This window comes from Phaethon aethereus (genome assembly GCF_964289735.1).
Source record: "Phaethon aethereus genome assembly, chromosome: 12".
Taxonomy (NCBI): Eukaryota; Metazoa; Chordata; class Aves; order Phaethontiformes; family Phaethontidae; genus Phaethon; species Phaethon aethereus.
In genome coordinates this window covers 20611867-20717724 of record NC_138588.1, presented here as the reverse complement: position 1 = coordinate 20717724, position 105858 = coordinate 20611867, and the positions used below count along the sequence as shown (strand labels likewise).

The 105858-nt window shown below is 41.9% G+C and overlaps 2 protein-coding genes across 4 annotated transcripts; one reads left to right on the top strand and one right to left on the bottom strand.

The window, feature by feature from the left end:
* Nucleotides 1-13287: 13287 nt before the first annotated feature.
* TSPAN3 (tetraspanin 3) lies at nt 13288-38784 on the top strand (the record flags this gene model as incomplete). Of its 3 annotated transcripts, XM_082005394.1 has the most annotated exons (7): nt 13288-13350; nt 25933-26124; nt 27199-27273; nt 31028-31129; nt 32356-32508; nt 32803-32886; nt 37813-38784. In XM_082005394.1, the coding sequence occupies 7 exons, from the start codon at nt 13288-13290 to the stop codon at nt 37903-37905; spliced, it is 762 nt and encodes a 253-aa protein (XP_081861520.1). In that variant the 3' UTR covers nt 37906-38784. The 3 variants fall into 3 exon arrangements, with proteins under 3 accessions (XP_081861520.1, XP_081861522.1, XP_081861521.1); XM_082005396.1 differs by lacking the exon at nt 25933-26124; XM_082005395.1 differs by lacking the exon at nt 27199-27273.
* Nucleotides 38785-51358: 12574 nt separating this feature from the next.
* On the bottom strand, nt 51359-105038 carry PSTPIP1 (proline-serine-threonine phosphatase interacting protein 1; the record flags this gene model as incomplete). Its single annotated transcript, XM_082005393.1, has 15 exons — nt 51359-51490; nt 53435-53535; nt 55124-55194; nt 56730-56814; nt 59747-59843; nt 60463-60561; nt 63359-63438; nt 64287-64332; nt 66106-66204; nt 67291-67353; nt 69239-69345; nt 70436-70470; nt 82305-82379; nt 86189-86289; nt 105006-105038. 15 exons carry the CDS (start codon nt 105036-105038, stop codon nt 51359-51361), a joined length of 1224 nt encoding a protein of 407 aa, XP_081861519.1.
* Nucleotides 105039-105858: the final 820 nt, after the last annotated feature.

Genomic DNA, 105858 nt, shown 5'->3' with positions numbered 1-105858 from the left:
CTTTTCCAAATTTTCCCTGTTAGTTATTAACTAAATGCCAGCTCACTGTGTGTTTGGTAATCAGATTATCTGCTAATACCTGCCTAAAGCAGTCAACATTGATTAAAAGAAAGGGTGGCCATTATGTTATTTTTAATACAAATGGTTTAGGTCCTGAGGCTGAGATTGAATTAAAGGAGAGCTCAAATTAATGAGCGATTGAATTAAATTAGAAACATCTGATTACAATATTTCCTACATCTCCATACTGCCAAAAGACGACATGTATGGCTGTGAATTTATGTTACCCCATGAAAAGGTATGAAGAACAGCTTGTTTTAACCACGTCTAGGAAGTGGGCCTTATCATGAATAGAGTTAGATAAGTGCTCAAAATCTGCAGCAATTTTGAAAGGGGATAAAATGTACTAGCAAAAGATTCTATCTGAATGCTAGCCACAGGGTCACTGCTAATTTCTTATTTCACACAACGTAGGCTACATTTCCGAAGCGCTATCTGTTCACCAACACCCTCCCACATACACATGTGTACACGATCGCTACGATACAGAATTGGAGACGTGGGTGCACACAATCCCTGAAAGCAAAGCTGTATGCCACATTTTGGATGCGGGCAAATTTAATAGAGTCATCCAGTTATTAAGGTTGCTTTTTAATAATTTTATCTTTCCACACTTCAGAAAAGTGTCTTAATGAGGGGTATGATGTGAAAACACTAGTTTCTAATTTGGATGCATTTATTAGTTCTAAATAGCACAGGGAAGGAAGATTTCAAGCTTGCTCTCTGCAGGGAGCAATCAGTGGGCTCAGGACATTGTCTGGACTGAACTGAGCTCCTTGGTTTTAAAAGCGGTGTTTCTAAACCTACTTCTTATCCTACTAATCATCAACAATCCCGTTGCTATTCCTGCCCTGAATCTGACTTCACCACACAAGTGCTTGCATTGCACTGCATTTCAGTCATTTTAGTGAGATTCTAAACTGCTTTTGAGAAATGCTTTAACTGACTTTGATTGATTGTTTATTATCTCCTGATCATAAATGCTAATTACATAGCTGAGAAGACTGGTTTGTCTTTATTGCCATACTTTCACACAGAAATGTAGAAAATGAATTTTTTTATGATTTCAATGAATTTCCTTTGTACTTTGATCCAGCAAGTGCAGAGAAAAAGGTTATTTCTTCCAGTGTGGTTAAATGTGAGAGCCTGCTTTACAAAAGCAATAAGCAAATCAAGAGAAAAATTTTGGCATCCTGAAGTTGTGACCTAATTCTATCCTTCACTGCATTTCCTCCTCTCTCCAAAAACATCCTAAGTTCAAAATAGAAGAACTGTTCTGTATAAGGGCAACTCTCTACTCAAATAGGTCACTTAAAGAATAAAGCCCATAACTGCACATAACCTTCTGAAACAAAACAGCCATAGTGCTTACCCAAGCAGTGCATGGCTGGGCTCTGGAATGCTTTACATCTCTCGAAAAGGCCTTCCTTGTGGTACACGCAGCTGTGTTTTACCTCAAAGACAGAATGACTTTTCCCTGTTGATTTGAAAAAATCAATTGCAATTACAGTCAGGAAAAATGCCCAAGTTCAGTGTACAACACTCTGGACCCCAGACTCGGAGAATCCCCTGCATATGGCAGATCTCTGGCTTGGCAGGAGTTTGCATGCACAAAGAGGCTCCATTTTGGATGGAGATGTGCATTTTACAAAGGTGCATCTTCTGTCTGCAGAGGTCTGAATGTAAATTAAGATAGCTGCACCGAATGCTACAGAGCTATGCTGATTCAAAACATCTCAGAGCCCAGTTTATGGCATGCAGATGAAAGATATGAAAGGAGCAGCTGTAACATACTCTTAGGTACGTGATGAGTGTGTCAGATGGTAAAACAGCATGGCCATGAGCCTAGGAACCACTAGACAGTTAAATGACTTACTTAACTATAAAACCCAAGAAGTTAAAAGCTCTTAACAAAAAGGCAGCAGATCCCTGGCAAAGCTATCCTATGGTGGGACCCACCTTTGGAGGTACCGAGGTTCAGTGGCTGGCCACCCTGCAACCGTTTGCCTCAGCAACTCTACCACCCAAAGAGAGGTGAGCAAAGAATCTGCAGTGAGCAGAAAGCTTTACGTGCCCCAATATTGCCTTGTCCCAATGTTCTGGTTGTTCAGAACGGGAAAGGTAAGAAATGCAACCTGACCAGGCTGGCACCGCGTTCCTTACATGGTCAGTAAACTGCATCCGTCTTTAGCACAGAACTGCCGCTTTCCATTAGGTGTGGGTAAAAGGAGATGCTTGTTACCCCCAGGAAAAGAGCAAGAGCATTCCTGTCCCTTTGTACAGGACCTTTGGTTATTGAGAGCATTAGTACTCCAACTGTCAACAAGAGAAAAAAAAACCAAAGGTTTATTGGACAAATCCACCATGGTCAGGACTGTCCTTCTAAGTATATTCCAAAGGGACTGTGCTATTCCCTTTAGGAGTTTCCACATTCGATCTTTTGCCTCTGTTTTAACTGGGTTTTATTGTTGTTTTTTTAACCAAAATTAATCAATAACAGTAGTATAGCACATGTTCTTCCTATTGCTTATATATAAATATATTTTAAAAGCCGACGCTTTCCCTACAGAGAAGTTCCTAAGGGATTAAACCAACAAAAAAATGAAGATGAAAATATGAGCCTTCAAATGATGAAATATAGATTTCCTCAGTGGTTTACGGAGCTACTGGGGTCTGTATTTACAATGGGGCTCACCCCTTATCGAATTAAATCTCAGTATAAAGCTATATTGTAACATTCAGCAAGCTCTCTAACCTTCTAAAATATCCTCACAGCCTCCTTGCAGGCTTCACAGCCAAGCAAGTTGACATATACATCATGCAGGTTGTTTCCTCAGAAACCAACAGACTTTGGACGCCGTGGGAGGGAGATTTTATACAATGCAGCATCACTGGCAAATGTGCGATCTCTGATCCTCATCCTTCCCTTACTGCTATAATAGATAGACCTGTCCGCTTCAGCGGAACACGTCATCAGATAAACTGCCAGCACTCTACTATTTCTCACCTACAATACTAACTGATTTTTGTAACCAGCTCAGTCCACTGTGCCAAATTATAAGAAACTGTTCTCTAATGAATTAAGAAAGCTGCTACATGAAAAAAAATTGAATTAGCCTTAGTAACAGCGTTTCATTCCTGCAGCATTTGCGTGATTACTGCTGGAGGAAGAACTTCATATGCTGTATCTAGACATAGACATATGATGTTTTTGCTAAGTCCATGGGCTATTCTCCTGAAACAAAGGAGATATACTTTCTTCAGAGGTAAGGTAACTCAGGGAAGTGATTCAGAGGTCTACAGCTGCTGAGGTGATTGCCTGAGATGTGCGGGATATAGAAATAAAAACATGATATTCCAGTCAATTACCTTGGGTTTAAGATGAAATAGAACTGTACTGAAATCAATGGTATTATGGTGTAATACATTGGAGAATTAAGCTCCGAATCTTTTTACCTGCTCTTTGCTTACAGGAAAACTAAAACCTCCTGAAGTCTAACTGCTTCTGTGGCAAGACTGCTCAAAATCCATGTATCCACAAATAGTTAAGGCACCCAAGGATGATGCTCACAAATGGATCACCCAGTTCATTGGTTCTGCGGGAGTTAACACCAACCAACAACCACCACCCTGCACTATCCACACCCTACGGCAAAGTGGTGATCTAGATATATTTCTCCTGTGTTTGTTCTGTAGCAAAGTGAATGTGGCACTATGTGGCACAGCTGCAAAACAGAGAACAGACTGGAACAGTGGGCAGCAGAAGTGAAAGGCACAGACTAAACTGCGCTCTCAGCCAGGCAGAAGATAGGTAGCCGAGAAAGGCTAGGTGCCACGTAATCATCCATGTGCTTGCTGACTGCTACCAAGACTGGGGCTGTAAGCAACAAGCTTTGCCTGTGGAGCCCTTCCTGGATAAAAGGAAAGCATGTCTATATAGCAAGACATGAAGAGGAGGCCACAAGCACCAGCAAATCCTCCTGCTCCTCTGCACAACTATGACAACAATCAAAGCCTGGAAATAGGAATGAAAGCATATTTCTGCATTTGTGAGGAAGTTGTACCTGGCAGTGCGAACGTAAGGAGCAGGTCTGCTGGGGGATATCAACTGACTTGCTGTCTATGACGTGGCAAGGTACATAAATCCCTGCTTTGGGATCCTGCTGTGCAGAAGTCACCAGATGGTGCTGTACATACAGACTTGAAAGTTCTTTATCTTAACGTGGGAACATGTATGATCTTTGAAGAAAATAAGTTGTTGTTTTTGTGAAGCCTTTCCCTTAAAGTTTAGTTTGCATCTTACTCTTTCCATCTCAAATTGCGTTTTGGTTAGGCTGTTTATTCACAACAATCTTGGTGTTGGGATTTTTGAAAAGGAATTTACAAGCATGACGTTTGCAGCCAGGTCTGCAGAAAGTACGGAGAATATGGGAGAAATGCATAAGCTATGCTAAGAACATATTTGTCATATAATTTTTACATCACTTATTTTTCCTGCAAAGAGAAATACACATGCAAAGCCTGAAAATATCCTGCATGTCACAGTGCATATGTGACATCAGTCCATAAAACTGGTACCATATAACAAAAGAAATCTTCTGAGGATGTGGTGGGGATTAGATAATACTAGTAAGGTAGTAAGCTTTTCAGATTAAAATAACTACAGCATAGCACAGCACAGAATCCTTATCTATTATTAATATAATGCCAATTGTATCCATCTCCTACTTGTCTTCTCTCCGAAATGCTACAGCCATCCTGCTTCAACTAAACAATAATTTTAAGACAATCGGCAGAAATTTTCGTAATATGGATTTCTCTTTTTCTCCTTCATCACACTTTAGAAAGAGATTCCTCTCATTAAAAGACATACTAGAAGTCACATGCACTATAGCTCTGAATATCGGGACAACAGAAATTTATTAGAGCACCGATTTGGCAGTTTCCTTGAAATTTTGAGAAATGCCCGGTAGATGGCAGCAAATAGCACTCCAGGGAGTAAGATACCCTCGAGGTAAAAGCCTGCGAGATGCTAAAACACGTTCAGTGTTGGCAATTACATGTTTTTTATCTTCTACGCATTACGGACTAAACTCATTTATTTTGTTCTTTGCAGAGAGAACAAAGCCACACGAGATTTTCGCAATGTTGCACTCAACCAGTGTGTAACATGTTAAAAATAGAGCAGCATTTTAAAGTAACTTGTCATTTTCATAAAATTTATAATTATTTGAATCACTTATTTCCCCAAATGAAGGCTATCGCTATAGGTGCCTTTACATAAATCAAGAAGGCCATTAAAAATAGTTTCAGGAGGAGAGCAATTTGTTACGAAATGAAGGTCAATCTCATTAGATCACTGTAGCAGGTATCCTAATAACATCCTGGCAGAAACGAGGTATCTCATTACAGAAGTTGTATTTTGTTTGAAATATTAGGTTGTTATTAAGTGAACACTAAAATACACATAATATTGGACGACATAAATTATTCCCCTGAAAAATTGGCCTACGCAGAGGTGCTAAAACAATGACAAGGGTACTACACAAGGCTTAACATTTTCTACTTTTTCTAGCTGGATTCACCTACTTGGTACCAGTTTGTTTTGTTGCTACTTCTGGATACTGTGCCACAGCCAGCTTGCTAGAATTACACAGAGTGCTGACTTCAGGCTGCGACTCAGCAAACTACAACCAATAAGGAAGATGTTTAATTTTCCTTGTAACAGTTGAGGAGGACTAACTATCCACCAGCTGGAAAATGCCAAAATTTGGAAGAGAAAAGATACATTTACGAAGCACAGAAGTAAGCATTGCTTTTATAAATACAAGAGAAGGAGTTATTTTCCCTTTAATTATCCTTACCCCTGTGGAGAGTACCAAGTGGGTTTTTTCGAGACCTTTCACTCTACTGGAACCACAGCTGAAGGTATGGATGTGTTTAAACACCTCTCTGGAGCTATGTCATGGCACTTAACACCTGGCAGGATTATGCTGAGTATCTGCTCCGAGCCAGCTGGTAGTAACTGTAAAGATATCACCCTGTTTGTTCCTAACGGGATAGGCAGAATATCCACGGGAATGAGCTCAACAGTTGCAGGAGTCCTGCTTTCTAGAAGCTCCAGACCTCAACTAAAGACTCATAATACACCTGTGATGTACACCAACAGCCTCGGGAAATTGTGAGGAAATCTGAAAGAGAGGTTACAGGAATTCCCTAGCATCATGAAGTGAATCAATGCAAGGCTCTCCATCCATGGAGTATGTGCTTTAACTGCAGTACCCTCTTTCCTCTCAGTATAATAGGGTTAACCATTAGTAAACCGCAAAGATCATTCTTAAAAGAGGTGCGTACAAACACAGATGCTAAATCTTGGAACAGCTAATAGCAGCTACAGATGGCACCAAGAGAACAGTTTGGTAGTGCTGTTTTGCAGAAGCAAAGGCAGCGTGCTAACTGGTTTGTGACTATAGCTTGGTTTTTTTAGGAAGTTTGGGTTTTGGGTTTTTTTAAGATTTATGAATTTTCCAAACAAGATAGATAAATACCAGTTACACAAATGAAATATTTTAACGATATTTTCTTCAAAAGCACTTCAGCTGCAGATTATGCCATGAGCTCTTAACAATGGTACTTAGCATCTGAGGCAGGGAGGCACCACAACACCTCACATAGACACCCCAAGTCCCTGCATCCCCCAAACCATGCCCCCAGGGTGTGCCACCACATAACCAAACTGAAGTCATACCCATGATGTAATGGGGACACAGGGACATGCATGCTGGATGATGTACCCATGCAGCGCTCATACAGGCCAAAGTGTCAGGAAGCCTGTTTATTTGATTTTCTGCGTGCCTGTCACTGACTTACTGTCTTATCTTCACATCAGCTCTAAAATCTTCTGTTTTCTTTGTGAAACAGTTTCATAGTTGGTAAAACACAAACATAAATAGCTAGGGTGAGAGAGTTGTGAACTGGCTTGAAGTGGATGCTGTAAAAGGGAAAAGGCAATACGGACATACAGAATATGTGCAAGGAACAGACATGGCACAGTGCAAAGAGCGCAAAAGCTTACAGAGGATGACCTTAACAGCTGAATTTTGAACACAAAACAAACAGCAAGCAATGATGGTTTATATAGTATCTGTTTACAGCATGTTAAATTCATACTAGTGGAAATGGTTTGAAAGACTGCATGTCTTTCATCATTTTTGAGAGACACCTGGCTTTAGTTAATAGCAATAACTGCACCGGCAATCTGTAGGAAATCATGCACACCTTTGGCTGAGAGCTGCAGGGAACCGTAAGAGTTTAGATTCAAGAGAGGTCATCTACCCAAACACCTAAGCTGCTCATTTAGGGTCCTCCACATTTAACAGAATGAGAGATGTCTCTCCAGGATGTGATCCACTTTATCTTAAACACCTTCTTTAGGACGGGATGAACCACCCTTTCGCTTTCCATTGATTATAGAAGCAACCTGGGGAGGTAGTTTCCATTGCCAGTCAAGACCAGACAGAAGCTGGTGAATATCAGGTAAGGTGAAACACATTCCAGATTCTTAGAGGGTGAAGTCTAAGGAGCACTTCTGCTGAAAGCATATGAGACCTGCACTTACCCCCTGTTCATTTCTGCCTATGCGTGGCCCTGACAGGTGGGTTGGTGCACATTCTCTTGGGAACCATCCAGTGAACAGATTGGGGAGAAATCCAGGTGAAAAATACAGCTCCCCCCCCGCCTCGAGTTATTTTTTTACCATAATCTGCTCCCTCCTCTTGGTCTCCGTGGTTACACAAATACTTATACCGGTGCCTTTGTTATTGCCATGTGAAGAAGGGTTAGGGAGAATGGAGAAGCCAGCAGAAGGCCGCTGAAGCCAACATTGCTGCAGAAAGGGAAATCTCATCAAACTATGCTCTGAGATTTCACAAACCTTTCCTGTAAATGGCAGGTCTCATTTAAGAATCCCCCAGTCACTTCTTCAGCAGTGCCCAGCTGTTTGTGAATGAAAAAGCATCACCCTCTTTTCAAATAGTTGCATTGGCCCAGCTGGACAGGGAGTGTGGCAGTGCAGGGCCAGGAGTGTACACCTGCAGGTGTGGAGACAGAAGGGCTTTGTTAGCAGGCTCTGCTGCCAAAGGAAAAGTAATGTTACACTAATGCCATTCTCCAGGATATAGATCCTGAAAAACGAGCCGACAGGAGCTGGCAGAGAGCTCACGCAGAAAATGTAATGACAGGGGAGTGAGAAGGGAGAGGGTGATATTTGTAGTTTGGTGTAAAAGACTCCAAAGAACAGAGTGTAAAAGACTCCAGAGAACATCCTTCAATGTTCATGGACCTTTACAGGCTATTACACAAAGAACAGAATGGAGAGGGTGATATTTGTAGTTTGGTGTAAAAGACTCCAAAGAACAAAATGGACAGTGCCATGTTTTCTCCCTTTTTCTCACAGCATGAAATGGATGAACTACACAGATTCAGTTGCTCCCTAGCATCAGAGTAGACTTTAAGGCCAACCTACACCTACTTCTTAATAAAAACAATGTTAATGTGCCTCTGGGGAAGCTGCCAATAGCAGTGACATGTTTCTAAATGGATTTTTTTAGTATCTTTGAACTATTATATCAATCCTTTGGATCTATATGCAGAATTGCTTCAGATTCTAAAATCAGGCTTTTAGCTTCAAACTGTTTTTCTGTGATGCTTCTCAAATCTGAAAGGTCTCCCTCCAGCATGCAAACACCTAACCATGATGCCACAATGACTGGTATCAAACGTGCGTTAGAATAAATCAGATTAGAGCATACAAACATCCTGCATGCCATTCAATGTATTTGAACAAGGATATATTATTACATAGTTAGTTCACGAAAATTGTATTTAAATGCAGTGTGTATATATATGTTTGCGTATATATGTCTTCATTACTGAAAATTGTTTTTCATGTAGGTTAAGTCAGATAATAGAGAGATGATAGAAAAGATAAGAAACTAATCTCAACCTTTTTTTTTTTCCCCTCTCTCAGTCATGAACGGTGCTCCCAGTTCCCTCGACATCCTTGCTTCCAACATTTGATCATTACCTGAAAGCTTACAGTGTACAGGTCCCAAAAAGTGAAGAAATGCATGAAGTGACTCCTGTGGGATCATTTACTACCAGTGAAGGCAAATTAATGGATTGCAAGTCATGACTGGCATTCCTGGGAGCTACAAGATCAGATCGGTGGGAATCAAAGTGGTAAGAGATGTCTCCTGCTCCAGAACACATGAAAGACTGAATTTCACCATTGCTGCCCTCCCTACTTAATGTTGACAGTCCCAGCTCCCACCTCTATTCACTGGTTTACAACACTCTGACAAATGGATGCTCTTGTTTGCTAACTGTTATTCGAAATGATAAATGAAAAGATTAAGAAAATGTTTTTCAGGTAATCAGTCATTTTTACTATGCATCCTTCAATGTTCATGGACCTTTCCAGGCTATTACACACTTCAAAGTATTGAAGAAGCTTACAATTACCTCTTCGGGAGCCGGTGAAGAGCATGAGGTTCTTCTTTACTACCTAATTCATTCAAATGGAGTTAACTCATTTCTATTACATTTACAATACTGTTTCTCCCAAAAGCAAGAATACATTTTTACTTTTCTAATGCATGCCTGCAAATGGAAATTATCACTGCCGTGGAATTGTCTACAGGCCTGTCTAGGTCAGTGATTTAGAATAGTCTAGATTCAATGGCATCAACGCAAAGTCCACCATGCCCACAGAATTTAACTCCCAGTGTTTATATAAAAAAATGGAGAGTTGAGTCAGTCATAATTAAGCTGAAAGGAGAACTACATCGTAATTGTATCTGCTTGCACACTTGTCTCTGCACTTCCAAGTCTACAAAACAAATTCTCAAGCCACTTACCTTACCTAGGCATCCAGCCAACCTGCGTGGTCGGCGCCCTTAATGGCATCTTAGATTAAATGCTACAGATTGAGCCTCTGCGAGTTCACAAATTATGCAGTGAGTATCTTGCTAGCACGCTTGCATTCTGTATTTGAGAACTTTGGGCCATTCTTGCCCTCACCTGACCTTAGTCTTTGACCCTTTCACTCTCTAAAGAACTGGAAGTGCAGGATACCCCTGTACACATTTCTGATACACATTTCTGAAAATATTGCTATGGTGGTAGCCACAAGCTGAATGTTGTGAAATGCTGAATAAACATTCTTTGAAGAATTTCAAAGAGGCTTAAACTGTATTGAAAGACAAAAGCACATCTCAGCAGTCAGGCTACTTGTTCACATCAAGAAAGGGGCAGAAGATCTAAGCAGCAAAGCTGTTCAGTTCTGTCCAGTTCAGTCAGTCCAGCTACTGAAATTGCAGCCAGTTTTCAAACTACTTGCTACAACCTGCTTCCAGCATGCCTTGCTCCCTGCTCTCCTGGGAACTGCATTGCCTATCCTCAGCTCAGCAAGCTGTCCCTCCTCTACCTGCACAGGCAGAGCACTAGAATTTCCAGACTACATTCCCTTGTAGGGAAGACGAGCAATTTCTAATGGCATTTTACTACTCGTCCCACCTTTCCCATAAATGTCACTTGACTGGCATGCTGTGCTTGGTTTGAGATGCCAGCACAGGCCCATACCTTGTTCCAGAGCAAGCCTGTGGATTTTAAGTTACACAGACTGGAGATACCCAAAAGTTCTGCATGTGTTCTCCAAAGCATTTCACTGCACAAGAGCCTGACAAAAACCCTGACAAAACCCCCCCACTGGCACCCACTATCAGCTAGCTTTCCATGCATGACAGCAGCAAAGACAGCACTGCAAAGAAGAATGCCAAGCACTGCTATATTTACTTTTCCTCAGGAGCCATGCTTAGAGGAACACGTGGCATTTATCTCTTTCTTGGTGCTTGATGTTGCCATCTCAGGCAACGTGAGTCCAGCCCACACAATCCCTCTGCCAATTCAAAAGACTGCCTGCAGTCTCTCCATTCCTCCTCTCCCCACGTTGCCCTTTGCCATCCTCCCAGTGAGCCCCTTTTGCTCCCTCCAGGTATAAAGCTGCAATGCAACCACAGGCCCTCAAGTAACAGCACTCGTCTCCTCCCCGAGCATGAAGCCCTTGCCCTTTCTTGCATCCTATTAATCATTCTCAGTTATCAAAGCTAGATGCAAAAAAGAAACCAAAGAGTGTTTACTGAATGCCAGTTCCCATGAATCTGTAACAAAATATGTACTGTGTTGTGGGAGAAAATTAATACAGAAAATCAGAGCAGGTTGCTACATTTGTTAAGTTCAACATGGAAATTGCGTAACGGCATTGTTGTACTAAAACCTTTGTAAGAGTTTTTAAATATCATCATAATCCTTTTTCCATCAAACTCCTCTTAGAAAGCCTTTGTTCTATCAACTCTTAATGGCGTTTTTAATAGTATAATCTATATACGCTTTTGAAAATACCGTATGTCACAGAATTGTAATATATAAAGCACAAACAGCACATTAAAAAGCATAAATTGCAAGACACAATCACACCCTTGATGCCATAAATTCAATGCAAAACCATATTAATAGTGCAACCAACTTTGAGCACACCTTCTGAGTATATAAATCAGTTTTTAGTGACAGAAAATGGTCTGATAAATGCTTGCAAGATTGGGAAATTTCATCTGTGAGCACAAAAGGACTTGAAAAGAAGGCTGAAAAAAGACTTAGTATCTCCACGGTATCCAGGAACTGGTTCTGGATATAACTTAAATGGTAGGAGGGGAAAAAAAACTAACTTTGCTGCCATGGAAACAGAACAGTGAAATATAATTGATTGTTACGTGTCTGCCTTTACAAGACTGATCCCTAAAATGCTAAGGCACTCAATATCATGGGTAGTTTCGTTTCCACCATAGAAGTAAACCTGCTAGAAAATGAACAAGGAGAAGCCATTGACAGACCTCACCAAGCAGGAGAGAGCAGCTCATGAATGACAGGTATTTTTAGGAAAAGTGGAGGATTAGAGAGGAGAAAGCAAGTAAAAGAAAGATCAAGAAGGAAAATACCATGATGCCAGAAGAAATAGGGGGGGGGAAGGGTTTGGTTTGACCAGTGAGATAGCAACCGAGGCCTTCACAATGAAGGGCAGGATCCTGGCCGTGCTAAAGAGAACCTTATGAATAAAGAGGGTAGCAAATACTGGATGGGTGTTACCTTGCCCTCGCTCGCAGAGCTCACGTGCAGTCTCAATGAAAGCGCAGCTTGTGGAAACCTTGCGTGTCTTCTGGTAATTTCTTAAGTTACTTTGTTCTTTGTTCTTCACTGGCAAATCCCAACCTCTTTGGATGTGTCCAAAATGTTTTAAGTTACCAACACTTGCACTTTCCTCACAGTGCGACAAGATCCATGCTCTTTTACTTCACTGGAAGCCCTCCTTCTTCCCGCTAGACAAACATCCTAATTGTAAAATTGTAAAATGTTCTCCTCATTAAACATTTGCTCTCCCTGCCTGCCATGTCAGGTGCACAGACAACACAGTCACCGGGATCCAGGTGCAGTTTCTCCCTTAAAACTCATCAGTGCACCCGGACATCTCCTCACTGTCCAATACCGTGCACCTTTGTACCCTTTGCTGGTAGCGGGTCAGCAAGGCAAACCAGCCAGCGAGATCCCCATTGCTGTCATTTTGGATGAGATGTCTCACAGGTGGCTGCTCTTTTGTGGACTCGCCTCAGCTCTTGCGCCCAGCACTCCTGCCCGACAACACCCTTCGGCCTCCCGAAGGCACAGAGTCCTGCCATCACACCGCTCCTGAGGCAGCCATTGAGCAGAGTTTCTTTCTCCCTCATGATCGAAACAGCTACCTGTTAGCTGTGCTCGGCGGGACCCCTGAGGACAGGGAAAGCGCTGACCACTCCGGGCCGACGAACCTTCCCAGCGCACACGCGCGGCTTCGCAGCCGCCCCTCAGCACCGCACGCGCAGGCCGCAGGCCACGCGCCAGGCGCCACAGCGGCCACGCGGCGGCTCCTTTAAGGGGGAGCGGTTCGCCATCTTAGATTCCCCCTCCCCCTCCCGCCACGTGACGCAAACGGCCGCCATCTTAGGCTCCCCGCGCCGCCGCCTCGGCTTGTCTGGGTCACGTGGGGCGGGGCCGGTGGCGGGGCGGAGCGGAGCAGAGCACAGGGGAGCTGAGAGGAGGCGCGCGGCCGGAGGCTGAGGGGCGGCAGCGGCAGGCGCGATGGGGCAGTGCGGCATCACCTCCTCCAAAACCGTCCTGGTCTTCCTTAACCTTATCTTCTGGGTGAGCTCGGGGGCGGCTGGGGAGGGTGAGGGTCTGCGGGCGCGGGGCTGCCTCTCCCTCAGCCGTGCGGTGAGGGGAGGGCCCGGGCAGGCCGTGACGCGAGGCCCGGCCCTGCGGGCACTGCGGGCCCGGCCCGGGCCGCCTCGCCGCTGTGTGGTCCTCGCTCACGTACGGCAGCAGCTGGGGACCCCCCACCCCGTGCCGCCTCGCCGGTTCAGTTCGTATGTAAACGCTTTCTGTTTAACAGGCGTCTTTGTGCCCCTTCGCGGGGACGCGTGTTTTAGCGGTGTGCGCAGTCCCTTCCCTCCCAGTCCACTCCCCCACCCCCAAAGTTTGAAGCTGAATCTGTCGTCTCAGTAGCCTGGCAATAAAGGTTTAACGACCGTTAGAGCTCTTGAAGTAGGGACGCTTGTGTAATTGAATACAGCTTCAGTTGCATTATTGAGGTTCTCGGGTCTCTGCCAGTTTAATTTTTGTAGAGCTGTTATGGCCATCTAGTTTCAGGCCTTCTGCTTTAAGGACGTTTGTCCTGAATGTTTAGTGGTAAGTATGGAGCACCGTTTTCTTCCTCGTGTTTTTAACAGAAGATTAGGAGAGAGAGATATAACTTAGTTGTCCAAAAGCAAGTCTTAAGTTTCACTTCATCCAGTAATCACAGTTGCATCGTGGTACTTATGTGTCGCTTAAACGTGCCACAACTATAGCTGTGGCAAGTAAGACAAAAGCTTACCCGGGTTGGTGGAACAAAAATCTCTCAGGAAGGACATACAGGCTGTAGCTTGGCGTTATATTCACTGTAATAACTGGCCTGTCAGAGCAACATAACTCTAAATTAAAGAATATTTTGTAGACTTTAAGAATTCCTTTTTTGCATTTAGCTACCACATTTCTCATCCTCTAATCCCAGCTCCAGGAACAGAAGATCTCTTGTCCCAGCTGTTCAAAGATTGCAGCTTTGAAAAAGTAATAGTGGGTAACAAGATATTAGAACATAAAAATGTAGCTATATATATCTAGTTAATTTAATATTGAAAGCCACAGGAAATCTAACAAGTGTTACAGGATAAATGTTCTTGTCTAAATTTTTACAAAGGAATGCCTCCCATGGGTGCCTAAAAATGAATCATGGTCAGGGAAAATGCAGTCTCACCAGCATTTGTGTATGCAGTTGCTCAAAGAGATGAGCAGTAAATGTGAGGCGTATTTGACTTAAAGTCAAAGTGGTGCGTAAGTGGTGCATATCAGGAGTCTGTAGTTTTGATTGAAGTGTATAGGTTCCATTCTTTATTTTTGAAGTATGAGGTAGGTACATCAATTTTTTTTAGTACAGAGGCTTGTTTGGAGTCTGCTTTGTTGGGTGTGGCTTTTTGTTACATGTATAGTTGCACGTGGCATTGAAAAAGCTATTTAATAGCTTCTACGTCATACTTCAAGTTTTTGGCTGGACATGTAGTTGTTGTGAGTTGCGTTTTTGATGGCATCTTGAAGTAGATTTTTCTTTAGTTGCTGATATAAATTAGGGTCTGTTTTGAATAAATGAACACAAATTCTGTATGTAGTTTCTCCCCCACTCTGAAAACTTAGTGATAGTTTTCATATTTTATATATTTGAAAGGTATTCTTTATTATTTGATGCATTTAGTATTTAATTGCACTTTTTTTCATTATTCAGCTTAAGCACTGCTGGGTACAAAGTTCTTTTGCGTAATGCCGAATCTAGAGCTTTACAATTTTCAGTGACTTCTTTTTTTGAGGCAAGCTTGACTTAATTGTAAATGGACAGATTGTATTTCGAGAAGATGGACTTCATGTCAAATTAAAATGTCACCAATCTTGTATTCTGTAAACCGTCTCCAGCCTAAGAAATCAACTTTTGCGGATAGCTTTTTGGTGGATGGGTAACTGGGTTGCTTGTGCTGGAATGACCTTACTGCTCATCAGCTGCATGTACAATGAGGCAGGCTTTCTAGAAGTGAGGATTACAAAAATCGATGTTTTTCCGGTCTTTAGCAAGCTACAGCCTGAAAAGAAGAAACCTACGTACTTTCATCAAAAGTAGCGTATCTTCATTTTTAAATGGCAAAAGAGAGAGAAGAATTTCAACTCTTGATTTAGCATGTTTCATTTGTGAACTGAGCTGACTGTTAACATTTGGTGCCCATCTAGTTGACTAATTGCTTTTGTGCTGTTACAGATATCTTTTTCTTGTCATTCATACGTAGTTCCAATTTTTATAATTAGAGCATCCAGATTTCCACTGAGACTTGACAATAGGTAACTGCCTATAATTGGTCAAGTAACTTTGAAACCTCTTTTAATTGCTTTTATAAATTTAATAGGTCTCTATAGGGGATCATAGATAAATCTTGCATGTCAAGATCATCATCATCTTCATGGTCATCTGTAGTAATAGCAAGTTGCTTCTGCATAGTTTGCTATCTAAAGTTCTGCAAGAGTAGCTGATCAAAGCGAATTATAACTCCCCTTGCTTCGACCATAGGTCTCATATTTGTGGGAGGATGAGAATGTTCAGAGTGCTTTGGCAGTCGCTTTATGAATGCGAGACATTCTGAAAATTATCACTTCTGAAGAAAAAGCGGAGATGTTTCTGTTACATTCTGTAGTCTAGGGTATAACTTCTTGAGAGAAATTTAAAAAAAAAAACTTCTGAAAAAGGCAGATCAAGCTTGCTGACAGGTCATAGCCATACCCACTCATTCATCATCTATGATTGCTGACTGTAATAATACAAACTCCACTCAGTTTGCCAGTGATTCTGCAAGTTCATCTCCTTTTGGGAAGACTTGTGCTACATAATAAATTTTCTAGTTGACACTATTAAAAAGTCATCTTTTTTCTGTATAGTCTTATGAAAACTGTTTTCACATCCTGTTAAATTCTTGTATTACTGTACATTCCTACATGTTAACAATTACTACAGGATTTTTTTTTTTTTTTAAGAAAATGGGCTGCGGAAGCTGTCGTCTGCTCACAGCAGGACAGGTGCTAGTTTACCATAGAATCACTTAGGCTGGAAAAGACCTTTAAGGTCACGTCCAGCTGTTAACCTAGCACTGCGAAGTCCACCACCAAACCATGTCCTTAAGCACCACATCTACACATCTTTTAAATACCTTCAGAGATGGTGACTCAGCCACTTCCCTGGGCAGCCAGTTCCAATGCTTGACAACCATTTCGGTGAAGAAATTTTTCCTAATACGAAATCTAAACCTTCCCCTGTCGCAGCTTGAGGCCCTATCCTCTTGTCCTGTTGCTTGATAGCGATCATATATCTATCATATAGTTATTCTGTCGTATAGAAAACTGGATGGGCTTTACGCACCTTTCCAAGGTGTGGTACTTTGACAGTTTAGCTGAGTTGTATTTGCATGGGTGACAAGCATCGAGTACATCTACTGTAGACACATAGCATGTCTATGAAAATTATGACCGTACAAAAACTATCGCTTAGCATAGCCTTAAGAACAAAGTACTGTAGGGAAACAGCATCATGAGTAGCAGTCATCAAGAATAGCATGATACAGATCTTGCATAAAACATTTACTTGAATTTGGGATAATTTGGTAGAGTGCTTAAGCCCAAAGGTACTTTACAAAGAAGCGTAATAAGAAGCATCAGTTACAACGTTCCTTTCTTGGAAAGATCAGAGAAATACAGATCAGATTAATACGCTTCTTAGTGTTTTATTGTTATGAATTAGTTTTGGAGTAGATATGACGAATGGCAAAGCAAAAGCGATCCTTCAGTTGGCCTTTAGCTTGTCTTAAGTTTGCACGAGATTTATTTGGTTGACTAGTGACTTCATTTTCATTTAGATGATGCTAAGTCCTTTTCCTTAAGGAAAGGTATTGCATAGGAAGTAATTGTGATGTGAAAGATGAGATTTTAGAAGTAAAATAATGAAACTTCTAGTAGATCTATTCTCAGAACTGTTTTTGGTGGAGTGTAAATTCCAACACTGATGAATCTGTCTGAGGATTTAGGATGTGGTGTGGGGTTGGTGGTTTTTTCCAGTGGGGAAAGATTAGAAGGACTGGTATGACAGGAAATTATTAAACTAGTCTTACAAAAAAAAAGTTAAAGTAGTAGTTGATAATCTGAACATTTTTTTTATATCTTGAAGGTGAAATGTTGACTATGACCCATTACAAATAAAAGATTATCATAAAGTATTTGAGAATAGCCTTTTTTTAAAAAAAACTTTTGTTAAAGTACAAGTCTGCATTGATTTGAAAGAGGAAGAAATAAATTTACTTGGAACAGATATCTAAAGATTACTGCCAGATGTGTTTATTTTGTGAACTCTTAATCTAAGGCTTCATAGGCTGACTTGCATAATTCAGTGAAAGGAGTTTGAAGAAATGAGGTGAAGACAAAAATGCTAGGGAATGTTTTCAGGCTTATGGTTAGGGTATAGGGTAGCAGGATAAAATACTCAGAGATGCTTGTAGTCTTGCTTCAGAAAAGGGAGTCTGTCTATTTTATATTGCCAAAGAATATATGTGCTTTGACAGCTTGCTCTGCTAAAACAGTACCTAATAGCCTCTGCTTGCTTTCAGGTTTTTTTCTTCACCTGTGTGTCCTGGTCCTTAAGAAAAGGAGTGAACTCTGCTTCTTGTGATACTTTCAATTCAGTAGTTACAAACTAACTTTTAAAGTTGCTCTTAGAATTAACTGACTTGAAATCGTTAATTTTACAGTTCATTTGATTAAGCTGTTATAAAACATTCTTTGGTATGATTGTTTAGAGAAATCTCAGGGCTTCAGTTCTGTACAGCAGGAATGCTTTCTACAATTCTGTGCTCACTTTACAACTTATGCATGCTCACCATAGTATTAGAAATTGCGTAGTATTATCTTACAGGAACTCTCTGTGCATCCTTAAAAATCCTTAAAAGGAGCTGTAGCTATCAATGTGTATGTAGTGTGTTTTGGGTTTCTGGTGGAAAAGAAGAAAGAAAATGCAGCAACGGGAAATTTCTGAAATTTAGCAGTAAAATGAAAAAGTAGATCTCACTTCCTCTTACACATGGGAATAAGCCAAGTAATTTTTCTGTTTTACTGGGTGGTTGGGAATTATTTCTGATCTGGACTTGAAAAGCTAGGGTAATGAAGAAACTTCTTGAGAGTTTTTTGGTGATTAAAGACTATAATTGACAGATGATCCCAAAGGCTACCTGTCAGGGATTACTTGCCTGAAGTTTTGTTTGTCTTGAAGGACAGTCGCTTCTGGATATCAAAGTTGAATGTCTTGTGCTTCTGCTGCTATGATAGTGAAGTGAGTGTATTTTCAGGACTGGAATGGATTAGAATCCCATGCATTAAAAGAAAATTCATTTTTTAACCAAAAATTAGGATCTAAAGCAGTGGAAGTGGCGTGCCCTCTCTGAGTGATGTTTATTACAATATTTGGACTGAACTTTCAGGTGGCAAGCATGGGCCAGGCCCTGATTTTTAGTAAGACTTTGATTTGCTTTTAAGTAACATGGTAATATCATTTATGTTTCTTTGCAGGATGAGTTTCAAATATTTCCCTGAGATTTTTCAGGATATTTCTGCATCTGGTCTTGTGCCTAAAAGTAGAGCTAATACCTAACTGAAGCAAAAGCAACTTACAAAGCTAAATGTGATATCTTTGAGTAGTACGTGGAATTTGAAGTATTGCTTTACCTGGTGAAACCTCATAGCATGGAGTAATCATCATCGTTTTCATGCTGGGCAAGGAATCTGGAAACAGTGGAGCAGCACCAGGTCAAGTTACAACCCTAATGATTAAATAGGTGTAAAAGAATGGCTATATTGTTAACATCTTTTCTAGTTTTAAAAAAAACCACATACCTCAGTCTGCTGGTGCACTGCTTCTTGCAATTAGTGATACTTAAAATATGTAATGTCAAATGCAAAAGCAGCCTAGCTCAGCCTTTTGCTTTAGCTGCAAAAGCATTTGAATTGGAGGATTTTATGCATAGTGTTACAGAATTGAATTTGGCTAGTGTAGGCAAAGCGGTCTGGCTTATTTGAATTTTACATGGCTTTGTTTTGTAAGCCTTTAAAATATTTCTAACTATGTTACCAAGTTGAATGGAATTGCAGGTTTTCTTCTCCCAAAGGATTTTGTGAGACAATTACAGCTCAGTGTTCCAGTTAAATTATTATTATTGATGAGAACAAATTAGAAGAGTGTCAGGAAGTGGTTTTTAAGGTGCGTGTGCACCAGTTTAAGCAAGTAGGGAAAATAATGTCAAGTATGGATGTGTATTTGTTTTGGAGGGGGAGATACGGATTAGCAAAGTGCTGAAAAGAATGTAAGAGAGAAATGAACAGCAGAGACATCCTATAGGGCCTTTGACATTAAAACTGAGGAACTAGGTTTTGAAGGACAGAAAGCTAAAAGAAAAACTTAAAGCAGCAGATCAGGAAAACTCTTTCTCCGTCTGACAGCAGTTAGGCTATGAATACTCTAGTGTTGGAGAGAATCGAAAATGTCAGAAATACCGTAGCAGCCAAATAATGGAGAAGTAGTGTGAAAAACACTTTTTGAGATGCTGTGCTAAGAAACCTAAAAATTGGGTGGCAAATCACAATACCACTGTGTAGGAAATGTTCAGGCATTGGTATGCAGGGACAAAAGTAACTGTTGAAAGAATGAAACCGATACAACTGTAGACCCTCAAAAAACCTCTCCTGGAGTGTATGGTGGGGTGGTGGTTGTTTGTTTGTTTGTTTGGGGGGAGGTGTTTTGTTTTTTTAAAAGCATGTTTGCATCAGACTAGAAAGGCAGTGAAAACAAAAATATGCTGAAGTTTAACGTAAGGAAAGCAATACACAGGTTGGGAAGGTGATCCTAGGACAGGATCCAGACAGAAAAGGTGATGGACTGTTAGTGTGGGATATTTTTTCTCTGTTTTTGCTGCTTTTTTTGAAGACTATGCAGATACTCTATGTGGATATACCATAGGTGTATTTTCCAATCCCAGTCTTGAAAGATGTTTTAGTAGTGGAATGACCAATAATTGGGTTTAGGGTGGTACCTGTATTACTACCCAAATTTACCCATCAGCAGTGTTAAACTTGGCACTAGTAGGAATTTATAAGTAGGTGTCCATACCAAAATGGTGAAATATTCCTCTTGCCTAACAGGACATCAGGTGTGTTAACTCCTAACATACAATACTTTGCTGCTACCACCATATTCCTGTTCAGAATATGTATTTTACTTTAAACAGTGAATAAAATGCAGATTTTTAAAGGGACAAACACTATTCTTTGGCTTAGTTAATTGAAAGAGTACCAAAAAAAAATTTCAAAACCCTCTTTTTTGTGGGGTCTATTGTGGTCCCGAAGTAAAGAAAATGCAGTAGCAAGGTAAGTAGCAAAAGTAATATACAATGATTTGTAAAGGTATAAAATCTTTGGACAAGTTTTCATCAGGTCTGTCTGTGAGCAACATTAGTAGGGTAGTATAAGGAAGCATTAGTTTGTAAATGGAGCTGCAGTGTCCATGGTTGATAAATAAAAGATCAACAGAACAAGTAGTTTAAATAACTTACTTACCAGTCCTCTTTTAGCTAGCCAAAATTTTAGCTTTCGAACTGCTGCAGTGTGTGAGCATTATTGAAAAGATGAAAACAGTTCTTGGTGTGTGTTTGCAGCTTACTTAGAAAAAAACAAAACAAAACAAAAAAAAACCCCAAACCCTAAACAAAAAAAAAAAATCCACAACAACAGAGAAAAACAAACTTGAAACTGTTTCAAGTGCGTCTAGACAGTGTGTGATGGTGACCTCAGTGTATGTGAAAAGTAGAAAGCTGACTTTGTGGAATAGGCACAGGCTTAAGAGGCTGATATACGGGAAAGAAGTTTTAATCTTCATAGGCACCTTAGTATACTAACCCAAACATGGGGGGGAAGTTCACTCGCTCCAAGAACCCATAATTTTAAATATGCTTGCCTATAATGCTTTGAGCGATGTTTATCATTGCGTGTGTCATTGTGTCATTAGATCTTTGAGTTTTCCCTCCAGTTCTTTGCACGCTTGTTTGGCTTTTAATAAGTCCTTAGAGGCCTGTGCCAAAGCACCAATATCGAGCTTTTTCTGAAGTAGAAGAGGTGTAGGTATTTTTAAATTTTTCCTCTGATGAAAAGGATGCCTAATTGTTGAAGCCTTTTGAAACAAACTGTCTTCATTGACTGTACTTGTCTTGGCAGTCTTTTTAAAGGTTAATTCATCCTAAAGTAAGAGTATGCCACTTCAGGTTGGGTACTACAAGTTAAATGCAAGCAACTCTGAAAGGACGTGTGAATGCTGAATAACCAGTCATCTCCCTAGCGCATGCATGTGACCTGGCACAGGTTCAGGAGCTGCTGCCATCTCTATTCAGAGCCTTGAGCAGATTAAGTTTGAGAATTCTTCCTTCGAGCCCTGTTTATCGAAGACTTATTTGAACTTTGTGCAGTTTGTGTATTTGGCTTCTGTTTAACCATAGGAAATGCACGATTGAGAATGTGGTAGCTTTTTAGTCAAACGTCTTTGACTTAAGCGAGTTTGGACTTCTGCACGTTTACTGTTTACTCTGCAGAGTATTAAGCATTGAGGTTTGGATTATGTTATGATTTTTTTTTAACTGTCCTGTGTCTTTACTTGTGATACAGATTTCAGTTTCTCTTGATGATTCCCTTCTTGAGGCAAACAATTTAAGCACATGGTTCTGTTTTGGGGTTTGGTTTTGTTTTCTTCAAAAAGCACACGTTCAACTTCATGCTTGGTTTGCAACAGGTAATAAATGTGCATTTAACTGGTGCAGCACTGATCAATATAGATTGCATACTTTGTTTAGGTAAAACTAGTTCTTTATCTGTCATCACAGTCTTTATGCTTTATTTACATTAACATATAATATGGGACTATGGAGGTGGAACAAAACCTAGTTGTGCTGAGGACCAGATGTTGAAACCACTGACTTGTGGGGAGGGAGGAATGACTTCAGGCTAGTCTGGTCCCATCAACTGAATGCCTATTAGCAGTTAGTGTAGTAAATGCACTTATCTTGTGGTCTAGTCTCATCCCAGGTGAGTCCTGTTACATGCTCCTAAGACTATTCAGTGATGCAAACCAGAAGGTAGTAAGTGAAAAACCATCAGAAGATGAGCAAAGAGGATTGCTTCAAAAGCACTTTCCTAATCCCAGCTAAAATGCTCATTTGGAGACCTCCCCCTTTCCTGGTTTAGAGCAGGCTGAAGGAAATACTAAGCGTCACGTGGTTGTGATGTGAAAGGAAAAGGGAAGGCATTCGAAACCTGTTTTTCTGTAAACTGGCTGTGTATTATTGCTGTTTTCATTGTTCTGTGATAGACGAGGTATTGTACCTGTTCAAAAAGAGTGTTTAACTGTGATACACAGGAAAGAAATTTTAATCTTCATAGGCACCTTTGCTTCCAGGTCCGCCCCCTCTCCAGAAGATTACTTCTTGATGTGGTTCTGAGGAAGAGATGGCAGTAATTTTTAAGGGTATGGTCACCTCATCAAGTCGATGCAACTTTTTCATCTTCAACTTCCTCATTGTTCTAGTACAAGGTTTACAGACATATGAATGCACACTGCTGTTCCCAAAATTCTGTAGCTTCTTCCACAGAAACACCAGCTCCGCAGCTGCCTTTAGAAGCAAAACCTAAGGCCAAATGCTGTCATGGCTGATTAGTCATTATAGAACCACATGTGGAAAGGATTTAGTGAAATCTTCAGACCAGGCTGCTTTAATCTGAGAAGTCTAAAGAGAAACCTGCCTTTCCAATAGTCATTACAAAATATTAAATTTTATTTAACAAGCACAGTGTGGCTTTTCCTAGTTTCTGAGATAATATATAATCTCTACACTTGTCTGGCATAACAGTGGAAGAGCAAAATTTCTTAAAATGCGCATGCTTCTTGAAGTAGGGAAGGAAAGCCGACACATGTAGACAGGTTTTTGAAATATTGAACTTTTTTGTTTCAAATATATTCTTTAGATATATATGCTCATGGAGTTTATGAACCAGACTTTCCTTCAAAAATAAGGAAGCCATTTAAATTTCACACAACGGAGAAGGACAAATGTTCAGAAGAGTTCAGAAATGGTTCTGACTTCAGTTTTGTGGTATGTTTTCTGTGCCTGATGCCAGCCACAGCTGTGTCTTTCATCTGCCACCTTGCAGTACACCAAATTTCTAAGGAGCATTTTAGTTCTTAGAAATGGGAGATTGCATCGCTGTCCTGTCGTTCACACGCTTCATTGCTAGGCAACAGTTAATGTAATTCCATTGTTCGGTGACACTACTTTGAGTCTTTGCTTTGTGTACACAAATTGTACATCTGCATTTTGCTGTGTTGTACCTAACGTGGCAGGACTTGTATAGTTGGATTAGCATTTCAACATCTTTAATGCAAAGGGGCGATTTTGTAACAGCTTGTTCACTTCAGATTTTCTTGTCTGGAGAAGATGTCTTGCTGTTGGTCTTTGTTACTGAATTTTCAGTTTCACTGCCGTTGTATCTACATAGCACCTTTTACTGGACAAATGTGAGCCTCCTGGATGCTTTTAAGATTCCTGCGGAGTACACACCTTCGCTGCAGAAACGGAGGTAGAGGGAGGTGAAACACATTGCTCAAATCCATGCAGAACTGATGCTCCTTTTGAGCTGGCTCTTAATACCTTTTTCTTTTACTTAGCGTTTCTCTAACGAAGTGCTGCAGTAGATATTCCATATGTAAAGTATTATTCTAGTAGTATTCATGCAGTATTGTTTTATAGGAAATAGTTGCAGTAATATTGCAGTACATCTAGTACATCGTAGCAAACAGGGTTGAAATACTAGGTGCCAGTCGTTTTATGGTGAGTCTTGTTCTGTGCCACACTGAACAGGTTGCCCAGGGAGGCTGTGGAATCTCCAACCTTAGATCTTCCAAGACTTTGGACAAAGCCTTGAGCAACCTGGTCTGAATTCTTTGTTGACCCTGCTTTGAACAGGAAATTGCACTAAATGATCTCCTGAGGTCCGTCCTGGGCTGAATTATTAATCGATTCTTTGATTCTACAATAGTATGACCCATTCTTATAGCATTATTTCTACTGGAACTAGCTATATCTGTGTCTGTCCACCCTTCTCTTTGCAGCGTAGTGGTAGTTATAAGGCCACCGAGCGTGAAAGGAGGACTGGAGGCAGCCTGCAGTGTTCTTTCTCAGATCAGAGCTGAAGTGTGGAATATTCCAGCTGAGTGAACTCTTGTGTCCAGGGTATGGATTGGATTGTAATGAGGACAATACTCTTTACAGCAAAATGAAATTTCCCAGATCATAGCTTAGCTGTTGCATCTTCCGAGTGGATTGTTTTAGCTTAGTTTTGTATTGGGATGCCAGAAAAGTATGTCATGAAATATTCAAATTATATTGTCCCCCATTGCAAATGAATTGAACATAAATGCTTCATTTTAATATGAAGCAGGACTGTTGCATTCTGCAGCAAGTGTGAAGGAAGTTCTGAAATCAATTTTTGCTTTACAAATGTCTAAGGACCTTTTATTTTGAAATAAATGTTAGCTGGCTCCTCAAGGAACAACTGTCTGTCCTCTACTAGGTCTGCTCAGCTTAAAGTCAATGAAGGTATTGATGTGTTGGGATCCCTGTAGCTGTATGGGGAAGTAAGGTCATAGTGGACTGATTTAAGTGCTTTGTCTTAGTGTTTTTAATCTATGTAGCGGCAGATCCATCCTACTGGTCTTACTTGCAGTACCTTCAAATTATTTTTTGTTTGTTCAATAAAGACCATTTTGTACAATGATCCTTCTGAGAACATCTTGAAAGTTTTGTAGTATGTGTCTCTAGGTTCTGTCTCTTAATAATTGGTGTTTTATCTTTGTTCCTAACCTGCTTTGTTGGTTACAATCGGATTTTCCAGTGCTGTGAATGCTTCAAAAAGCCTGTTGTTTCTAGCAGTTCATGTTTCCCTAGCAGAAGTTGAAGTTTGCCATGTGTGTATCTATTCTGTTCTATCATTAAATCGTAGATGGTAATCTGCAAAATGGAAGAGTAAGTAGTAGGTGAATAATGGCAGATAAAAGAACTGCATGCGTGTTCTGAAAAGCTGTTGAATAGCAACTAATTTGCTGCTTGGATGGGCTGGAATCCTGTTCTCAAAAGTATGAGACAGTTTGTGGATGTTAGACTATGTAGAAAGTTTAGTTGACAGCATGGGAAGGAAGTGTTTGAGAACAGGGAGCAAGATGTTGGTGTTCATAGCATGGTTACCCTCATTTCTTGACTACATGCCTCAGAAGGCTTCCATAGTGTAGTTAAAACTAAATCTGCCTGGATGAAATGTACTTTGAAAACTACTGGCTAGCCTCCATTTGAGACGTTCCTAATAAACGTATGCTCAAACCAACCACAGATGTCTAAATTTTAAAATCCCCTAATTTCTGAGGAAGACTACTTCATGGTGTTTGGTAAAATCATTGTGGCAAAGTAGCCTTGGTGAAAGGAGGGTTTGGTGTTAAAGAAACTTACCACGTTATTGTGTCTATTGTAGGCAGCAGCAGGCATACTGTGCTATGTGGGAGCCTATGTGTTCATCACGTATGATGACTACGATCACTTCTTTGAAGATGTCTACACACTAATTCCAGCAGTTATTATCATAGCTGTGGGAACGCTTCTTTTTATTATTGGACTTATTGGGTGCTGTGCGACAATTCGAGAAAGTCGCTGTGGACTTGCTACGGTAAGTTGCAGAGTTTTTATATGATGGTGTTTGCTTGTTGTATATTTGCCTGTCTCCCCTTTTAATAGACTTCTAAAATATTTTTTTAAAAGTTTGTTCTAATCTCATTTTATGGCCTTAAATATTTTCCCCTTATATTTTGTTAGGAACACCTTATTTCAATTTTCTGTTCTGAATAATGGTGTTAAATTAGCCAGTTCTGGCAGCAGAAGGCTCCTCAGTTTTGCCTTTTTTAGAACTGTGGTCATGTCATTTTAAAAAATTGAAAACCATATGATTAAGTCGTAATAGTTTTTAAATCTCACTTTTATGTGTTCTGGTTGAAAAGCTGCAATTGGACAGAGAAAGGTGATACAGGGGCCTTCCTGATTTTAGTATGTTGCATCGAGGGTAACTGAGGGTTGTTACGATGCCCAAATATTTTTCTTTATGGCTTAATTTGGACACTTTGTTGGCAGTATTTTATGCCATGTGTTTCCAAGCATTTTAACTGTAATTGCAGGTTGAGAATTAGATAGGTGAGAAGAGAGGCCAGTATTTAAACTGTCCCCACAGGGGTGGTGGTGTTTTTTTGTTGGATGCTGTGTAGACTTCTTCAACAGTTTATTTTAAAGTGCTCTTAAATATACCAAGACAAATGCATAGCTTGCTGTCTCTGTCAGTTGTTACAGGGCTTAATCTGGAGAAACATTCCCTTAGTCCATCTAACACTCCTAGTAACAGCCTGGGTAGTTTCTTTGATGCGACTTTCCTATTTACCTAATGGAAAGAAGATTGAGAGAACACTTGATTAAAGCAGTCCAGTATGGTATTTTCAGTCCTAATGATCAGCACTTGCCTAGATGGGCAGCTTCGTATTACTTGGTTCACCGAGCTATATATGCTAAAGTTTCTTGAATGAAGTTAATTCTGGGCTCACTTGGTCAACTCAATTGCCTGCTTTAAGCTACCTATTAAATCAAAACCTTGCCTGCAAAATTACTTTAAATAGCAAAATCTATATGAAGATGGAAGACTTTTTGAAAGTAAGTGGGTAAAACTATTTGCACAAACACTCTTGATTGTATTTTACAGTTTGTGATCATCCTACTCTTGGTTTTTATCACTGAAGTTGTTGTGGTCGTTCTTGGATACATTTACAGAGCAAAGGTAATAACTTCTCAGCTGCCGTAAATGCTTTCTTGTGAACTGTGACAAAAGTGCAGAGGTGTAGTCTTTACTGTCTTTGATTCTGTAAAACTGTTAATGGGTATTTATTAAGGGAATAAAACCACACCTCTGAGTGGGTTAATTTGAGATATGAATGTCTTAAAATTTAGAACATCAATATTCTTCAAAGTAAAGCAGAAAGTTTTCTCATAGGCAAGAAACTGGCTGAACATGTCATTAACAGTTGAACAGTACAGGGGAGTCACGGTAATTGGTACTTTTCCATTTTCCAAATGGTCTTCTAATTAATTTATGCTTTGACTTTGTGAATGATTTAGGTTACACAACATTTGAACATAGAGTGTATTGTTTTGGTATGCAATAACTTAAAAGTTGTCCTGTGTTTTGGTACACAAACTAACACTGCATAATAATAAAATCAAATAGATTGAATGTGTTAATGTATACTGTCTAGCTTTATACAGGTTGTTGACAAGGATTATGGCTAAAGAAATGGCTTCTCCCACTGTTTGTTTAATGGAAATTAAGAAACAGGACCACAAAAATGAAATTAATTGTGTTTCTAATAGCATAATATGTGGCAGAAATACACCACATGGTATTAGAGAAAGTAGCTTGAAGAAAGGAAGTTTGTAACGTGCACAGTTTCACTGGTTTTTGTTACGTCTGCATCTAAACTTTTGCCAAAAAATTAGCAGGAAAGGCATTTTTAGCTGTGATGCGTAGTATGATCGCATTATAGAACGCTCCAGTGATACCTTACTAGCAAGCTGAACTACAACACCATTTACCTTTCTTTGGCCTTCTGTGCTTATATAAACAGCATAGGTCTGTCTTGTTCAGTAGTCTATCCTTCTTGCTTGCTTCTCCTATCCTGGAGGAAACAGTGAGACAACCATTAAGTAAAAATCCAGAGTTTTTGTTTGGTTTGCAAAGGAAGGCTGCCTTGAGTAAGCAGCTAACAAGAGGACCTTGAACTCTGCATTATAAATCTGGCTTAATAACAGTTAAATAGGATAGAGCGTCAAAGGAAATGCTCTATCGGCAATGCTTAAATTCAGGGTGTATTTTTCTCATGGTCTACATTTGATTTCTGGTATCTTAGCATTGCACAGAGAAGATCATTTGGGACTCTTAAGCTTGTAGTGGAAGTAGGGCTTGGAAGCAACTGAGGAGAGCAGCACAGTTCCTGGAGAATGGGAAACATGTTGAGTTCTTACGTGTTAAGTTGAATGGTTGCCTTCTGCTGCAATACTTGCAGAGGCGTAGCATATTACAGTATAGTTATTCAGGAATTACTGTGATTCTGATCTGGACTAAGCTGTGGTCAGCTTGCTTACTTCTGTGTTGCAGTCTTAAAGTGGCTTGCTCTTTCCAAGTTAGCAGCATTCAGAGCAGATAAAAGCAGATGCATAGAGCTTTTCCCTAGCCCTTCTGAAATTACACACTTGAAACACTTAAATTGCATTGCTCCCGGCTGCATGTTCTGTTGCCTGTCATTTTTATCTTGCTGCCATACAGTTTCGCAGCCATAGGTAATGCAGGGTCAGAGCTTGGGGGAAGAGGGAAGGTGGTGGCAGCATGGTCTTACGTTAAGCCATTTGTGGGAGTCAGTATTTGAAAATTAAATCTTAAATGTTTTGAAAGGACAGACAGGTTTTGTTAGTAAAAATGTCAGTTTTCTACTACCCTGCAGTACTTAGCATCTTAAACTATTGTTTTCAAGTACAACAGGAGTGTCAGAAATAAGTTGTATTTATTACTAGTGAACTGGGAGGTGAAATCTGCTTAGACTTCTGATTATTTTTGCCAGGATAAATAAGGCAGCTCTGTGCTTTGCTAATTTTGTTCCTTTGTTTCTGACATGGCATGTATAGATCTGTGGGGTTTTGGTTTTTTTGTTTTTTAAAAAGGCACCCAAGTCATGCTAGAATGACTTTAGTGTTAACTGTACAAACTTCTGAACAAAACTTTACAAACAAAAGGAAAGATTGAAGTCATGGCAGCTGTTCATCAAAACTGTTGGTATGACATGACACTGAGTATAAAGTTGTCTCAGGGAAGTGGCATTGTGCCTTTTTAAGTTAAGGCACAATGACCGATCTTAAGATCGCTAAATTTTCCAACATGCCTCTGTAAACCTCGTGTGCGTAGGTCCAATTCGGACTCTTTCAGAACAATGTGAAGCATGCCAAGGTCATACTGTGATAGACTTACCTGCTGCAGAGTCTGCTAGCATTGTTCCTTATCATTAAAAGTAAGGGGTTTTGTAAATGGTGGTAGGGATTAAACAGGCTGTCAGTTGGTTGAGGACTTACTGGTTTGTGTTTGGTTCCCCCCCGCCCCACGCCGGGTGGAGTAGTTCACTGCCAGTTAGCTAGAGCTAGTGACTGCCTCGTGTGTTATTTGCATGGCTTTCAGGCATAATGTTGCCCTAATTGAACCATAAGCCAAATTATATACAAGCAAGCACTGCAATAAATGACTTAAACCTGTATGACAAATTGAACAGCTGTTTTGTTGTTTGAATCAGAGTTGTAAATCACATTAGTTAAATCATCGAACAGTTGATGTTAAGCTAGTCTGAAACAAGTTGCCTGTGCAGGCTAAACTGACTGTTATTCATATCTGTCTTGATACAGATTGACTTGTAAAGAGAACCAGCATTGCTGGGTGGGTGGGGAATGAAGCTTGTGCTATTGCTGCAGAATATTCCTCCCTTAAAGTATTTAAGGGAATGATGTGTTGGCAAGACCTTCCTACTGTAACTTGCAAATCTAAAGAATATGCATACTTAGTTAATGCTCAGCCCTAAGATTACATTGCTTGCACGTAATTCCGGTTGAATATGATAGGAAGAAAAAAATTCAGAGCTAATCTTAGTTTTGTACAAATGTTTAGCTACATCAAACTTTCTGTGCATTTAAGTAACCGTTTACAGCAAAGCATATTGTTACTTAAAAGGTTCTCATAAGTTTTCCTTCAAAATGGGAATTATAAGATGCCTTTTGGGGGACAAGCGATGATTCTTGGGTGGTATCCATTTCTAACACATATAATTGACAGCATCTTTAGCAGCTTGATTCATCCACAGTAGCTTTAGGAGCTATTCCAGTAGCTGTTGCTATGTGCAATGTACTGCCATCAACGTTTCTCAGGAAGTGTGGGGGCCTGGGACTGAACAGAGAGCTTGGTGGCTGTAGGGTAGAATAGTCAGCCGAAAGACCTCAGCTTTGAGTATTTACCTTTGCTTCAATCAGAATGGGGAGAGCAGGTGGTATGACTTACTGATATCCTTGTAGTCCCGAAGGGAACAAGTTAGCCCAGATGGTTATACCGGTTTTGGTTTGGAACTTTGAAAGAGGAGTAGGAAGTGGAAAGGCATGCTCTTATGGAGAGCCCTTAACTTCATGGAATGTCTGCCACAGTGCCATAGTGAAAGCAATTTCTGTTCCGATATGCATTGCGAAGCTTCTTTGTCTAAAATCTTACAGGAGATAGTTGCTTGTTTTTTTCTTGGCCATTAGCTGCAAGCTAGCAACATCTTTGCAAGAGTGAAGTTAAAACTTTAAGAAGTTGTACCACCAAAGTATGCTAATTTCAGATGATAGGGGATTACCTTGGTTTCCTGAATTGCTGGAATTAGAAGTGAAATGATTTTACCTAGACTACTACTTTATGCCAACTACTTCTGTTGGTGTGCTAATGTAGATGCTTTCTTAATACTTCACAGGTGGAGGATGAAGTTGATCACAGCATTCGCAAAGTATACAATGGGTACAATGGGACAAATCCTGATGCAGCCAGTCGTGCTATTGACTATGTACAGAGGCAGGTGAGACTGTGAGACATGTGGGAATTTTTCTGTCCTTAAATCACAGCTGCCGTGGTGCTCTGCTACTTGTGCAGCATATCTTCCTCCGTTCTGACAAATCCAGGAAATGAGCTGTTTATTGACCAATTGGCTAACTTGGTTAAAATCGGTACAATTACAGCATTGTAGATGGGGAGGTGCATTGTATGTAACTGGCTGTCTATGAATCGGTGTTTGGATTCAAATATTTAGTACTTACGTATTTTTCTGCAAGGGAACATTGCAGAATTTTCTCACATCCGCACAGATTTATCTAGAACATGCTGGGGGGGGAAAGTGTTCTTGATTCTAGCTGAAAGCTAGTGTCGCAAGCTTCTGGATTTGAGGCTAAAAGAACCAATGAGATTTAAGGAAGATTCAGGAGCTTTCAATCTTCTTAAAATTGCATCAATTTTAAAAAGTCATTTGGTACTTACATATTTTCTTTTGCCAAGAAAGGTTGGACCAGATGATTCTTGAGGTTCCTTCCAGCCTATGATTCCATGACATTAAATGGCTAATGCATTAAAATCGGTCATACTACTAATTAGTACCTTGCTTAACATCCCCCCTGAAAGGGGGAATGGACAAGAAGCTGGTACATTGACGCCTAGGGTAGTACCTCTCTTTGAGGCGGCAGTGTACGCAAGAAAACTCAAGGACTGCAATAGAGTATGAGCTCTCAGCAGAATGGAACTGTATTTATTTTTAATGGGTTCATTCCTGAAGGCTTTCTAACGTGGCCACATAGGCATGTGACTATATAAAATGAACTTTAATTCTGCACCACAGTTATGTGAGAAGAGTAAACGCAGGTTCGTGTCAGAACCTATGTCCAGAAAGCAAAGGTTTTTTCCAAGTATCTGTTGCAAGCTTTAAGGATAGAGCTGTTCCAAGCCAAAAATAAAGCTTTTGTCTTATCTGGGAGGCATGAGGGAAAAGTGGGTTGTCAAATGTTCCCCATGAACTGGCATTTCAAGTCTGCATCTTATAAGGAGTATCTTAAATGCTGAGGGGCTATAGGCCCCTTTACAATACATTTGGTCTATGGTTTGCTTACGTAACTGTCAAATAAGTTGGGTTACTCGAGGAACAAAGGTAGCCTAATCTTAATATGCTTGTGTTCTTGGTATTGCAGTTAGAATTGCTGTCTCATCCCACTTCTTGACTGATAAACACATTGGCTTTTTACCTGCATGTTTTTGCAGCTGCGCTGCTGTGGGATCCATAACTATTCAGACTGGGAGAATACTGTCTGGTTCAAACAAACTAAAAATAACAGTGTGCCGCTTAGCTGTTGCAAAGCAGCCCTCAGCAATTGTACTGGCAGTTTGACCCGCCCAATGGACCTTTATTCTGAGGTAAGATAGCCGAAGTATAAACTTAGGTAGCCATGTGCTTTTGCTGACAGTCACTTAATTTTCTTTTTAGTGGGAGCATGAAGTCTTGGGTGTATTTGCTTTAACAGGAGATAAATATGGGTTGGGGGAGGGGTGGAAACGCTCTCTTTCCTCTTTTTTTGTCTGTGGTATACTAAGTAATGACTTTTTTTAGTGTTTGGATTGTCTTTCTGCCCTGTTCGATGCTTTTGGCATTTTCTTGGTGTGCCTAAACGTGGTTGCAAAATGGATATGTAAGAAGTCTACTTGTTTCAGGGGTGTGAGGCTCTGGTTGTAAAGAAGCTTCAAGAGATCATGATGTATGTCATCTGGGCAGCACTAGCATTTGCTGCTATTCAGGTAAGAGAATATTCTTTAGCTGTAACATTTTTCTCAAATGAAATTCTAAACTACGGTCCAGCTTATTACAGGTATGCACAGGATGATGACCGCTTTAGTCCCTACTTGGTTTGGGGGATAAATGAACATCAGTCAAAAGGATCTAACCACTTTAACAGAGAAACTTCTCAACCTTGTGTGGTCTAAAAACTACTGCTGTGTGGATGTATATTCTATTAGATTTGAAGATAGCTGAACAGTCATGTTACATGCAATAATTACTAGAATGTAAGTGGTAAATTACTTCTTGAAAACTAACTATCTATGTATTAAGTATCATGAATGTGCTCTGATGGCATTTAACACTTGAAGAATTTGCATAGTATTTCATTTCCGACTTCAAAGCAGATAGCTCATACTTCATGCCATTTTAGAGGTACGTCAGCTTAACTGTGCTTCATGGCATACACATAATGTCAAGACCGGGGTTTTTGATAGCACACTCTGCTCTGGTTCAACTGAGCTTTGCATTGTGTCGTGAAGATTTCTTGCTTTCTGGACTTAAGCAAAAAAAAAAAAAAACCAAAAAAAAAAACTATAAACTGGACACAGTGCTTACTTAAAATTGAGCACAGGTTGTCTCCCACATAACCTTAATTGTTACAATTACCCTGGTCATAAAAAGAAACTGGGGAAAGAGACTAATGCGTATTTATTTAGATTTTTTAAAAAGACTAAGACTGTCTTCTAAACATATCTGTAAAAATAGGAATTTTGAACGCTCGTCAATTTTGACAGGCTTAGTACATAATCATATTTTCAGACTGTGGCAATGTTACGGCCTCTGATAAATGTACATATGCTGAATCCCAAGAGACTTAAAAACTTACTTCAAAGTTAACTTTTGTGCCCTTTTGTGCCCTTAATTTGAATTCAGAAAACATTGTACCTATTGAGTCAGGTGGTTTAGCCACTTCTGTTTTCAAAAGCAGGTTTTGAGCTGGATTGTATGTTTGAAGGTAAATAATCTTTTGCAAAGAGTCTTGTGAAAATATGGTTAAATTTCTATTCCTGTGCAACAAGGATATACTCATAGGTAACACTGTATACAGTGATATTGTTGAACTGTCCAGAACCAGCTATGGAACTTTAAATTTGATGACATCTTGTGCTCGGTCTTCTGAAGGAAGGTATTTTTAATTTCATTCTTAAAACTTTAACTGTTAAAGCAGTATTTAATCTCTTGAACATTGAAATATAGCTGTGTAACGTAAACGAAGGTGTTTACCACAACCATGGTTACTCTGGCAGATTTTTTTACGTAGGGAAAAAAAAAAACCATGTTATGAGGCTGGGTGAGCTGGATCCCAAGAGGAGGCATTTTTCCTAGCTTTGGAGTGTGCAGGTTGATTAACGGGTCCACCCCAAAAAGCAGCACAGTTATAACCCTCTCTGGGATCGGGCCAGAATTTCTGACACGTGCTTGCAATGGAGATGTGGCTGCTTGCATCCTTCTGTTTTTCCTGGCTCATCAATTCTAGGCAAGCATGTTAGTTGTATCCTCTCTGCAGTGGATGCTCTTGGATTTGTCTCCACATGTCGGTAATCAAGGTATTGGCAGAAGGTACATATTGTATAAACAGTTTGTCAGGAAAATCAGAACATCAGAGAAATTTCTTTGCTCGTGCTGCAGTATAGCATTTTGAAATTTTTAACTTTAATGTTAAAACAAGCTACATGATTACCTGTTTAGAAAATGAATAAAGACAACTATAGAATACAGGGTGTTGGGAATACCCTTTAAATTTCTGTTTAGTAATATTCACTGAGTGGTAATCACATTTAAGTCTGTCAGAGGTCATATTCTTGTATCTTTGCTCCACAGTTCAAATGGTTGTACATTCACGTGTTTTAAAAAGACATTAGTTTCAGTCAAGTTGATACTAAACAGCATTCAAACTGTTTTATTATTTATCTCCTGCAACTTATGTCTTAAGTTGTGACATCCTCTTATTTGTAATACAGAATTTCTGTACTTCTCCTGATTCTCAACAAAATAGTCTGTGGGCTAATTGAAATGGAGGTAAGAATGTAAACTTCAGTGAATGGCCTGTAACCTAGCCCGTGTCCTGTAAACTTAGAGGAATAATTATGTTTGTCTTACCTTTTGGTGACTTTTACTACCTTTCCTATACTCGCTGCATAGAGTCTGCTCTGAACCGATTGTTATTTCGTATGTTATGCAGCAAGGCTGCCCAGAGTTTATTACTTGGTACATTCAACCAGTTTAGCCTTCAGTAATTTCTTTAAAATGAAAAGACTGAGTAGAATTTTTGCAAGGCTAGGAATTTGTGGAAAGTCATTGCTGCATAGAAGTAATTTTTGGGTATGTTCATGTTTCAGTTACCATGGGGATCTTGGCACTGTGCAATAGTTCCCTGGTCTCCACCACAGTGACAGCACAGAACTATTAATAAATAAGAGGCAAAATGAAGGGAGCAAAGGTATTGTAGTGCAGTAGAAGTGCTGCTTGATTAGCTACACAGTTCATACTCAAAGATATCTTTTGTAGTAAGTGATCATTTACAAGGTACTAAGCTTGGCATATATATAGAGCCAGTGAGATTTTTTTGTTGTTGTTGTTTTTTAAAAAAAAAAAAAGGCAAACAGGTTTGGTAAAAGCAAACTGAATATAGTTACTGCTAGCAGGCAAATCTTACCAAAAAAACCCACACAAAAAAAACCCCAAACCCTACACCACAAAACCCACACACAAAAAGAACCCAAAACCAAACTTTGACTGTGCGGGATGTGTCTAAACTTTTCTGGAAGTTGAAGAAGAGGGGGATGCATGGATCAAGAGACCTGTAAAATATTTTTGTTCACAACATTAAGTAGCAACTGAAAATAAAACAGAATCAAATGCCTTAGAAAACATTTGAGGTGCTAGTATATTTTTAGAAATTACACACTAAATTTCTGTAGAGAAAGTTGAAATACAGGGATTACTTCCATGTTTACAATGAATTGTAGGAATACACTCACTGGTCTCCTAAAGGATACAAATGGTTTAAATAGTAGCTCAAAAGTTGATTGATTACGTGAGTTCCTAGCACAGTACCCGATTGTTTCAGATTTTACACAACTGTATAAATCAAATGTCTTGAGTGAGTCATTGACCAGGATTATCTTTGTGTGAATAACTGTAAATGTGATGGAACTACTTTTATTTATTTGAAATACCTGACTAGAATGAATTATAGCAAATGACTAAAGGAGGTGTTTGTCTGCAGCACGGTGTTCACGTTATCCTTGTTTTGAACAGGGAAAAAGATGAAGTTTTTGTACTAGCAGGCTGCAAGCCTTCTTCCAAGTTGTGTACCCACTGGCAATTACCATAAACTCTGCATCTCACAAGTCTAACTTGAGTTTTTTTTAATTGTGGATATCATCTCCTCACTTAGAAGGTCTCTCTCTCATGTAACTATGTGTTTTTTCTCTTATTCTGACATGAATATAATATATATTTGGAAGTTAACCTGTGAACTGGAACCACCCAAGTACTGCTGGAAAGTGAAGAAAGGTGCTGTTTTTACCAACAGGCTGAAGTGCCATACTCAGGGTTACTCTCCCATATGCTTTTTTGAACCTGAGCTGGTTTCTGCTATAGATCCAAAATGCACTCAAGACAAGGAATACTGTTCAACTTTACAGCTTGCTCCGTTCCAGGAAGTTAAAAGCTCATACTAGAATTTCATCATGCCTCTCTTTAATCACTGCTTATTTAGTCTTAGGGTTTTTTAAAACATTCTCTTTTCAGTCTTTCAGCAGACTTGAGTACTATGTTGTATGTACCATCATTTAGTTTTGAAACTTGTTAGAATGTGATGTTTGCATCAGACTCTATTAAAAATGTGAGTAGTTCTCCTTTTCATTCCAGTGCTGTGTTTTAGTCACTGGGTTTTTGCTGTATCAACGAAGAAGCTTTACACTTGGTTGTCAGCTCACCCATTTTGTTCTTGTTTGCTTTCTGTTCGAGGGTTTTTGGGGGTGGTTTGTTTTGGGGCCTTTTTAGAAAGTCATTTACCTTCTGGGTGATGCTTTATAATCCAGAGCTGTAGCAGGAGCCACTTGAAATATTTGCATCTGTGAATAAACTTCTATGCCTGTGATCAACTCAATACAATCTTTTACCTTACTAGAAGTTATTGCCAATTACTGTAGGCCATAGAACAATATACTTTATTTTTTTTTTCAGTTTGTACAGTCTTATTCTACCTTCAGTAAACATGCAACTTCTGTAAAATACTGTGCTTTATATCCCTGATTACATTCATCTGATTTAAGTCTTGTAAATGTATGCTGGGTAATCATACCCTAAATTCCTGGCAAACTTGCCAGCACAGTCATGGTACTGTGAATTTTAATAGCAGGAAAACATCTAAAAGTGAGTAATTCACATTGGACTTAAGCTTTCTACTATGACATGTTAACAGAGATTGCACATTTGAAAGATATTTCAGCAGTGAAGTAGTTTTGTAAAACTCTGAAGTTTTGCTTTCTCATCATAGCGATTAGAGGATAATGCATTTGAATTTCACTTTGATTTTTCATACCAGATACGGTATCTAAAAATCTATATCTTTCTTTAAAAAAAAAAAAAGTAATTTCTTCCATCTGAATCATTGAGGCAGAATAACAGTGGCTGACCAAAAAAACCACTTTCGTTAAAGATGTTCAAGACAATCTTCCAAGAAAATAAGGCTGCAGTTCATGGCCCTTGCTTTCTGCAGCAGGAAATGAAGCTTTTTCAAGAACAATGCATTTGTTGCTGTTTACCTTGTGGATAGTTACAGTCTTTCGAAGCATGCTGACAGTTTCTGTGCTGAGGTTAAATCTCTTCTACCTTCTTTGTACTCAGCTTGTTTTCTTTTTTTTTCTCCATAGCTTCTGGGCATGTTGTGTGCCTGTATAGTACTATGTAGGAGGAGTCGGGATCCTGCCTACGAACTTCTCATCACTGGCGGAACCTATGCCTAGAAGAGAATGCGAACACGCAGTGCAATCTTATCTCACTTATGTGGAAGGTGAATGGGCCAGGTCTACTGCAATAGCTTTCTTGCCCTAAGCTTAGTCAAAGCATACCTTTCACAGGTGAGGACAACCGTACTGTACACTGGTGAAGGGCAAAACAACTCAGCTTTACACACACCCATATAATTACCTGTGACTTTCACTGTTTTAGCCAGCTAGTCATGTATCTAAATGTTTTAGTATACTAGTAAACTTTCTAATTTCAGAACCATTTGCAAGTTAGGTGTCATTCGGTTAATATGAAAGCCAGAGGATATGTGCCTATTTTGGTAGATTACCTCTAATCATTAACTGGCTGATTCTTGCATATAGAGAGAGGATTTCTTAAACCTTCACTACATGGAACTTTTTTGGCCAAAGCTGTACAAAGGAAGCCAGCTGTATTTAATTTGAGAAGAAATATTTTAATCTTGCCCCTCACCAGTGTCACTTTAAAAAAAAAAAAACAAACAAAAAAACAAAAAAACTTAAGTCCAGTATACTTTATATATAAAATTGTAAAAAAAAAAAAAAAAAAAAAATCCACAACACTAACCAAAATTTTAGGATCATGTGACTGCAGCTTTGACCTTCAGAGATCGAATTTTTCAAACATAGTGGTTTAAAATACAAGCTGGCTTTTCAGGAGTATAATGTATGCACTACTGTTCTATAATGAAATATTTCATTTTTCTATGAAGAGCGGTTTTATGTGTTGAGTGAGCTGTTAAACTGTAGATCTTAAATTGGATTGGAAACAACGTAGCCATGTAGAGTAGCAAGGTAGTATGTGAAAGTGATCTCAATTGTAAATAGTAAACCCGATTAAATAAAACTCTGTATATCCTCCCTATAAACATGTCTTGTTTTCTGTTTAAGATTCCAGTGTATTTGTTCAAATGGTGTCTTGGTGTGCTAGAAGCGTTAAGTTTTAGTGTTAAAGCACCGATTCAAGCGGCTTCACTTAAATAGGTCTGTATTTAAGGTTTGGTGGAAGCTTGATTGTATCATATTTGCTTCTTATTTGAAATGCTGCTAGAGAAACAAAGCACAACAAACTTGTTTGAACTTGATGGAAAGTTGACGTCTTGTGAATACAATTACAGAAGAATCTGTTGCCTTTCAAGAGTGGGTGATGAATAGCCATACTATAACTGCTGTATGTTAATTATGCATTAATGTATCTTATGTTATTTAGAAGCTTAGTCACTGCTTGGAAACTGAAGCCACTTTCCATGGCTTCAGTTACCTCATTTTTTGCAGAAGCCAGAAATGCTCAGAATTTCTGCCAGCTGCTGATGTGCTTTATCATGCAAAGTAGACATGCTCAGCCAAACTCAACAGCATCATAATGTTCTCGAATACCCGAAGAAATGTAACTCGGGAAAAGATAATTCTAATATGTGTAGCCTGTTGTTAAGGCCAAATACATCTTGTGGGAGACTTCAGTTTCTTGGAGTTGTTACGCTGCCGTAGAAGTGTCCTTTTGGAATTCTATATTAACTTCTAAAGGTGGCTTTCAGATGGTAAGCCATCGGGACTTGGATTTTCGTTCTTAGTAGGGTATGTGACTTAAGCTGAAAGGCCTCCTGGGACCCTGATGTTAAATTGCATGGATGTGGTAGCAAGCCTGCTAACAGCATCTACTGTCAGAAGCATTAATGAATTTGAGAACTATCTGTATCGTGTTGTATTGTATATTGTAGATACGCTTGTAAGATCCCAGACTAATAACATGAAGATGACCCTGACTTGTAAGAATCGGACCAGGGGAGGTTTTAAAACAGACTTCTTTGTTGCACAAAACAAAGCTAAGGATGCTTTAAAAAGTAGTCCGCTACAAGTCAGTTACTAGTGACTAGGCAGAAATAAGCTCCACAGTCAAGAGTCTGAACATACTACTTAGAAGCGAGGATAGTTATAGAGAGATTGCAGTGCATGTACTTTTTAATCTTGCTGGAAGACACGGATTTGAAGTAGCAGTGACTAGACGATACAGCACCGAGTACTTGCTTGTAGATCAGGGAAGTCTCTGCCAGCTTTAGAAAATGCAGACAATTCACGCTGGAATGTGGAAACTTTTTCTGAATGTATTCAATAAGTATTTTACAGCTCTTTTGGCATAAAACACAACCTAAATAAAGCCCAACCAAGCTGTTGTGAATTTGTTTCTAGGAAACAGTGGCCTCCTGTGATCTGTCAGTAGATCTTGGATGTGTGGATAGAGTGTTGCGTGTGTTTTAAAAAAAAAAAAAAACAAACAAAAAAAAAAACCCCAAAACCCCCCCACACACAGAAAAAAACAACAAACACAAACTTCCAAGGGTCTAATACACTGCATTTTGTATGACTTGCTGAACTTGGGAACAAGTGCTATCTCCTTGGTGGTCAGACATGAATACAGCTGTAGTATGAGCTGACTGGTTTTACTCATTAGAGTGTTTGAATGATCCTATATTGTAAATGTGCTTGGGTTGCTGTGTGCTAACTAGTGCAAACTGAGATTCATGCTCAAATGAGGAAGCATACACAAGTTCTCCTGTAAGGATTGAGATAACACCAATTTCTGCCACCATAACCTTCTGTCATCACTTCCAATTATGTAGACTTCCTGAATTCTGAAGGTGATTAGAAGCCAGACAGCTTAAATATTTGGTATTGGCTCAGTATAGTTTAGCTTCATTAATATTGAATATTACCGTAGCCCTAAAAGCCTTAGATTGGCTATAAATCAGTTTTGCTTGGAATTCCAGAACTGAAAACAGATCTGGCAGGCTTCTGAAATTCAGTCTTCAGTCCTAGTATAACCCTGGAGAAGAATTTCTTAATCTTGAATGCTGTAGAAAAGGAGACAGTTTGATATTAAAGGCAGATGACAAATGTGAGGCTTTCCTAGCTGTAGTTCATGCATCTGTCCTGTTGAAAGCTTTAGACAAGGAAAGCAAACCAGGATGTTCTGCTTGTCAAGGGGATGCTGTTACTGTGCATTAAAGATTGTAGAAATGCAGGCGTAGTTTGTTGCACCCATTCATGGAACTGCTGTTGTATGTACCTATTTCAAGAGAAACTGTGGCTTATTTAATATTTAACTTTGTCAGTAGTAGAACAGCACTATATTGGGGTGAATATACAGGGAGAACCTAACTCCATTATAAATATGTTAAAACACTGGTATTAAAATGTGTCTTGATAATCCTGAGCTTCTTGCTGTCCATGTGAGAAATATTTCTTGCTTTTACCTGAAGACTCTTGGTTCCTCCTAGAACTAAAGTATATGCATTTCCAAAAAGCCTCTTTTGTGTCTGAGGAGAGCTCCTCGACTTGCTTGTCTTCTGGCTGAATTCCCACATATGCTGGATCCAGGCAGCCTGCTGCTGTTTATAAAACTCTGCTCTTAGCAAACTATCATGTGCTAAGAAAAATGGTAGTAGAAGACTAGATTTTTGCCCTGTGGGGGAAAGAACGCGCCATTACAAACTGTTTCTCTTTTAGCGAGCTGGTGAAGCCATATTTCTTTCTGCTTTGCTCATTGCCAAACAGTCTAAGCAAGGCTTGCATCCTAGCTTTTTCTTCACCTGAGTCAGAAGTTTGCATTGCAATGAGGTTTGGGGTTTTTTTAACTTTTAGAGTGTTTTTTGCTGTTGAGCAAGGAACCACACTAATATTAAAGAACAATGGAAAACATCTGAACAGCATGGGCCTGTCTATCAAGTAATAGTCTCGTATAAGCAGGTTTTCTGTTTTTAAGTTACCTATATTGAGCGTGTCTCCTCTTAAATGAAGTTATACCATAGTGAAACTCGGGCTCCTGTAATCATGCAAAGCACTGTTTTCTGATGTGGACTTCAGTGTCATAAGGAACAACACAAAAAATGAAACAAGAAAAAAAAAAACCTAAGCTGTGAGCAAGATGGAAGAATTTTTCTTTCCTCTAGTATGTTTTCAGTTGCTAGTTGTTTTTCTAGGTGTTACTGGTTACACCTGGAAAATGTTACACCTATCACTATGAACCCTCTTTAGCATAGGACTTAAATCTGCACTGTAGTATAAAGTTACCTCCACTAGCTAGCTCAAGATAAGCTCAAACATCAAAGGTAATTGAGCCATGGCAGTGTGCAATTTAGTAGGGGCTCCTTAGTGAGAAAAACACCATTAATCAGCCTGTGCTGAGTTTCAGATGAGATTTGAAATAAGTACTTGTGCTAATAGTGGTGGTGATAGCTTCCACAATACGGAGTTAGTGGGTCTTGTAACTGACTTAATCTTAGGCCTGAGGTAAATCCCACTGAAAGGCAATAGAAGTCTCTAAGTGCGGTGGATTTTAGGTTTTCCTGTGCACTATATTCTGTAGCATAAGCACACGCTTGGATGAATGTGGTGCTTAGCAGACTGCCACCTCAGCCTCTGAATGGTCTTTTTCAGTTTTTGCTCTTCAGTGCCACCCTCACTGATTGGAGCGGCTGCCCTTTCTACATATAATAAGCCTACTTGTACTTCCACAACCTTTTTTAAAACTTATCTTGATAATCGGCTTTGCTGATCTCTGCACCTTCTCATAGTTGATCTGTTTCCTCTGGAGCTGTATTGGGTAGATGGAAAGGTCTTTTGGGGGCAGCATCTTTCAAAACATGGTGTATGCTTGGGTTGCTGCTAAAAGGCAAGAGAGCACACTGGCATTTGTACTACATTTAAACTGGTGCTAGCACAAAGCTGCTGCTGTCTGCCAAGCTGCTGAACCTGATGCAGTGACCTATGAAGTGGCAACAGTATTTGTTGCTTGCTCCAGGCTGTGCATGGCTGTTGGGTGATAAGATGCTGGCACTGTTAGCCTGTTTCCCACTGGCTCGCATGTCATTCTCTTATTCCTAGACTGCTTCAGCACTGATCTTTCACTTCTATGGTAGGGCTGTCTTTCTAGGATTTGCTGTTTGTCCATCTCTGTTTTGGTGATACTGCTCAATATTGGGACTGATTAGGAGAGAGCAAAATCAGTGTCAGATACTGCAATTAAGTTGCTGCTGATTTTTGGAGGTCTAGGTTGATGTGATTTTGATGGAGCAGTGTCATAGTTTCCCTGTGCCCTATATAGCAGTAGGTGTAAACTTTGCCCTTCTGTTCTGCTTCCAGGTGAAAGGAGTTTCTGCAAAGAAAATACCAAGGTAGTCCTGCAATGTCATGTTTCTTTCGGCATAGCATATCACAAGGATTAGTGCTCAAAAATAAGCCTGGATCGTAGGCTACTTGTTACTAGATGGAGGAGAAGGAAGTGCTGGGGAAGCAGAGCTGTACAGCTGCTGCTTGGCCAGTTAACATACTGGTAACTGGTGAACCACAGCAGTGTGGGGCCACAGAGCTATTCCTGTTGACGCTCCAGAGAACGGACAGCTCTGCATTCATGTTGGACGCATGGTGCTTCAGGCAATAGCCCCTTTCACCAAATGGGCTCCTGCCCCATTTCAAAGAATAACTTTAGCTTTTTCCAGGATAACTTCCGTGTCAGACCTTTGCTAGCATCAGGCTGTGACTGAAGAACTGAAATGCATTTTCTTCATGCACATAAAATACTTCAGCAAACCAGTGACGTCTGGAGGGCTTGGGAGCATCTAGGATACCTTGCATGCAAAACTGTTTTGTAGACCAAAGTAGTAATCAGCCTAGAAAACTGCTTTTGAACAGAGTCCTGAAATTTTTCTTCCACCTGGACAAAGGAAGCAGTAAGATAGCAAATTAAGTCATGCTTGTCACTGAATGAGGCTGCCAGCAAATCAAGAAAACAGGGGTCATGTTCAAGTTGAGTAAGAAAAGGATAAGTCATCTCTGGCAAAGATTGTGCTGTGTAGTCCTGTGCTAGGCCTCTACCAAACACCTCACAGGCAATAGGCAAGACTTTATTTCCTGGCATATACTGTAGAAGAACTAGGTACTCCTGGCACCTCCAGCTCGTGGAGAACGTCCCATCCTTGGGAAGCATGCTTGTTTCTAACGGTCCAGCACTCTACAAAGTGCCCTTGCACTTTTAATACAATATCCATTTTAAAAGCTTAAAGCCACCGTTTTAGCCTGGCAATGTTGGTATACATAGGTGGGAAACAAAGATGTCAGCATCAAGAAATGGTGCATTGGGGATACGATACACAGGCTGAGCGAACATAAGTTAAATTTAGGGCCTGTGCTGATAAGCGCTGTGGTTAAAAAAGCTGGCACAAGACCCTGCAGAGCAGGGAGGATGCATTTCTCAAGATCCCTTCTATCCCTAGAATAAGAGTTTCTCTTTGGTTTTGAATCCCCCCTGGCTTCTGAATGGAGCAGTGACCGTAGTAAAACCTTGAGCTGCCACTTAGCAGAACAAAGTCACTGTTGCTTGCGTCTCCCTTCCTCAGAAGGGGTTCAGACACAAGGAGGGCTGTGCAGCCCTTCTCTAATGACAAAGCATTTCTCACGTCTATCAGTGCATTGAAAGCTTTCCCATTCACACTTATGTTAACATTCTTATCCTGGGAAGGTTAAAGTTCACCAGTTTCCCAAGAAGTTCCTCCATGAACTGTTTTCGGCTTAAACTTTCTAGAACAATTCTTCCTTACTTGCAGCTGTGGAGCATTTGTGCCCTTGCAAAGTGGAAGGGAATGTACTAAACTCCCCCACACGCTCCCTGCATTGAGTGTGAGTGTCTCTCATGTCTGCAAGTCCCTTCCCAAGAGCCATCCAGTCGTATTACAAAACAAGCAACGGCACTGTGTACATAATACAATTTGTCCTTTTGTACAGGATTTTCCATTGCACATATTGATCTGACCACCACCCAACAGCAGTTTGTTTAGACTGAGTCTGGGATTAAAGAATCACAAAAATACTTAGCATGCCAGAGGGATATTTTTTTTTTCAGCTCATGACATCACAGCGCTCTACAAACTCCCCATGATGCATGGGGAAATTGAGATATGAAGTATGACTTATCCAGAGTCATACCTTTGCTTCATAAAGTCAGTCACTTTAAAAAGGGTTTAGCCTGGGCTCCTTGAATAATCGAAGTGTGTAATCCCACACAGGAAATTTCATTCAAGTTTAGGTTAGAATTTCTTTAGCTGTCCTGTGTGTCCATTTATCCTGAGGCAGGGGCTGCAGCAAAATGCCACACTTTCAAAGTCGAAGAGAATTGAAGTCAAAGCACCACTGATGCAGTTATAGTTCATTAAGTATTGTACCAGTTAACACGTGGGTTGCTTCTCCATGTGTCTGCCCTCAGTTTGGTGCTTTAGTTGAATTATGGTAAGGGAAGCAAAGCTGGGATTATATGTGCTGGTTTATGTTCTCAAACCTGTACAACACCGGCTCTTTTAGATCTGATAAGTTAAATTCCTCCTAATTTCAAAGAACCTCTTAGGCTATCTGTTCCTACTTCACTCACACCCCCAGTTGTTTTTGTACCCGCTTTATCTTCAAGATGATATGTGGAAACACCTGGCTACAGATTGGTAGCTACATTCTAAGCCCAATTCTGTTTGCCCATTGGTTTTGGAGGATTTTGTCTTTCCCCTTAGAAATGTCAGGGATGTCAAGTCTGGTGCCTCCTGGTTTTGCTGGGCAGTCTTAGTGATTTCTATTAGACTTTTATATGTATACCCAAGATTTAGTCTCTGCTTTCGGTCAGAATACACCACCACAGTGACTCTGTCTTTTGGGCCCTTGTGTCAGACAGAAATGCCACAGCCACATGGCGCACAGCAGTGGTAGGCTGTAACTATGCTCTTAACATTGCACCAAGTGGCTTTGCGCCAGATCAGGTGTCAGCTGTCCTTTAACAGCTGGTAGAAGGACAGGATGAGCACTGTACCATGCGCAGTGGCTAATTTGATGGAAATACGATTATCTGGCCATTCTAGAAGCAGATCAAATTTGTGCTGAACGTGAGCCATGAGTGCAAAAATCTGGAGATAACTGTCGCTCTGAGCTTCCCTCATGCAAACTGTAAGCTGGCCACTGAAATTAGATAATTGCTAACAAAGAATAGATAATGGCTAACAGTTTGACTAAAACTTCTCTGCCCTCTCCACTTTCTCTCAGTAGACAGGGTGTTGCCATTTGCTTAACAGCCTCGTCACAGGGAAGACACTAATTCCTGTTCTTCCAAAGTGTAGTTACTCCACACAAGTATACTTTCCCCTACAAAAACCAGTCCATCAGCCCCTGCAGGCCCCTAGCAGCCATTTACTTTGCAGAAGCCTGGTGTGACCTAGCACCACAACTTCATCTCCTTCCTCTTCCTGGGGAGCAAAACCCCAGCTGTTCTCTCTCCTTTAGCCTCAGCCACAGTGAGCATGCCCAACACGTCACAGCTGCACTATAAAAGCACCTGTGATGGGTACTGTCATTAATTTAGGAAGCTGGTGAAGGTTGATGTTGGTGACTGACCCTAATGCTGGTTTTAGTTTTGTTTTCTAACAGCCAACTCTTCTCTACTTTAACGGCTTGGTGACTTGGTTTTGTTCGTGCCCCCTTGGCAGCAAGGAGTCACGGACTTCAGGGTGATGGCCAAGCTAAGGGCACCTTCCTACTCTCCTTGCTCAATAGCGATGAGCGTAGTTTCTGTCTGAGGATGTGTGAAGCATTGGTAGTTATGTGGCTGGTAACTGCCCTTGCTTTCAATGCCCCAGCCCTGCAAGCTGGAGAACAACAAAACAAGGGAAAAAGATGGTATGAGCAGCAGAGGCTGCTTTTCAGGTCTTTGCAATTGGTCCTGTACCGTGCAGAGTTGTTGCCAGTCACGCTGAAGGTTAACAGCGACCTTTCAGTGCAGCAAACTGTGTATAGTATTGATGTAGGTTCCCCTGGGTTCTTTAAGCCTGCATAGTTAAGCTAGCTAGCAATGATAGAGCCAACAGGTTACATAGTACCAGGAAAGAAAGTGTATTAGTCATCTACCAGTACTTAGGTTAGATGTTTCTTAATGCCCAACCAGGCTCCTATTAGGCATCGCCTGATACCTGGCTTGTAATGAACCTCCTCTTGGCATCCATGTGCTTCCACTTAAACTCCATTCAGTAATCAGCGAGGTCTGAACTGCAATCGCGAGCCTTTGCCTAGAAAATTACCTCTGGAAAGGAGACTCAGACCTCGAACGCACCCCTTGAAGAAGGAAGACGAGAAAGAATCTAAGGTAACAGTTGCTATTGTTTATGTCTTATGTATATGATCTGTCAGCACTTTGGCTGAAGTATGCTGGGTTTATTTGTAATACAGAGTTCAAGTCACGGTCCTCAGGGAGGTGGCAAATGCTTCAAACCTGGAAGAGCCGCTGCGCTCCTGCTGTTGCTGGCTGCTCAGCTGTAAAGAGGTTGATGTCTTCCTTTCAACTGGCTAGTTGTAAAAAATGCTGGAATCTAGCTGTCGGTAGCAATGGACCTGTGAGCTTGGCAGGAGGTCCTTTGTTTGTGGTTAAGCACTGACGGTGTCGGCTGTCCTAGAGCTGGGTCGCCTGCATCTCTCTGTTTCTAGTCTGACACTACTTGGTTTGACCGAGTTTTACTACTGGCTTGTGAGTTCTTAATGCCGTATGAAGCAGCTGAAATCTGTTCTGTGCAGAGATGGGCCTCACGCTGTTCTTGCAAGACATTTCCTAATTACATATGGTTGTTGTTGGTTAAATGGTATTTTTAAACAGGTTTTCCTGTTCTTCGCCTTAATTAAAAATAACATGGTAAAAAAGAATAATGTGCCTATCTGAGTCTCGTTTAAGGGTACTATTGGGCTGGATTGCCTACTTCCAGCCTTTGAATTCCTGTTGCAGTTACAGGAATAATAGAACAGATTACCACTACACTTTTTCATAGCAATCTCATGGCCCTGTTCCTCAAATCCAAAATCCATCTAGAAGAGCAGTAGGTGTCAACCTCAGTCCCTTTCTATTCTGTTGTGGTTTATGAGGGAAATGACTCCCACTCTTTCTGGCCGCTTATATTTAACGGATAGACGATGCATGTTTCTTATGGCCTAGTCAAAATTTCTGGAGTTAATATTTGCAGGTCTGAAGTTGTTCAGTATGAAATACTTGTTGTCTGTTGTGCAAAGTGAAGTCCTGCAGTGCTAAGTCAAAAAACAGCTCCATAACTTTATTGTAATGCCTCTTTAATTAGTTTGTCTGTATATAACTTACCTATAGCTTATGGCTAGTATGTAATTGGGTTCCTTTCTTGCAGAGCAGCTGGCAAAAGCATGTTCCTTGCTCTCTGGGAACAGCTGCTTTTGTGTGAAGCTACCGAGAGCCAGAGCTCTAGCAGTGTAAGGAGGTAGTCTGCTTACTGTGAGTGTGCTATGAAATAGGGGCTAACTTGACAAACACACAACTTTGCCACGGCTGTTTTGTCCCTGCTTGTTGCTTGGCACCTCCTTGCCAAAAAATGGTAGTCAAAATGAAAGTAGAGGCTTATCAGAAGTGTTTGTCCAAAAAGAATCTCAACCAAAAATGTTGTTTAGTGTAATAATGCCTCCCACTGGAAGCGGCATGTTTCAGTTTCCCATTTTACCTGAAAATTAAATGATTACTTGACAGTGTCAGTTTTGTTGCCCAAATGTTACCAAACTGGAGAGGAAACATTGTTATTAAGGCATAATATTATTAACCTACATTTGACCTTCTGCTTTTCCTACGCAGAGGGGGTGGATGACACCTAAAATGTCAGTGCACTCCGAGGGTGTGGGTATTTCTTGATATCTCTGTTCTATTTCTGACAAGTGCTGCCACACTGATAGGGCAAACTGCCTTGATAGGGCTTGGTAACTACTTATCAGCCAAATTCTTCAATGTAAAGCAGAAGAATCATGAGAAAACATTGGTGCTGCTTCTTCATTTCCTGAACAGTCTGGAGTTAGCGTGTGGGATCCAAATGCTATGATACTGGGTAGATTTTGAAATATCTATAGCCTCTTGCACTTAAAAACAGTATTTACTTGACAGAAGAAGAGACAGGTAGAAAGGAAACCAGTTTCCTGAGTTTAACAGCAAAAATATGAAATGATTTGATGGGGTAGAAACAGCAGTCACCCTTCCACTAGCTGTCTGTCGACCGTGTGGTACATGTAAGCAAAGATGATCTGTAACAGGGTTTCAGGGTATCCAGGACTGGGTACTTCAGTGTCTTGCATGAGGCTGCCTGGGCCCCCAGAGAAGCCCCCAAATTCGCAAAATCCATGTCTCTCACATAATTAGGGGAAGTGCATGTCAATGGTTTATTTTTTTCTCTTTAATTAAGAGAATCTGCAAAATATCTACCTAAATTTATTTAAGTGCTTGTTGGTTTATTACAGTTCTCTTTGTGGAAGACTGAGTGTTCAAGAAGCAAATATATTAAATCTCTCATAGTTTAGGTTTCCTCTCATGCTGTACATAACGAGCGATGTTGTTGTTGTCTCTGACGGCTACATTTTACAGCGCGGTGGCCTAGTTGAAGGCTATTGTGGACCATCTTTCCATCACTGTTCAATTCAGATGTGGTCACGGAAACTGGTCGTTAATATCTTCAGCCTGAACGAGCAATACTGTATATATACCCTAGTGCCTTAAATGCCATTTGAGTTCCTGCAGTTCCTCTGAGCCTTTGCTAATGTGAGGTACTAAATGCCCTTCAGCACTGATGAAGATGTGCTGCATAATAACTTGGGGAAGTGTGGGAAGGACAAGTGTGCCTGTGCAACGGACTGCAGGGAACTAAAGAAAAAGGGCCTGCAGCAACTTTCATTCCATTCTTGAAGCGAGAAATTAGAATAAGGTACTGCAAATGCCTCTTACCTTCATTCTGTTTCATTTAAGGAATAATCGCATTGACCACAATCGCTTTTTCTTCTGTCTAGATTTCTCTTTGTCTTTCCTGCTGTGGCTTAGCTAACAGTTCTTCCCTCCTCCATGCCTTTTGGGTAGAAATTTGATTCATTTTCATTGATTTGGTTCAGTTTTAAGACCTGAAACCTTGGCAAACAAGGTCACTCTGCCCCCAGAAATAGCGTGCTCTGCTTCAGATTAAATCACCAAATTTTTTTTTTTTTTAATCGATTTGAAATACTGAGAAGGGAGGAGTGGCAGAAAGTATCTATTGATCCCTTGCTAAGTACAGTGGCAGTTGGAAATGTTCTGAAATACTAAACTGGAAAGACTGATAGAGCTGAAATCTGTGAAATACAGTGAACCTGCACAGTGCGACTTCTCTGAAGAGGGTTTGTTGAAGAACGAGCACGCTAAGCGTGCCTGGAAAGGAACCAGGATGTGTCAATGCCAGCAATCCCAGAGGCGCAGAGGCTCTGTTAGCAGTTAGAGACAGAAAAGCCTGTGGGCAGACGAGAAGGAGAGGATCAGCCAGGTGGACAGAGGAGTTGAAAGGAGAATGCACTGATGACGTGGGTGTGCAGATTGCATGAGGAGGTAATTGGCACTTCTCTCTGGTGCTTAGAGCAGAGGGATCAGGGTAGTGAAGCACTGCTGGAGGCTTTGCTTATTATTATTATTATTTTCTTGTTGTTTTTTTAAACATGAAAAGTGCCAGGGAGGTGTCAGGGAAATCATCCAACCAAGGCAAAAGCAAGCTTTGGGCTCATCATCTGTCTGTATTTTACTGCCATAGAATTCAGTGCAAAACAGAGCCATGGATAGCATGGATTTCATTATATTAGGAGATGGCTGGGATGGGGAGTGCCTTATGTTTTCTTACTACTGATACGTCTCGATTCTTCAGGTGCTCCTCCAGCTGCATTCGTTGGTTTTCATATTTTCATTGGTGATTCTGATGAAGAACAGTGGAAGGTTCCCTGCCTTTCTCCCTGGCTACCCACATGCCGTAAGGGGAACCGGAAAGGGGGCTGTTAAAAGGAACTCAGGAGAGCTTCTTCCTTGCTTTGTACAGCTAAGACCCTGCGACATCAAAGCTATTTGCTTTCTGAGTGGGCTTTCCACCCTGCTGTCAAAAATGCTTGCATGGCTGGCGGAGTGAGAGGAGGGGATCCGTGGCAGAGAACATGGCTGCTGCCACCATGGAGGGAGCTCACAGGCTGGCTGGAGGCAGTCCTCTGTCCTGGAGAAACGGCACTTTCTTCCTTGTTCTTTTTCCTTTAGTGCACTTAAGTTCTGAGGAGGATTTTCCTCCCAGATTCGCCAAGGCTTGCAACACTGATGGCAGCACAGTGTGCTGAGGGAAGGAGGAACTGTGGTAAGAAACGCAAGTCCTAATCTCTCTGAGGTGAAGATGGTTTTTGTAGACAGTGTAGGCCAGGAGGTGCTGGGATGGGGCAGGAGGAAGAGGGAGGAGAGCATGGTCAGTTGGTTATTTCCGGAGTGGTAGTTGTAGAAGACAGTACTATGGGTTGCCCTTGGTCAACTGACGTAGACCTTGTGTGCTATTTGTTTTCAGTAATAGAAAAATTTTAACGTCTGTTTTCATCAAAGCTTTTCAAGATAAGACCCTGGCACAAAGCCTCGCTGCCCATTCCTTTCTGCTGTCCACCAGCCATCTTCATTTTCTTCAATGACAGCTACAATGTCTCCTTCACTGATGTCCAGTTCATCCATGTTCTGAAAGGAGATGGGGAAAGGAAATCTGGTTAGCCTGAGAGCACAGGAGAGCCCAAGCATGTATCTGGTGGGGTTTTTTTACCCTGCCTTTCATCAACGGTCTGCCAGTGTCCTTCTGGTTGGGAACGAGCCTGAAATACCAGACAGTGAGGGATTAAGCGCTTACTGAGCTGGCTATTTCCTGAAGATCCTCAGATTTCCCCAGCCTCCGTGGTGTTTCCTCCTGAGTGACTTGACTGTTGTATCATTGAGGAAGACCAGAAAGGGTTAAATACAACTGTCCTAAACCAACTAGCCATGACCCTTCCATAGTCTGCAGGTGTTGCTAAATAAAGCATTGCACAGCTTAATTCCCAAGGGAGATGATAACAGTGTCTCTACTAATCCAGGCCTTGAATAGGTCTCTTGGTCCTTTTAATACGAGCAGCAGCGACCAGTGGACGTACAGGGACTCTTACTGAGAGAGGTAACTTTTATCTCCGAGACAAATGCAAGTAAGCTATCGCTGAGCTCTCAGGCGGCTATCAGTCCATTCAGCAGTGCTGTCCTATTTTCCATGGGAAACCACTTTGCTACCCGCAGCGTAGTAAAATAGAAAACGGGGTAAGAGAGGCTTCCAGATGCGTTTGATGCATCAGCTAAATCTAAATTTAATGTACCTGAGAAGGTAAGAACGGACTCAAAAAGTCAGAGGCCTTAATATACTAAAAGCAGTAACAGGCTCTTTTCTCAGCAGGGAAAATCGTGTGTGTCATATTTTGAAGGAAACTCCTGGAGTAAGGATCTGACAAAGAGATGCAGCAGTCTCCTCAGGGGAACTGCCATTAACAGTGAGGTACTTCAGCTGTGCTTGGATGAAATTTCAGGCAAATAATGAAAGAGTGTTTAAAACAAAGCAAAACAAAGACCATATAATAAAAGGTGTCAGAATATGGCTGTACGTAAGAGAAAGCACTCCATTCCAGCCCTTGCTCTGTTTTCATCATTTATCTGGCTTAATAATTTTGTCATATGCCAGCATTTCTCCAATGTTGGCTATTGACGGCAGGTCCCTTGGTGTGAGGGTCTCTGCACTGTAACATAAGACCACCTGGATGCTGCTCCTTCTGCTATTCTAAAGCTAATAAAAGAAACTTTCAAACTAACATGCAATTAAACTGTGAAAGTCCCATTAAGGGAAGGCTAATGGTTTAGCAAGAGTCCAAGAGGTTCTGGAGTCGATCTGAATAAGAAAATATTCATCACCAGACCATTCATAACCTTTTACTAGTGGTACTATGTCCAGATAGGTCTGAAGCCAGTGAGAGTTCAATATCCCAGTTAAGGATGCAGGTTGCTCATTATAACAATCTTTTGGTACATGGACCACATCTACTGTGATTCTGCAACTTGCGACATGGAAGTACAGGGAAAGAGTGTCATTTGTGGGGATTCCGTCCTCTCCAGCATGGAGAGCCAGTATGTTAAACTGGAGCAGAACTCTCCAGATGGTAAGTGAGATCAAATGGAGAAGAGTTCCTAGATAAGCATTATTATTTACTTACAGTATTCTTACGCAAGGAATCTGTAGCCATTTTCCCCAGGAAAACATTTCACAAGAGATGTAAGTTCAGAATGTACAATACTGCATACTTAGCCATCATCCCCTGAGAAGTAAAGTTTTTCCTTGTGTTTGCAGTCTCTCCTGTAGAGAGGAGGAGGAGGTTGTAACAGCTCAGCACTAGCAAAAAAGCCCATTGTTTCATCTTGAGGCAGCATGGTCTAGTGATGTGCGCCAAGAACTGGCAGTTGGGATTCCTGGCTTCTGCATGTGCCATTGACCAATAATTCTCTAAGTGTCCCTGGCTCTAAAGTGAAGATAACACCTCCTTTGCAGAATTAACCCTTTCAAGATGTTTGGGTCAACATCATCTATGAAATACTCATTTTGAAGCCTTTTGTTACCTGGGCTGTGTAGTCATAAAGTACTCTGTAGTCCTGTGATGATGTGATTCCAGCTTGTTCATTTACAAAAATGGATGCATAGACTCCGTCTGTTTTCTCTGCTGGGGGTGGGGGGGAAGGGGTGTGGAGAAAAAAAAAACACCACAGAAACAAGGAGTTCAGTTGCTTATAAATGCATGGGATCATATGCAAGGGTTCACAAACACAAGGGTTTCTGTTCTCTCTCTGTCTGGAGATGTACATGTATAGAAAAGCTGCTGTGAACTGTAGGTAAAGTCTTGCACAAAAACTGTGTCCCGTTGATTAGATGACAATACACCCATCGAACTTTGTGGGAGGTCAGAAACTAGCTTTAGCCTCATTCAGGTTGGGAACAATGTTTACCCTGCTAAAGCACAATCCAAATGGTCCAAAGAGGGAAATGCTGTGATTAAAGTGGTTTAAAACGGTTGCAGTTCACTGACTCACATAGGGCTTTTTCCCTTGAGAAAAATGGAAAATACTGTGCTGATGGGTCATCAGTCATTTTCCAATATTTTACATAGTTCACAGATAGCTATTTGTCACTGACATAAGTATTTTGGCAGATGTTGTTTTAACCCAGCTTGTCATAATTAGGGAAACCTCTTATTTCTTCCCAGCATCTCCCTGGGAGCTTCCCCTGCCATTGAGCCAAGCAGAAGTTTCCCATGTATGACTCCTTGGTGGGATGATAGTGCTCTGAGAGCGCACGGAGCAGCCGGGGTGCCTGTACCTTCCCCCAGTCAATCCTTAGTTTCGTTGTCCTGCTCTAAGGAGCACTGTCGCCTCGTTGACTTTTCAGATTTTGAAAGACAAGCATGGGAGCAGTTGAAAAAGCTGAACGCAGAGAGTGTTTGCCATTCCTAAGGGTCTTGCCCAGGGAATGCTCTCCCCCCACCCCGTCCCCAGCCGAAGGAAATTCAGAAGGAGTGACTACCCTCAACTGTTCAACGTTGCTTTGCAATGAGCAAAGCCCGAGCTGGTGTGTGGTAGCACTGGAGAGTCTCAGCTGGCTAAGCACCAAATGCAACAAATAAGATAGTCTGGGCTTCGTTTCTGGGTGCCTAAGCAGGCAGGCCTGACAAAGGAGATTGATTTGGGTGTGTTTTAAAGCTGTTCTAAAACAGTTTTTTATTTTCTTTAGGCAGGAATCACAGTTAAAATGTTTTTGTTTTAAATCAAACCAATGAAAATGTCATAAGCTGTTACTTTCTGCATAGTCAAAATACTGTTTTAAGTGTCATCTGATAAATGCCCAGTTGCAAGGGTTACAATAAGACAGTGTCACTGTGAAACAACATGGATATTTGCATTCATAAGGCTTGAACCTGGTCTGTTAAAAACTTTAGGTATTCGCTTGGGCTTTTAGAGGTAGCGTAATTCTACCTTAGGAGAAGACCATTATCTAAGTCAGACTGTGTTGTTCTGAACGTACAGTTCCCCCTTGCCTAGACAGAAATTTTGAAGATTCTATGGATTATTTGGCACTTTAAACTGGGAAATTTGCTTAATACACATCCAAGCTAAATTTGTTTCCTGACTACTCTCACTCTTGAATGCCAACATGAGAATATCTGCTGTACGATTTCTGCTCCATGTCAAAGCTTGGTTTAGCTATGTGATCTAAAACAAACACATCTGCTAAACTTATTTCCTGAAGAGGCATACCAAGAGGAGGGGCTGAAGGAGTGGCACTTTCCATGTTATTTTTGCTGCTTCCATGCAGTAGTCCAGAGAATCTGCAGAACCAAGAGAAACCAATGACAAAGTGAGTGAACAGGACTGGGTATGAGCATTCCTTCGTCTCAGATGTCTGACTTAACCTTCTCTCCATCTGCTGCAGCACTGGTTAGACGTCACCTCTTCCTGTGGCTGTGTATTTTCATTTATGCTGTAGATATATTTATCTTCAGTTAAAAATACATTTTTAAAAATGGAGCAGAATACTGAACCATGAACCATCACTAAATTGTGCATGAAATGCATCAGATGGTATTTTGTTGTTGATCCAAAGACTCTTGCTGCAAAACTCCAATTATTTTGCAACATTAATATGATGAGAATTTTGCCTTTTTTTTAAGAGATTACCATCTCTCTGTCTTTAAGGAAAACCATCATACAATTTAAAATACAAAGCTTGCATAACAAGCCTTTCTAAAATCTGTGGGTTTAAGTGAAATTCTTTTTTTTTTTTTTTTTTTAAATCTATCCCTATTTATTTTCTATATCACAGCTGAGTACTGGAGACTAAAGTGAGAAAATGGGTTAGGATTCTCCAGCATAGATAGAGACAGCATTGCACGCTCAAGGCATATTTAAAGAGTCTGATTTTTCAGCTGGTGAACGCTCGATGTTTCTGGAAAATGAACATCCAAACAGCAGTTTCTGAAAAACTCAGACGGAGTCTCTCTAGGCTGCTTACAGAGCATGGTTGTAGTCTAAATGGCAGTACAATTGCCTTCTGTAACTGTATAGGATGCAGCGTTAGAATTCATTATTACAGAAGACCGGGTTTCCAACACAGTATGGTATATAAACCTTACCAGCTTACTAGCAAGCTTGGACCACACTTTAAATGGGAAATCACAGCCCACTCCCTGTCTTTGCTATGTAATAAGGCTTGTCAAAATATAAAGCTCTTCTGCCTTAAATATGACGCCATTCCTGCTGTGAATTAGCCAATTTAGTATAAAATATTTAAACCAAGAGATCTCCCATGCTTTTGTGCTGATAGAGCTACATCCATGTTATAGCATTTACCAGCATAAACAGATCAGAAAAAGAAAAATCGCCTCCCTAATCATTACAGTTATTCTGCTAAGTGTTTTTTCCTTTGGTCTGGATACAGAGAGCAGCTCTTTGTTCTGCTCAGCTGGGCGGTGGAGTAAGCCAAGAGGTATTGCTGAAAAAGACAGCTCTCACCAGCCCTTGCTCCCAGCAAGATTCACCTTTGCCCTCCCTTGAACAAAGCGGTTTTGTTGCTATGTGCCATGACTCACTAGGGAAGAGGAAATAAATGAATGCTATCCATTGCTGGCTAACTAATTGTTTTATGAACTCATCCCCAGTCTCTCTTCCCGCTAGGCCATGGCAAAATTACTCTGACTCCGGTTTTAATAGGTTTGCTTCTTCTGTCAAGTTATATTTATTGATACGTAGCTGCCTCTTGCTACAATGAAGGAAGTAATAACTTTCCAGGTCCTGTTTCCTGTCATCATACGTTGCCGTTTACATGGAGAAATACCTATACTGGGAACTGAAGCTTGCCACTCACCTCTTCATCATCCCACAAGACTGGATTGGGCTGCTGTTTGTTCTGTTTGGTTCTCTGTTGTAGTAGTTCTCATATCCTATTGCATCTGCAACAAGGCAATAAAAATGAGGTGTTCAAACAGGCAAAACTTTTTTCTCCCCACCAGAAAGCAACTGACAGTTTTAACTATCAGGGGCTGCTGGAGCAAACTGCAGTCTGCACTCGCCTGTGATGTGGCTGGAGCAGCTCAGGGGGACCTGTGGACTTGACAAAGCCATTCAAGTGACTGTAAGCAGATATGTCCTTGGTAGAAAGGCATGCTTGACCTGAGACACGCACAGTCAAGGTCCTGAGGAACCATTCTAATAGCTGTGGCTAACCCTAGTTAAGGCGGCAGTTTCCTCCCTGACTGCGTTCTCTGTTGCTTTAAAGCCCAGGATTTAAGGAAGCAGAGCATGGTCATTGTGAGCCTGGGACCATGTTCATCATACAATTGTCTGCGGTGTGTTTTGTTTCTTTTTTTTTTCTTAATGTATTGTCAGGAATTTTTGTCGGAGCTGGGGAGATTTCTGAACAGTATTGCCAGCAGCAATAATGAGCAATTTCCTGGTCTGTGCTTATGCTTAATTGTCTCCCTACCTTTCCTACCTCCCCATCCGCTCCCGAGAGCTGTTTTGCTGTTTGCCCAGAGATATTTGTTTTTTGTTCTCTCTCACACAGTTCTGTTACAGTTCCTTCACTCTCCCCTGTGGTTCGTTAAGGGTGAAATTGAGATCACTTCCAAGTCTAGCTTTACAGATTAAATAGTTACAGATGGATTTATTTATTTTTCATCTCAGAGCTCCCAGTGTAGTTGCTTAGAGCTGGTGGCCACACACCCTTTCTGCCTTCTCTGTGTTAAAGCCAAACAAACATGAGTGAAGTCTGTGATACCGTATTATCTCAGGTCTGATACCAGCAGTTTAAGACAGATATTGGACTTGGGCTAAAGGTTGTGTTGACATTCTCACACTGGGTCAGCCAAGATCATAAGCAGAGCAGGCATGTTCAACTAGTGAGTGTGAAGAATCCTTACAAGTAAGACTCACAGTAATTAGGGATTTTTCTGACCAATCTCCTATTACTCTTCTAGCTTGTTACCTTGATATAGTTTCTATTCTATAATGCATTGTAAGATTAGGTAGAAAAGTGAGCAATAGCACCAGGAAGCCAAAAGGTTTTATCAGGACGAAGGTCTTCTGCTACACAATGCAAAACCACACGTGGGTTTCCTCCTATATTTTGCAGATAATAAAACAGATCAACAGCTCACCATGTGCTACTGTGCAAGCTCATTAGCCAGAGCTGTGGAGATACTAGGATGTTACTTCCAGAACATGTCACCTTCTAGAAGGTGGCAAAAAAAAACCCCAAACCCCACACCAAAAAAGCAAGTCAGTTGTTTCTTTGCCTTTCATAAAGCTCTCAAGTGTTTTTCCCACCTATTTCTTATTAGAAATGAGTCCTGACATAGCCAAGAGCTGTTTGCAGAAAATTGCCTAGGCGACTGGAGAATGAGACATCTCACATAGGGAGGAAAAAAAAGCCTAGCTGAGAATTACAGATTTCTTAGTATAGAGAAGTTGTTTCACACTGTTGCAAGGCACAGTTCTCCCTTCTGCCAGTGAAAATGTAGTTTTTCTGTGGTAAATGCTCCTGTATCAGTGAATTTAAATCCTCTGTGAGAGAAGAATAAACTATAGCAGCAAAATGGGATCCAATGCACCAGTATCGATATATTAGTTTTTAAAAAATCCCCCAAATCCCAATGCTTGATCATCAGGGCGTTCATATTGCTGATGTTTGTACCTATACAACTCCTAGCATGGAAGGTTTTTATCAGTATAAAACTTTCTTATGCCAGTATAGATTATTCCCTATTCTGAATGGAAGTATGCTCTATTGATACCACTGAGGGCATGCAAAAGGGATTTTCTCTTTGATGTAGCAGTATGGTGTTAGAGCAGACAGTTGAAGTGAAACAGTATCTGTGCATAGATTAAAAAAAAAAAGAATAAATGGAGAAAGAGATCTTTTCAGCATAGATATGTATCATCAACTAATGAAGAGATGAAATAGAGATTTTTTTTTTTTTTCACCTTTTACAAAGGCTGTGAACCTTTGTTTACTGCAGCAGCTGCACGGAAGTGCAAGCATTCACTCAGTCTATAAATGTCTTGTATTGCTTGTTGAAGTAAGAGGGTGTGGTTTGTATTTGGCCATGTGAAATATTAGATAGCCTCCTTTCTGGTGGTGTGTTTGGAGAACTCCAACCCTGGAGCAGCATGTTTTCATTTTACAAATGCTCTTAGCTCTTGCTGTCCCAGTCTCCATTTCAGCCCAGAGATTTTGATCATTGAAGTCAATGAAGAGCCTGCTTTGGCTTGAATGGACAAAGTCTGTGAACCTTACATCCTTTCTGCATGCTGGAGCAAAGCCAATTTCATTCAAAATTCTCCCAACTAGGGTCTTGCCCTTATACAAACAACTTCCTGAGAGGAAAAAAGATGTTATTCTCCATTGGGCACGTGGAACAAAACAGAATACAAAGTCTGGTCTTCTCTGTGCCGCAAATGAAGCGGCAGCATCTCTGTCAAAGGGACGCCAGGGTGCAGTTACATGATAAGTTGGCTCTGACTTATCACCACTGCAGGAAATTGAGGTTGCCATCTCTGCAAGGCAGTTTGCCACCTCCTTAGCAGTGTCAGTTCAGCTGTACTGTGAAAAGAGCCTGGTTGAAAAACCAAAACAACTTTTTTTTTTTTTTTTTTTTTTTTTGGAGGGTTATTTTTAACCTGGATCAGTCAGCTATCCCACTTACAGTTCTGCACAAGGAGCAATGGCAGCACAGTGAGGGGGAAGTGGGCCGCGGCGTGTGGGAATGAATAGCCGGAGCAGAAACTCCTCCAGCTGGCTTCACCTCCAAAGGACGTGTACTGCACAACTGCAGCCTCAGCCTAAGGGGTGACTCATCTGACAAAACCAGTAGGAATAATTACCTGGCGGTTGTGTTCCTGTCATTTTAGTCTTAATGAAGTAGTCTATGTCTGACTCTACAACGCAGTTCTCCAAGCTTACCCGAACCTCTTCATAGAGCTACAAAACAGAATCCAAGAATTTAATTTAACATTTCACATTGAATTAACTATTCATGCTCTTCTAATGCTTTTTCCCTTAAGAGACACTTTATATTTGGTACATGTCTGACCTGAATGGACCTTTGGCCTGTGCCCCATGCTAACATTCTTGGAAACACAACTGTTTATTTGTGCTCTGGATATCCTTTTAAGAGAGGAGGACGAAGGCAGTCCAGGGCTTCTCAATGCAATAAAGAAACATCCCTTCAAAGTCAAAGCTAGTGTGTTCTTTATGTCTTCCCATTTTGAGACCCTGACCGGATGCCTTTCTGAAAGTTGTCCCTGAGCCCAAATATACCTGACTGAGCGTTCTGGTAGCTGGAAGTATTCCCGAGCAAACTGAGGGGAGGAGACATGTAAGTGTCACCAAGTGTGGCACACACTGTCTACCTCCAGGCATATGCCTGGTTTACATCTAGAGGGAACAAGCTAGACTCCCCCCTCGCTGATGACGCACACCAGCAGGTTTGCTGGTGACAGCATGCACAGAGAAGGGCAAGCTAGTGCTGTATTGTTAGAGCACTCTTGCTCCTCCTCTTCCTCCTCTGCAAGTGAAGCTACTTGGCAGGTGCCCCTACCTCATCATCCTTCACACACTGCGTGGAGAGCTGGTTGCAGTGAACCCACAGCGAGTTGCGGAGGATGGTGATGCGGTCGCACTCCTGGAGCTGGAAGACCTAAAGCCAAACAGGAGACGTGTTGTAGCCTCATGGTAGTTCTTTATTTGCACTGCAGGCAGTGACAGGGCTGGGGCTCCTCTGGGCCAAGTTTGTATGTCTGCAGACCATTCTGAAGGATCCTTTGCAAAGGATGTCGTCTTGGCTACTGGAGAAACTACATCTACTTGTTAGTGCTCAAGAATTTGTTTTAATTGATTGCACCAAATTAAAGTTATGTTTTATAGACAAAAATAAAACGGGAAAGAATTAGTGTCTGGATTTGACTGCTACCTCTACTGCCAAGGATTTCAGAGTCAGGGTCCTGTCTGCCCATCGCACTGAAATCTTGATGTTTAACAGCTCAGTAGGCTACTGGCATGAAAGGGTTGTATTTATGTTAGAAGTAGAGCCAAAAATATCCATCTCTGCCTTCTAAGATGTCTTTCCCAAATTTTCTCTTTTGAAACTGTTTGAGGCTCTCTGGAGTTGCCTCTGTTCATTTCCAAGGTCATTTTCATGGTAAAGAGAAGTCATTTTGCCCTCTTCAGAGTTTGCTCCCCTCCTTCATCTGTCTGATTTTCTCATGTTCTTGCACAGCTTGGAAAGAATGAAGGGGTAAGAGAGCAGAGAATTATGAACTGAGCTTGGGGAAGAGGCAGATAAACTCTTTAAAAACTTTAAAAAAAAACAAAAAACAAAACCAACCAAAAAAAAAATCCACCCTGATCTCCAAGTTGTACCGTTATAAGTAGAACATCAATTTTTTTGTTTTCTGTGAGGTGTGAAAAGCTCAAATGCTTCCAGCCATCTGTTTCCATCTCCATTTGCTAGTAATTATGTCCAGAACACTACAAATGTATACAATATTCAGCAGAACATTCAGCTGCGTATGCTGCCTGCCATCTAGTATCTTAGCATCTAAAAAAACAGCAAAAAGAGTCTGTCAAGGGAGTCAGCTGGCGTTGGGACAAGTTTCTGAGAGAAAAAGCTTTTAAAGAGAACCTGAAGGGTGGAGAATGAGTATTTCAATCTCCCAGCCACTCCGGGGCTGCTGAAATAGCACAGGAGCCGACTGGGAATTTTCCAGGTAAATGGTGTCCTGTCGGGAAATGCAGCTCATCAGAGGGAAGTGTAGTGACTCTGGGCTTGTCAAGCCCTTTGCAAAATACAGCTGGGCGTTGTGTTAGACACATTTCTCGTGATCTGTCAGCTTCTTCTTCACTTCACACTGCTAGTGAACGTGGGCATCTCGTGCCAAGGAATGTGGCACAGCTCCTGCGGCAAAGGTGCCGCCACTTGCCGCTTTCGGGCTATGGATGTGCAGCGCTCAGCTAGAGACATAAACGACCTCAACACTTCCAGATTCCCCGCTATGCAGCCAGAAGTTTGGGATCTTAAGCTGCTTTTGTCATAGTTACTCGTTTTAAAAGCCTCAAAAAAATCTATCAGTTCTTCTATCTACAAGCACTTTTAAAAGAAGGCAATAAAAGATGCCTTTCCTTTATGAGTAGTTGTTTGGATTAAGCAGCGAGCAGGCCACGAGCTCTGTGGGCTATTCAGAATTTAGCTATGGGGGAGAAATAGGGTGTTTTAGGTTGTGGAACACTTCACTTGTTTGTTGGCTTTTTAAGAAAGGGGAAAATGTGCATCTTGGGGAAAATTAAGGCTTGGCACAATTTCTGTGGGAAGTCTGCTGTGCCAGCCGTGGGACTTTCCAGTCCTCCCAGATAGGACATATTTAAGAGGAAGCAGAGAACTGGAAAGCCATATTCCTGACACCTTATTTTACGTGAAAATAAAGCCTGCAACGAGTAAACATAGCAAAATCATACTTTAGAAGATGGGCAAATGTATTTGAAGGATTAATATGACCAAAAGTGTGGCTGATTTGGATGTCAACCAGTTCCTGTAAATTGTTGTGCAAAACTTAATAGCCAAGTGCAAATCTCCTTGTCCATCCTCAGCATAATGGAAACAGAGACTTTTGCACCACCACCTTTCAATCGAAAGATTACTTCATGGCAGAGGGCATATATTTTTGCAGGTGAATATAAAGTGCTATACAAAATAAAGATGCTGAGCAGCTTAGATATCTTTGCTCTCAGAATGCTACGGTACATACTTTTTTAGCTTAGCAAGAAAATTTTATTTTTAATCTCCATTGAACTTGTGAGATTTAAAAAAAAAAAAAACAAACACACAAAAAAACCCGTCTTACATTAGAACAAGAAGCCATTCTGAAAGCCTCTTGTAAAACATAATCTAAAGGGAACCTTTTGTTTGTTCATTTTTAATGGACTAATTGAATTCGTATTGTTTCAATTTTGAAATTAATTTTTTAAAATAACAAATGAATTTTTATGTCTACATTTCTGTTCATTTTCTACTGAAATTACATTTTGTCACAAAGCAGTTATTTGAGAAACAACCTTATGTTGGCTGTGATAGAAGATCATCCCTAAAGCTAGTGTGTTCTTACGTTAAGTTGTAGGTGAAAACTGGCAACAAATGCTTGCAAATAGATTGTACGCATTCATATATTGTTCCATTTCTCATACCTCTGCACTTACTCCCCTCCTTTATGTTTAGATACATATGCTGAACAAGCAAGGAGAGTGTAAGCAAGTGAGACTGCTAGCAGCTATGTCTAAATCAACTCTAGTTTTTGCAGTATTTTTGCAAAGACATCTACTGAGACTCCACATAAAGCAAACAGCAAAACCCTTGAGACGATATCTCTGGTCTTAGACTGATATCCGCAAGTAGGATAAAATAAAGAGCACACAAATATACCGCTGCAGAAGTCAATGTTTACCTCGCAGATTTTGATATGTTCCTGTTCCCACTCTGTCCTGACCTTATCCAGCTGCTCAATGTTCTGTTTGTACACGTTCTCTGTAAACACAGACACACATAATAGAAACCCAACAGTTAGGAAAAAAAATTATAAAGGCTTTCTCTGTTTCCTCCTATTAGGACTTTGCTGTGGTTCTTACACTTTAGGCCTGTGGTTTGATAGAGTATCACAAGAATGTGTGAGCTTGAAACTGGTGGGCCACAAGGATATTTGGTTTTTTTCTTTGCAACTTTATACTAGAGTAAGGATCCTCTCTGCATGGTTTACAGATCCTCTATAAACTTTACAGTGGGGATAATGCAAATCAGAGATTAAGAGCCTGGACCGTGCTTGGGCACTGAGCATCCTTAGGCTCTTTCCGTGCTGAGCAAGCCAGGTAAGCCATGTGATTTAGTGTAAACATTTACGTGAGCAGCAAGGGACAAGTCTCAACTCGTGAACCAGCTCAGATGTCTGCTGGCCTGTCCTTCTGGATATAGACTGTGTTTCTGGCTGGGGAATGCTACTATGCTCATGTACGGAGACGCTGGGGACTGTGTATATCTGGTGTGGTTTGTCTGGGGGCACCTTGAGTGTCATTCTTTTGTGCTTTCAAACTTGCTTCAGAAAGAGCTTTTCCTTCCTGGGTGAAGTCCTTAAAGGAGGTCTTCTATAAATTCTTTGCTGAAAGCAGGAGACTTGCATTTCCACAAAGGAAAGGAGGTGTAGATGACTATCAGGTTGCCATTCTTTAGAAGCTTCTTCATTAATTTTGGGTACGTGACTCTGGGAAACCTGACTTCAGACAGAGCCAGCATGGGTGATTTGGATGGCGCTCCATCAAAATCAGCATGCTGGTAGATCCTTGCTGAGAAAAATCTTAGTTCAGTTGCAAATAGAGCATCACCTGCTTCATTTGCCGCATCTCTGCATTGCTTGGCTTTGTTCTGACTCTGAAACAGGAAAAAAAACACCCCAAATTAATTCCTGACCATATTTTTTGTTTCTGCCCCAGTTTTTTTGCTGCCTGCTCCCTTTCCCCTTCTAGGGGAAAGGCTCAAAGTTGCAAATGCTTCTTGGCTGTCCCACCTTTATGCACGGTTCTGTTGAATGTGTGCTATAGAGAAGAAGGGACCAGAATTTCAGATGCAGCCAGAGGTCCACTGACTTCAAGGGAAATCTGGCAATTTACATCTTTCCACTCAGACATCCCTGCCATAGGAGCTCAGTGCTAGCGTGATCCAGCCTGAAGTTTGTGTCTGCTGGCTGAGTTGTGGTTTTTTGTCAAGTGTTTAATGTGCTTTTCTAATAGATATTTATAAGCAGAAATAAATGGCAGTTAAAATTCTTCATCTTCCAAGCTCCCCATGTAGTATGCAGATGAAAAGAACACAGCCTTTAAAATACTTTGCAAATGCCAGATTATTTCCCATAACAACTCGAAAGCCTAAAAGCAAAATTCACTCTGAGTAGAACTTTTCTTTTTCAAAAACCTGCAGCTTTTAACAAATGAAAATACAGCTATTATTGACAGCTCTGTGCTCCCAGGTCTTTCTGCACAGATGGTGATGACAGTACATTAATGCATGGCTCTAAACATCGGTGTAACACATTCTTCCATTCTGCCCTTCAAGACAAGGCTCAGGTAGGGGTTCTTATGACCATATTCCTCATCACAGCTGGTTGGAAAATGTGTAGTAAGCTGGGAACATAAGCTTCATTCTTATATGCTTCCTGGCCCAAACTGTTTGCGAGTGCTGCGCGGAATTAAACAGCTGACATGTTTCTTGTGAGATGCCTCTGCGTTTCAAATGTGCTGGCATGTGTGTGGAAGTAACGGCAATGAAGCACCCTGGGATCCTTCTGCATGAAAGGAGCCGGGTCAGAGTTTGATGCCATTGAAGCAGCTAAGTGTTCTGGCATAAACTGAGGAGAGCCAGGATTTCATCTCTTCTTTACAGCTAAGCTGGAGGGTTTTGTTCATCAAAGATTAGCGAATGCTGGAAATAAAATGGAAAGTTCAGAAGCTGTTTTTAGAGTCTCCCCCCCCTCCTTGAGATGATTTTTGATCCTTTTTGCTTACACTGCACTGATTTTTATCGAGCCAAAGGGAGTTCATTTATTTTGTTTTCTCCATCTGTTCCTCTGTAAAATGTACCCATTAGAAGTTAGTGAATTGTCAGCTACAAGTATCAAGACGATGCAATGAAGGACTGCAGTGCCTTAATTTCCAATGATTTATTTTTGAGTTTGTAAATTTAGTTGAAATTAAAGTAACCATAAGGAGAAAAAAGTTGAGGAAAAATATGCATTTTAATGTAAGACGTTATGCCTACTAAATGTAAGCGACCAAAAGGCAAAGCTAAGTGCATGACAGACTTCTGACTTGTTTCTTTTTTTATGAATCATTTTGGAGAAAAATCTCATTCGGTTTCCCTTCAGGATTCATAGAGCAATTAGATCATAGCCTGGGATAAATGAATTAGATAACTTAGTAGCCTTTTTAAAAACCCTTGGCCTATCGCAGAACAAGATCAGGGTTACCAAAGGAGTTTGTGAAGGAAGACCTCCTTGGGAAGGAGTTTCAAGTTTTCAATTTGATTCCAAGGAGTTAGTTAGAAGGGAGAGCAGCCCCGGCATCCTGCAGAATGGGTTGTTCAATTGTACTGTACCTTGAAAAGGAAAAAAACAGTTTTCTCTCTAAATAGCACTGCCATCTAAGGTACCTTTTCTGTTAGCTTTTGGTTGCCCGAAGCACTTGTCCGTTCAAAGGACTGCTCGGCCTCATCCGCCTCCTTGCACTTCTGTTCGTAGGTCTTCTTTGACTGTATTGAAAAGAAATCAAATGTGAGGGTTTGGGGGAGGGAGCAAGGCTGGCTTGTCTCCAGCTTGATGTCCTAGGCATTGTCTCTTTTTGCAGTCTGGGGGAGCAAATCAGTGCCCAGGTTTGGGCAACAGGAAAAAATTCACAATGACACTGTAAGGAGATAAAAAAAATAGAACTGAAAAATTGGGGTGGGGGCTGGCAGCATAAATCTGGTCCTCTTCTTGCAGCCCTGAAATTGTTTGCTTTGTACAATTGCAGCCAGCTCCCTGCAGGGGTGGTCATGAATACACAGGCAGCACTAGCACTACTGGTGCATCAGGCGTCTGTCCGAGCTACAGTGTAGAGACAAAATTCGGAGCCCACGTTCCCCAGGTGCCAGTGGGGATGGGTTGTCATTTCTACAGTGTGACTTGGAGCATCAGGTGGCTGAAGTCAGTGTGTTGCCTTGCCCATTGCTCCAAGCTGTGAGACAGAGCCAGCACCCCATAGGTAACAGTCTCCATGTAGTCCTCAGAAGCAAAAGTCATCCCTATTTGCACCAGATGACTTCCCTGTCTCAGAGGTTCACTTAGAACAGCCACATTTAAATAAAAATTGCTAGTACTGCTCCAGCTGTAGCACTGACAGCTCTGCAGCTACTTTTCTTTGGAGGCAATTGCCCATTGGAAACCAAAACCAGCTGCCTGCAGTGCCTGTACCTACAAGCTTTCCGGTTAGAGAGGTTTTCTCCTGTTCACAAGATTTCCTCACCGTTTTTAAAATTGTATTTATACAGACTGAAAAATTACATTTTCTCCTGGAAGCGTATTTGCCTAGAAAGAATGAAATCCTGTTTGACCTGGGGCATTGTTCATTCCACATTAACCTTCTGAGTATTTGTTTTGGAGACTCTTTGGTGGGTATGGCAGGGAAGATTAGCTTCCTCCTCATAAGAGGAGTGTGTCACACACACGCTCTTGCACTCTTACACGCTCACACATTCTTGACTTTTCTTTAAATATAGGTACACGTAATACAGATTTCACCCTGTCTAAAATTGGGGCCAGTTTGCATAAAAAACCCTGCACAAAATCTCCTTGCTTACCTCCATTGTTTTCTTATAATGGGACAACTTGCTTTTTTGCATGCGCTCCATTGCAGACTCATACTGTAAGAAACACACAGAATTAAACATTTCTTGCTTTGGACTTTTTTCCTCCCATTTTTTTAGGGGCAGGATTAGGAAAGCCATTGTCAGAACCTTTCTATGAGCCACGTGCCTGTGGGGAAAATTACTTCACTCTGTTGTTATAAATGACAGGTTTCTATGTGACACAGAGTATCAAAGTGCTAGGTAAAAAAAATAATCTGAGATAATTCTGCTTCGGTGGTTTCCATTAATAGCAGAGAGGATGTAGACCTTCTTTTTCTTCCCTTTTTTTTTTCTTAAGGCGATTAAATAGTGTAACACCCAGTCACAGTGCCCATCGGCTCTGCCAGCAGAGTTTCTTTGCTGGTTCGAGAGCTTGATCCCACATCTTTGCAGACCAAACCACTGTCTCACCCACCTAAGCAAGGGTAATTGTCCATTTGAAATACAAACAATTCCTGTGTAATTTATATTCCATTGCTTATGGCAAATTTGTGCTCGATGCAATTTGATTTCGATGTTGTCATCTGCTCAGCATTGGAAGGACAGTGCTGAATTCTCTTTTATGGCTTTAGTTGTTATATCCTCAGCCTCATGTGACAGTGAGATATGCTCTTACTTGGCAGGGTATGGGTTTCTTCAGCGGCACTTTTGGTCCTTTAATCTTTATATTCTGCCCAAGCAAAACTCTCTCCAGGGCTACCCAGAGGTTTGCTTCACATTGGGCTAAACGGCACGGTCCTGAGGGCAGCTACAGTGAAACACAAATCACAGCATTTTGGGAAGTTACCAAAAATGCTGACACTATCTAGCATGTCTAATGTTGACTTCCTCACAGCCACATGCTGGACAGAGAAAAAAAGCTTGCTTAAGACTCCAAAGCAGTTTTTCCCCTTTTTGCCAGGCCTCTGTAGCTGTTTCCAGTTGAGTTACAGGGTTATTGTTTTCAACAGGAGAAGGAGACTCTCTCTTTGCAAATCCTAGTGGCAAAGTTGCGGGGGGGATACAAAGGCCGATGAACTAGGTGCCCACTGCCTGTTTTTATATGCCTTTTTATATGCCTTCCTCAGCTCACTGTGGACCTCAAATCTCAGTAGCAGCGCTGGGTTTACCCACTCTCATACTCAGAGTTGTCTGCTATTCCAAGTTCCTGTGTGTCAGGGTTGTAGACACAAGATTTTTGTGGCATTGGATGCTGGCCATGTGCATTTTAATTTCTTTAAAATTAGCAAAAAAATTGATATTTTACTCCTCCATCAATTGGTGCTTTCAGTGTTAAGTGACTGTCCCCTCTTCGTCCTCAACCCCTTGGAACCAGAGAAGGTGTACGAGTGACTACTGTTGTCTCTATTGAGACCTACTTTTGCAAGGGACTTAGAGCTTGATAAGATCATAGGGGATGAAATGGCCTTGAATATACTCAAACTGTTATTATACAACATTAACTAGATACTATTTATTCCACATCTTCGTAATTCAACATATATTGGTGTTGTATTCAGCATGATATTCGCTTGCTTTTATGTTTTTAAAAGGGCATGTTGCCCCTTTATTTTAATGCATGTTGGAGATTGTGCAGGATCATACCAAAGATAACCCAAATAGCAAGGGTATAAAAAAGAGAAAAGGAAAGATTAAGTTCTTACAGGAATAATAATAGTATCTGCAGCTACACTGGAGAGAGTAAAAGTGACTAAAGCCTCTGTGTCCTGAGTTCAGAGCACTACTTTATTTCCACCTGGGATCAGAAAGAGGTTTTATTCCACAGTCTAGTATATGGAGTGAACAGGGCACACTGGGCTTGTTTTACCATCTTTTGCAGTATTCACAGCCTAGGGCTGGAGACAGGTCAGCAGCATGTACCTTTGGCCCAATCTGTTTCAATATTTCTCTAGTTCCTCACCTTTTTTCTTTGTTCCTTCTGTCTTTCTCGGAACTCCTCTATTCCTTTCAGCTCATCCTTCAGCATTACTGCTAGCTGGATATGAGAGTTTCCAACACTTTCGATCTCTAAAGCAAATCAGAATTCATATACAGTCAGTGGAAATGTCTTCAAAAATAAAGTCAGTTTTTCAGGAGATGTTTCTGAGATGTGGCTAATGTATGATTTGTCATGAACAGGGCAGCCTTAAAAAAGGCCTCTCTATGTTTCTGCATGCACTGACATTGCCGAGGGTTCACGCAACCTGAATAGGGCTTATTGCAAGTCCTCTCGGTTCCTGTAAAATGCATGGGCATGACTCCTCGGCAGAATGGCAGCACCCACACAGAGCAGCCTTGGCAAGCGCAGAGCCGGCTGCGTTTCTTCGTAGCCCCATTTACCCAGCCACCCCTCTTCCCTCTGGGACTGGAGGTCAGATGTTGTGGTGCAGAGGGAGGGAAGGAGCTCTGACCTCCATCATCACCGCCTGTGTCTGCTTTCCCTCTGCTACGCTGCCGGGCTGTCATTGCCCTTGGGAGCTGCTTGCTAGTTGCATCCAGCCTTGCACAAATGTCATTAGACGAGGTTGCAAGCTGAGAATTTCCAAGGGTCAGCAAAGATGGATTGAATTTCAGAGCACCTGGCTGGTGCTGTTTGAAGTGGCTGGTAACTTCTCTGCATCTGCCAGCTTTGGTGCCTCTGAAATGGAACCCCACATTTTCCAGAAATGTTGAGCTCCCCCAGCCAGGCTCTAAAAATACTTTAATTCACCAGCTGCTTTTCAAAAGGGCATTTTTATCAAAGCAGCAGGTGCCAGTAGCCAGGTACACTCTCCTATTGACTATGTGAAATGTTTTCGCTCAGTCTTGGGCACATTTAGAAAGCATGCTGTTTTGATGTCACTGGTTTGCAGAAGAGGGAACAAAGCTGATACTTTGTGACTTGATCCAGATAAAACTAACTTGAGGAATGAGCCATTTTCTTTGCCACCAGAGAGTGCATTGAGTGCCCAGCCTTGGAGGGACTCCCAGGGAGTGTCCTTTCCCTCCACTCTCCACATAACAGACTGGGATAGAAAAGTTGGAAATAGAGGGGGGAAGAGGATGAAAGACCCCAGAGGCAATGAACACATTGTGTGCCTGTCTTATCCAGGTCGGAAAGGAAGATGTAAATACTCACGTTGCTTGAGCCTCTCAAATGCTGCCTTCAGTGTGCTGTGAGGCAGAAATAAGTGCACTTTGTTAGTATAGGCTTCTAAGGATGGGTTGTGAATCTAGAGAAAAAACGTTCCCTCAGAATCTCGAAGATCCACATCGAGATGAAACTCTTTAATATCTTGTAATAAAAGTTGACCATGCTAACAAGCACAATCTGTTACCATCAAGAAATGCAATAAAATGCTCCATGAAGCAAGGAATTGCACTACTCCTTATGCGCACCCTCTTTTTTAATCCCACTGTCTTTGTGAACGTTAATGTAGGTTTTTCTATTCTTGCACCTTGCCAATGGATACAAGTCAACTGAGTGAAATAAAGACGGTCAAGGGGAACTGGGTTTTGGAGCACTAGTCTGAAGGGTAGAGCAAAAGCAGCTCCACCCTCGATGTTGAATGCAGCACGAGCAAATTTTTCCTCCTTGAAGCTAGAGCAGTTCTGCTATGCAGCATCCTCCATACTATGCTTTCCGAGCACCCCCGTGTGGTACAGCTCGCCCTCCTTTAAAAGACTCGCAAATGGTGCAGAGAGCCTACGGAGACTTTGCAACCCTGATGCTCCCAGGGGTTTTCGACATCCCAGAAGCACAGCGTGAATAAACCATGCTGTGAAATCAGGCCTCGGTGCTGGGCTGTGAAGTACAGCACGGAGAGCAGCAAAAAGAGATGTTATGTTGCTCATCCCGATGCACCTGCATAACGAAGTGGTCCTACAATGCGGAGCTGCAGAAGGGCATGAAAGGGTAACAACAGATCGCCTGATGTCCTGTTTTTTGGCAAGCCAGAGTCCATTTTAAGAAAGCAGCAGAGATACCGGCATAGAAGAAATAGGAGAGGAAAGAGCATACTCTGTAAGAGGCATTTCCAACTTAATAATTTCCTCTAGCTCCCAGTTTGCAGGTTGGCATGGCATTTGTATTCAGAGAAGCCAGGGCTGTGGTGTGATTTGGAGGTTTTTCAGATTTAGAAATCATCTCTCACAACCCAGAGCGTGTTGTTCCCTGGCGTAAACAGTTCTGGGCTCTCCATGGAGCCCTGGTCTACCCCAGGGGGGGAGCCCAGGGGAAAAGCCTGTTAATGAAGACCCTAAAATCTCCCTGGCTGAAGCCTGGCTACTAGGAGAGCCCAGAACATGCATGTCACTTCCCAGCCATGTGCAGCTGTAGATGGGTAGGGAAATCCTGTATCTCTTGGGCCGTTTCAGGAGTCTTAAGAGACACATGAAGGATCCTAATTGCCCTGTGTTAATTTAGGCTGGACATCTGTTTCCTAATCAAAGCTTGCTCTCCCAGCAGCAAGGCTGTGTTGCCAAGCATAAGAAAAATGCACAAGCAAGGGGAAAGGCTGGGCCTGTCCTCAGCGATAACTGCCTTGCAATCCACTTCCAAATAGAAATTTGTAGAAACATAAGGAAAATACTTTAGCCAGAAAAGATGAGTATTGAGCTGTTTGATTCTTTCAACTTTCAACTAGATTTGTTGTGATGAGTCTCCTGAGATAAGTCGGGGGAAAAAAAAACATACTAGATTGACTATTTTTCAGTATTGTCCTAATAAACACTGTAAAGGTTCGTTTCGCAAAAAATGAGTCTGGTGTGAAATTTTGATGGAAACTAGATTTTCACAGCACGAAGGAAGCAAGCAACATTCTTTCCAGCTAAGTTAATTAAAAGCTTGAAATGAAAAGACAAGCTGAATATCAGCAGCAGAGATAGCTTTTTCTCACCTAAAAGCTCTAATGGATTATTTTGAAAAATTAAATAGATATAAGGAATAAAATTTGGGGTTTTTAGTGTGGACTTTCCAATAGGAGGTATGGAATGTGCTAACAACTTCATGCCTGAAATAGGTAAATACTGCAATTTAAAAAATAGAGGATGCTTGCAAACTGCACATGCTGTTTGCATGCTGTGTTGATCTATTGTTGCTGGAGATTTTTTCCTTTGCTGTTGGTGATTCAGGTTATGCAAAGACTGGCAAAATTGCTGTAGTGGATACTGAAAAATAGCGTTTCTCAGTACATATCAAGGACAAAAGCAATTTGCTGCTTTTTTGGCTTCCAGGCATCTGAGCTACCAGTGTAGTTCATGATCATAAGCTATCCATGAAGCTTTTCTCCTTTTTGCTGGCTCTCTGTAAGGATGAGCGCGTCTTCTGGTACGATAACGCATCTGGCTACGAGCTGGAGAAAGATTCACTTGCCCCCCGCATGGTGTCTAGTGGCATTTTCGGAAAGCGCTGGCCTTTTGCTCCTTCTACAAAAGACTTGTCCAGCCAGTTCCCTAGCTGCTGACTGGGGCAAGGCCACAGTCCATAAGTAGACTGGAATAGACTTAAGCCATTTCCTTCCTTATTTTTATAATAATTTTCTAAAATCAATCAGATCCCTCATCCTTATGGGGCTTAAGGGAAACATGTCGTTGTGCCAAGTTGTGTGGGACAGAATAAACAAATCAAATTTTGACCCACGGATCCATTAGGTACTCCTTTATGACTTCCAGGCTGTGGGGATGCGCTGGCTGCCGCAGCAGTGCTATAGATTAGCTCCTCGTTGCTGTTAGATGCTCTGATTATATCGGTGAAATATATCATTTCAGTGCTTTGGAGTGTCTAATGGAAGCAACTTGTCTAGCAGACATACAAGTGGGTTTTAATTTTGTCTGTGCTGGTTTGTATGTACAGTACCCATTACCTATTTCTTCTGGGTGGGTTTGACTTTCTAATAAGATTGATAAGGGCTTTATTCTGAAGCATCCAAAGTGAGGATGTCTCACTCTCATAGACACTTTAAAAGAGTGTTGTATCCTCTCAGTATATTATGCTGCTTAGCATTGTGGTAGTAGTTGATTTGTTTGTTTGTTTGTTCTGTGGCCAGATTAGAAAACCTGGAGTTGAAAATAATTCAAAACTGAAAATTTGCTATTTACCTCTTTTCTTTTTTCTTTTTAATTTTGTTTTTAATTGCTTGCTTCTGACACTTCCATGTAAATTCTGGAAGACTGTTAAACCACTCCAGCTGAAGACAGAGCACCAGCCTTCAATTAGGGCATCCCTTCGCAGAGCCTCCTACAGATGTCTCATTAAAAATATGGCTGGATGCAAATTTACTGTGCATGTTTGTTAAGCGACTCCCCCTTGGCCATTTAAAGATTGGATTTGTCCAAATGAATTTCTGGTGGAAACAGGATTGACTTTGAATCCCGAATAACGGGGACCAGATAGAGCCTGTGCCACGGCCGCTCAGCAGCAACTTCTGGTGATTTTTGCCATCTAGTGGCTAAAATACTCCTACCGTTTTCCGGGGCACCGACCCCGGCTCCTGCCTTCGTTTGCTGTAGTCTCCTGCTACTCCAGTACAGTGGAACTGAGCTGCTCTTTTAATATATGCACGTTTCAGTGTCTGGTTTTTCGAGCGGAGGGGGGAGAAGGAGAAGAGCAGAGCTTTTAGACAAGAAGCAAGGGGTGAAGCTCATTGCAATAAAGCTTACCCTTTGTCTAGCATTCTTGCTCTGTAGATTTCAAAATACTTTCCAAAGTGAACTTAGCCAAATTTACCCAGCACAGAAAAGCTGGAAAGGCAACCCTGTCTCTCTAGGACACTGACCACTAGTCCCTGTGGCTCTCCTCTAACAGGACAAACATTTACAGAATGCATCGTCTGAGAGGTTGGTTTGATTTTTCTCTCAGCAGAACCTCTCCCCAGTTTTCAAGGCAGAAGATGCATTCTGTATTTGAACAGAGGTGCCTTGTTTGGCACTCACCCACCATCGCAGTACAGGTATGAGGAGTGGTGGCGGACCACTGCATTTGGTAGTAAATCCATTTTACTCACTGTGCTAACTTCAGTTGGTTCAATTGGAACAGTGTGGGGTGACAGCACTTCAAAGTTAACTTGTCCTATCTGCTCTCTGTGTTTTTCTTTCTTCATTTTTGGACTTTGTTTTTGCTAGAGAACTGGGCTGTTGCTGGAGAACAGGCTGTGCTGGGCAGTTCTATGTGACACGAGGACCACCGGGAAATGTACTGTAGACAGGACTCTGGTACCTTCTGCTCCACAGTCATCAAAAACGGGATTTTATGGCACCAGAGATGTATTTAGCAGAGTTCTATCAGTGGCAGTGCTTAGCCCACAGGTATACTCACTACATACACTGTTGCACCACACTCTTTCTTTTGCAACTGTAGGCTTGATGGTTTGGGCGTTTTTTTCAGTACTTTGCCTTTTCACTCAATTAGAGACTGGTTTAACTGAGTAATTCAGAGAGTCCCTTTACATCTTGTACACAGGAAGGTTAAACAGGCTCTTCTAACCGGAAAACCACAGCTCTTTTTGAATTTTCTTTTTTATCTACCTTTGCTTGGTGAATAGAAGTGTGAAATAACCCCACCTTCCTTTCTGGTAGGTTTCCATTTTAACATCAATATGATCTACAATGCTCTGTTCTTACTGTAACTTTTTAAAATATTCTTCCTGAAATTGCGAGAAGTCCCTGCCAGATGAACTCTACAGACCACTTTCAAGCAGTCATATTCACCTCCGGTAACCCAGATTCTGGTAACATGGTCATGAAACCAACGCCATGCCAGTCTCCTCTGAGGCCATGGTTAACATCTGTCTTCCCTCCTGCCACGCAGGGAAGACCCAATATGGTTTTACCAACATTTCTTTCTGTGAAGCCCGGTGGTGGTAGCAAAGTGGAATCAAGTCCAGAAGCATCTTGTCTCAAAAAATTTGCACCTGGGACTCTGTCTGCATCACAAAAAAAGAAAAGAAGGGGGAGGTGTTGTGCTCTTTTATCAGGGAGGTATGTCAGTCGCTACCAAGTCCTAGGCCAGGCACATAGCAGAGTATTTCTCCTGAGAATCATGTCTAATATTGCTTAGTGGGAATGTGGTGAAAACATCAAAGAATTAATTTTGATGTGATGTCTTCTTGTTCACAGAGGAGCTATAAAGAGAAAGGCAAAACCACTCAGTGCAACTGGAATGATTTCTGTACAGGTGCCAGCTGTGGTGTGACATCTAAGCCACCTGTGGTGGAGAAGAGGCATGAGCAGCGCCCCTTCTCTGACCGGGGGGGTCCAAGTTTCTGTCTGTCTATAAGTTAGTGATAGCAAGGCACTAGCTGGCATGAGTAGTCATATCGGCTATTGTGGGAGGCTGCACTGTCCAGCTGGCTGGGCTTAGTGTCAGGTTGGTTGTAGCATCTCTTTCATGAAAGTAGCGACAAATCTGGAGGGTTCCTCTAGTGCTGTGGCGTGTCAGCGTACGTGTTTTGCTTCTGGTGCTTGGATATTTTCAGATACGTGTTAGACGCGGAAGCGGCCCCAAACTGAATGGGAAGGGGGCTGTATCATCACTCCCAGGGCCTGTTATGGGGAGCATGGACACATCACCCCAGACTTTACTGGGGTGGGGCAGAGGCATCCCCATGTACCTTCTCTTCCCTGTAAATCTGTGCCCATAGACCACAAAGTAGATGCCTTGTGACTCCAGAATGACCTATGCCATTCAAATCAAAGAATAAAACAATCAAAACAACTTTTGTACCTTTAACATAAAACTAAATTTCCTCATGTCTCTTGGAAAGAGAGCAGCACTGCTCAAAAATGCCTGTCCTCATCACCAGAGAGCTTATCTAGACTGGATTTAAAAAGAACTGAGCAGAGGCTTACGTCTTTCAGAGCATGTGTTTGGGTCCATTTTCACAGAGTTCTGAAAGTTCAAAGTGCAAGTGTATAAACTCTGTGCGGGTTCAGAACAGTTGAGTGGGGAATTAACTAACCATGGAAGGATGTGACCTTCCAAAATGACTTTTAGCTTCAGTTCAAAAATGCCTGCTTTGTGTGAATAACACAGAGTATTCTGTATATTATGTGACAGACACACTATATTTATACACAGGAAGCAGCAATTGGCATTTCATTACAGATGCCCTCACCTCACGCTCTCTGAAATATTCTATTTCAGGCATTGCAGAGAAGGGCAGAGCAGACACGAGCTTGAAGGAACTACCCTTTCCCGAGGTCTGAAGGAGATGGTAGTGGAAAAGAGGGAAGGAAAAAAAGTAGGAAATCATATACATGAGAAGAGACAAGCAGAGCGAATGACCAAAATAGCTGTTGTCAGACTAGGCAGAATTTAACCAGCTACTGCAAGTTTACATCCATTATTTTGCAAAAGAACGGAGCTCCCAGAGGCTCTATTTCAGCTGAAGCTGAGGATGTATCTGAAAACTGGGCTCTGTAGTATATTCTGGTTTCATGTTGTTCTGCTGAAGAGTTGCCCAAAGCTACTGTATGGAAATTCCCAGTCACCTTGCAATCTGAAAAGTGTTTTCCTCTTAAAGGCATGAGCTCTGCTGAGAATCATCTATAACGTGTCGAGGCATCGTTACTGTGTGCGCTACCAGCAAACACTTGCAAACTTGATCTCAGTTTGTAACTCAGCTGAAAATCCCTGGTTTCTGTGCATCCTCTCCCATGTGTGCAACACAGAATATGGGGAGTACAAAGCTACACAGCAGTTTAAGCTTCATAACATGTAGTTCCCTCTCCCCCGCTGGATATTGGTGTAACCTGGCATTTGCCAAGAATACATGGCTGTAGCTTTGTAATCATCTTCTTCATAAAAAAAGAGACTGTGAAATTGTGATTCGGTTTGGGGTTTTGTAATTTTAAGTAGTGGGATAACAGCACTTTAAAATTAGTATAAGTTAGCAATAAAGACCTTTTTAAAATTCATTTTAGCCCTGACTTCTGATAGTTGAGCTCCAGAGCTCCATTTCTGTGCAGCATCCAACCTTCCATCCTGACTGCTGCAATCCTCATGCCTCACCCACTCCTCAAGGACTGCCCTGCCCTTTCCTAGGTCTGACCCACCCAAGAGGTGCATTTGCAACTGATATTCTCTCATGCTCCCTTCCAATACCTGTTCTCCTCCCAGTGCTTTCACCAAGACTCCCCAGCTACCTGTAATCCCAGGCGTAGCCTGTATCCATGACTGTGCTGGCACATCCAGGTGATTAGCTTGAAAGCAGCAGCCAGCTTTTTCCATAGGTTTGGTGTTATCATGGGCCTGGGTGTGTTTGTAAGAACCAGAACAGGCAGCGGGACTGCAGCTCAGCAGTGCAGACGTGCTTTGAGGAACTCCACTGTAAGGAAGCTAATCTGTCTCTGTCGTGTGTCTGATCTAACACGGCAAGTGTAGGGACGTGGGATAAAAATCAACAGTGAAAAAGGCACTTCTGCGCTTACCAGGAAAGCACATTGCTTTACCTTAAGACCCAGTGGATGCTAAAATGTTTCAAATAAGAAAAAGATGCAAGAAAACTCCACTGGGGGCTATTATATGCAAAGCTGCTGCGGGTGTGGCAGCCTCTGAACTACCAATTGCTAAGGCTAGAAGATTATTTAGGGGAAATACCCTCATACGCTTGCCCTGTTCTTCTACTCTTCCTTTGGGATCTAGTGTCGAGGACAGAATATCAGGCTGAAGGGATTTTGTTCTGAGCCTGTGTGACCCTTCTCGCAGTCTTGCACTTAGATTCAAGTGTGTGCATCCTTCTCTATATTAGGATGAACTTGCCAAGGCCTACAGCAACTGCTGAGTTAGATCTGTGTCATGGATCGGAAAAGGATATCTCCCTTCCCTATAGGAAGTAGCTTCTACCAGCTGCAGTGCTCGAGGCAAGGGCAAGCAGCCGGAACGCCTAAATTTGCTTGAATCAGGCCGGACTATTGAATGACTGTGTGCTTTGGCTGTTAGGCAGCACTTACAGGGAACTTCGTATTTCCTGAGACGGAGTGTTTGTTTGCTATGCCCATGGTAACCAGCACCAGCTTCTTTTAGAAACCCCGTCTTTGCTTTTTTTTTTTTTTTTTTAAAAAGAAGAAATGAAATTAAAAGTCGTTGCAGCATGTCTTCCTCGTTGCGGTATGTCTGCCTCTCTGATTTTAGTTTTGTTAGAAATTTTTCTACAGCTGTAGGCTGGCCATGGCCATTTCCAATACTGGTTTGAAAAAGAACAGCAAAGACCTCACTGAAGCTGTCACATCTCCAGTACCAGTTCTAAAAACCTGTCCCCTGCTAGCTCTCGGGTCAAAGTGATTTCTCACATTTCTGATGCTAAGGAGTCTGCAGGTAGAGACAAAACACTGTTCACTTTTCCCAGGTCACAATGTTACATTACTCAGCAGTGAGGTGTCCTAGTACAGTTTTGGCTTGTAGTTGTCTCTGCCAAGCACGAGCAATGCCGGGCCCTGAGGGGTCAGTTCTCCATCGGAGAAGCAGTAACGATGCTGAGGGAAGCACCATATAGGACGGAAACTTGATGGGTGCTGTCACCTAGATTTTTCTCAAAGCAATGGAGAGTGGTCCCAGAGTTGCTCTTACATTTCAGTGAGTCTTCCCTACTATCTCTCTTTTGAGTCAGCAGCATATTTCTTCATCCGTGTCTTTTAGTAAATAAAAATGGGCTGTTGAATCTGTTTATATATTTAGCTGGGCTCAGCAATTTGTTCCAGCTGAAGCAAAAGTTTGGGAGAGAAAGGAAGAGCCTGGAAAAATGTTGAAATTGCTCTTTTCTTTGATTCAAAACTAAAAGCCTCTAAAATATAGGGGAGGCTTGGGAGAGAACTGTTTTCTACAGTGATGGCCACTACCTGGGAAGTGTGCCATAGACTTCTCCAGGCTTTTCCCTCTTTGCTTGTATTTACTCATAACGCTTATTCTCTTCGCCTTGTTTCATGCTGGTCCTGACTTTGCTGAAGTAACAACCCGGGCAGTACCTTTTCACCACTGCCTAATTTTTCCCTTGAGCAGATCCTCTTCTCTCCAAGCTCAGGAAGCAACGGAAAGGTTGGGGTTTTTTTCTCTACATTTATTAAACCTCTGAGAAGAGCTGGGCAGCTGCCAGGGACTGCCTTTCTGGAGTTGGAAAGAGCTGTTTGCACTGGTACTAGGAGGATATAAGCACGTGAGACCCTGCTGGGCTGCCCATCGCATGTAATGGTGCCGCCGTTCCCAGATCGGCAAATTTGGCATTGGCTGGCGGCGTGGGTTTGCCAGGGACGCTTTGCCAACGGGCTTCTGCCCAGGGACTGCCGCTCGCTCCAGCTTTGAGCCGCTTCTTGCCTGCTCTGCTTTCCGTAGCAGCTACAGAGCATTGCTTTGACCTGGTGGAGTCATGAGAGGTTTTTACAGCCAATTCATTAGTTAAGTTCTGCTAAACGGAATTAATTGGCCTTGCAGTTGTTTCTGTTAAGGTCTTCTGGGTATTTGCTGATACTGGAAGTTTTTGGATGGCTGTTGCGTGCAGGTATTCTATCTTCTTTTTATCAACTTTTTGAAAGGGTATCAGGTACCTTCCTGATACTGAGAACTACTGTGAACTGATTTTCCAGTAGAAGTGACAGAAAGCCTTAGTATCACAGATGTTTAAAAGATGACTGGATTTAAGACTAGAGGATAATAATTTTGCATTAGCAAGAAAATGAGTGAGTGATCTAAAATTAGTAATTCCTGGTCCTTGCAATATGTAGCATGGCACAGGAAGTTCTGTAAAATGTTCTGCAAAAGAACCTGGAAGCTACTTTTTTCCCTGGTGATCGTCAAATGCAAATTTTACGTACAAATACCTGCACAATGCCTTCATTAGACTTTATTTGAGAAATACTGCTACCCAAAGCAGCATTTAAAGATGTGACCAGCCCTGTTCAGCCTGTCAGGTACTTGTAATACTATTAGGACTCAGTGTGTTACTCGATAATAGGGAGTCCTATAAAGAGGAAGCACCTGGAGTAAAGCACAGGGATAGTTGTCACATAGTCCTTTCAAGCTTTTCTTGTTACAGGTAGTACATAGGTTCCTTTCCTCCAGTCTCTCTGAAGGGCTGACCTTGGGAGCAGAACTGCTGTCAGCAATCAATGCCATATAAACAAACAGAAACTTCACACCATGTCAATAATTTTAAGGCCTTAAAACCAAATATTTCATTTTAATGACTTGTTCCAGCCCTGAATAGACCCTGGTTTTCTCTGATTTTAACGTGTTTACTCTGAACAAATATCCTTCACTGCCCAGCTGTGTAACTCCTTGAACAACCAGAGGATGCTGAATGACAGAAAGCAAAGTGTCCCCTCTCTGCTTCAGGACAGTGCTTCAGTGAGACATTTGCTCTGATGAAAATATCAGCACAAAGCTGGGCAGTGCCCAGACCAAGCGTAGGTTTATGGAAACATAATGAATCAGCTCTGCAGTGTGTTTTGTTGGTATATTCAGCCTTCTCTCTATGCCAAGGTATAAAATTGCTGGATCAAAGTGGAGCTGGGCCCAAGTCCAGACTTCCCCCAACTTGAGGGGAACTTGGATCCATATCCTAACTCTGGGACTTGGCCCTGCCTCTAAACCAAGCTCTTTTAATCTCTTAGGAAAAGTCAGACCCATGAATTATCCACGAAGGCACAGCAGGGCAGCCAAAGCTCTCTGTTTCTGAACACATTTGCTCCGCCTGCCCTGCATTGCCGGTGAAGAAATTCAGGTGCAGCTTTTCATTAATCCTGGAATGCTGATCTTGGCCTTTGGTTTGGGAAGAAGCGATCCATCCTTAATCTGCTATTTTAATTTCAAAATATTTTGTCTTCTCCTTCCTTTTCTCCAGTTAGGTCTGTGAATTGAGACGCAAGGAAAGTAGAGGCCATCTCCAGCAGCTTTTGCTAGGAACCTTGCTATAGCTTACTGCATTGCTCAGGGGCAAGGGAGAGATGAAGCACTAGGGGAGGGAGAGGCTTGCGCGTTCTCCGGAGTGAGCCTTAGGGCTCTCTGCACTATCGGGTGCTTGGGTTAATGTGACCGTCCCTGTCAGCCTGGATGTGCCACCACCGAATTGATAGCAAGTGCTCCGGGTGATTGCCTGGCACTTGCATGCCATGGTGGTGTAAGGGTTTAAGGTCAAGTTTTCCCATAAAATATGAACAGGAAACCACGCTCACACTGTGAGTGATAAATCGATGTAAAAAGGAGACTGCAATTAAGAAATGAGATATGGGATGCATGAGGGTAGAAGGCCCCAGGGATCAATAGAGCTGTTTTGTGTTTAGATTGAGGTCTTCTCTTTCAGACTTGTCTTCTGTGACCCCAAATCTTCATCCTCTGCCACCTTATTATTGTATTATTACTTTTTACAGTAATGACAAAATGTCTCATTATTGCTGCTACCATCAATAATAGCAGCAGTTTATCAGCAGTGTTTATTAAGTTAAATTCCATGCCAACATATATCTTCCCCTCCCAACACCATTTATACATGATCTAAGATAGTAGTGGAGGAGACAGAGAAAAATATGTCACTGTAGTGTATTTATTTCAGTAGTTCCATTGATTTGTTTCAAATGAAGTCCCTTCAAAGATGTTTAAAGCTAAGCCTTTTTCCTGCTGCAGAAGATAATTTTTGGTGTCTTTGCACTTTGCGTTTGTTCTGTCACAGTCTCTCAGTATCTTCCCAGGATTGCCAAGCCACCATCCTAAACATTTCACAACCTTTTCCTTTCCCTTTTTTTCCCATCGCTTAATTTGCTTTTGGAAGCAAATATTAAACTCTTAGGAATCCTGAAATTAAAAAATTTCTCAGGAAAGACCTACTGGCGATTCCAAGTAGAGATTCTGTGAATCCTGCTTTGAAGGACTATGGTGTTTCCCCGTTTTTCCTGTACATTGTGAAGTGCTGTGTAATGCGCTGAAGGGAGCAGCTTATGACCCCACTCATAGGCAAAACACAGGAGTCTGATATTCCTCCCCAAATGCTTTCATTTGCACTAATAATAAAAGAATTCCTTACTTGATTTCTGTTTGTCCTCCTGCTTTTCGGGCTATTTGAATCAGCTCTTTACCATATCTCTCTTCTGCTTGTGCTCTGTTAAAAGAAAAACTTACTCAATTTCTCTTAGTGGTACCAGGATCACATTTAAACAAATCTTATAATTGCATCTGAGGTACAAAACATGAGAAATACAATTTCTTTAATTTCTCTATCGCCTCAATCCTAGTGCTGTCAGTTACCTGTAAAATAGGTGAGCTATTTCTAGAAGAAATGAGGGAAAATGAAGCCTATCTCCATGGCTTTGATTACTGTGGAGTGCTACATACAAGTCTCCCCAAGAAGCTGGATTCAATTAGAAGAAGAGGTGTACAGAAGTGTAGTGAAGATGCTCAGAACAGAGCGTGCCTCTTTTTGCAAAAGAAACCTAAAAGATGATGGCTGACTTAACCCATCAAAATGAAGGCTGGAGGGGAGTGAGAAGTAGGTTCCAAAGGATCCATTTAAGAGAGGTTGTGAATAAATGGGAGCCAGGAGTAGCAGGAAGATTTCTAACCATGAGAAACATGAGATGCTGCTTGAACGGCTGCAAATGGAGGCAGAGGGGGAAGGAGCCTTGCTGTTTGTGAGGTATGCTGTGACAGTTTTATGGAGGGGACAATATGATGCGATGTCTCACCTTAATGGGGAACTGTAACTAGTGACTGAGGAAAGTAGTTCTGTTCCTATGGTTAATGAAGGAATACAATTATTCCTTTACTGTTTTCCCCTCCCCCAGCTCTGAAAGAAATTTCTATTATCTGGTTTTTAAAAAAACGTATCAGTACTAAATTTGTTATGTCCTTTCTCCTGGGTGCAAGACCAGGGCGGAACTGAGTTTTCAGTCTTTGAGTAGCTGCTAAAAACTACGGAATGGTCAATAATAGATAATGAACAGATAGCCTGGTGCTAGGATTTGGGGGCAGGGAGGATTTTGTTTAGGGCAAGTCCAATTCTCAAAAGGGGTTTGGAAGCATTTCAAACAGTTTTGAGAGCCTGAAACTTGGCACCTTAGACAAATGTACTCTTTGTTCAAAAAAAGAATTTTGATGGGGGTGTGAGGCCATGCAACCCCACTTGTTTGTTCTTACATCCATCTTCCCACTTGGCCGTGCTGTGCTTCATTATGGCTATTTCCTGAGTTCCAGCGGTTTTCAGTTTTGGGTGTAGGATTCTGTTTGAGGACGTCCGACCACCCTTTCGACCGTTCCTCTGCGTCTGATGGCTGTGAGCACCTTGCGTTGTAGCCAGCTGTACCGGTGGCTCCGGTGCAATTTCACTGGTTTGCAACCATCTTCTGTGACCTGAGGCAGGCTCGTCCTGGGGACTTTCCCCCAGTCCAAGGAGACCTGTCAGGCTGGTGGAATAGCAGTGCTGGTCGTACAGCAGCCTACAGTCCGGCGTGCAGGCTGTTCTTGCCCTCTCTCCATGGCTCCCACGTGTTTAATGCTGCACCTGCGGTTACTTAATTGCTGTCATCCTGCACTAGAAATTACTGTGTTTTAGTGGGGTGTTCCTATGTCACTGCTTTGGGATTCCTCCGAGAAGAACGGGCCATAAAATATGGTGACAGGCCACACAGAGGTACTACTTCATTTTCATGTTAGATGAATGAAATTTCATCAAAATGGAAATACACTCCAGAGACACGTAATGCTGCAGAAGTGGAACAGATTGATATTCTGTTTTTAATAACAAGAAACACTTTTGTGTCAGAGACTTTGCTTAGTGCCAGTGGATGTACAGCAATGAGAATAACTCCAGTGGTACTGTCCCACTTTGCTTGCTCAGCACACAGTATATCCTGGGGAAAAAAAGCATGGCCGGCTCTTAAGCCAGTCCCAGCTCCTGCAAAACCCTTGGGTCAAATCTTCCTGAAACCTCAGGCATGGGACTGGACTAGCCCAGGGTGAGAGGAGTTTGACAGGAGGCTGACACTATCTTTTCACATCTCGGTGCTGCCTTTCCCACGTTCCGGTACTCTTGCACACAGCTTCTAGGTTTCCCTGCAGCCGTCAAGAGCTGGCACGTATTTTGTGTTTTAAATCTGGGGCTTTGTTCTGGAAGACAACTGCTTTCTCACTCCCCGACCACTTAGGCCCTCCTCTGGACCTGGCAGGGGTATTTGTGAGCAAAAGTAACTGATCTGGGTGGAAAACTGCTAAAGTTGTTAGAGTGGCCAGGGCAGTTGGTTTCAGGACTTAGGGCAGCTGCTGCAGGAGTCCTTGTTGAAATTCTGGCATGAAGCCTGTGATACGGGCAGCCTCTAGGAACCGAGATTCATCCCATGCTTTGATCTCCTCCTAGGTCATTCCCATGAATGACATGAGGACAAGCTGAAACAAACACCTCCCAGAAATAAACTGGAAATAATACCTTCTTTCTGCAACTCAGTGCCCGCTATCTTTTCCCCTTTTCCTCCTCCCCCCGCGTGCACGTACAGCCGCGAGCACACGCACGTATGCAGGCTCACTGGAATGTTTTGGGGGTGTGCAAAAGTTCATGGAAACATTTGTTCTCGCAGCTTTCAGATCTGCAAAATGACTGTATGTGTATTTTTTCTTCTTTGTGGAAAGTCCTTTGTGCCTCCACTACAAACCAGGAAGAACCTTATCCTGCAACTTGCAGAAACCTCTCTGACATGTTTTGGAAAGAAACACGAGCGTATATAACAGCAGATGCATGCTGCAGTGTAGAGCCTGCCTGAAGCCTGCGATGTGATTCTGATCTCTGTAAGTTATGAGTCACGAAGGAGCTACTTTAAACAGTTAAAGCTAAGCTACCATCAGACAGATGTGACTTCAGGATTGAGTGACATGCGGCAATAAAATATGCTTCCACTGGTGGTCAACAAAAACAATTTAAATAGTTTCAGATTTTGATGGGAGACTCTTCACACTCTGTGAAATAGTCAACTGTCAGTCTGACAGCTCACATCCCCTTGAAGGTCCCAGTGCTTGAAAAGTAGCCTTCAGAAAACCAACCTACAACCAGAAAACTAGATGGGGACCGCATGGGAAGAAAAAGCAGGCTGTGACTGAGGAAGGCAGAGCAACATTCATAAGGAGACAGTTCTGAGATGAACTGCTCTAGGATTATCTGCTGAATATATAGTCTGCGTTGTGAGGTCTCTCCCACAGGTCATGCATGAGCGTGTATGTGCCTCATGCTACATGTTGAAACTTGAAACCCAACCACTTAAAAACAGAACCAAATTTCAGATTTTTTTTCTTCTAAGTCAGAAGTACAAAAATGAATGGCAAAGGAGTTGGAGCAGCTGTGTAATATGTATTTTCTCACCCACAAAAGTGTCAGCTGTCCATAGCTGCTGTTTAGGGACCTGCAAAAAAGTATGTGAAGGACGGATATTGTTATTCAGTCTACTTAGTAAGGTCGGCAAACAATGTCTTGGGTGTCTGGGAAAGGCTTTTGTTAACATCTTACGTAGCTTTGTCTCTACTTGAAAAATGGCCCATTTTTGGTATTTGCAGGAAACTGAAACAGTGCCTGTGGCAACAGCATGTTTAAAGAGAAAGAAAAATGCTCCCTGTAAAAGGGGAAACTTGGTAATGCTACTTGTTGTGGATGTATGTGCTACTGTGTGACCCTGGACCAGTAACTACCTGAGTCTTAATGGAGCTCTGGATTTCTGATTCTTTGATCCGTTTCTTCTCAAATCTTTGACATTTCTATTTGTTTTCTGCCTTCACAAATGACATCCAAAGGATAGGATTCAAGTCACTCGTGCTTTTCTACATAAACTAGTATCACTACCAAATTCAGAAACAGCCTATTATTCCTTTCCAGAGGCCAAACAGGAGAGAAAATGGAGCCTCTTCACATTTTTTTCACTCTTATTTTCTTACCTCTGCTTGAGCAAATCCTCCACATCTTTGCACATCTTCCTCCCATCCAACAGCCGCTGTACAAGCACCTCGTAGCCAGTGTGTAAGGTGAACTCCTTGCACTGAAGACAGAAAGATAAACAGTTGAGCTGATTTATGCACATAGTTCGCAGGTTTACCAGGCACCTACTGTCAGTCATACGGAGCAAATTAACTTTCTGGAAAATCCAAACAGACCTTTAAATTTTCCCAGAGCAATGGCAGCTGGGGCAGGGCTAAAGGCGCAGGTATGGGCGAGGTTTCTCCAAAATGAAAATCTGTTAAAGTTTTGATTTAAATCAGGTTTGTTTTTTAATGCTGAAAAAGCGAAGTGGGTTGCAAATTTTGCTGTGTGGAAATTTAGCTGTCTTTTTGGAGATGTCACGTTTAGCATTGGGTGTGGGATCTTTGCAGAGCAGAGATGTATACTAGCTCTTAAAACCAACAGCTCCTCTTCCCATATGTTTCCAAAAAAAATGGTCAGAGTCAACTTGCTGCCACAGGACTCTCAGTAAGATGGTGACCTGCGGTCTCGATGTGAGTGGAGAAGTGAAGGAATTTTGGTCATGGAGCTGGGTGGAGTTTTCTGCCCCAAAGCCAGGGCTCTTATCTCCTACCAGGGCCCCGCACTCTGCACGACTCAGGGCCATGTTCCCTGGCAGTGGTCTAGGACTGCAGATCCCTCCCCATCTCACAAGTCCATGTGTCAGGTTTATCCCTATCCACGTGATCCATCAGAGCACACTCCCATGCATCTCAGACAAAAATATCTGCATAATCAGAAGAAAAACAATTAGTTTTGCACTTCTTTCATCTTTTTCCCAACTTACAGATCGTACTGCGTCAATGGTAAATGAGTCGCAACGAAGTCAGTGCTGTTGAGGAAATGCTGAGAGCCCAGAAAGGGAAGGGAATAAAGTTGCGACGTGCTCTGAGTGTGGCACTGAGAGATGATTTCTGTGTTCTACTCTTGGTCCTTCCACTGACTCCCAGCAGGATCAAGACAAGCCATTTTTACTCTGAGAGCCCCGGTTAACCAGTACATAGTGATAATGTTATTGAAAACGTAGTGGTGAGTGTTATCTGACCTTATGTTATAGCATTATGGTAAAATCACAGACTGTGTAACTATAAAGAGAATGAGTATGGTCTTTCCCTCAGGCAGTTTATGTACAGTACAAGCTCTTGTATACGAACTGAACACAGTTTATACATCTATCCACTGTCCCCAAAGCAGTTATCATTTAATAAATGCCTTTATTGCTTTCCACTATGACTGTGAAGATGACCACTGTTAAGGTGTGGGACTCAGCAAGGATCCTCTGGCAAGCAACTGTTGGATACTTGAGCGTGTGGCTCAAGGGCTTCTGTGCAGATTTGCAGACCTGGGAGCGTGGGGTTTTTTTTACTTTTTTCTTCTTCAGGAGCAAGGATAATTTTCTGCAGACAATCTTTGTACACCTACAGGTTGTAGTAACATTTCCAGTGCTACAATTTCTTGACGGCAGTAATTCCATCTTCCGTAATGGACATTCTTATCGTGAGCAGTGGGGAGAAAAGACAGACAGTAGGCTAATGGTTCACAAGAGACACAGACAAATGCTTCTGCCAGCAAAGTGTCTGCACTATAGAGCCAGGCAAGATAATAACATAGATAAAAGAAGATGGAGAGAGTGCAATGGATCCACTGTTACCACTGTTGGTTGCAGTCACACGAAAATGATAGGATTACACATGCTGATCTGATGCGTATGGTCACCTCTTAAGAAACAGCATCTCAAAAACCAAACATCAGTTTTCTTAATGTTTCCAAGGGCAAGTTACACACATCCCAGGGAGGGATCCTGCTGTGAAATAAATGAAAAGAAGCCAGCTTTCGCCATTCGTAGAGGAAAGTAGGAAAGGTTCTTGATAATACCCTGGCAATGGACAGTCACTTCCCCCTCTCCCTTTTTTTTGAGGACATCTCAATGGCAGAAAGCAACGCTGATGTAAAAAAACGCACATAAATTGCTCCCTCTGCCTGGCAGAAACCACTCTGATCAGATGCCCCACAACCAACTCACAGCCTAAAAATTTTGATTGCATACTTCCAGTTGCAATTAAATACATCCCATAGCTGTGTACGCAGCTTCCTCGTCCCAGAAATGCTGCCCAGAGTTAAGTGAAAATATCATATGGGTTTGTATCACCCCAGCGGTCAGGCACACTGCCACAGGCAGCAAACGGAGTGATACACACGCTGTAAAGTTACTCTGCCATTTCTGTTCAACAGATCTCTTTGTTTAGTAAATGCTAAAATTCACTTAGCGTCTTCCCCCACCTCCTTTAAACTGGTGCCGTTGCTATAATGAAAGGATGGCAAATTCTGTACCTCTGGGAGAACCACTTATTAAATTCCCTAAATGGAGAATGCAGCACCAACTTATCAACCCAAAGCCACTCACACAAACACAACAGTGTGCCGGGCGTCAGCCTGCTGACCAGTGACCCTCTAGGGGCCTGACAAAACCACCCGACAGACTTGACTCAGCCATTTGGGCATCTTGCTCTGAGCCATAAAAATGGTTGGAGCTCTGCAAAAAGGCTTGTCTCCAGGACATGCACCGGCATCTTTACTGGCACTAATGCAAAGGGAAGAGGTTAGTGCTGCTCCCCACTGCTCACGACAGATTCTGTGCCCCAGTTTTTTGCCTTCCTGCTTCCTTGCTTCAATGAATTTAGAAATGCAAGAGTCAGAGTTTGCTCATTATAACTATAGGAATATTTTAGCCCTTTAATGCATGTAGAAAGATACCTGTTTAAATGTGAAATCTGTAATAGCACTTGCACATTCCTAGATGACAGGCTTTCTACCAAGCAGGGTATGGGAGTAGTGTTCTCACCGTTCATTCTGCGCGCGTGTGTATGCCAAGTGCAAGCAGCCAGTGCCTTCCTCAACAGTTTTGCGTCCTGGCTGTTGCCTGCTAACACAAGTAAGACTTGAACTTGTTAAAAATGGAGCCGCTGCAGCCGCACCTGAAGGACAGCTGGAATCTCCTCAGATGGATGCATCCGTTCCCGCCTGCTAGATTTCGTCTGGGGTTTGTCCCTGTCACAAACTAACCCTTGTAGAGGGAACTGGCTCCAGCTAAATATAAGTCTAAAAAGGACTTCCTACCACAGGCACTCATTTAATCTTTCTTCATTTCCGGGGGCATCCATCTCAAAATGCGCTTTATTGTCCTCAATGTGTGTTCCTGAAGAATGTGGAGGCCATATATCAGAAACCACAGCATCTGAAGTCTAAACCAGGGCTGCCTCAGCCTCCCAGGCAGCAGATCTGGCTGCAGCCTAAGTAGCGTGTGCCACTAGCATGTCCCAGGCTAGAGCAAGGAGGAAGAGGAAACGTACCCAAGTGACAGCCCAGGTTTAGACAAGTTTAAGCTGCTAAGGACGTTCATCCTGCAACGTTGCTTCTTAATTTCCAACCACAATGTAGCCATAAATCATTTAGGCCTAAGTTTACTTGCACAAATATTTCCCTTTCATTTCAACAGCTCTTTTTCTTCTTTAAACGCGTTGTACAACTGCATCCTTTCTCAGCCTTTTCCTGAATCCACACAAACCTCCTCTGCCCTTTCCTAGGATACTGCTTTTTTCATGCCCTTGATTCCTGTGTGTTCTTATAGTACCTGCTCAAGGCTGAATAAATCCCTGGTGGACAAGGATGATGCTCTACTACTCCAGTAAAGTCTAACTGATGCTTTGTACCATGGCATTAATGTCTGCTCTCTAAGAAACACTTCCGATAGACCAGTGGATTGTATTTGCCTTCTTCCATTGTCAAATCATGCCAGTGGCACCTAGTTGACCTACGAGCTATTGATACACCTGCTATTTTGTCCTCTCCTGCAATTTTGCTTAGCGAGGTCCCAAAGTGTATTGGACCTTTTTGCTACTGGTTTCTTACTCTCATTTTGCACTTTGAAACATTCATTTTACCTGCTGTTACCCCAGGCTTGAAGGCTATCAGATACCTCCTGTACAATATTTCATTCTACCTATTTGTTTCAACAACGGCTATTTCCAGCCCATTCTTAATGTCTTATGCCAGTATCTGCAATGAATATATTGAATAAAATCAATCCTGAGACTGGGTCTCAAGATCCCTTCCTCAAGCTCAGGCATTTCCATTTCGGCACAAGCCACCAGCATCTCCCCGAGCACGGGGTCTTTGCCCACTTTACAGTTCTTCTTCTCTGGCTGTGTTCGTTCAGAGTCCTGTTTTGGTTTTCTTCTCTAGTTTTTTAAGAATTTCCTGTGTAGCACCATAACAGACCCCCTATTTTCTTTGACAAGACAATCAAGACAGCAAAGTTGTTTCACACTAAAAAACTAACTAGCCCTGATAAACTGTGTTGCCTTTATCCTATTTTCCATCTACCATTTTGTCTTACAATTAGCATTTGCATCAAATTGTTTTGTAAATGCTGTTGCAATTCTCAGCGAGTGCTTGGACACCTCTCAGCTGGGGCTTTGTAATGATTACAAGAACTAATGAATAGTCAAAGTAGGGTTTTTTTTAAATGAAATTAGAAAAAATGCTTTAATTGAATAATAAATGTATTCATTAAACGTGTAAAACGTAATTTGTTTATAACAAAATCTAGGTAGTTGCTTGGAAGAGGGTGATTTGAGTCACCACCAGAAGTTTGTCTCATTGCCAAGAAAGTGATTCCACTTAGTCAAAGCGTGTGCAACTGTGAAAGAGGATTTACTCATTGTTATTCTAATAAAAAGGATTAGTTAATCTGTGTTGTCCAGCAGACCTATAATCACTCGTAAGAAAGTGCTTGACAAAGGGATTTCAGTGTTGCGGGCAGATTGACATTGTCCCAAGATTCTTCACATGTGTGTTGGCGTCTGTCCCGGAGCCTGGGGTTTTTCTTCTCATGGGGAGAATCACAGCTAATGGAGAGGCAGAATCTCCTCTCCTCGTCTCGTCTACAGAAGTTGCTTCCCTCCAGTGCAACGGGCAAGACTGTTCCTCCAGAGATGAGAGAAATGTGAAGGGGAGTATATGACTGGAAAACACAAATTTTATGCTCTAGTTTAACTGGAATAGCTTTTCCCGGAATACTTGAAAGGAGGCATGGAGGACTGCAAGCAGAGGTGAAAGGGTACGCTTTCTTCGTTCCATTTCATTTTTCCTCTGCGCCTTAGCGATGCTGCTCCCTCACGTTAGCATTCTACTAAAGAGATAGATGCCTTGGGACTGCGCCTTTCCGTCTGGTAGAAGTTTCTCCATAGGCAGTCACACCGGTAAACTTCCAGAGCTAATTGTGGGAGGGATTGTTCACGGCTGGCTCTGAGCTGGTTTCTGCAGCCATGAGGGACAGGCTCTGAGGATTTTGGTTTGCTAACAAAGGCTGTAAGCGGGAAGGCCGATGGTGTCAGTTCCCTGCCCAGAGGGCAGAAAATTCAGTACGACAATAGCTGGGGGCTGACATAGTTTCTTCTTACCTCCTGGTAGCACAAAGCTGAGTAACCTTGTGTTAAGTCTTGTGTCTTTCACTAGTTGAGAATAAGCCTTACAGCACATCTCTTCCCTGAGCCTTGTGCTGCTGGGTGCTCAGAGGGTACTGCAAGGCTTTCTGAAGAGCAAGCGTCTACGTTTTGAAGTCACACGAGTACTGTTGGAATAATATCAAGTAGGAAAGACTAAAATGCTTTACTTGTTACTGAAGCATGGTTTTGGTAAATAGCTGTTGCAACGGACTGAACGGAAGCGAAAATATCCAGGCTTCTGTGCAAAGCGCTTGCTAAATTGTACGCCCTTGCATGTCCAGCTACTAATATTCAGAAGGGGATGTGAATTGATCGAGTCATTGCGGTTGCGTTGTAGGAACCGTGGGCTCTTCTTGTGACTTGTTTTCTTGGAGCATTTTGTAGAGGTAGTTTACATACCGCAATTCATACTTCTACTTGCTCCTGCAGGGTAAACTGGCTTGTCAGCAGCTTTGCAGCTGAAGTCGTATGTCCTGTTCGGTAAGTGCCACTGCAGCTCCACCTCAGCCTGCTGCATTGCTCAGGGGAGCTGCAGTTCTGCCTGTCAGCAAAAAAGGCCTCTTCCCCAGTGCCTCCAGAGCCTGCCCACAGCCTGCTGACCTGCTTCTTGCAAGGAACCGGTTCCCGGGTGGTACCCAGGGAGAGCAGCCCCCGGGATGCAGCATGGGAAGAAGGGCCAGGAAAGCGCTAACTACGTCGCAGACACTGGGTGCATTGCTTGGTACGTGGCAGGATAGCACTGAGCTACCGTGGTGATAAAGTTCTTATCAAAATCTGCACGTTAACTGGTTTGCACGTCTAAGGCGGGCCTGGCTGCAAGCGGTAGTGGTACAAGCGCTGACAGTTATAGCGTAGCTATCAGGTGTTCTTTTAGCCTAATGATCCTTCATTTAGGAATGACTTGAAATGTATTATCTGCAAATATTAAAAAGATCTTTTTAAAAAGCCACTTTCTCTTAAGTTTGAAAATATTTAGCTACAAAAGTACATTCCTTGTCTTTGTTCTTAATGGTATTTTCCTCAGGCTTTTATCAGAAGTATTATCGAGGTGGGGTTTGGGCTGAAGATGATAAATGTTGCTAACAACTCACCTAAATAAAGTGTTCATACGTATTTTCAAAAGGGAAAAAAACTGAAACTGAATCTGTTATAGGTATCTTTGGGATTAAAATCAAACCTTTTTTGCATCATAGCTTATCTTGTTTAATTAAGGTAAGCTCTTGACAATCTTAGACAAGTTACAATCTTAGTAAAACAAAAACTTAAGATTCATTTTTCCAGGTTCAAAAATGGAATAACTACTGGTGTGAGGAGGAAATTTAGAGAGAACAGGGGATAGTGAGTTTTGAACAAGCATCACTCTGCCATCTTTTTCAACTGTCAGAAAGAAATCCTTTCTATCCACAGTTGTGTCACCTATGATATCTCAGTCGTGGATTGAAAGTAAGTTGTTCTGACTGAGTTATATCAATGGATTATATCATTGCATCACGCCACTGTGTACTGGCACTGCTTAAAAGGAGCGTTTCTAGATCTTGATCTCTTGATCTGCTAGTCTCCTTGTCAAGTGCTCTGTCAAGGGCTTAGTGTTTACTGTAGGTGAGCAGCAAACAGATTTAATAGCCAACAGTCAAACATGATTTATACCTCAAAGTACATTTGACTGGGCTGGATATTTTCTATCATGTCATGGTCTTTCACTGTAATTAAATCACTTCCTTTATGTTTATTCCCCCCACCCCTCTCCAGGATAATTTAAAATTTCTAGTATTTCTAGGAATATATCCACATGATACCAAGTGTTTTAGGAAGTTTACTGCTCTTTTTCTGCGCCACTCAAGCTATCCTGAAATAAGCAGTGAAATAAAACGGCATAGCAGTAAGCACCACTAATTTGTGTATCTGACAACCAAGTGACTGTTTAAATCCCCGCTCCAGCTCAGCTGTGATACTGAGGAGGGGTGCCTGGGCCTTACGTGGCCCTGGTGCAATAAGAAGCAGTTAGGTATTGCTTCCCATTGCATGAGATGCTGCCCTAGTTCTGCTATACACCTGTACGACATGAAAGAGCCTTTTTCCAAAACAAAACCCAAGGTTTTCAGCCTGACCCTCTGCCGCCTTGTCCTGGAAATGTGTTAGCAGCTGAAAACCCAGCTGTGCAACCTAATGAATAGGTGAGCACATAAATGGGGAAGGTCATCGGTGTCCAGAACAGAAGGGCACTGCAGCAGAAGCCTCTAACCGAAACAGCCTCCTCTGCTATGAGTGTGGTATGAGTCCTTTTCTACAAATTTTCGTGTCGTAAGAAACTGGTTAATGAGTTTAAAAGCCTACGCCCATGCCACATACTGCTGTACCATGCAAGAGCTCCTTTTTCTTACTGGCTGGAACTGGTTGGAATGGATGGGAATGCAATGGTTGCTTGTGCCTTCCAGGATTGAACTGACTTCACAATTTACACGAACTTAAAAAAACAGTACTTTTTTTTATATGATTTTTCCACATAAGCAGAAAAAAGCAAGGAAGAGTAAGAGGGCTGGAGCTGGCTGTATAACATTTCTGTCATTTCTTGTACATGCACTCTTTGCACATTAGAAATGTAAATGTTTGCTAAGGATGTAGGTGGCTATCTTTGGACTTTTCTGTGATAATTTCAGGAGTTGACTCGAGCATTTTCAACATGAGGCTTAGTTTGCAATTTCACTGCAGCCTGTTGCCTAAATCTGCGATGCGGTACTTTTCATGGGGAGCAAGCAGTATTTATTGACAGACATAGCATGCATGTGAACCTCGAATGGGACCTTCAAAAATCGGGAGGAAAAAACCATTGCATCTGTAGCATTCCAGTTGGTATGCTGCTAGGTTTCTGTCTCGGGCTTCCTCTTGTAATGAGGTAGGCTAGAAAAGTTCAAATGAAAGCAGAGGTTCTCATCAGACTTAAATTCTGCAGCAGCTAGGATATTCAGAAATAAATTGAAATCGAGATTTCACAAACTTCACAATAGCATTGCAAAACTGGTCACATTGAGCAAACCAGTAGCTTCCCAGTGGTCTGTTGCTCTCTATGACATTGCAGGCTTTCTCCGAGAAGGAAACGGTTGTTTTAGAGTTCTGCTGACGGGAGGAATTTGCTCCTCAGCTTCCTCAGCCCTCACCCTCCTCACTGGCGTCCTGGACTGCTCATGTGTTATGTATTAGGCGTACTTACAGTCACGGCATGTTTTTTGGCTCTCTTCATGTTTTAATAAGCATAGCTACAAAGTGACGGCTGCACAAAAGCCTTCTTAACTTTTGCAGGTGATTTGTTGCCTGGCAAACTAATGGCACGCAGGGAACAGACTTGCAAAGTCTCAATTCCAGTCCAATAAAAGGACTCTGCTTGTGCTTATTACCTCCATTTTAGCTTCTCTTCTTAATACTTTAATTAAATAATATTCTGAGAATGCACAGCATTTCCTAGGGAAAAAAAACTGTGGCTTAATTTTTGCTCTCTTTGTAAGAGTGCAAGATTCTGTGGCGGTTTTGTTTTGTTCTGTTCTTCTTTGTATAGCAGTGTTTTTACATCTCATAACATGATCAATCAAAAAATCAGTCCTCCAGACTTTAGCCAGAGGGCTGGAGAACGTGACAGCGATCTCTGAACTTTCAGCTTCTTTCAAACTTTACATGGAAGCAGCTTTGCCTTTTGGAAGGCAGAAACAGAGCTTCAGAGACATGCCACGGTATCACCACCTTTCAGCTGCCCATCTGCCCATTCCTCACAATGCTTCGATTCAGGAACCTTCCACAAAGGGCACAAGCAAAGTCAGGAAATGGAAACCCTGTGCCATCCTTTTTCACAAGAACACCTTCTTCGCACTGAGTAGAAGAGCATCTCTTAATTTTGAGATGCTGTCATTTATTGTTTTATTCCAAGTGTCTTGTATTGTAAAGCAGCCAGGGAAAACAATGCACCCTCTCGTGGATTGCACATATTCTACCAGGTCGAGATCATGCTTTTATTTGCCCGTTTCCACTAGTTTTCACTGCCTTCAGCCTTGACCTGAATTTCCTGCAGGTGGGGGTCTCGGGATGTTTCTGACCGCCTTCAGGACGTGCCGTGCTCCTGCTTGCCCCTGATGCTTCTGTGCTAGGAAAACGAGAAAGGAGCCAGCAGCCAGATGTGCATCAGAAGAAAAAGTATGAAAAAAAGCTAGGAATCCATCCAGGAAATTCAGATATAACAAACTTCTGGAACACCTTTGTGATGGGGACAGTGAGAAATGGGACAGGAGGAAGAAAATCCCTCGCTAGTTTTAAATCAGAGCTTGATGTGGCTGTATGACACAGGTTTGCAGTGGCGGCATTCCTTTATATTTTCTCCGTGGGATGACTTCAGACAACACCTAAATCCACAAAGTAAGGCGGCTTCTTCCTGGGAGCCAACAGAGAGGCCTGATGTGAGCACTTGCACCTGCCTTTCATAAGGCACAGCACTGTTTTGCCATGGTGCCTTCCAGAGTCCGACAGATAAACGTGTCAATGGTGAAATCTAATGTTGCTTCAGTCTCTTATTGAATAATATTAGCTACACGAGAGAAACTGGAAGTAAAATAAGGAGAAATAGAATCTTAAAAGTATAGGATACTTCTGTTTTTATACAAAATAATGGTCAGAGTTCATTTTTGTTTCTATTCCTCTTTGGTTTCATCCGCTTCCAGGTCTCTTCTCTTTTAGAAGACCTCCGCTCCTCAAGCAAACACTGTGGGCTCAGTCCCAGACTGCTGTGAGCAGAGCAACATGAAACGATCCTGACTTGCTCAGGACAGAGACAATTGTTCAGAAGGTCATACAGAACCACGGGAACCAGCCCTGCTTAGCTGGTACGCTAATTCATTAAAAAATTACATGTCTATCTTCTCCCTGTCTTATAAAACTTAGAATTCTTTCCTCTTGGTCCTGAAAAAGGCACTAAATGCAACATACTGCTGCACCCATGCTCTCTGCTTCCCCTGCAAGATGAGCCAGGCATTTTGTTGGTGGTCTTTCCTGGCACATAGGGAAGGGTGAAGCTTCAGGAAACCTTCCCAGAGTCTTGCTGTACAAGGGGAATGAATTAAAGATTTAGCACATTTCTTAGGGAGGATTATTCCGATAGCTACATATAACCATTTCCATTTTACAACAGAACTTCACCACCTAAATAATAATTTTTAACATATCCTGTTACTCAATATGATGCAACATATGCTAACACTCCGTTAGTATGGACAAAGTCCTGGGGAATTGTGCAATCCCGCAGAAGAAAATCAACTTTAGGCTTTTATAAATTCGTGAAAAGGAGTTTCACTTAAGTAAAGTCAAGCAGTTTGTCCAGGTGGGACAACCGTGCCACCGTGCATTTCCTTCCGGGAGGCATTTTGCTGTGTTTGCTCCTGCTTGCATAAATTTCTCTCCTGCCTTATACAAAAATAATTAAAAATAGATTAATTAGGGGGTTTTTAGGAATTGCTGAATCAATGAATCAGTTTAGCTGGATGTACCCCCTTTCTGCTGCAAGCTCCCAGGGTGTAGAGAATGGGCAAGATTTCTATAAGTGGGTGCACACTAAGGGATTGCACCAGCACAGCTACTTTTGAATCCTTTGAGCTGTTAAAACTGTTGCCTCAGCCTGACTGTCATGCACAGCGTGCCCCGTTCGCTCGAAACTACCTCGTCTTTTAACCAGCAAGAATACAATTCTTATTCTACTCACAAAGAGCCTCAGCATTAGCTGCCCTAGAAGTGTTTTATGTTCTCATGAGCTTCTCTTGTACGAAATGAACTGCTATCACTTCTAGAGCAGGGTGGGAAATAGTTTTGCTGCCCTGCAAATTTATACGGGGTTTTTAAAGTCCACATTTCACCTCTTGATGACAACAACAGCAGCAAAAAAACAATGAAACAAAAAATTCACATTGATATAAAGAAGAAACTTGCTCTGAATCAGGCAGATCTGATTGAGACATCCCACTGCCTGAGCTAGCACACTATCCACCATCTGCTGTCTATATAGGAAGAGGAATTTTATTTTAATCTCTCCTTTCTCTAGCTGTCTTGCTTGCGGAGGAATGGACTGGAGCAGAGGGAAGGCATGCCTGGACTCCAGGCTGCAGGTAAGGTAGACTGTGGGCAATGAAAGCTCCAGCTCCTGTTCCAGACTACATCTTCCCTTGCAGAGCTCCCAGCACCCCAGGGGGATGGTTTTTATGAGTTTGGTCTCTTCTTCCCCTCTTTGGTTAGAAATTTCATCTTAAACTTCCGTCTCCAGAGGAAGCCTTCACCAGATGTGAACTTTTTCATCAAAACCCAGCTTTATCTTCCAAACCAGCTCCCCTACTTCCAGTAAAACCGTGTTTTCCCAGAAAAAAAAGGTTGTGTCAAAAACACGATTCCTAACCAAATGTGTGGCTGGGGTCTTTCAATGGCAGGTGCCTCCTTTCCTTCTGGTGCTCTTGGGCATTTCCATCCTGCTGAGCAGCAGCCCCCAGGGCTATTCATCAGTCCTGACTTGTTAATAGCCCTTCAGTAATTACAGCACCTATTGCAAATGGCATGAAGGGATGAGACTCAGACCTCAGTGTTGTTGACCACCTATTTTCTTTTTTCCTTTGCCCCCACCCTTTATTTTTTGGTTTTCTTTCCTTCTAGGAATTAATTAGGCTGGGACAAATTGAGAGCAGCAGCAAATAGCATCTTGTTTTGAAAAGTTATTACTTTAAAGAAAAAAAAAGTTTGTTTATTTCTTTACTCTGAGTGGAACAGCAGAAGCTCATATCTCTAAGCTAGCCCGAGCTGGTCACTTTTCATTTAATTCTCAAGACTAAGAGTAAATAACTTTTGCCTTTCATTTCAAGCAAAAATCAGGTTGCACCAAGAGTGTTTTGCCAAGAGCTATGGAACTTTTCAACTTCTCCATCTTGTTCAGTGGTGTTTTTCCACCACTTTGAAGAAGTACTAAACTCCATTTACAGTAAGCGAGCAATTCTTTGGGGAACGGAAAAGCTGTTGGGATCTAGATGCATATTTTCAACTTTTTTTTTTCCTTAACCTTGACACCCTGAGCAAAGCTGAATGATCCCTGTGCAGAGGCGTGCACCCCAGCCCTCTCCTCGTCCCAGCCTCAAATCCTCAAATTCTTACTGAACAACACAGTGAACTTTGTACGTTATTGAACTGTGGCTGCTGAGAAACGTTTTATTACAAAACCTAGATTAAACAAGTGTTTTCTGTGCCATCTGCCAGACAGAATCTACCTTGCTGCAGTATGGCATGAAAACAAAATCAGAAAAAAGGTCTTTTTGAGATAAAAGGAGCTGAAGAATAACAACAACAAAAAAATCATCTGTTTACGAAGCAGCCTAATTTTCCTTCCACACAAGTATGCAATGAGTGTAACTGGATTGAAATTCAGAGACTTCCAGTGTGCCTGCAAAGCGACGTGAGGGCAGCGTCCCCAGTCAGTGACTGTAAATTTTAAAGAAAGAGAAGCGGTGCAGCTCTGCGCTGCTGCATTGCGGGAGTGCAAGCCTTGTGGGAGGAAAGGGATGGGTCATGAATCACCCAGTCCTGCAGGAAAAGAAGTGTTGAAATGAGATTCTCGGGGAGAATCTGTTGTGGGAGGAGAGGCTGAGAGCTGGGATTGCTCAGCCTGCAGAAGAGATGGCTCAACGTGTGTAAATACCTGGTGGGAGGCAGGAGGGGAGACAGAGATGGGACTTCCCAGTGGTACCCAGTGACAGGGCAAGAGGCAGTGGGCACAAATTGAAATACAAGCCGTCCTGTTTAAGCATAGGAAAGTTTTTTGCTGTAAGGGTGGTGAGACACTGCAACAGTTTGCCTGGAGAGGTTGTGGAGTCTCCATCTGTGGAGATACTTGAAACATGGTGCTGGGCAAGCTGCTGTAGCCGGCCCCGCGCCGAGCAGGGGGTTGGCCGGACGATCTCCAGAGGCCCCTTCCAACCTCAGCTATTCTCTGACTCTACCTGCTGCTTTAGCAAACCAGAGGACACCCTCTTTGGTCTTTGCGTGAAGTGCTGTTACAGATCCACAGATCCGTTTCAAGCCGCGTGCGACAAACGCTCGTTTAACTCTCGGTGGTGTTCATTAGACGTGTCTGTGTACGTGCGGGTGAAAAGAGAGTTGATGACTCACCTATTCCATATTTAAAATGCATACTTATGGCACAGTCAAAAGTTGGTGTAAGTAAGAATCCTCTGTTTCTCTGAGCCCAAGCAAAACCAAACAGCTTTTGCAGAGCAGGACGGATGAAAACAAACCAGTTATAACTGTGTAAAAATATAAACAAAATGGTCACAGTGACTTTGTCAAAACATCAGTTTAAGCAGTCAAAAACCCTCAATAAGGCACTCAGTTGCAGCATGGTCATCAGAAAATTTTAATAAAATGCAATTACTTAACTCTCTATTTCAATCGCTGACCTAAAATGACCTGTCCGTAAATCCATTAATCTACCTGGTCTGGAAAGCCTTCTGCAGCCTTAGGACCAGCCCACTGTGTTTAAACCTCCCCCAGATACTCCTCTTCCTCATAGAGAAGGTGCTTAGCCTGATGTGCCACATGCAGGCCACAACTGAGCATATAACCAAAAGTTGCAGACATAAAACTCTAGTCCTTCCATTTGAGCTCATCACGAAGGAAATGAACCGCCCCGAATATGCTGTACCTGGTTCCTCAGACACCCTCCTAGGTGCTATTTTATGAGGACGGGAGATGGAAGTAGTCATTGAGGTGGTTGCCTCCCTATCGATACCTGTGCTTGGAGTGTTAGTTCATTTGAGCTTCACGCTAGCTGTTGTGCTCTAGTGTGATTTGTGAAGCACCAGTGTTTCCATAGCCACAAGAACTAATTGGGTTTTCTACTTGTGATTTCCTGTGGTTTCAATGACTGTTGTGAGATTGCACGCCCCTTCACGGGTGCGTCTCATTGCCCCGGTGAGCTAAGCGTCCTTCCCAGACGGGCCGGGGGAATGTAGGAAAAAATTACATGGAAGAAAAGAATAGAGCAGCCTCTTTCGTGGCGATGAAGTTGACCTGACAACAAACACAGCCATCGGCTGGACAATCGGTTCAACTTTTCCGAGCTGGTTCCCGCTTTATTCCCCATTTCCGCACACATCCACCAGTGATGACTTGCCCTGAATGTAAGCAGGGCCACAGCCACACATCCACCTCTAGTCACACGTTCTGTGGTCTGGAGAGATGCAGTAGGTACCGACACCAGAGCCTGGCCTGTCTGTGTACCAGTGTGCCGTGAGATTATTTATTTTCATTTCCCCTGTGTCAGTAGGTACAGGCACAACTGACACAATCCAATTCAAATGAAACTTGATGGGGAACCGCTTGCAAAGCTGAGGTGCTAGCACGAAGGGCTTGGCAGCCACGTCCTTCCCTGCCCGAGCTCGGGCCGTGCCTCGGGCGCAGGGGCTGGCAGGAGCCCTCACCAGCCCCGGTTCCTCCCTCCCGACAAACCTGCCCGGTCTCACTTCCTCCTCATAGACCCGCTTCAAAACAACGGGCCCTGCAAAACCTAACCTCTACAGGAAAGCAGGCTAGCTCCTGGTATAAAAAAGACTTCCTTTTTTGAGTAAAACAGTTGATACTGTATTTCTTCAGTATATTGCCTAGTAAGTTTAGAAGATAGTTTTACTGTGACTTTTATAATCATCTCTGCACTCTTGTACCACAGTTAAGAGTCTCATTAGAAGTTAAAGTATTTATGAAACTAATTGCATGTTTTCTGGAATACATGATAATACACCATTGTGTGAAAAAGCTACAGTAACAGTTGAGAGGTTCACCTACGAAGTCAACTTCGCATTCAACCTGATGTAGACTATAGCCTGATCTCAAAACAAGAAAGATTAAGAAAGCATCTTTGTAACAGGCTCTGCTCTTTATCTTAAGGACTTCCATGGTTCCCACTGCTGTAGCGGGAACCAGCTTTAATCACTGTACTGTGATTGCTGATGGCAATCACCGGTACTGCTTAGCTAGGAGTGTGGTAATGAGAAGTCCCCGGCCGTGCAGGGAGGCAAACCTTGTTATCTCATGTTCAAGCTCACTCACGCTTTTAAATCTGAGCTGTGAGAATCCACAAGCCCTGAGCTCATCCCACAGCTGAGAACGAACAAGCTCTTCAAACTTTAAGTTTGTTTGTTTGGTTTTTTTTTAAATCCTAAGCACCTTAGGAGCCCATGACACATTTTTGGAATTGACTTGGCCGCTTGAGTTTGATTCAAAGCTGCCCGAGGGAATAGATTTTCTCCCACTCAACTCTGGGCACTTTGGAGCCTGCCCCAAAACCAAATGCCTCCTTTGAAAGTCTTCCTCATTCCCCCTTCCCAGGTGAGTAAGGCAAAGGCAGTAAGCACCTACCTACCTCTTGGCCTGAAATAGCTGTGTTTCACAAGGTTGCAACTGGAGCGTTGAGCAGCACGTTGGAGAAAAACAAAATAGAAGGAAAAGCCGATGACAAGAATTTCAGAGGAAAAGCAAACGATGAGTACAAGAACATAGAGTGAGACTAAGAAGGAGACTCAGTATTTGTGACAGAAGGGGAAAGATTTTCTTGTTAGTGGTTTTTTTGTCACGGAACAAAATCATGTTGCTCAGATCTCTGCCTATTAACACAACCCTGCTAACATGAAACTCATCTGGTATCGCAGACGTACTCCCCATTAACACGGGAATTTACCTACCTGTCTCGAGAAGTCAGGCAACATCTGTAACTTTTGTACAGCAGCCCAGCAGAATATTAATCCATCAGCAACTGCCCTGCACTGGCTATCAAAATCGATTCGTATTTTCATCTCACTCATATTTTCCAAAAAATATTATCAGAAGATAAAAAACTTCTTCTAACTTCTTCATTTTAGTGAAGCCTTTGAGCAACTTTGCCTTAAACCATTATGGAGTGTGTGAAGGATATAAAACCAAAAACTGTAATTAAAAAATAAACTGGTTTTAGCCCAGGCCATAATGCAAAGAAAATAAATTTTAAAAAAGCACAAGTGTGAAACTCTTAGTACAGTAATATCACTGATGCATTTAATAAGGGAAAAGAGGGATTAAACCTTATACCAGTTATAAGCAACAGTTTGCATTTTCCTGAAAGAGGGCACACCCTGTTCTTACAAAGTTTGGGAAACTTTGGGGAGGAATGAATGGTGCTCTTTCTCTGCTAGTTGGGGAAGATCTGCTGCCTTTAGGGTTTCTTTACATATTTTACACTGCAATAAGTACTAAAGAAACTTCTGCCTGTCCAGTTTACTGATGGCAAGAGCAGGGAGTCGTTGCTTAGGGGATACCTCGTCAGGGTGAATTAGAGGGGGGGGCTGCGGCGGTGTCCTTAGGCGGGACAGGGATCTGTATTGAGTGATCAACTATGGTGCAAATATACTTTTTTGTTTGTTTTTAATTATAAAACCGGTTTCCATTCATGGTACAAATCGAATAAAGGAGATAATTGCTCACTGAAGCAAACTGCGCAAATACATTTCCCTCTCACTAATGGGCATAACAGAACCTTATGGATGCAAAAATAATTGCTGATCTTGTGATTTCGGGGGCAAGCTGTACGCTTTTGCCACATTGTGCAATATCCTGTAAGTTTTCATTTTAAAAGACTTACTGTTGCATAGCTAAAACTACCATCCTGCAAACAGATATATTTCTGCCCTGTTAATCACACTTGGCAACACGATGTTTCCAGCCAAACATTATTAAAAACAAAGATGCTTTCCTTTACAGAAGGTGCTAGCTTCAAAGCTAAGCACGGATTATAGTCGTGTTAACGTGACTGAGAGAGAATTTTAGGGAAGAAGAGCCACAAAGAACCGGCCCGGCCAGATTGTCAACTGGCGTTAATCACCCGAACCCTACTCCAGCCTGCGGAGTACACCTGATTTAGTCTCGCTAAAGACCAAGACCTTGAAAAGCAAATATACCAAATGTACCAGTTCTAAAAGTCAGATGGCACATTTTCAAAGGAAGCCCAGAAGATGCAAAAGCTGAAGCTCCCAGGGTAGCACTGGCTTGCAGCTGTGTCCTGCCCGGTGCATTGGACTATGCAGTTAGTAGCTGCATAAAAGAGGAGGCACGGAGAATCTCGTGTAGGTGTGGTCAGGCACAGTTAGAGTTAGCATCAAAATTAACTTTTTTATTTCCTCATTACATTTGTTTTTTTTTTTAACCGTTCAAATGTGGTGCCGGAGTGGGTGCGGGGAGGGTTTCCTGGAAGTGCCGGGAGGAAGGTGGTTCACGGAAACGAGTTCTTGCATCTGCCCATCTATTTCATACCAAGAGAGGGTTTATCCTGAAGGGCGGGGAGGTAGAAAGAAAGCACAAGCAGCAAATAGGCTGTGAAGGAGTTGTTCTACTTGGCCTGATAGGAACATGGCAGGAAGAATTCGTATGCCTTCACGTCTTCCTTTAAGTCAATCCTAGAAGTTGGAAAGATAATTACCCAGGCAAGAGGCAACCATGTAACATCCTCTTTACCCAATTTTGCAATGTTAGAATTTTGTTGTTGGGGTACATTTTCTTCCTTAAAACTTCCACTCCAGAAGCAATTACGAGAGAACTACCCTTGAGAGAGAAATTACTAGGGTCTTTTTACCTTGCAACTGCAGAAAGAGCTTGCAAACAAGACACCAGAAGTTTTTTCAACCAAAAGTCAAATAACAAGAATGGAGCGTATCTACTTGTTTCAGGATTCACTGTTTTTAAGCCAGTCGTGAGCGTTCGAGCTTAGTTCTCGCGTGCCGCTGCTAGTTCTTTCTACCTGCGCTGCTGTACGACTCCTGGGTGCCTACATGCCTCGTGCGTGCCCTTCTGTCCCTAAAAGCAGGCATGGACTCTGTAGGTGGCTGAGCAATAGCCTTTGGCACGCAGCCGGCTGGCTTTGCTCTACAAGTGAGTGCTCTTGGGACTATGAGATGGACAAACTCGCATCCCTTTCAAAAGCGGTTTCTGGACCTAGCGCAGGAACTGGGAATGTCAGTCCTTTTATGTGGACTGGATATATTCTTTACCATGCGTCCTTCTGTTTTTTGCTTGGAGACAAATTTGGTTTTTTACTAAACTAAATTTAGAACACAGAACAGGACTAAATTAGTTTTAAACTGTATATAGAACCAAGCTGTATTTTAAAAGATTTTTACATACGGATATATTGAATATAGGAAACATGTAAGAAATGCTCACTTACCCAAAATGCATCTTTAAACTGCAGCTGTGTCATTATTATCGCGCTGTGGAGGGGGAGGAATCCTTCAGCAAGTTTGTTCTCGGACGAGAGCAGCGGCAGCCACAGCACGGAGCCTTGTTGCTGTACCCCAGCCGAAGCAGAAAGCGAAGCACATCCGCCGACCTGTCTCTTCTGAAGTCAAGCCGGTGAAAAATAGCATTGGGCAGTTGCAGGCAGCTCAGCGTAATGACCTCTGGCTGTGGAGGGACAGAGGGGAAAAAAAGCTCTTGCTCACACACAGAGACATGCATGCACTCAGCACCCTAACCCCAAACCTGTTTCTCTTCTGGTAAACAGTTAATATTGAAATGAGGAAGCAAGGACATGTCAAATGATGTCAGGCTGCCCCTTGCCATGTGTGCATGTGAGCGGCTGGCAAATAAAAAAAAAAGGAGAGGGGAAAAAAAAAAAGTGGTAAAATTTAGTGATTCGATTTGATCAGCTACAGGAGGCGAGAGAGCAATTTAAACGCAAAGGAAACCAGCACAATACAGAGAGATAAGCTGTGGAGGAAATTAGAGTCAAACTATCATACAATGCTGTGGTCTTACAAAGAAAAAGACGCAGAAGAGATGTGTGTGCCACGCTTCTCCAGCACCTTCTGGAGTTGGCGGAGGCCCATGTATTTGCATATGGGAAACACAGCTCAAAGTTGCATTTTGCAACTGAGAACACTTTTCAGGACTCTGGCTAAATTAAGAACACTGTAAAATGTGCAGGTGTCTGCACACTTTTAGATACCTGTGTGTCTATATGGAGAAAATTCCTGACTTGCATGCCCTCGTGTAAATGTTTACATGAATAAGCAAGATAC